Here is a 115,763-nt window from a genome sequence, read left to right as displayed (position 1 = left end):
GATTTGTAGCTGGTGACTAGAATGAACAGTGCTTAAACTAAGCTGAGAATAATTTTGATGCACCAGTTTTCATTTTTGGCCTAAAATAGTGATTTCAAAGTATTTTTGTATGATTTCTCTCCATGACTGCATGAAGTTCAGGTTTGTTCGTGTTTTGACGGGGAGCGACTGAGCGGTCCGGCTTCACAGTGTTTGGGGAAAGCGTCTAGTCTTTGCCAAATGAAAGCATCATATATTGTGTGTTTAGCAGTTTTGTATATTTGGCATGATCCTCAAACTTTCAGAAACTTGGATTGATAAATGCACATTTGTATCACTTCTTGCAGCAAAGCCGAACTGGTTTGTTTTCAAGCACTGCGTGTGTTTGAGCACAGGTTGAATGTAATGGCTGGTTAGTAACCTCAAAACTAACGGCATCACTGCTCCACAAGAGTGTTTTTCTGTTTGGAGGCTGATTTGTCGCTCAGAATAACCTGAAATGGTTTTAGTATGTTATTTCATGGAAGTATTAGATGTTGGATAACTTGGATATAGTGTTGAAAACTTGAAGTTTTCAGTTTAAATAATGTGAACTGTTTCTTTCTCTGTAATAAGATTGTATTATATCTCCGTTTATGCCATTATTGTATATTCCTTTATCTTTTCAATATATTATTGTACCGTTTCTTCCTTTATTTAAAGTGAGAACAAGATACATAACTTGTTTTGAATCTATACAAATCTACCTCAGGGTGTGTTGAGATGTTTTAAATGGACATAGCTAACCAAATACTGTCCATTTAAGAGTGTGTGAGTGTGTGTGTGTGTGTGTGTGTGTATGAGAAAGAGAGAGCGAGAGAGAGCGTGAAAGTGAATGTGTGACTTAGCTTTATTTGTTCTAGGTTTAATGTATTTAATTAGGGACGTGTGATAGTTTGCAATCTAGCTGCACTGTTTAAATTCAGTTTTGGTCAAATGTGTGTGTGTGTGAATTTGTAGATAACATTCAGACCAACTGACAGGAGAAGTGCATCTGTAATATAGTTTTTTTTTTTTTTTCTTCTGTAATGTACTCTGAGATTAACTCAAGAAAATGTAAATTATTTCTTGTTTGGTTTTAATTAATGAAGAGGATAATCAGTGTTTTATTATAATTATTCTAATTTTTTTGTTGCTCGCTGATGCTCAGGGCTCCAGATGCTGCACAAATATGAAGCTCTGCTTGTGTTCAGTTTGTGTCCTTCAGTCATCTTGTGTTATCATTCAGGACTGTTTGTTCCTGTGACCAAAGAATGTAGCCACATTGAATATAGCAAACAAATAGCGTGGGGCTCGGATGGAGTTATCTCTGCTGTGATCCATGTTGAGTGGTTTCACAGAGAACGCTTTCATTTTCAGTTCATTGTCACAAAGCATGCAAAAGAATGATATGCCCAAAAATGTGTATTAGTGTTAACTTTGACAACTGCTTTCTGGTGAATAAATGTCTTTTTATGATCATGCTGGCATTGTTTCTTTCACACTTGGTGTGGTGTTTTGGTATATTGACAAAAGGAAAAATGTAGATGAGTTTGTTTCTTGATCAGATTTGGAGAAATGTAGCATTGAATCACTAGCTCACCAGTGGATCCTATGCAGTGAATGGGTGCCGTCAGAATGAAAGTCCAAACAGCTGATAAAAACATCACAATAATCCACACCACTCCAGTCCATCATTTAATGTTTTAATTCAAATGAGTCCTCTACCCCTAATAATGCTTTCTCTTGTCTGAATCAGGAGAGAAATATGCACAGATCAAACACCATGTACCAGCCAGAACAGTTGTGGATGGTTTTTTATTTGAAAGGACAACAGGAGATGGACATGGAGGTGTTATTATGAGCTCATAGAAGGAACATTTAAAGGATAATAAGACAAGACACTTCTTCCTCGGCTGGGATCGTTTAGAGCCCTGCATTTAAATTGCATTTTGGAAGTTCAAACTTGAAGTCACTGTAGAAATCCAGTATATGAGGATGATTCCTGAAATGTTTTCCTCAAAAAAAAAAAAAAACATACCTCACTACAACCACTGGAGTATTGTTATGAATCTGGTCCTTGGCATGGCGTCCGATTGCCATTACATTTGACTTTCCCATTACACAGAGTGTAACATGTAACCCCACACTACATTTCCCATGTTCCATTTCAATGATTACACTTTCACCTGTAGCCAATCACACACACTATACATACCAGGCTTTACCCCAGTGTGGGGCTGAGTATTGTTTGTTTATCGCTGGGTTAAAGATAGCTACATTACAGAGCCATCCCTGTGTTTCCTAAGTCTAGTTTAGTCCTGCTTGTTGCCTGATTCTTCTGTTTTCTGAGCCTAGCCTGTTTGCCTCGTCCTGCCTGCTCTCTGCCTGCCTTGGGCTTTAGCCTGTCTTGGATTATCCCTTTGCCATGTCGGCTCAGGCTTGTTTGTACCTCCCCTAAACTATTTTTCTCTGTTTGTGTATTACCCATTTTCCTTGACCAATGCATTACTTTCGGGGTCGATTGACCCATGCCTGTCTCTGGATAACTCTTTTTTGTAGCCTTTGCTGTACCTTTTATTGACTGTTGACCTATGTCTGTTTTGACCACGTCTTTAAATAAAGCTCTGCAGATGGTTCCTCACGCCTCTCGTCTCAGCCTCCCCTTTACCAAGGTAAACTGAACACTGATTATGATTACTTTTATTAAACAACAGCAATACTACAGAAACACTGTTATATGTAATATATGTCATGCTGGAGGCAATGCATGGAAGAAGATTATAAATATAGAGTTCCTTACCTAAAATAATTTTAGTTTTATATATATATATATATATATATATATATATATATATATGTATATGTGTGTGTGTAATTAATTTTTGGTCATAATGCTTTCTCTTAATGTGGTAAACCTCACTTATGTAGTAATCTTTTATTGCAAATGTAATAATGTGTAGGGGTAATAAAATGTCCCTTTAACCTTTTGAGCACAGACCTGACAAAGACATGAAAATACAATGGTTGCAGACATTGGTTGTGGAGTTTCTTGTCTATGGCTTACCACTGAAATTCAGAGTCTACAGTATGAATGAAATGTACTTTTATATTTTTTATATATCACCAACTGTTTTGCTCATATTTACCAATTGTGCTATATATAATATTAGGGTGCTATATATATATATATGGTATCTCACAAAATTGAGTAAACCGCTCAAATTTCAGCAACCATATTGGTATATCTCTATCTCTCTCTCTATATATATATAGATCTATATATATAGATGTCACCAAAGCAGGCAGAAAGAACATTAGATCTGGCTACAGCAGGAAGTGCAGTGGCAGAGCCAGTCTGTGGAAGGACGATCAATGACATAGAGTTGGGTGGAAGCTAGCATGGGTAGATACGGGACGCTGGAGCCCTCCTGAGGTGTCATGGACTTAAAACTGATGCCCATCTGATGACCGGCTGTAACTACCAACCCTTGTACAGTTGAGAGATGTAGACAAGCCTTGACCTGACCCAGGGAGAAGGACGGCGCTTGAAAGGAGGAGAGAAGGAGAAGAGAAAAGTTGCCATTGGCTCACAGTTGGTGCCGGGACAAGTACCTGTAAAACTGTACCAGTTCGGGTGATCGTCCCATCATATTTTGCATACATTTTTTTTTTATACATTTATTGAATAATAATTTTTAATAAACAACAGCCATCATAAAAGTTGCTTGTCAATTCAGGTGGCACTCTGATATTCAACACAGAATTTACATAAACATGGTGAGATTTTACCAAAACTATTTGCTCTGAAACAAGTAATAGATTAATGAGACTAAAGATTAAAAATAATAATAAAAAAAAATAATAATAATTTACAGGAGTTTGAAATGCTCATAAAGGCTGCATTTATTTGATCAAAAATGCAGGAAAATATTATATTGTGAAATTGTATTACTATGTAAACTAAAGTTTTTCTATTTTAATATAAATTGAAATGTAATTTACTCTTGTGAATAAATCAGTGAATATTTTGAACCTGTGATACTTTTTTTTCATGATTCTTTGAAAAAATATTGTAGATTCCAAAAAAAAAATAATAATAATAATAAAACATAATAATAATAATAATAATAATAATAATAATAATAATAAAATAAAAATTGTGGCAGCACAACTGTTGCCAACATTGATAATTCTAATAATAAATCTGTATATTAGAATGATTTCTTAAGGATCATGTGACACTTTATACAGATTATATTTTAAAGGATATCAAAATAGAAACCTTTAGATCTATCAGACTGCCCCCTCTAGAGTTTAATGCCAGAACTTTATATTTATATATATACATTTAGTCAAGCCAGTTACAAGTGAGGACAATAAAAGCAACCAAAACGAGCAAAAGAGCAGTAATATGCTAGTGCTATGACAAGTCTCAGTTAGCCTCACACAGTACACATAGCAAGGTTTTTAATAATAACATTAAAGAAAAAAAAAAGAATAGGGAACACTCGTGTTAGAAGGTAATTTTTAAAAATAAATAAAAAACTTTTTTCACAAAAGTGTGAAAGTGATTTTGTGCCTCTTTGTGATGGATGATAAAGCAACGTTCACTTGCAGAACACAAGCTTCTTAGCACAAAAATCTGAAGTAATAAATTTAGGTAAAGGGTCTAGAACCGGTGGTGGTTTGTGTGTGTGTGTATCTATCTATCTATCTATCTATCTATCTATCTATCTATCTATCTATCTATCTATCTATTCCAGGCCAGCCGGTACCACCCCTTCTGCCCCTTGATTATCTGTTTTTCTGCACGCATATCGTTCTATGCTTAGAGCTGCTGAAGAGGTGTGGTGTAAATCCAGCGCATATCTCATACACATCCTTCTCTTCACTCTCTGAGGCAGAAGCCTTTCTAATCATCCTCCTACCTGTCCGCTTGATCCTATTCCATCTAATCTCCTTCAAGCCATTTCTCCTGCAGCTGTACTTGCACTCACTCACATCATTAACACATCCCTTCCCACTGGTGTTTTCCCCTCTTCATTTAGACAGGCTCGTATAACTCCATGACTTAAGAAACCCACCTTCAACCCATCTCTTTTACAGAACTACAGACCAGTTTCCCTTCTTCCTTTCAAAAACACTTGAACGAGCTGTGTTCGAACAAGTTTCTACATTTCTCACACAGAACAATCTCCTTGACAGCAACCAATCTGGTTTCAGAAGTGGACATTCAACTGAGACGGCCTTGCTCTCAGTTGTTGAAGCTCTAAGACTGGCAAGAGCAGAATCCAAATCTTCAGGACTTATCTTGCTTGATCCGTCCACTGCTTGTGACACAGTTAACCACCAGATCCTTCTATCAACACTACTGACAAAGGGCATCTCAGGAACCACACTCCAGTGGTTTGAGTCTTACCTATCAGATAGGTCCTTCAAAGTATCTTGGAGAGGTGAGGTGTCCAAGTCTCAACATCTGACTACTGGGGTGCCTCAAGGCTCAGTTCTTGGACCACTTCTCTTCTCTGTCTAAATGGCATCATTAGGTTCTGTCATTCAGAAACATGGCTTTTCATACCACTGCTATGCTGATGAGACTCAACTCTACCTCTCATTTCATCCTGATGATCCGGCTGTATCCACTCGCAACTCAGCTTGTCTAACAGACATTTCTTCCTGGATGAAGGACCATCACCTTCAACTCAACCTTGCTAAGAGAGAACTGCTTGTGGTTCCAACAAATCCATCGTTTCATCACAATTTCATCATCAAGTTAGGCACATCAACCATAACTCCTTCAAAACAGGCAGAAACCCCGGAGTTATGATTGATGATCAGCTGATTTAATCAGACCTAATTTGCTAAAAGTGTCTGATCCTGCAGATTTACTTTATTCAACATCAGTAAGATCAGGCCCTTTCTTTCAGAAGATGCTGCACAACTCCTTGTTCAAGCTCTTGTTCTGTCCAGGCTGGACTATTGCAATGCTCTCTTGGCAGGCCGTCCAAAATCCAGAATGCAGCAGCAAGATTAATTTCTAATGAGCCGAAAAAAATACACGTCACACCTCTGTTTATCAATTTGCAATGGATTCCAATAGCTGCTCGCATCAAATTCAAGGCATTGATGTTTGCCTACAAAACTACCACTGGCTCTGCACCCATTTACCTAAATTAATTGCTTCAGACTTATGGGCCACTTTTACGTCACTTTTACAGTATTTATTAATTAATTAAATGTTCCCTCCTGCTGGAATGTCCTGCCCAACTCAATCCAAGCAGCTGAGTCCTTAGCCATCTTCAAGAATCGGCTTAAAACACATCTCTTCCATCTTTATTTGACCCTCTAACTTTAGCATTCACCTTATTTGAGCACTCACTCAAATCTAACAACTAATCTTTTTGTATTCTATCCATTTTACACAAATATAAATAAAATAACTCTAACACTAGCTTGCTCTATTCTATCTTTTTTCCTTTTAATTATTATATTATTTAAATGTCCAACTATGTGTACTTTGTTAACCTAACAATATATATAACACTTATATATCATTGCTCTTTTTATTGTTTTTAATTGCTTCCGCTGTTCTCATTTGTAAGTCACTTTGGATAAAAGCGTCAGCTAAATGAATAAATGTAATTGTAATGCAAATATGTGTGTGTACATTTGTTACAATGTTGGTTTTTATTTTTATTTTTAATTATCATTTTTTCCCCTGTCCCTGAGTATTCTTAATATTACTGGCCTATATAGCCTACATTAAACCCATTTAATGCAGGCTATAAAGGCCAGTAATATTAAGAAGTGTAAGAAATATTCAGAAATTTTCAGTCGTTGTCCACAGATTCTTTTGTCTTCCTTTTTTTTTTTTTTTGCATAACAGCGATGACCAATACGAATTCATATAAATGATGTAGATTAATTAAAATAATTGGGACTAGTAGTCTCTTGCTGAAGCTGCAGTTACCATGGTAGATTTTGTTCGGCAGAACTGCTGATGTGTGTGTGTGAGTGTGTGTGTGAGTGTGTGAGTGAGAGAGGGCGGTGTTTCTCACTTTCTCTACGCTGCCCAATTTTATAAGACAGGCGAAGGGTGCGCGCAAAAGGAATCTTCTACGCGAGTGCGCGCACGGGCACGCGCTCACAGCTGTCTGGGAGAAAAAGAGAAAGCGAGAGAGGAGAGGAGCGTTTGCGACGGCCTCGCGCTTATAATGGCTGCCGGGAAAAGCAGAGCAAAGGGAAATCAGCTACATTGGGAATAACGTCGTGCACAGGTAAATGCTGCTCTCGTGCGTGCGTGCGTGTGTGTTTGTGTGTAGCAGAACTCTTTGTCCGAGCATGTGTGTGTCGTGCTGTTGCGCAGGTGCATGCTGTCGCTGGATACGTTTTGTCACGAAACACACCTTTAACTGTTACTGTCACAGCAACATATGAGCATCGAGCATATCTGCTCTCGTGTGCTGAGCTGCTGCAGTGTGTAAAATAAGGCTTGTGTACAGCTGGAGAGGAGAACACGGCGGCGCTCGGGCAGAAACGGACAAAACCGACAGGCCTTTTACACAACACAGGCACAGGACTGCGTTACAAACACGACACGACCGTGTTCATGCGATTTCTGCTTCACTGTCCTCACACAGAGAGTTGAACACTGAGAGTGCAATGCTAGCTTTGCCCTTTGATCGTTGTTTCCTCGTGCACACACACACGTGTTTGTCAGTGCTGTCGCATTTGTTTACGTTACCATTTGCGTTTTAAAATGTATCTGATCTCTTCGTTACAAAACGAGACCTTTTCCTAAAGAAACATCTCATTTAGAACAATTATAATGCTATGTTTTTGTGCATGCACGAGTAATGTAAATTTAGTGGAATTTAACTGAATGATTAAAAAAAATAATAATAATTCTGAATGGAGAAAGTGGAGTTTTGTAGCATCATCGGATGTTTATTATTATTATAATTTCAATCGAATGCATTCTAGGCAATGATAACGTCCTTTTCACTAACTTGTAATAAAATGTAATCTAAGTAGGAAGTCATGGTTAACTATGGCTATTGGCTATTTAAAAAGGGGCGTGGTCGTTATATATGCCCCGCCCTAGTCTTGTTTCAGTAGGAAACAAGTCAACACAAGAAAGAGATTTGCACACGTGTTATAGGGTTTTTATACAGTCTATGATTACAGGTATATTAGAGTAGTAACAAATACAATCAAATATTTGTATTAGTTCAATTTGAAAATAAAATGGACCTCGCTGTATCCAAAAATAAAAAAATAAAAAAATAAAAATAAATAAAAGTTTGGTCAAATCCCAAGCTTAAATATTTTTAAAGGTTCATTAGTAAAGTCTGACACACAAATGGACTATTGAAAGAGAGTTTGTGGTGAAATGTGTGGAGTTAATGGACTATGAGACACTTTCAGATGAAAATAAGCTTTTAAATAAAAGTTCCTGTAGCTCAATTGGTAGAGCATTGCGCAAGGTTGGGGGTTCGATTCCCCGGGAACACATTATAGGTAAAAATTTATAGCCCGAATGCACTGTAAGTCGCTTTGGATAAAAGCGTCTGCTAAATGCACAAATTTAATTTTAATATAAATAACATCATTTTTTAATATCCTTTTTATAGAGACAAATATCCTCAAGCTGTTTCAAAAACCAAATGTAATTACAATAGCAAAGCACAAGGTCCCGTTATACATATTAAATGGATAAAAAGTTGACTTTTTTTTAATTGGTGTGAATGTAAAATCCTAACACTACTGTTAAGAGTTCACAAGGCGTGCTCTAAGAGGACATTATTACGGATCGCATGACACACAAATATTGTTTGTTATTCCAAACAAGTTCTTGGAAACCTCTTTTAGAAAGACTGTTATGCAGCAAATAAGTGAGATAAAGCCCACTCTTGTATTATCTTGAAGAGCCAGACTATTGACGAGTGGATTTCATTATGTAGCTAGCGTCTGGCCAAACACCACCCACCAGACAGAAAGCAGCTGATATCTGACCCACAGGAACGCAAGCAACAAGGCTTGTTGTTTTATATCAAATTTGAAAACCGGAACTGCCACGATATTTGGCTGGTGTACCCCAAGTTTCACCTTGAACAAATAATGTAAATGGAAAATGATTAGAGGTAACCCATTGGCTACATTTGGTGATGCTTTACTACTCATTACCTCAAACAAAACTGAATGTCTTTCAAAGAATAATGTTTGTAAATGATGTGACTAGTCTCATGCTATTAAAGCTTTTTCTTTACCGAGAGACTGAAAAACCCTTGACTGAAGCAGTTCAGCGGTCAGCCAGTGCAAGTTGAATTGGCAGCTCTTGTCATTTTAGAGTAGTGTATGTATCGGACAGTCTGTCTGAGACTGAGACTAATTGTTATATAACAAGTGATGTTAAGAGAAACCTGATACAAATGCTTGCTGCTCTAATGGGCCACAGCAGGTTTGTGTTTCCTGTTATACAGTTGAAATCAACATTGCAGATCGATCCATAGTGGTGATGAGCTCTGTGTGCTTAATAACTCTCTGCTTTCATTGTCATCCCTGCTTTGGAATAAAATGAAATTCTTTGCTGATATAAAAATTGTTTAAGTTAGGTTTTCCATTAAAAGTCTTCAAGTACTACAGTGACTCCAGTCCTGGATGCTTGTGTTTTGGCCACACAGGTGATGAAGAAGAGGATGGTGAGCAGTCAAGCCAAGTACGAGCTGATCCAGGAGGTGGGCCGGGGCAGCTACGGTGTGGTTTACGAGGCAGCTGTACGGCAGACCGGTGCTCGCGTGGCTGTGAAGAAGATCCGCTGTCACTCGCCGGAGAACGTGGAGCTGGCCCTGAGGGAGTTTTGGGCCCTGAGCAGCATCCAGAGCCAGCATCCCAACGTCATCCACCTGGAGGAATGCATTCTCCAGAGAGACGGTCTCGCCCAGAGGATGAGCCACGGCTCCAGCTCCTCGCTCTATCTGGAAGTATGTGTCCAACCTGCAAACACAGCCAACACACAGCCCTTCAAGTTTAGGGTTACGTTCGCTTTAGTGTTGTCACAGTACCAAAATTTCAGTATTCGGTACCGATACCAGTGAAAATCCATGGTTCTCGGTACCAGTTTCGGTACCAAAGCAAAACACAAAAATATGCTAAAAAAAAAAACTTTTTATCACAAAAATTAAAACCTATGCCATTCTTTATACTTATTTGCAATTGTGTTTAACATTTTTCTACAAGTTATTTAATTATGAAAAACAGTAAACAAGTTTCACCCATATTTAATTGTCTTTTAATTTATGAAATTTAAACACATTTGATTTTTGGTAAATAAAGGGGATTTGCTATTAAAATTAAAACATGGAGGAAATAATTTGGTGATTTATTTCTTTAAAAAAAATAAAGTTTTATTTTTCAACAGTAGTTGCAGTATCACATACATTTTACTAAATAATAGTAATATTTCTAGCACAATGCCTTTATGTAAAAATGAACTTTTAATGAATGCATATTTGTCATTTTAACTGAACTAAAGACTGGTGGTGATGCTTAAGATATTTTTGGTCATTGAGGGTTTCTGTTAAAAAAAAAAAAATAGATCATATGAATTATTATTAAAAGATAATACTGCTACTAATTCTACTACCATACTAACAATATACAATGCACTATGAATTGATGAGCTGCTGGGTTCATGAATATTAATCACGTTGTATGCGTTCGGTCAAACTGATTTGCTGAAATCAAAACAGAGACGTAATAGATGAACGCCAGCCAATGAAATTGCCATTTACACATTAGCTCCACCCACTACCAGAGAAACCGGCCTGTCTTCTGCTTGTTCGAGTGTTGCCACAGTTACTTTGAATAAAGTATAAGTAGAATAAAAACTTTGATAGAAAAAGTAACTTAGTTACTTTACAGATTACTTCATTTAAAAAGTAACTTAGTTACTTTACAGATTACTTGATTTTAAAAGTAACTAATTACTTTACAAGTTACTTTATTAGTTACAATCAGCAGCTGCTGACAACATAAAAATGACAACCAGTTTTGCCAACACTCACTTTATTGGAAGTGTATTTTTAACGGTAACATCCACAATCTATCTCCTGACAAAGTTGAACTTAAAAACTATTTCCTGAAAAAAATACATGTTTTTACAAAAAATAAAGGCAGTCTTTCTTGACTTAACATTAATACTTGTTTTAAAAAAAAAAAATATCGAAGTCCAGTTTTTGTGTGTGACTTGCTCTATAAATTTGACTGTGCAGTGCTGCGAATCCAAATGATTTTTCAAATTCGATGTAGTGTTTTTGTAGCTAGATAACACATTGTCGCCGCCAGCACAAAGTGTACAACGGACCTTAATGTTGTCGTTTAGCTGACACAAACATCTCTCACCTCCCTTCATTGTTTACGTTTGTGTCGCTGCGTGGCACGTACACATGACGTGAACTTGCATACTAAAAAACGTGACTTGTTACATAAGTGACTTCACTCCCCGAGATGCAAGAAGAAATAAATATATCTTTTTATTAAGGAATAGTTTCATTTTCATGACTGGATTTTGAAATTCCGTCCTCGTTTTCTTCTTCGCTGAAATCACAGCGCTGTATGCGTCAAGAACCGGGTTTGAATGGGACCCCGGTTCTACCGGTACTTAAAAGAAACCTGGTACCGTCACATTTACATTTTTTTTAGTACCGACTTGGTACCGAAGTACCGGGTCTTTTGACAACACTACAGAAGAGAAATCAAAGAACTTGGTGGCAAATTGGGATGTAAAACGATTAATCGCAATCAGTCACATGAAAACATTTTTTTACACAATGTGTGACACTGGACCTCAAAACTAGTCATATGTCGCACGGGTATATTTGTAGCAATAGCCAACAGTATACATGTATGGGTCAAAATTTAAACTTTTTTTTTTAATGCCAAAAATAATTATATATTAATATCAAAACTTAATTTTTGTTTAGTAATATGCATTGCTAAGAACTTCATTTTGACAACTTAAAAGGCAATTTCCTCAATATTGAGATTTTTTGGAAACATTTGCTGATCAAAATGTAAATTAAAGGGATACTCCACCCCAAAATGAAACGTTTGTCATTAATCACTTACCCCCATGTTGTTCCAAACCCGTAAAAGCTTTGTTCCTCAACACAATTTAAGATATTTTGGATGAAAAATGGGAGAATTAAGACTGTCCCATAGACTGCCCAGTAAAATAGAGTGCCAGCGTCCAGAAGACGTCTTCAGAATAGTCCATCTGACATCAGTGGTTCAGCCTAATATTTATATATTTTTTTTTTATGAGAAGGAAACAAAAATACAGACTTCATTCAATAATCTGTGTCCTCTGTGTCTCTCAGCACTACCATAGCACCATTCTTGAAAATGAGCTGAACCCAGACAGCACACACTCTTGTGTCAGCCGTGCCACTAGGATACTTTTTCTACGTGTATTTATGCTGTGATTTGAAAGAAAACTGCACATCCTCATGGTGCGTCTGACACTGAAGAGCGTAATCTGCCTGCGTTCATTTGTTTTCTTCACACACAAAAAGTATTCTCATTGCTTCATAGCATTACAGTTGAACCACTGATGTCAGGTGCACTATCCTGACGATGTCTTTCATACTTCTCTGGACCCTGACAGTGTATTTTAATAAGTAATCTATGGGACAGTCACAAAAGACAAATGAAGCTCTAACAGTTTGGAACAACATCCCCCAAGGGATTAATGACAAAAGTTTCATTTTGGGGTGGAGTATCCCTTTAAATTTAAATCATTTGTTATCTGCACATTAGTGCTGTGCCTTTGATATCCGCTCAGGAAACAGGAAGTGGCTAAAGGAAGAAATGCCACTTAAAGTAATTTTTGGTTTATTAATAGAGATGAGGTAATCATTGGTGGATTTAGGAGATGAGATTTTAAAATATTGTGCCCCATTTTGGAAGCATTCTAAATAATAATAATAATAATAATAATAATAAAAACGGAGATAGGAACATTTATTTTCTCTGCAATGCTATCACTGCTATATGAAAAATATGAAATGATTAATTGTGGGGAGTTATGTTGGGAATAGAAGTTTTAAATGAAAATTTAGCTAAATAACATTTACTCTTGTACATTTTTAAGGAAAGCTGAATGATTTGGTGAAAGACTTGGCAGATCAGGGTGTTCACACTGTATCCTCTTCCCAAAAACCAAACCAAACCTCTTTCAGTTACTGTAAAGTGAACAGTTTAAAAGAAAATCTTTCCAAGTTTTTATGCATTCCCGTTCGGTTGTCCATTCAAAATAATAATAATTAATCTTTTGCATTCTGATTGTTATGTAAAAACAAGAAATATATTGTTATAATGTTGCAAAATAAAAACCAGGCTTTTATTATGTCAGTTTTCCAGCAAATAAATAATAATAATAATAATAATTTCTTGAGCTGCATGCATGTAAATAAAGACTGTGCCGTGCATATCATTATTTAAACAAATCAAAGATTTTTTAATTAGATAATCCCAGTAAGCCAGGTTTATTCTGGTATTTTGTGCAGCCCTGTTTGCTATACTGTTGATGAAGTGTAGCTATATAGCTTCATTTAGCATTGTTTTAGCATTTAGCATTGTTGTAGTAGTGCCAAGCGTCTTGTCAGTAATTGGAAACGGAAAATGAAATGGTCCCTTGCACTCAAAATCACACAGTACATTGTATTTGCTGATTCTTTGGGAAGTTCCCAGGATGCATTACGACATCACTATCATTTTGGGTTAAGGATTATGTCCACCAGACACTGACCAGGCATGTTTCTTAAGACTATATGCACTGTAAGCACAGCCCTTGAGTAGTGTAATTGACAGATTCAATAAATAAATACCTGGTTATTGAATAAAGCTATCATAGTCTTCCCAAAGATTTGACTGTTCTGACTGTCAGCAAGGTGAAGAACACCACACTAAAACAGTTGTCACATGCATCCTGATGAAAAAAAAACAAAAGAAATCGCCTTCCTAATGGACTAGATTGCTGTTGGCTGGCTATTCTGATGCAGCAGGAATACAAACTACTCTTGACTACTGTACAAGGCACTGTAATATAACTGGGTGATTATAGTATTGTCATTTCATCTGTTCAAGTCACTTGAAGACGTGAGGATGTTATTCCTGGCCTTTGAGATGAGTTTGGTTAGCGCTCTCGCTGCTATAATTATAAGCCTGCGGAGGGCTGTTTGTCTGCTGACCTGTGTGCAAAGCATCTTCTGTCAACACATGACACAGGAAACCTGCTTCAGATTTGCACAGATACCCTGAAAAATGTATTGCAATGTGCTTAAACCTAGGCTAATATCTTTTTAACATAACCACTCACACTCATTTGTAAAGCAATACTTCACACACATAAGTTTAGCACTCTTTTTAACCTTTAAAGTCAGTTTAACCGTTGTTCATAGCCATTGTTGCTTGAATGTTGCAGCTGTTTTGCAACAGACAACCAGTCAAAAACTAAATGCTTGGCTCCTTAAAAATCTTTGCACTTTCACATAGACTTTAACATGTAGTCTTAGGTAAATGTTATAAATGCACCCGGTTGATGAGCAGGTTTTGACACTTTGTTATTAAAAAAAAAAAAAAAAAAACGATTAATGCATTTGGTAAATTAACCTTAAGGGATTTTGCTTTAAGAATGCAGTTCGGTTAATGATTTCGCTGAATCTAAAGAAAACCGTTTTATGTTTGAGAGCTTTTTTAGAGAGCAGTGCTAATCTTGAAACGCGAATCCCATGTGGAGGGCATCAGAGGAAGGATGTGGTTTATTTGTACGAACACATGACATGCAGCAGCAGCACACATCTTCTCTTTGGACAGTGTTGTTGTTGCTGTGCTTCAGATGAGATCGACTCTGATTGGTTCCCTGTGCAGACAGTTGGTTCAGCGTTTATAGGTTGGTGCTCTGTTTTGCAGTAGCCTGCAATGGTGAGGCAAACCTAAACACAAAGCTGGTTGTATAATTGCATTACTTGATAGGTGTAGTCTAGATTGCCCTATCATTCAGTCAATGTGATACTTTTCAATCATTCGTATAAGACACCTCTTCTTTATAGCATGTATTAAGCCCTGCCAGCATAGTGGTGAGAAATGAATTATACATATACTTGTACTTTAATTAAATGGTGCAAAGTATAAAAATGTCTCAATCTAATTCAGTTTGGCAATCAATTTTTTTTTTTTTTTGTGAATTCTACTGTTCAAATTTCCATCTTCCTCCTAAAATCTAAAACTTAGATTACATAAAGACGCAGTGTATGTCAGGTAAAAATGGTGACTCCAAGGAAAATGTGCATGGACCGTATTGAGCATTTACTTTTATGACTTATTTTTATGACTAAAATGACTCATTTAGTAACTGTTAGCAGAAACAAAACACAGTGAATGATCTTCTTTTTCTATAATCATAGCATCATTTTTCCACCACAGTTTGTCAGGAGACAGCCAAACCTTTATAAAGTTAACAGCAGCATTGACTTTTTTTTGTCATACATCCAACTTAAGAGTGTGTGCAGTGCAACACGGAGGTATAGTAACTAGGAATATACTATATCCAACTATGGCTTCAGCATAACATTCCAGCATCAAACTCAATAGCAAATCACTAAGTTTTGAAAGAGAAATGCTGTCTCTCTATAAGTGATTGTGTTTTGATTTATGATGATGTGTGATTATAGTGGCATGTGGGTTGTTGTGAGACATTCTAAGATTTCAGCAACAGAGTTTGGCTTCTTTCCCAGAGCTACTTCTGTTTTATCCCACTAAATTTCCTAGAGTATCCCCAGCAAGCAAATAATGCCAGAACAGGATAAAATAACAGGACGTTTGATTTTCCTTTTTGTGTGACAGTCATGAATGATTCCTCAAATCATTAGGGTTGGGTATCGATTGTTCTTTTTTTTTTTCTTTTTTTTAAGATAACTGTGCCATATCGATACTTTTAAAAAGGTACCGGGGCCTAAACCAATACTTTTAAAACGTTTTTTTTTTTTTTTTTTTTTTTTTTATCCAAAAAAACTTTGGATAACATTAACATTCAAAATAATTAAAATAAATCCATAGCTTTCACATTCTCCTTGGATGCTCTCATATCTCAAGTTGTGCTTCCCTTACTCTAAGGCTAACAAATGTATTTATCTGGTTATTGTTTCATACAAAACCACACATAATGTTTCTACTGTATCTCTGTCCAATCACTGATATTTAGTTAAAATGAGTGCTGTCTGTCACTGTCTTTAATCAGCTTTGTGAATGACTGTATGCTCATTCCTTATAAAGTAGCAACAGTGTCGTTTGTAAAGTACAGTCTTAGGCGCATTAGTTTTTTAACCCGGAAGGAATCGTTTTAAGCCAGTTATTTAAAACTAAATATATTGTCATAAATTGATTAAAATTAATGGCAAAATGAATGTTTGGAAATGTAAATTTATATTTTTTTTACTACCACACTGATATAAAAGATTGAAAATAAATATATAAATAAGATATAAATAACTGAAAATACTAACGTAACTAAGACTTTTGCACTGTAGTGTATGTATAAAGGTAAGTATAATTCAATTAGGTATATTTAAACAAGTATAAAGTATAAATTCATATGTGTTAAGGTCTATTTTTGCTGGAGGAAACAGCTGTAGTTTATAGTAGATAGGAAACCGAATGCTTCCTCGTGAACTTTTGGAAACCGTATTTATGACGACATAATTGCACAGATATTCCAACAATGTCGATAAACACCATATTGGCTCCGGGTTTCAGTGCCCAACCCTACAAATCATGCAGTTAGTTGAACTTAACAAAAGTTGGTTATGTAAGTGCACAGTTTCTGTTAACACATTTCTTGAATTGAGTGACTTCTTTAAAATGAAAGCAATTAAATTGTGTTTGTCAACCGTCAGTCACTCTAATTTCTGGATGACAATAGTAATTGGCCATTAAAAGTCCTTGACCATGGTTATAAATGCGTAAATATATGCAAAATGTGAACCTTTTATGTCAGGGCTCTTTGAATCCAACCCTCGAGGGCCTGTGTCCTGCTGAGTTTAGTTCTTTCCCTAACCTAACACACCTGGACAAGCTAATCTAAGATAAATTTGAGAACAACATGCAATTTACAGACAGGTAGTTTAAACTGAGAATGGTACTAAAGTACCAAACAAGTCTGCAGGACACTAGTTCTCCAGGACTGAAAGTGTCCCATTTTAAACAACTGATTGTAACTTTTTTTTGTTTTTGTGTAAACACTCAGTTGGTGGAGACCTCCCTGAAAGGTGAGATCACATTTGACCCCCGCTGCGCCTACTACCTGTGGTTCGTCATGGACTTCTGCGATGGCGGAGACATGAACGCCTATCTCCTGTCCCGTAAACCCAGCCGCAAGACCAACACCAGCTTCATGCTGCAACTGGGCAGCGCTCTTGCCTTCCTGCATCGCAACCAGATCATCCACCGAGACCTCAAACCCGACAACATTCTCATCTCGCAGGGCAGGACCCCGGCCGGGTCCCCCGAACCCACCCTGAAGGTGGCCGACTTTGGTCTCAGCAAGGTCTGCTCCTGTTCTGGTTTGAACCCCGAAGAACCGGCAAGCGTCAACAAGTGTTTCTTGTCCACAGCTTGTGGGACGGACTTCTACATGGCCCCTGAAGTCTGGGAGGGCCATTACACCGCAAAGGCTGATATTTTTGCTTTGGGGGTCATCATATGGGCCATGGTGGAACGGATTACGTTTGTAGATGTAGAGACTCAGAAGGAGCTCTTGGGGAGCTACGTCCAACAGGGGGAGGATATAGTCCCATTGGGGGAGGCTCTGCTGGAGAACCCCAAGATGGAGCTCCACATTCCGGCTCGGAAGAAGAGCATGAACGCTGGCATGAAGCAGCTGATTCGGGAGATGCTCTCCGCCAATCCACAGGAGCGACCCGACGCCGTTGAGCTGGAGCTCAGGTTGGTTCGGATCGCATGCAGGGAACTCGATTGGGATACGTGAAAGGACACCATCTTGGAGATGGGGTAAACTTCTAGGACAATGGGCTTGGAGCTTGAAGTGAGAACATATTGTTTGACCTTGTCCCAAATGGCACACAGTGGTCTTGTGGTTTTGGCAGTGTCTGTGAAATCCATAAGACTGTAGGAGAGGGATCCCGAACCCTACTCCTGGAGAGATACCATCCTGCAGACTTCAGCTCCAACCCTGCTCCCACACACCTGCCTTTAATTTTTAAGTAGCCCTGCAGACTTTGAGCAGCTGGTTCTGGTGCGTTTGACTGGGGTCGGAGCTCTGCAGGACGGAGCTCTGGAGTTTGAGACACCTGCCATAGGGTTTACCATTTGGGAATTCAGTTTAGGCACAATTTGCTGAGCCCACAATTACCTGTGCTGCAAAGTATAGACTTTGTCGGGGAATACTTCATAGGCTGATGGTGCCGTTTGGGACAGGTCCTTTGGAGTGGGGTTTTTAGTGGGCGATTGCACTGGTTCGTGTTTTCTTTTTTCTTGATATTCTTACAGTTTAGTACAACAGATTCATTGATTATAAACTGCCTTTGAGATGTAAAAAGCTTATTACTGTCTCACCTGTTCACAACAAATTGGGATTTTCATCAGCGAGAGTCCAAATGAGCTTCAGGGGGGTTTCATTGCTGGAAAAATCCTCAGATATCCACCTTCCATTGACCATAATCCACATCAACCCAGATAAACACACAGGTCCACAGACTTCCCAGAACATTCCAGCACTAAGACATCAGATAGCATGTAGATTAGGGCTGGGCTATAAAATGTGTTTGTAAAATATTTTGGCTTCATGAAAAATTCACTTGGATGGTGTCTGATTTAATTTCTTTGCTCATGAATTGGAAGAAGGCATGAAAAAGTGATCTACTCCCATGATTTCAATGGATAGAAACTCGTTAGAATCAGAGTTGATATTCCTGTTCAAGTTAACGCCCAGCCCTGATGTAGTTCTAATACAGCACAGCAGAAAGACTCATGGCTTCCATCTTTCTTGGGAGCTCTTTAGTTCTCTATGAGAGCTACTCTCACCACACTCCCGGTGCTAATTCAACTTGTGATGCAAAGTGGAAAACATGCAGAAAATAATGGCTTTTTCTTTTTTACAGCCACTTTGAATTTATGGGCTTTTTACAACAGGATTAATATCTGTTTTCTGTGCTCCACAAACAAAAGGGCTTCAGGGAGTATTTCTATCACTCAATAATAATAAAAAAAAATAATAAAAAATTCTACAAAAACATCAAGGCAATAATTTATATTTTGACAAGATATTCTGAAAATTATTCTGTAATATTTGTCATCCTGCTGAACAGGTGAAATTTGAATAATCTGTCAATTATTACGCATTTTAATAAAAACATGAGTGCCTGGAAGATTAAGTTTCAAGGCACTTCAGACAGTATCTGATAAACTGACACACAAACATATATTCTGTCTTGCTGGACACTGATTTTGGCGCTAAAGGCATCTGTGTGTACTGTGTGTGTCCATTTCGGAGCACCAGGTGTAAAGTGATTCAACATAAACAACAGTCCTGATTTGAGGAGCTATGTTTTCTTCTCTCTGGATTGTTGCTTAATTATATCCCATAATATTCAAAAAGAGGCAAGCTGGCACTTTCAACAAAGAGAGTGTAAAATTTGAAGGAACAGTTACTTTCTTTTATGTACATTTTAATGAGGCATTATTTTATTTTTGCAATCCCATCACCAGAATTCTGGACATGCCAGACAGGTTAATCCTTGATCAACAGGTTTGATTGATTAAATGAATGCGGGAAATGCTGCAATTTGTGTAAAACATTTAGAAAGTGGTATGCAATTTACTTAACTACTTCTGATTAGTTTTGAAAAAGTATTTTGAAGAATATGGATGTTCAAATAAGTCCTGGTCACCATTGTCTTAAATTATATATTTTTGGCCATATTATTTAAGTCAGTAGAGACTAACAACTGTTCGGTTAACAAGGTTTTGAACAACATGCATGGGAATAAATATTGGAATTTCTTTATTTTTAGGTGAACTGTCCATTAATAGAATACTGGTGATTTTAATCCTCTGTTAATTGTTTTAAAGTGACATCATTTGTATTTTGTTTGTTGAACGTACCAGCTGCTCTTCTTCTTCATCCATCATCTTCATCTGACTGATCTATGAATTAACTTTAGCATTGACTTGAATTCATCTGGAATAGACCGTGGCATTGTGCTGGAGTGAGTTTACTAGAGAGTTTAGACCTAATGATCCTCATATGAATGCTCCGAACAACCAGCCTCGATTAAACACACGAAACCTCACGCGTTCGCACAGAGAGAGTTACTTACGCACTACAACAAACGCCAGTGCACTAATACATGCAACACCTCTCACCTTCAGGGAGTGTGAACGGATGGAAAGGTTGATGCTAACACACACACACACACACACACAACCGTAAGCCTCTGTGAGTCGGGGCTTTCACGTCTCTGACACACGATACCAGCGAGCTGAATTTGATCTCCACTTCACTGTGTCATTCTTGTGCCGAATCTCACCGGTAATCCCTTCCGCCACGCTCTCTCCACAGACTAACGCTAAGCCTGTTACGCTCCCGAGGAATTAGGCGAAGAAAGCATTCTCCGGGACAGAAACTGCCATTCAGGTCAACGTTTTGTACGATTTCACAAGCACTTCAGACATGAGCCCTCGTGGCAGCAGTACCTCTGTCCCTTTAAACACAGGACACGTCTTTTTCCTAGGTGACAAGCGAAGGCATTAATATTTAATGCTGTGTGTATCCATACTTTTTTTTTTTTTCCCATCTTGTCAAGTGGGGCATGCTGTAAATGCCAGAACCAGCAAAATTTAATTCCAAGTTCATCCGTCTCCAAGATTTTTTTCCCTCTTTTGTGGAAGCTTCTCTTCCAGCTGTGGTATTATGCTATAATCCACATTATCGCAAGAATAAAGGATAAAAGGATTATGTTCAAACAGCCACTACTTCCTAATCGCCCAAATATTGTTTAATCTTCATTTCCTTTTAGATTAACATAATTTATGCCTTATTTTTAAATCCTCTTGCCCCTACGAGCACTTGATTGGGCCGTGTGTTTCCTGAAGTTCTCAGGGGACAGCGATACATTAGCCGGTGTTGGTTAGAGGTGATTCTTTATCAAGTGTTGCTGTCTGTCAGTATTAATAAGAGAACTTCCTGGATGGGGTCTGTGAAGCCGACAGACAGGTGAATGTCATTGGAGTGTAAGACCGTGGCCCGATGGAAACATTGTGACGAGAAAAGCTACGTTCACATCACAGTTGCACGTGTCCCAAACCTGATTTGAGACCGATTCTGTTTTTGGATGAGTGTGAATGGCAAAACTCCCATTTGAGTCTGACACCATATGTGTTAATATTATTGTATTAGAGGGGAAAATGTATACGTGTGTGTGTTTGTGTGTGTCTACATTCTGTCAAACGATTAATCACATCCAAAAATGTGTGCTGTGTAACGTTTACTGTATTTATGTATATATAAATACATGCACACAGTGTATATCTTGAAAATATTTGCTTGTATTTATATAATACACATGTATACATAAATACACAGATGTAAACAATGTTGTTTTTTTATTATTTGGAGGTAATTAATCACAAGCAGTCGTTTGACAACGCGCACACACACACACATACATGCATACATATGAAATGCAAAGACATTCAGACTTTTTTTTTTTAATGTGACTAAATACCTTTTGGAAGTTGTGTCATAGCAAAAGGTGTGAAAATGTGTAGATTTATGATTTATGGAAGTGCAACATTTCATATTTCACATGTACTTCGGTTCAAAAGTTTGGGGTCAGAAAGTCAAAAATACAGTAAAAAGTTAATATTGTGAAATCATTACAATTTAATAATATATTTGAGAGCTGCTAGTGTCCAGGATCATTCCTCCAGTCTTTAGTGTCACATGACCCTTCAGAAATCGCTCTGATTGGCTGCTCCAGAAACATCTGCGCTGCTTCTGTGGAAACTGATCGCACATTCATAACAGCTCTTATTTTATTTCTATTAATTTAAGTCACTTTTGTTTAAAGCATCATTGCTTAAAAAAAATGTTCTGACTCCACACTTTTAAACAGATGTGCAATTTCATAAAATAATTGAATATGACGTCTCAAGAAAACAGTGAAGATAGTATCTGATAGAAACCAGAACAACAACCTGATTGGAGCAGAACAGCTTTATCTTGCAATGTGAACCGACTTAAAATCGAACAACTCCAATGTGTTTTATGAGATGTACCTACTTGAACTTGACTCGAGTTTTCCCTTCCTGACTAATAAAAGATGTTGGTCTCAGCAAGCGTCTTTGCTCTTCTGTACATACTGTAGATGAAGGCCTTCTGATGTTTCGGATGATCGCTGGGCTGCTGTTGTGAGTGATTCCAGCCCTTCTGTGTGTTCTTCTGCTCTTTCTCTGTGTCTGCTCGTATACTGTGTGTTCAAACTGGGAGCACAACTGTATTTGAATTTTGTAACAAAGAAGAAGCACTGAGTGGCGTGCTCCCAGATTCCTGACCTGATTTCCCATCAGCTGGGAACCTGCTGGAGATGCACTGTGACTTCAAAAGTGCTTTTATTTCACTCTCATTTCTTTTTCTTCAGACACTTTGTGTGCTTGTGAAGTATTTTGAGAGAAACAGAATTTCATGAGCGGGGATCTTCTAAGTGAATGTGTAATTTATTGTTGGGGTTGGCTTTATTAATAAAACTTTTACTTGAATCATGTTTTATTGAAGTATTGATTTATTGAGAAATGATTGTGTTTTAAATCTCTGTCTACCAAGTGTTTCTAAAGTGGAAGGTCTGCTGTTAGCTTTTTGCCATTGAGAACAGAAGTTATAGTCTGTTTATAGAGCCATGAATACAGTGAAGACACTGTTTATGCATTAATGAATATTTCAAAATGCAGTATCACAGATAAAACAATGTTCTTCTTCCATTGTAAATAATATTAATATGGATTCTTATATTTGGGTTAAATTTTGCCGTATGAATATTAAGTGTTGTTCTCTGTTTATGTAATGCATTCTACCACATACATTCATGCAATATATCAATTATGTTATGAGAGATTATCGTTATGTTTATTTCTAAACCAATTCTAACTTCTGTAATTGTTGCCACTATCAATTAAGAAGATGCATAATAGCAATTCAGTTTTGGTGCGGAGTGCCAAAAGTTTTCAGCTTATCGTTCGCTATAAAACCTCTATTGTATAGATACATTAAGCATCTTAAAGGGATAGTTCACCCAAAAATGCTAATTAATGATGTTGTTCCAAACCTATGAACTCACAAGAAGATACATTAAGATATTAGGCTCTAGTTGCAGAACAAAAGGATTATTTATTTTATTTATTTATTTATTTTTTTGTGGGTGAACTATTTCTTTAATGCTTGGAAATGTGTTTAATTGAATTGAAAGACTGTATTGCAAAACTGAATAGACTGGCTGCAGATACAGAGGTAAGTTAATTGGTTGTTTTAAGGCTGAGACCCATTTCTTACAGATCATATTATAATACTGAACATAAAAATGTCATATTGGTATAGGACATTGTTTTTAAGATGAAATTAGCAGAAATGGTAATAACAATTGAATCAGAAACCAAATCCATATAAGCTGCATTAGGTGTCAAACGAGCGAACTACAAGTCCCACAATCCCCAGCGAGATGTGTTAATGTTTACCCAGTATTCCGCGCGACTGGGCAAGATGGCGGCGAATGCAAGCACAGACACAGCTGTCTTCGACTGCCCGTCATGGTGAGATGAGAAATTAAGTGCATCATTATCGCAGTTCAGATAAAAGCCCTGCATGCGCGTGCATGGATCAAATCAGTGCGGCTCAGTCCTGTCTGAAGCGTGGACAGTAACTCAACACACACAGCAGATAGTCCACTCTGCATGCCTGCATTAATAACCTGACTTTATTATTATTCCCCTAGATGCCTGATGTATATTATAGCCCTAGATACATTTTGGCATGTGATAAAGCGATGCTTTGCCGATTCCTGTGTTTAGTGTTGAATGGAGTTATAGGTTTCATAAAACATGTAGACTAATCTGCCTTTAATCCTCTTAAATATTATAATTGATTAGCATCTATATGCATTTCTAGTCAATATTTTAAATAAGTGCACATATCTGTGCATGGAGTATATAGGAAATTGCACTGCAAATATGAAATGTTTAGGAGACTGAAGGGAGACTGAATGAATTTTGTCACATATTGTATTAATTTAATTAAATTTAATCTCAGGGCAGGAAAACCTCCACCTGGACTCCATCTGGACGTGGTTAAAGGAGACAAATTAATAGAGGTAAGACAGTGTTAAATGAGTATGATGATGATTCGTGAACTTTGACCTGGTGGACCTGCTTCACCTTTATACACTACATTATAGATAGATAGATAGATAGATAGATAGATAGATAGATAGATCGATATAGTATTCTGGGACTATAAGAGTTGGAAAATAAAGGAGGTTCCATCAAGAACAGGAAAATATTAATATTTAATAACTAATTGTGTTATTTCCAAGACCTGTAATAGTTCTAGAAAGAAATGCATTAATAATATTTTTGTAAGAATTAAATTTGAGTGATATCTTGAAACATTTATGATCAGCTCTACAATATTCCATCACCAAAAAAATAAAATAAAATAAATAAATAAAATAATTTAAAAAAATAAAAATATTGGAAGGGTCACGATAATTAATTTGTTTAAAATGTGTGGAAAATGGGTTAAACGCCTTCTTAAAGGGAATGTTTTTTTCTTTTCTGCTGTGAACCATAAAAGAAAATATTTAGGAAAAAAAAAAAATATATATTTATATATATATATATATATATATATATATATAAAACCAAAACTGTTGTCTGCCAGCATTTTTCAATACATCAATACATGTGTGTGTGTGTGTGTGTATTTATGTATTTATTAGTGTTCTACAGAATAAAGTTAGTTGGCTTTGTAATGACTTGAGGGTGAATAAATGATGATACAAATTTTTTTTTTGAGTTTGGCTGTAGGATCAGTTTTAAACCTCTCTGAATGATTGCTGATGATCAGTAGATATGGATCAGTATGATGTGTGTCAGTCAGTGAGCCTGGCGCTGTCTGCTGCAGAAGCTGATCATCGATGAGAAGAAGTTCTATCTGTTTGGGAGGAACCCTGACCTCTGTGACTTCACCATAGACCACCAGTCGTGCTCGCGGGTGCACGCGGCGCTGGTCTACCACAGACACCTCAAGAGAGTGTTCCTCATGGACCTCAGCAGCAGTGAGTGCAGAGCTCCAACACAGACCGGTCTGTACACAAGCGTTCCCATCTCATCTCGTTTGTCCTTGTCTAGCCCACGGCACATTTCTGGGCAGAATCCGCCTGGAGCCGCACAAACCTCAGCAGGTGCCGATCGACTCCACCATGTCGTTCGGAGCGTCCACACGCGTCTACACGCTGAGAGAGAAACCACAGACGCAGAGCAGCTCCAGCGCCGGAGACAGTAAAGGGCTGGAGGACGAGGAACTGAAGGGGCTGCTGGGACTGCCGGAGGAGGAGACCGAGCTCGAGGTGTGCGCATGTCCATTTAAACCCTCTATATGAAATATAGCTGGCTCAAGAGTTTCATATGCGTAGTGTCTGGTTTCTTCCAGAACCTGACAGAGTTCAACACGGCTCATAACAAACGCATTTCTACGCTCACCATTGAAGAAGGAAACCTGGAGATCCAGAGACCCAAGAGGAAGAGGAGAAGCTCGCGAGTTTCCTTCAGTGAAGAAGAGGAGATCATAAACCCAGGTGCTCACACGATCTATATATATATATATATATATATATATATATATATATATATATATATATATATATATATATATATATATATATATATATATATATATATATATATATATATATATATATACAGTGTATATATATATCCTGAAAAATCAAATACATCACAGGTTCCACCAAAAAATATGGCGCTGTTGTCAACATTGATAATAATCAGAAATGTTTCTCGAGCGGTAAATCAGTATATTAGACTGATCTCTGAAGGATCATGTGACACTGAAGACTGGAGGAATGATGCTGAAAATCCAGCTTTGATCGATGAAATAAATTATATTTGAACACATATTCACATGGGAAACAGTTAATATAAGAATCAATAATATTGTACTGTTTTTACAGTATTTTTAATCATGTAAATGAGGCTGTGGTGAGCATGTGAGACATTAATAACGTCTTCCTAAGTGTTAATCCTCCGCTGTCGCTGTTTTCTGTTTGTCTGGAACGGCTCGGTCTTCACACGCTCTCTTCTCTCGTTCTTTCTTTGTGTTTGGACTCACAGAGGACGTGGACCCGTCTGTGGGACGCTTCAGGAACATGGTGCAGACGGCTGTGGTTCCTCTTAAGGTGCGATCATCGGCCTGCTCTCGTCTGCTGGTTGTTTGAGCGTGTCGGCATTGATTTGAGAACAGCCATTCGTTCTCTCAATGCACTTTCAGTTGTTTGTTGTGTGGCTTGCGAACAGGAAATTGTATAATGTGGGAGGAATGGCTTCTGAAAGGCTTCCTCGGCATCTGAATGTAAAGGAACTTAGATGTACTCCTACAGTCAAACCAAAAATTATTCAGACAGCAGATATTCATTTTTTCTTTTCACTAGTGGATGCAGGACACTATAGTTCATTGATCTAAGTGAGGATAGAAAAACAAAGTAAACACTTTGACCTCACATGTTTCTTCTTTAATTGCTAATGCGACCTGTAATCACAGACAGAACAAAATGAATTATTGCATGGTAATTGGTTGACCTAAATTGGTATAATCTAATTGTGTTCTTACATTTAACAGCTGAATCATTTTTGGTTGATTGTAATACATCACATACCTTTCTATCAAAGTTTTCTGACATTATCAAGATGAATGGTGACTCTGGAGCACAAAAGCAGTCTTGAGTCTCTGGGGTATATTTGTAGCAATAGCCAAAAAACATTGAATGGATCAAAATGATCGATTTTTCTTTATGCCAAAAATCTGTAGGATTTTAAGTATAGATCATGTTTCATGAAGATATTTTGAAAATCTCCTACCGTAAATATATAAAAACGTATTTTTTTGTTAAGTAATATGCATTGTTAAGAATGTGTTTAGAGTTGTAAAATGCATTTAGTTTTTGAAACTTCTGCACCACAGAAGAAGAAGCTGGAAGGGCGCAGTACTCTGGGATTGGAGGAGAGCGTGGCGCGGCGGTTACAGAGCTTCCCGCTGAGCGCTGGGCTGTACGGAGACCTGCCCCCCGCCAGCCACGAGGCCACAGGACAGGGCGGCTCGTCTGCCATCACGGGTGGGACGCCGCTGACCTTCCCCAACCCGGCCCCAGAGGTGGACGTCTCGCCCACGACGGCGCAGCCGCCCGCTGTGCTGAACCCCACTCCTGCTGCCGGACCCTACTCGACCGAGACGCTCAACGAGCCGCGCAAGAAGAAGTACGCCAAGGAGGCGTGGCCTGGCAAAAAGCCCACCCCCTCCCTCCTGATTTGACACGGGACAGACACACTGTGACAGATCTGAAGATTACATCTTGGAGTTTGTTTGAAGTTATTGGTTCCAAACTTGCTGATTGCAACATTACTGATACATACTTTTAATTAGTGTGGGCAAACGATTAATCACATCCAAAATGAACGTTTTTGTTTACATAATATGTGTGGGTACTGTGTGTGTGTGTGTATATATTTATAAGCACATGCATGTATATATTTCAGATTTTTTTTTGCTTATATATTAAATTATATGTATATATAATATAAATTACATGACTGTACAGTGCCGTGAAAAGGTTTTTGCCCCCTTCCTGTTTTTTATTTTTTATTTTCTTGCATATTTGTCACACTTAAAAGATTCAGATCATCAAACTAATTTTAATATTACAAAAAAAATAATTTTAAAATAATTTATTTAAAAATATATATATATTTTTAAAGTGGTCCAAACCTTCCTGGCCCTATGTGAAAAAGTAAGTACCCCTAAACCTAATAACTGGTTGTGCCGCCCAGTGCAGCAACAACTGCAATCAAGCGTTTGTGATAACTGCCAATGAGTCTCTCACATCGCTGGGGGGGAATGTAGGCCCACTCTTCTTTGCAGAATTGTTTTAATGAGCCACACTGGAGGGTTTCCAGCATGAATGGACTGTTTAAGGTCTGGACTTTGACTTGGCCACTCCAAAACTCATCTTGTTTTTCTGAGCCATTCAGAGGTGGACCTGCTGGTGTGTTTGGGATCATTGTCCTGCTGCAGAACACAAGTGAGCTTGAGCTTGAGTTCACAAACTGATGGCTCAAATAGAGCGCAGAATTCATGGTTTCATCAATAATGGCATGTCGTCCATGTCCCCTGACCATCACACCTCCTCTATGTTTGACTGTTGCTTTTATGCTCTTTGAGTGAAATGCTGTGTTGGTTTTATGCCAGATGTGACAGGACACACCTGCCAAAAAGTTCAACTTTTGTCGCATCAGTCCAGAGAATATTTGCCCAATATTTGTTTCTAAAATAATGTGGTAAATCATAGTTTCACTTTCATGATTTAACAATTAATTTTTCACGTAGGACCAGGCAGGTTTGGACAGCTTTTTTCTCTTAATAAATGAAATCATTGAGTATATAAACATGTAAATACTTTTAAAATATATGCTGTGTGTGTGTGTGTGTATTTATATATACATGATGCACACAGTACACACACACATGCGATTAATAGTTTGACAGCACTACTTCAGATTCATAACGCTGTCTGTTACGGTTTGAGGCTTTGTCACATGGGTTACGTATCTGAGCTGAAGCTGACACTATAACTGTGGGGCGAGTGGATATCACAAAGAAATATTTGGTTTATTTTACCCTAAAATCGTAAGAAATGCCCTGAGAGTTAATGCATTAGTTAATATTAACTTACAATGAGCTATATATTTGTTACAATATTTATAAATCTTTGCAACGTTTAGTGAATAATAATACTGTTCATTGTTAGTTTATCAAATCAGGTCAGGTATAAATCACATTAACAGACAACTCTTATTTCAACAATGTTTTCGCAAATTGTGAACTTAACTTTAGAAAAGGTGTTTTTCATTGTTATTTCAATCGCTCTCAGTCAGGATAAACACCGAAGCGTGTTGTTTTCAGCAGTGAATGGTGTGCAGTTTAACATTAACATGCATTTAATACATAGATTTGGCTTTGTTTGAAAGCCTGAGAGCTTCTTTGCTAGTCAAAATGGCCACACAATTGTCAACTGTACTTTTAATGTAAGTTTGTTTTTAAAAAGACGTTTTCGTTTTACGTATTTTAAGTACAAACCAAACCAAATGTGACAGGAAATGAATCTGTAAGTCGGAGCAGGGTGTTTAATCTGTCTCTGTTTTCATGAAGCAGGTTGTGTAAACGACATTATGAATGGTTGGAGAATACTGTGGCTGTGCGTATGTCGGTTTATTGAGGGAAATGCAAACACTGACGAAAAGAGGACAGTGATTTGTGTCATCTGTCGTCTTGTAATGTGAACTGGTGTGTTAAAGTTTTTATATGTATATTTTTTTTTATATCTGAATGTGATGGATGGCGGAAAGACTAAACATGAAAGGAATTAGTATTGGATTTTTTTTTTGTCTAATAAACAATATTCCTTGCCCTTAACATGATTGATGTTTTGTTGTTGTTGTTGTGTTTAAGAAAATATTAGTGCTTCTGCGTGCACCTTCACCATCATGAATGCATATGGATTTGTGGGTGGTTGAAAAGTCAAACATGTCTGTGATGTTCTGGTTCATAATGGTCCCTGAAAAATGAATAAAAATAATAATACATATTTAAATAAAACTGCAGGCCAGGCTGATAGACTAGCTAAGACCAGCCAACCAGAATATTGTTAGGATTTAAAAAAATAAATAAAGAAATATTTATTTATTTATTGACCTTGTTGAAAATCATAAAGCTGATCACTTACAAAACTTGATGGCAGTTTAACAAGCACAATTTAGGGTATCACACTTGTGGAATTTTGTTTTTGAATGACTTTGACGCTCTTCATGTTTACATTTATGAGAGATGAACAGTTAAAAAACAACAACAACAACCAAAAACATGAAATCCTTCAACACAGAGAGCGTAAAACGTGAGGTTTGTCCACTAGAGAGCAGTGTGTGACAGAGCTGTCTTCATGGTCTTCACACACACACACACACACACACACACACACACACACACACACACACACACACACACCCCTGATGCATGCTATGAGCATATGCCAAGATGTGAGAAAGAACTGCATATGGAAAGATCTTTTATAGGTTTTGACCAGATGAATACATCCATTAAAATATAACTTCAGTATAATAAAAAAAGAAAAAAGTAAAGCGTTTCAATGCTAAAACACATCTAGTCCGTCTAATTAGGAGGATCTCGTGGTTGTTCAGTCTCAGTGTGGCTGTGGGTCTCGTCTGGCCTGTCATTGTTTCATCGAGTGTCTGTGTGTCCCAGCAGGGGTCTCGCGCGCTCCTCTATGACGCCACTGTCTCACTGGCGCGCGGATAATGGCACCTCATTAATCAAATGTGCATGAGTGCGCTCAGGTTGCCATGGCAATAATTATCAGAGCTGCCTAATTAACTTTCTCAATTGCTTAATGATATACGACCCTATGAACTCCCCTCTGTTTCTTCCCTCTCTATAATTCAGGCTAGGGTTTTTTTTTTCTCTTCATTTTTTTTTTTTTTTCATTTCATGAGAATAAAACAGGAACGGATTGATGTTAAAGTTGAGTCCACTTTCAGCTCTGACAGGTGGAGGAAATACAGCTAAAAAGATTAAATGTGGGCTATATACAGCTGTACTGTGAATTATATATAATACACACATACACACAACACATGTATATTATGTAAACAAAACTTTGATTTTGGACACAATGAATCGTTTGACTGCACTAATTTAAAAGTGTCACTAGGATCACATAAAAAGCTTGTTTTACTTCAAAATCATCATTTTGGGGGTGGATCTTGTTTAACATATTTGTTAATCTTGCTACAGCCTACATATAGACCTAAACTATAACCCCTTGAGATTTTTAGTTACAATTCAGTAATTTAGCAACACACTGGTATGTTTATGATACATAGGCTAATGGTCACATGACGTGCAGGTAAACTGATAGGCCTACCTATTTAACTATTCTGTATTATTTAATTTTTAAAGTTAAGTTTTTAATTTTACATTTTGCACTTTAGAATGAATTATAAGCTTTTCATCAATTCGTAAACCCCCTGCCCCTGCCCATTGTGAACTAAGAAACCTTGCAAAAGAAAGAGGGGGGAAGGAATGATGTATTTGTGGGTCTGTAAAAAGTTAAAATATTTTATAAATATTTTTAATACAATATATTTTAAAACAAACAAACAAATAAATAAATAAAAGTGAAAAAAATAAAAAAATCTAGTGTTGAAATTATTCAGCCAAGTGACGATATCTCAGATCATCATTTAGTTCTGTGCAAACTTCATATAGCCAAAATTGTAAATTCTACTTCTTGTTACAAGTATTGAAGAACCATCACTTCTACCACAAAAGACTGCTTTTTAAGTTATCTTCCTGATGTATCCGAATTCCTTAGCATATCCAAAACCTCAGAACAAGTTGATGATGTAACAGAAACTATGGACTCTCTCTTTTCTAGCACTTTAAATACAGTTGCTCCTTTACGCTTAAGGGAAGGTTAAGGAAAACAGTTTGACGCCATGATATAATGGGAATACTCACACCCTAAAGAGAGCAGCCCGAAAAATGGAGCGCAGCTGGAGGAAAACAAAACTAGAGGTATTTCGTATTGCTTGGCGGGAAAGTAACCTATCCTACAGAAAAGCATTAAAAAATGCTAGATCCGATTACTTTTCTTCTCTTTAAGAAGAAAACAAACATAACCCCAGATATTTATTCAATACAGTGGCTAAATTAACAAAAAATAAAGCCTCAACAAGTGTTGACATTTCCCAACATTACAGCAGTAATGACTTTATGAACTACTTTACTTCTAAAATCGATAATAGAGATAAAATTGCAACGATTCAGCCGTCAGCCGTCAGCTACAGTATCGCATCAGACACCTAGAAAGGACCTCTACTCACCTAGAAAGGACCTCTACTGCCCATGAAAGACAGCGGAGACCAGGACAACTAGAGCCCCATATACAGATCCCCAGTAAATACCTTGTCTCAGAGGAGCACCAGGACAAGACCACAGGAAACAGATGATTCTTCTGCACAATCTGACTTTGCTGCAGCCTGGAATTGAACTACTGGTTTCGTCTGGTCAGAGGAGAACTGGCCCCCCAACTGAGCCTGGTTTCTCCCAAGGTTTTTTTCTCCATTCTGTCACCGATGGAGTTTCGGTTCCTTGCCGCTGTCGCCTCTGGCTTGCTTAGTTGGGGTCACTTCATCTACAGCGATATCATTGACTTGATTGCAAATAAATGCACAGACAATTTTTAAACTGAACAGAGATGACATATTCAATGATGAACTGCCTTTAACTATCATTTTGCATTATTGAGACACTGTTTTCCAAATGAATGTTGTTCAGTGCTTTGACGCAATGTATTTTGTTTAAAGCACTATATAAATAAAGGTGATTGATTGACTATAAGACCCCCTGAGGAACAGTTCCACTCATTCTCTACTGTAGGAGAGGAAGAATTATATAAACTTGTTAAATCATCTAAACCAACAACATGTACAGTATTGTTCAAAATAATAGCAGTACAATGTGACTAACCAGAATAATCAAGGTTTTTAGTATATTTTTTATTGCTACGTGGCAAACAAGTTACCAGTAGGTTCAGTAGATTGTCAGAAAACAAACAAGACCCAGCATTCATGATATGCACGCTCTTAAGGCTGTGCAATTGGGCAATTAGTTGAAAGGGGTGTGTTCAAAAAAATAGCAGTGTCTACCTTTGACTGTACAAACTCAAAACTATTTTGTACAAACATTTTTTTTTCTGGGATTTAGCAATCCTGTGAATCACTAAACTAATATTTAGTTGTATGACCACAGTTTTTTAAAACTGCTTGACATCTGTGTGGCATGGAGTCAACCAAATTGTGGCACCTCTCAGCTGTTATTCCACTCCATGATTCTTTAACAACATTCCACAATTCATTCACATTTCTTGGTTTTGCTTCAGAAACAGCATTTTTGATATCACCCCACAAGTTCTCAATTGGATTAAGGTCTGGAGATTGGGCTGGCCACTCCATAACATTAATTTTGTTGGTTTGGAACCAAGACTTTGCCCGTTTACTAGTGTGTTTTGGGTCATTGTCTTGTTGAAACAACCATTTCAAGGGCATGTCCTCTTCAGCATAGGGCAACATGACCTCTTCAAGTATTTTAACATATGCAAACTGATCCATGATCTCTGGTATGCGATAAATAGGCCCAACACCATAGTAGGAGAAACATGCCCATATCATGATGCTTGCACCTCCATGCTTCACTGTCTTCACTGTGTACTGTGGCTTGAATTCAGAGTTTGGGGGTCGTCTCACAAACTGCCTGTGGCCCTTGGACCCAAAAAGAACAATTTTACTCTCATCAGTCCACAAAATGTTCCTCCATTTCTCTTTAGGCCAGTTGATGTGTTCTTTGGCAAATTGTAACCTCTTCTGCACATGCCTTTTTTTTAACAGTGGGACTTTGCGGGGGATTCTTGAAAATAGATTAGCTTCACACAGACGTCTTCTAACTGTCACAGTACTTACAGGTAACTCCAGACTGTCTTTGATCATCCTGGAGGTGATCATTGGCTGAGCCTTTGCCATTCTGGTTATTCTTCTATCCATTTTGATGGTTGTCTTCCGTTTTCTTCCACGTCTCTCTGGTTTTGCTCTCCATTTTAAGGCATTGGAGATCATTTTAGCTGAACAGCCTATCATTTTTTGCACCTCTTTATAGGTTTTCCCCTCTCTAATCAACGTTTTAATCAAAGTACGCTGTTCTTCTGAACAATGTCTTGAACGACCCATTTTCCTCAGCTTTCAAATGCATGTTCAACAAGTGTTGGCTTCATCCTTAAATAGGGGCCACCTGATTCACACCTGTTTCTTCACAAAATTGATGACCTCAGTGATTGAATGCCACACTGCTATTTTTTTGAACACACCCCTTTCAACTAATTCAACTAATTGCCCAATTGCACAGCCTTAAGAGCGTGCATATCATGAATGCTGGGTCTCATTTGTTTTCTGAGAATCTACTGAACCTACTGGTAACTTGTTTGCCACGTAGCAATAAAAAAATATACGAAAAACCTTGATTATTCTGGTTAGTCACATTGTACTGCTATTATTTTGAACAATACTGTATGTTAGACCCTATACCATCTAAGCTCCTAAAACAGGTGCTTCCAGAAGCCATAGATCCTCTTCTGACTATTATTAATTCCTCATTGTAATTAGGATATGTCCCCAAAACCTTCAAACTGGCTGTTATTACGCCTCTAATCAAAAAAACACAACCTGACCCCAAATAACTATTATTTGAAGGTGTTTGAAAATAAAAATTGTTGTTCAAAAAAAAAAAAATAATAATAATAAAAAAAAGGTGAACATGTCCCTAATGATATCTCTAACAATACTTTACTTTTTTTATCGCAGGAGTTTTTTCCAAGACTGCATACTCATTAGATGCTATCAGTTAAGTCACAAGTGACGTCACAAGTTACCATTTCTGGGTCCAAATGCTCTATCAAATGCCAAAAACAAACAACAAACTGTGCTAATATACACACACAGTGTGCTACAAAATCATGATCTCCATATCAAAATCTCAGATGGCCAGAGAGTCATTCATCTTTTATTAATTGTTAAAATATTGGTGTCCAGGAGTACTGAAGTGTTTAGTTTAGATGTGTTGTATGAATAAACAGTACTATGTTGTCTAATTTTCTCAGTTGAAGCAAGCAGAGGCTCAGACCTGGAAACTGTATTCTTTGTGTCACAACATAACTATGATTAACTAAGATCAGTGAACTTTAAAATAATTTGTGATTCTGACAATAAGTTAAAATACTATTGTAACAAATACCAGTTTGCAATAACAGTATAACCTTTGTTTTTGTAAAGCTGAAGTAACTGGAATAGCTGAAATGAAAACAACCTTATTTCATTTTACAAGCTGGTGATATCTTATGAAAGAAGGTCTAAAATTATATTCGGTTTCATATGAATTAGCAAACTAACACACATTGCATGCGATTGTACTGTGTTAAAAATGTATCCTCTTTCATTAAAAATAGAGTAATAGTGGGTAGAAAACAGATATGCTGTCAACTTAATACAATGTAAACACTTCCAAATAATATTTTAATGACTGCACTGGGAATCACTATAGTAACAATATAATTAGTTATATTTGTAATGATGCTATCTTTAGAAAATATCTCACCTTGTATTTCTCACTGTAAAAGTCACGTCAACATATGTGTTTTTTTTTTTTCATTACTTTAATCAAATTCATTTAAGCAGGTAATTTTTTTGTGAGTTTTAAAAAATAACTAAATCTAGGTTACACTTACATTTTAAGGTGTCCTTGTTACAGTGTAATTATACATTTAAGTACTGAGTAATATTAATTAACTACATGTACTTACCATTTAGAGTTAGGGTTTGTCTTACTTGCATGTATTTATGAGTAATCAGTTGTCATTATAATGTAAGTACATGTTACACATGTAACAAGGACACCTTGAAAAAAGTGTTATAACTAATTATCACTATAATATAATTTATTTAAAATAATTCGATCATACACTCCAAAATTCAAGGCAGCAATCTAAACCTAAGCTGAAGTAGGTGGAAAGTTTTACAGTGTATTAATGAGACATTGCACATGAAAATATCTAGCATCCTGTATATTTTAGGCTTCCTTTTAAAGTGATCATAAAATCTGTGATCTGTGGCATCAGAAAGTTTTTAATACTCCCACTGTAGAGGACTGGGCCCTCTTTACAATGCCAACAACCGTCAACAGTCTCACATTCAGAAAAATAAAAAACTTGGCAGTGGATTTCTAGTTCCCAGATATCATTGTTTCTTTCACAGAGCAACAAACTGGATGTAACCAGTCGGGTTTCAGGAGTGGCCATTCAACTGAGACTGCGCTACTGTCAGTCACGGAAGCCTTGAGGATTGCAAAAGCTGATTCCAAATCATCAGTTCTTATTCTGTTGGATCTATCTGCAGCTTTTGACACTGTCAATCATCAATTACTTCTGTCTTCCCTCTCATCACTGGACATCACAGGGATTCCACTTTGCTGGTTTGAATCCTATCTCACTCTTTCAGGGTGGCCTGGGGAAGGGAGGTATCCAGAGCACATCAACTGGTTACTGGGGTTCCTCAAGGATCAGTTCTGGGACCCCTCCTCTTCTCCATATACACTACATCACTGGGTCCCATCATACAGGCACATGGATTCTCCTACCATTGCTATGCTGATGACACACAGCTCTTTCTCTCATTTCAAACAGATTATCCAACGGCAGCTGCACGGATTTCATGCTGCCTGGCGGACATCTCAGCATGGATGAAGGGAAATCACCTACAGCTCAGCCTGGCAAAGACTGAGCATCTTGTCTACCCTGCCACTCCAACTCTACAGCATGATTTCACCATCCAGCTAGGCTCTTCTACAATTAACCCATTAACTTCGGTCAGAAATCTTGGTGTAACCTTTGATGACCAGTTGACCTGTAAAGACTGCTCGATCGTGCAGGTCAGAAAGATCAGGCCGTTTCTAATGGAGCATGCTGCACAACTTCTTGTCCAGGCCCTTGTCATTTCTAGGCTAAACTACCGAAATGCTCTTCAGGCTGGACTTCCATCAAGCACAATCAAACCTCTGCAAATGATTCAGAATGCAGCGGCACGGCTGGTCTTTAGCCAATCCAAAAGCATCAGTGTCACACCGCTCTTTATTTACTTCCATTGACTTCCGGTTGCGGTTCGCATCAAGTTCAAGGCATTGATGCTTGCAACAGCCTCAGGCTCAGCACCCACCTACTTCCACTCACTATTACGAATCTACATCTCCTTCAGAAGTCTGAGATCCGCTAGTGAGTGATGCCTCATGGTACCATCAAATAGAGGTTTAAAATCACTTTCCAGAACATTCTCGTTCACCTTTCCTGGCTGGTGGAATGATCTTCCCACCCCTATCCGGAATGTTGATAATCCATGGCAATTTTCAAGTGACAGCTGAAAAACCCATCTCTTTCGACGCTACTTTCCTTCATACTAAAAAAAAAAACCGTTATCTTTATTTATTCATTCCCGTTCTAGCTTATACTTATTTGAACAATACCTGAAACTTGGTATTACAAGCTTTTCCTTTATCTTTTTGCCTCTTTAAGAAGAACCGCTTTATGTATTTCCCAATTTGTAAGTAGCTTTGGATAGAAGCATCTGCATGTATGTGTAATCAACAGTAATCCACACATACAGAACACACATTATCTTGAAATTGCTCTTTAATATTCTTTTGATTCCTCGTGTGATGGCTGATATCTAGGATCTCTGTGTCTCTCTGTAACTGTGTGTGTATGAGTGATGAGCGCCTGGGGCTGCAGGTGACCTCGCGTGACAGGTTGAGTGAAGGGGCCGGTGAGGGCCTGTCATTTCCTGTTCACTCACTCAGTGTCTGACGCAGCCAGGCAGAACTCTGCACAACACCTGCTGACACTCCACTGGCCCTGTGCCTTCATGTCATACACACTGCCGTCAGGATGCACTCGCGAGGTTACCAGCCTCCTACTTACACACACACCGCTGCCAGCATGTCACACTCCATCTGTACGTTCTGCCATGTCCCGCTCAGAGGATCTTCTCACAACACACTTATCAAGCCTCCAACAGTCTGTAATATTCGTTTGCATGTAGTTTCCTGTCTTTGGTTAGCCAGAAATATACTGTAAGTAAATACGCAGACATGAATGCCTAGAGAGGGGATGATAAAAAGTCTGAGCCATCGAACCATTTCCATAACTTGTTAATTCTTGACCATGATTTACTAATTTATTCTTTCATATTAGTAAATTGTGGCCATGTTGTACTAATTTGTTCCCTCCTTTTGAATGAACTAAAACAAGGGAAGAAATTAGTAAATCATGAAATATTACTTTGTGGACAAGATATAGTGTATTTGTCCTTAACATGACAAGTGTGGAGCTCCGTACATTTCAAAAGGAATCAAAACGATCAGGAGTTTCACAAGAGGCAAAACATTTCTCCATGATTTGCAACGGGTTCAAGTCACGCTGATTCGCCACGCTGATCAACAGAAAGCTGCTTGATTTGAAAGTGACGTTATCAGCTGTACTCGTAGTACCATCACAAAGAGACACAAAATCACTTTGCACAACATTTTCGGCTGGTGGAATGATCTTCCCACCCCTATCCAGAATGCTGATTACCTGACATTTTTCAAGCAACAGCAGAAATCTTACCACTTTCGTCACTGTCTGACTTCATCCTAAAAATATTATATATTATATATTATATATAATATATATATATATATATATATATATATTTTTTTTTTTAACTTATTGTGCTTATTTGAACAATGGTTGAAACTTGGTATGATGAGCACTTCCTGTGTCTATTTGCCTCTTTAAAATAAATTGCTTGATGTATTCCCCATTTGTAAGTCTCTTTGGATAAAATCGTCTGCTTTTTTCCCATTTAATTCACCAGAAATGTTGGTAATGTGAGGGCATCATGTCAGGCTACATTCCTATTTGAAAAACTATTCAAATCACATTTCTGGAAATCTGTTTCTGTCTGACCGCTCTGATCAGATGTTGCACCATGCAAAATGTAGACACATCAGACATTGTTTGTATTGTGTTGTTGCAAAGTGCAAGTCAATCAGAAAATAACAATTTATTGCCGGTCTACACAACCCTTTTAGTTTTGAGACTGGCGGCAACACTTTGTGCATTCCAGTTTAATACGTTTCTGCCGCTGCAAGACATAATAATGTTGCAAGGCCAACATGTTGCCATCTTGTAAGAAAACATCTGCAGTGCAAACCAGATGTTTTGTTGTCCTTATAAACCAATGCAGATATTCAATAAAATTAAAGCGCACCATGCATAGGACACATAGATCAGATCTGAACAGTTGTGATACACAGTGTGGAAAATCAGTCATTTAGATCAGATTGCAAAGAGATGAGTTGTGCAATCAGATTTGAATATTTCTGAGCCCTATGAACTCATTTTTCCTTTGTTTTGTTTTTCTGGATTGCACCCCCCCCCCCCATTAACCACTGTGACAATAAAGGTATGGTCACACTGAACATTGTTCTGCAAATTTCTGTGGGTGAAATCCAGTCAGTTGAATATTTCTGTGTGAAGGAAAGAGATTTTACTATGCAACGAGTTCCAGTTGGTCACATGGATTCAATCCATAGACCAAAAAAAAAAAAAAAAAAAAGCAGCTTAGGCTGAAAGTGACTCATTACCTCTTTCCCACTTAATTTCCTGTTATTTGTCTGTCAGTCACTTTGAGTGTTAGTGGGAGGGAGCTAGTGAAATAGCTAACATTGCACCATCTATTATGTTTTGATATACAATGTTGCACAATTGACCAATCAGAATTGAGTATTCTAGAGTGCAATGTAAAAATGTCTGCTAACACAGCAGTGCTGAGAAAGCAATGAATTTGTGATTTGTTTTAAATAATTATAACAAAGATGCAGTCTCATCTACCATTGTTCTGCACATTTCTGGGTGAAATCCAATCATTTTAATAGGAAATACTGCCACTGGGCATTTTGTTTGAGGGGAAAAGATTTCCCCATGCAGATTTTGTGATAGGTTAAAAATCATCATGCAGATTCAACCTGTTAACCAGCAGAACGCTGCTTGTATTTAAAGTGAATTATATGTGTCATTGTTACAGTATTCACAAAAAAAGACAATGCCTGCAAAACTCTGGAGAAATTTTGCTAATGTGAAAGAGATTTCAGAATGCAATTTGAAAATCTAGCCAGTGTTGTTCGTAGCCAATGTGCATGTATCTGTGTAGAGCATTACTCTTTCTCCCAGATGTCTGTGACTTTCAGTACATCTCTTTCAGATTCCCATCAGAGCTTGTGAAGCCAGTAAACTAGGGAGGATTATCGTGGAGACACGCACTGAGAAGGAATGGTAGGGGACATGTACCTACATCCCGCTTCCTCTTGAAGTCCCCTCCTCAGCCAAGAGGTGAGATTAATCGCTTGTGTTGGATTTTGCACATTAAATCACTCTCTTAGACAGTCAAATCCTCAAAATTCCCTGTCTTATCATATCATTCCTCTAGTCCAAGTGCACTTCCAGATCTAAATCCTGCGAATAAGCCCTATAAAATGGGAGGCCATACACCAGTGTGGGTTCCAGATCTTAAGAACGATAAAAAAAGAAACTGGGACTCGGCTCATGCATCCAAGCAGGAAGTATTAGTCAAAGTATTGTGTGTTGGCAACCCAGAGGTAGAGAGCCCCAGCGCTCTCTCTTTGGACAAGCTCCCGCAAGCCCTGAGCTAAATGCTTTCCCCTGCCTTCCTCCTCTCTTCCTCACATGCGGTGACATTGGGAGGCCACACTGTTGGCGGTGTCCCAGGTGTGAGGAGGAGACGCATTCCTGGGATGGCCATCGGCTCTGCCGGGGCAGGAACGCCCTACCGCCCCCCTCTCCCGTACTTCCCCGCCCCACTCAGACAAACAATATAAATCTATGACTTATGTAACACAACAACAGTGAGCTGAGAGAGAGAGATAGAGAGAGAGAGGAAGGAAGGAGGGCTGTTGAAAGTAAGAACACCAGAGAATGAGGCGGTGGTGAAGAGAACTTGAGGACATGCAAGGAAGGATGAAAAAAAAAGATAGTTTTAACTGTTAACACTTTGCTAACTTGCCAAAAAATTGCCTATACACAGCAAATCCAACATTACTGGATTTTGTTGGGGAACCCTGACCAACCAGAAATAGCAGCAGAGGATCAAACCAAAGGCATGCGTTTGGGGACCGTTATTTGTCTGTCTGACCAATGGGAGAATGTTTTGGAACCTCTTTTAGAAGAAGTCAGTTGTGTCCCAAATGATGCACTATACTGTACATTTAGCATTGATTCTATGCACAGTGTTGGGGAGTAAGTTACATGTAATGGAATTATGTAATTTAATTACAAAATAAATTTAACTGTAATCTCAAGATAAGATAAGAAAAGATAAAAATGTGTAGTTAAATTACAATTACTTTTCACAATTCACTACCTGAATATTTCATACACATACAGGATTGATTCATTTCTTTCCGAAATTGCACTGAATGCTCGGAAATATAAGACACAAATGTTTCAGGAGTTTAGGACATAATGCTTTTCCAATAATTGCTTTATTTCTTATTTGGATTTATGCAATATGCATATGCTGTATATTTTAAGATAAACTGTTTTTTTTTTTTTTTTTTTTTTTTTTTCAAGCATTGATAGATGCCATTGTTTCCTGTCATAGGTATTGAAAGATCTTATGATTTTAAATTTCACTTTATTTTAGGAACCAATTCTCACTAAAAACTATTTGCTTATTGCCGTGCATATTCCCTGCATATTGGTTGTTCATTAGTACTTATAAAACACATAATAAATCTTAATTCTGTATGAGCACATTTTAGATCTCTTAATCCATCCCACACCCAAACTTAATAAGTACCTTTCTAGCTACCAATTAGCCTAAAAATAGGAGTTTATTGAGGCAGAAGTCATAGTTAATAGTTAGTTAATAGTGATAATTGGTCCCCAAACAAAACTGTGACCACAAACTCATACAAAATCACCAACGGAGATCATGTTGGTTATGTACATAACTGTTTTTATGTCAGTGTTTATGGAAATATTATCATGTAAAACCCTCCAAGACATACTGATGGTTTTATAGTACCAAAAGATAGCAAAATCGAAAATTAGCTGGTAATAATATAATTATACAATTTGACAGCATATATATTTAGGAGCAGTAAATCATACAGGAGCCAAAATGTATTAATTAAGAACATGTTGACGTTCAAGGAAAGGGGGTACGAAAGGTGATTCAAGAGTACGAGCAGCCTGCAAATCAAAGAAAAGTGAAGAGGAGGTTATTAAGTTAATTAGGACAAGAGATGCAAGAAGAAAACTAGACATTTTTTAAGAAAATGTGCAAAGTATTTTGCAGCCATGAAGACTGTCGCTGGTGGTTGTTTCTATGTGTTTCTGTCATGTTTTTAGCATGGCACCCTTATGACTTATGACCAAATAGACCACACCTTTTTATACCTTAGATATTTTTGCAAATCTGACTCCGTTTGGTGGATCACTTATTGTGTTAAGTGAACTTGGAAGATAACATTAGTTTTACATCACTAACACTGATTTAGATACAATTTACCAGATATTAACTACATTCTCAGAATAAGCTGGTGTCCATAGCACACAATAAGCAGCACTAAAGATTGTTCAAATGACTAAAGTATGAGCAACAGCAAACAGCCTCAGCAAACACCACTAATTAAAAGTACAAAAGGGAGTGTGACAGAGACACAACTAAGAGGAAGAGAAAGGGAAGTGGGGTTGGGGACAATGCAATCATGCATCTTGCTGTAAATAATTTTAAGCATATTTATTTGATGGCCTAGTTTTGCCTCCCTGTGACGGACCCCTGGTTTGAGCGCTGTGTAATCTCACTGACAGAGCTCTGATGTGAACGCTTGAGGCCCGCTCCAAACCCAACAGCAATTGCATGTTTACTTCCTTTAATTTGCTGTCAAAGAAATTCTCTATCACCTCGGTGAGTGTGTGCGTAAGTGTCAGCCTTAGCGAGATAGAAACTAAACAGTTGAGAAGAGCAATTAAAGATGGAAGATCTGCAATGCAGAGATAGTGTGAAAGCTCCTGAAAGCTCATCTGAGATTACAGAAGGGTTGTGTCCTGGATGTGTGGCCTACAGGTTTCAGTGTTTAAACAATGATGGACAGATTTTAACATGAGAAGAAAAATAAAAAGTTTTTGAAGAATCTTTGTGTGTGAGTGTGTGTGCATTACTGTATCTAAATTCATCATGACACCACAATCAGCAGTGGTTTTCAGTCCAGGGCTGTTGCTTGCCTGAAAGGTTTGTGCTCTGATGAGCTCTGCCTCAGGGCAAACCGTCCCAGTGCCATATATCTTTCAACAGTGATGAAATAAAGAAGCTTTGATTTGGTCCATTGGATATTTATTCAAATACTTTACCAGCCACACGGTATATCTTTAATCTTGACAGGGTCACATCAAGAAGTCAAGGCACCTTTATTTATATAGAACTTTTAACAATAGAGATTGTGTCAAAGCAGCTTTACAGCATTAGTTAGGAAAATAGTGTCAATAAAGCAGAAGGACAATAGTAAACATTACATTTTCAGTTAAAGGCAGTTCATCATTGAAGTCAGTGATGTCATCATCCAGCTCAGTTCAGTTTAAATATAATCTCTGCACTCAAGTCGATGAAATTGCTGGAAATTAAGTGTCCCCAACTAAGCAAACTAGAGCAACCAAAACTCCATATGTGGCAGAATGGAGAAAAAACCTTGGGAGAAACCAGGCTCAGTCAGGGGCCAGTTCTCCTCTGAGTAGAACAACTTAGAAAAAAAGAACAGAGGAACAATTTAGGAATAATGTCTAAATTGGACTTCAGCTTAATGAATGTAACAATGGGGAATATATATATATATATATGTATCATCAGTGACTTAAAAGTGTCAGATTCATATTTAAAATGTACTGGCTTGTACAAAGCCGATTCCCAAAAAGTTGGGACATTGTACAAAATGTGAGTAAAAAAAAAGGAATGGAATCATTTACAAATCTCATAAACTTATATTATATTCACAATAGATTATAGATAACATATCAAATGTTGAAAGTGAGACATTATTTCCAGCTAGTTCGGCCGTCTCCTGCCGGTACGCCACTTCAGGGGCACTGAGCTAATTGCTCTGATGACACCAGAGAAAACTACTGCCAAATGTGTCTCAGTGGGTCCTGCACACTGTAGTGAGAGGCCACAGAATCCAGTTCTGGTGGGCCCCAAGCAGGCTCTGGTAATGGAACAGAAGTAGACTCTCTCTGAGGATGGAGACCATCGAGGTGGTCCCTCCTTGGGTTTCAGAGTCCGGGTCCTACAGCCGGTACTTCACTGTTCCGAGGAAGGATGAGGTGTTGTGTCCTTTTTTAGACCTGTGCTTTTTGAACGCTCAGTCAGGGGACTGAAGTTCAGCACACTTGCACAGGCCAAGTCTGAGGACTGGTGTGTCATGATCTATCAAAAAGATGCACTTATGTCCATTCTTCTTCATTGGAAGTTCCTGAGGTTTGCTTTTGGGGTCTTTTGCTTTCACTGGCCTTGCAGTCTCACCCCACACTTTGATGACTCAACCACATTGACGATTGGTTGATATTAGCTCAATCAGAGCAAAAGGCGCTTCAGCATCGAGATGTCGTTCTCGCTCACATGAAAGAGCTAGGGGTTAAGACTTAACGGCAAGAAAAGTGTGCTTTCTCCAGTACAGAGAACCACTTTTTCTGGGCGTAGTGTGGGATTCAACCACGATGCAGGCACGTATGTCACCTGCTCGGATTGAGTCGATCCTCACTGCAGTCGCGAGACTGAGAGAAGGCCGGTCACTCACTGTCAAGCAGTCTCGGAGATTGCTGGGTCTGATGGCAGCTGCATCCAACATGAATACTATTGGCCTGCTGTACATGAGACCCCTACAGTGGTGCCTCAAGACCAAGAGTTTCTCCCTGAGGGGAAACCCACTTTGCATGCTAAAGGTCATGCTGCGGTGCCTACGTGCCTTAGACATGTGGAGAAAACATTGGTTCTTGTCTCAGGGCCTGGTGCTGGGAGCTCCTTGTCACCGCGTAATGCTAGCGACAGATGTATCCCTCACCGGCTGGGGTGCGGTCATGAGTGGCCACCCTGCCCGCGTACCCTGAGGCAGGGGCCGAGGCCAGGGAATGGCGGCTTCAGGTGTGGTCTCTGAGGAGGCACAACTCTTAGCTTTCACCAAGGTTGTTGAGACTGTTCTCCAATACAGAGCTTCCTCAATGAGGAAACTGTATGCCTTGAAGTGGAAGCTTTTCACTTCTAGGTGCGGAGACCACCAGCTCGACCCAGTTAACTGCCTGGTTGGTACAGTGCTGGGGTTCCTGCAGGCTGTCCGCAGGGTTGACCCACTCCACCCTCAAAGTCTACATGACAGCCATGGTGGCCTACCGCGCCCCTCTTGTGGCCAGTCAGTGGGCAGAAAACCTCTGGTTACATGTTTACTCCATGGTGTGCTGAGGCTGAGGCCTCCGGCCAGAAGAACCTTATGCTAAGCGGTGATCAAGATGCTATCCTAAGCCTAGAGTCCTCTGATCTCCCCTCTCCTGGGGGCCTTTGGACGGATTGTCCCCGATTACTGTCAGGCTCCTGTTTCCTTCTCTTGCTTTAGCTGTGCTCTTCCACACTAGGCAGAGATTTGAAGTCTGGCGGCGTGGGCATTCTCATTCCCCAAACGTTCTCGACGCACCTCGAGTTCCTGAAGAGGAACGTCTAAGGTTACGTATGTAATCCTAGTTCCTCGAAGGAATGAGACGCTGCGTCGCCGTGCCACACTTCTGGCATCTCTGGCCGGCGCTTGCTTCATCCTTTGAGGCTGATTACCGGCTTCGCCACTCATGTTTTCATGCTTCCTGGTCTCTGACATCACCCGCCTATGATGTCTCACCCTTCCATTGGACTAATTACACATGTTATTCAGAGATGTCAAGCTGGAGGCGTTCCCCAAACGTTCTCGACGCAGCGTCTCGTTCTTTCGAGGAACCAGGGTTACATAGGTAACCTTAGTCATTTTTACCCAGCAGCTGAAATTCAAGACCTATGCTCTAGGAGGCAGTATTTGTGAGTCACAACACATGTGCAATATTTAACAACTGCACAGTTTTATTGCACCATTCCTTTTAGGCTTTCATATAAATAACCCAGCACGTGTTCTGCCCCATATTTCCACAGTGCTGGGTTGCCAAAGAACCCAAGATGAATGGTTTTTAACACAACCTTTTTTATAGTGTAAATGGCCATTTATTGAACATATCAATAAATGTTGATTTCCAATCTATTGTGGGTTCATTTTAAGCAAGAATTACATAAATTTTTAAGCAATAATTGAATTAAATAGAAAATTCAGTCAAACAATTGACCCAGCTTTTGGAGTCTTTCAATGTAAAAATATACTCCAAAACATCATGAACATTATTTTACCTCTCGACATAGTAGAATGTGTTAAACTGAGCCGAGAGTACTGTAGACACTCTTCCCTGCAGCATTGTGAAATTAGCTAAAAGATTATGTAAGGAGGAGGGGTTTGTAGAACTTTGTGAATGATGTTCCGTCTCTGTGGAATATTCTGTGGAATCTGCAGGTGCGGATTCTGTGTGGGCCTGCTAACAAGCTTAGATCAATTGTAGTGAGGCAGGATCAAGTCTAAGCTTCTTTACTACCCGGAATAAGGAGTTTAATGTTTAAGTAACTAAATCACAATTACAACAGAAGCTGCAAAGGTGGGTCACATTAGATTAGCCACATTAGCCAATTAGTAGTATGCGTCAGGTATGATAAATGTCCGACAGTCAGATATGTTGACGTGTTTCAGAAATGTTTGCACACTCTTATGGCATTTACTTGCTTTATGGAAAATATGACACTGCGGTTTTGGTTTGGTGGACATAATTTGAAACAAAATGATTATAATTTAAGGTGCTTTAAACTAAGTGTTTGAAACCAACATACAAAACCACAGCTAGCTAAAACTCAGATTGGTGTAACTGGACGATGGTTAATAAAGCTTCTATAGCTCTTGTGACAACTAGCTCTCAGGAAGTGAAGGCGAGTACTCCATTAAATGTGTTCAGCTGGCTCAGGCTCAGTGTTTTCATTCCATACTGTAGGAGTCACACCACATTCCTGTTACAACTTCATTGTGGCGCATAAAAATCTCCTTTCCAAAACCACAGGCCCATGTGTTGTGAATTAAACCTCTGTTTGTTCTCATTTACAGCATTTCTCTCTCTTATCCCTACCTTCCTCTGCATGAAGCTCTCGCTCTCCCTCTCTTTTCCAAATTTTGCGTTGTAAAAGCAGCATTTAATCACGATGAAAGCCTTCCACTATTGAGCATTGGAGGATTAGGTTGCCATGGACGACCAGCTGTCAATGGTCCACCTTCACGTCACCGTTGGGGGATTTTCCACCCAAAAAAAACGGGTTACGGGTTTTATATGTATAGATTGGCACCGCCCAGCTGTGCCGCGGCACGGCCAATGAGAGCGGAGCGGTGTCTAGAAGCGGGCGGCGATTGGCGGAGCGCGTCCGCTGGCCCCTCCCCCTGTCAGATTCCATAGAATCTGATAGGCGCGCTGTGGCTCGCGGCGTGGGCGGAATCCCCTCGGTCAATTTATCAGCGAGCCACACACGAGCCGCGCACTGAATGTCACGGTCGTTCATAGACAAGAGAAACGCTTGCCAAGAGCCTTCGTTTCCTCCTCATCCGAAGCACACTTGGCAGAGTGTTTTTTGGCACTGCGGTGTCTCTCATGGATGATATGATGTTGGGCTGGAGATTATCTACTGACATGCGTCCATGAATAGCCGCTCTCGAGCGTTTTTCATCGGGGACTACCGTTATGTGGGCAGTAAAGCCGTGTGAAATGCATGCATGCCCACTCCGCTCACATCCCTCAGACTGTCAACGCAACAGGTTGCATTGCATTTCCTAGCAAATTATATATATATATATATATATATATATATATATATATATATATATATATATATATCCTGATTTTTCATTGAATATATTTATAATATAATTTGCTAGGAAATGCATATATGCCTAGCACTTATTACTTATTCTTTTGCTACAGGTCACCAACTATTTTTTACATTCAACAAAAGACAGTTTTTGACATTGATATATAGGCTATTTTCAGATCCTCATATTCACTTACTGCTAGTATTTCAGTTGATTGTAGCTATTAGTTTTAATAGCCTATGGATTATTCCAGTTGATTGTACCTGTACAGTTCTAACACTAGCAATTCATCACTAATGCCTATTCAACTATTATGCCAGGTATTAGTATACATTTCAGTCAGTGTCCCAACTGAACAGACACTAGACGACCTGTTTATTAGACTCCAATGTTTATTCCATTTGGAAATAGCAACATTTTGTTTATCTCACTTGAATTAGGCTACTGTATGTTTGACCTATATTGGATTCAATCCAAGTACAGTGTATAACGATAGTGAAACTGAAAGATGGTAAATTGGATTAGGCTACTTAGGAATTGGGAAAGTCATAAATAGGCTACACCTTTTTCCCCCATTCAGAAGCTGCTAGTAAATTAACAGTTAATTACAAAGAAACAGCAAATAACATTTGCAATTTGCAATTTTTTACAGTGTACTAATTGGAATAACTGTTAAAACTACTTGACATAAGAGATGGACGTGCAAGGAAATTCTGCATATGTAAATCTTTCTAAAAGGCATGCATGTTGTGTGGTAGAAGATGCGCGTCCCCCGGATAAACCTGTTCTGGAGGGAGTGACTTGATCCAAGCGCCGTCCAATTATCTTATAGCAGCATTTATCCGCCGCTACAGCCCAGACTAGTCATTCGCAAACAGGCGTGAACCAATGTGGAAGCAATGCTCGTTTGAATATTCTATCTTACGCAAAGAAAAGGAGGGAAAAAACGCGTGGGGAAATTGACAATCGGGAGAAGACGCAGCTGAATCGCGCGGCTCCATTCACGCCGTGTCTACTATCAGTAACAGTGACTGAGAGACCGCCAACAAATCTGCGGAGAGAGAGAGAGAAAAGGGACGGGAGAGCTCCAGACAAACGGAAACTGTGGCCAGACTCCAGAGGAAGTCAATTGATTTCGCCCTTCTTGATGAGAGAGATTTACAAGCGTGTCTGTCAGACCGTCTGTCAAAGCAATCAACAGTTGGTGCGAGCGCGCGATTAAAGGGACTTTGCACGCGCGAGACGCTTCAGTGATGGGTGTGTGATTTCAGCACCTCAGCCCTATGGACACCCGCTTGCGTGTGACTGAATTGTTCAGTAATATGGAAGACAGACTGTTGCACATCGTGATGCATTGGATGCTTTTGCGCGTTTAGTACACCACAACAGACCAGAGACAGGAGAATGAGCAATCTATTCACGGATTCCGGAGCTTCTGCGTTTATTCTCGTTTTGCATTTGCTGTAAAAAAAGAAAAAAAAAAAGGAAAAAGAAAAAAAGACTACAGACAGAGAGAACCCCACACAGTATAACCTCACTGGATTTAAGGGCGCATTTGTTGCTTTTCCTCTTGACCTTGCCTTGTGACACTCAAAAGCAGCATGTTAATGATGGAGAGCGGCGGCGTAGACGCGCATCAGGTTGAACTGGACGCCGACTATGAGCCGCACTGCCGCCCGAGGTCGTGCACCTGGCCGCTGCCGTGTCCGGAGGAGGAGAGCCGCGCGCTGCCGGTGAAAGTGGAGCCGCGCAACGTGCCGGCGTGCCGGAGCGGAGGGGCGCCGACGGAGTTCAAGCATCCAGCCGGCGCCCCGGCGCCTATCGCGGCCGCCCCAGCGTGCATGTCCGGCGCCGCGCTGGATGTGGCCGGCCAGCTGCGCAAATCCAAGTCGTCGCGCCGGAACGCGTGGGGCAACCAGTCGTACGCGGATCTGATCACACGTGCCATTGAGAGCACCCCCGAGAAAAGGCTCACCCTGTCGCAAATCTACGACTGGATGGTGCGCTTTGTGCCCTATTTCAAGGATAAAGGAGACAGCAATAGCTCCGCCGGCTGGAAGGTACGGTCGCCTTGCACCTGATAGCGCGTGCGCGTGTGTGTGAGCTCCATGCTCTGTAGGAATCTCGCATTATACAAAAGGCAATTCTTTGATACCTACATGCATTTGACACGATGCGAGGGCCGGTCACTAAATCGTGCATTTGAAACGCTTTCAGAGCGTCGGGGGTAGAGCTTGGTAGAGTTCATTGCTCTTACAATATTTTAAATCGTTTCTGACGCATCGAGCTTGGTTATGACGCGGTCAGTGTGATGAGCTGGAGTAGGCAGGTCACCTGGGGGACACGCACGGTCCGGCCCGCTTCCCCGCGCGTCGGCCACGCACGCACGCACGCCTGTCTGTCTGCTCTGAGATCTCCAACACCCTCCTCCTCCTAACCTCCCTCCCTCTGCCGTCTTCTCTTCAGTCCTAACATCCTTCCAAAAGATTACTGGAAATAAAACAGGCGGTGTAAAATTGTAATTAAAACATTACATAATCGAAAATGGTTATTTAGTGAAGCAAATACAGCTGCATAATTGCACCACATTGGTTGGCAAAATAATAATAATAATAATAATAATAATAATAATAATAATAATAATAATAATAATAAAATACACTGAATGTTTCAGCTGTTCATTTTTATTTTAATTTGGTTCAGAGGTTTTAATGAGATCAGATTTGATAGTTTGAGCTATATGCACATGCTCTCACTGCACAAGCTTCATGGAGAACCCAAGGGACCTCTGTCTGTCTCTCTCTCTCGGTTCCCTCAGCACTAACTTCTCAGTTAGAAAATGATAGTCAGACACAGCTGAACCTGAATTCTTGAATTGTTTTCTCCCTGTGGTTTGTGGCTTTCTGGCAAGCATTTTAGATCACAGAGATCTCATCACAAAACATCCAGAATGACAGAAAATCATGAAGTCTACTGATTGGAGATATTTATTGTGGCCTTTTATAGATAAAATACAATACCAGCCAGAATAACATTATGTTTTTGTATTAGAGAACAGAGTTAAAATCATAGAATTAATATGTATTATGTACAGTATATTATATTATTATATTGTTATTACATAAGTATTATCAATATTAATATTAATAATAAAAATAATCTATTTGCTCTTGGTTTAAAAGGATAGCGAGCTCTTGTTTGAATTCATCTTGTCTTACAATTATTTAATTTTTGTCATATCTGTGCAATAGTTGATACACACAGGCCTTATATTACATCATCAAAACAACGGGAGTTTTTAAAATTTCTAAATGCGATATTTACCTCACGCTAAAGCCTTGTTTTCTCATTGGCTACAGAGGACAAAGACTAAGGCTAAACTAATCTTAAGCCTGTAGTTTTAAACTGCAATGAAATCTGCTTTAATTCCTAACATGACTTGTTTGTGCTGCCCGGGCATGCGCAGCTGTATGTCGCTCATATGTTCCCATAAGGCCAGGGATTTGATTGGCTGGCAGGAGATAGAAATGGAGAAAAACAACTTGATTGAATCAAAATAAGGTTGTGGAAAACAGACCATGCTCACACATGTTGGCCACAGAGCATTTGGTGGCAGATTTTAATGCGCATTTACTGTAATTCTGATACATGCGGGCCTGTGCGCAACACACAAACAATACACATAAAAAAACACGCAAACGTATTTACTTATACAACATAGATAGATAGATAGATAGATGGATGGATGATGGACCTGAAAGTGGTTTGGAGCAGACAGAGATCACGTACAGCCAGTGCCATTGAAAGTACTCTTTAATAGCTGTTGTGTAATCCTGTCCGAGAGCGGCTTGTCTGCTGTGGCAGCCGGTTTCGTGTCTCTCGGCTGGCCTGGCTTGGACATTGAGCCTCGCCGTCTTTGGCATCAATTAGCTGCTATTAATAGTTGTGGTTTTGTGTGACGGCTCGGATTATGGCTGTTGTGCGGCGGGCAGAAGGGCAATGGAGAACACGCATGGCTCATTCAAATGACCAATGCATGTGGTTCATGGAGGGATGCCATGTTGGAATGTTTTGCTTTCATGTTCGCATTCTTTTAAAGTGTCTCTATGTATCTGTGGTTTAATGTGAGGTTTTCAAGAAGAGCCTGCTGATGTGAGGCATCTGGTATAATAGTACACCAATAGTGTGTCACATCCTGTAACTGGCTGTTGAGACGTATGAAATCACTAATCAGATTTCCTCAAGCCTTCCAAGGATTTATTGCGTTTATCTGTGATTTTAAAATAAGTAATGGGATGGGGCTCACTGTTAATGCATGTGTGTCTACAGCGGTTTATAGGTTTTTCCAGACAGTGAGAATGTATACTGGATATGCTGTCTATTGCTTTATCTATAGCCAAAGTAACATTTTATAGCTCAGAGGTTGCTTTTTCAAAGAACTTTATGGAGAGCTCAATCAAATTTAACTTGTCCTCAGATATTTTTCCTTGAGCATAAATAAAAAAGACAGAAATTGTACAATTATTGGCATAAGCTAAGAATTTAGAGCTATAAAATAAATGTGGATAGTAAAGTTCAAAACATTCAGTCTGGAAAGGTACTGATGAGAATCTTGATTATCAGATGAGACGTTGTTTAAATGTTGTTGTTGTTGTTTTTGTTGAGAAAAATCTGAGAAAAATCTCATAAGTAAAAGGAAAAGTTACATTTTTATCCAAACGCATTCCTTTCTTGAAGAAACAGTTAAAAGATTAGGTCTCATTTGCGATTGCTGTTAATTATCTACAGTAGGATATCAATGTAGAAAAAAGGGGACAGATGCTAAATTCAAAGTTAAAACACTTGCCTTTTATCTTCATTGTTGTAACTATATAACTTCATAACTGAGTGTTAATGTGAGAGGAGAAGGCACAGAAGCTGTAGAGGAGATAATGAGCACACATAGTAACAAAAGAGTGAGAAACAGACAGAGATACATGAGCAACAGAGGCAGTAATTTAGTAATTGTTGACTGGGCTCCTCATTCACACTAGCTGGGGCAGCGCTGGCCAGCCTGGCATAGATGCAGGGCAGATCTAAGTGCCAGGCTATTTGGCCAGAGCCATGGTTCAGTTGGATGCCCTCAGCTCTAGAGAAACACTGTCATTGTTACTCCCTCAAAGACTGTGTCAAAGAAATGACTGCAGCGTAGTCGGCCATACTGAAAACTCTGAAAGCATATTGTAGTGTAGAGTTGAAACATCACATAAATAAATAAATTAGAATGAAGGTTATTATTGGAGATAAGATCAGTGGTTGAGACATAAAAAAAAAAAATCACTATGACTTTTTTAGTCCTAATTCTTATTCTCACAAATGACTCATTTGATGCTGTGTCGAGTGGGGCGTCATAAATATCATGTTAATGCTATAGAATTAGTTCAGTGCCTTTACTGCATCTGGTTGACTCTCCAACACAGGTGGCAGTATTGCCCCAAAATGCTGGTTATTTCCCAACATTAAATGTAAAAAAGACACTACTATAGACTATAGACTATAGACATTGAACTATAGACACTACTATAGTTCAATACCACGACTTAGGTGCCCTTGAGCAAGGCATCGAACCCCCAACTGCTCCCCGGGCACCGCAGCATAAATGGCTGCCCACTGCTTCGGGTGTGTGCTCACAGTGTGTGTGTGTTCACTGCTCTGTGTGTGTGCATTTCGGATGGGTTAAATGCAGAGCACAAATTCTGAGAATGGTCACCATACTTGGCTGAATGTCACTTCACTTCACTACTGTTCTGTAACAAACAGTCCACTGAAGGCATGTATTCCAAAGTAATCCAAACAAATACAAAACAAAGACTTGACTTGGATAGATTTGTCTTGGCATGAACAGACTTGACTTGGCATAAATAAACTTGACTAGGCATAAACAGATGTGACCTGGCATGCACAGACTTGACTTGGCATAAGCAGACATGAGCAGAATTGACTTAGTATAAAAAGACTTGACTTGGCATGAACAGACATGAACAGGCTTGACTTAGTATAAACAGACTTGACTTGGCATGAATAGTCTTCAGTTGGCATGAACAGACTTGAACAGACTTGACTTGGCTTGAATGGACTTGAATAGACTTGACTTGGCATGAACCGACTTGACTTAGTATTAAAAGACTTTACTTGGCATGAACAGACTTGACTTGGCATGAATAGACTTGAACAGACTTGACTTGGCATGAATAGACTTAAACAGGTTTTGACTTGGCATGGATAGACTTGAATTGGCATGAACAGACTTGACTTGGCATGGACAGACTTGAATAGATTTGACATGGAATGAATAGACTTGAACAGACTTGACTTGACATGAATAGACTTGAACAGACTTAACTTGGCATGGATAGACTTGAACAGACTTGACTTGGCATGAATAGACTTGAACAGACTTGACTTGGCATGGATAGACTTGAACAGACTTGACTTGGCATGGATAGACTTGAACAGACTTGACTTGGCATGGATAGACTTGAATAGATTTGACATGGAATGAATAGACTTGAACAGACTTGACTTGGCATGGATAGACTTGAACAGACTTGACTTGGCATGGATAGACTTGAACAGACTTGACTTGGCATGGACAGACTTGAATAGATTTGACATGGAATGAATAGACTTGAACAGACTTGACTTGACATGAATAGACTTGAACAGACTTAACTTGGCATGGATAGACTTGAACAGACTTGACTTGGCATGGATAGACTTGAACAGACTTGACTTGGCATGGATAGACTTGAACAGACTTGACTTGGCATGGATAGACTTGAATTGGCATGAACAGACTTGACGTGGCATGGACAGACTTGAATAGACTTGACATGGAATGAATAGACTTGAACAGACTTGACTTGGCATGAATAGACTTGAACAGACTTAACTTGGCATGAATAGACTTGAATAGACTTGACTTGGCATGGATAGACTTGAACAGACTTAACTTGGCATGGATAGACTTGAATTGGCATGAACAGACTTGAACAGACTTGACTTGGCATGAATAGACTTGAACAGACTTAACTTGGCATGGATAGACTTGACTTGGCATGAATAGACTTGAACAGCCTTGACTTGGCATGAATAGACTTGAATAGACTTGACTTGGCATGGATAGACTTGAACAGACTTAACTTGGCATGGATAGACTTGAATTGGCATGAACAGACTTGAACAGACTTGACTTGGCATGAACAGACTTGACTTGGCATGAACAGAAACAAACTCATCAACAGGAGATTACACATTTCAGTACTTGACAGCAGACTATTGCAAAATGAGGGCTATTTATATAAAAACAACAAGGGTCACATGACAAGAACCAACCAATGAGAGACAAGACACATGACTAACACAACCAATGAGAACATGACACATGAACCAAAAAACAATAGCAGGATACCATGAGGGCAAGGGAATCACATGACTAGACAAGTTAAGTTCTACAAATAGCATGACAATATATTGTTATTGTGAACCATTTAGAAGTTAAAATCTGCTCTATACTCATTTTATGGAAGCAAAAATTATATCAAATTCACACAGTTCTATACATTACAAACATGTTTTACATGTCAGTCAGGTGGTTTCTTAGATGGGCGGTTCTTTGCCAGAATAGGTTTGAAGTAAACCAGACTCAATGCCAATAGTAAGTAAATAAAATCTGCTAGAAGGATTTGACTGCACCTGTCAATCTGTTGCACTGACATATGCTTTGAGGTGGAAATGCTTTATGATATGACTGGACGTTGTAATAGGTGTTGGTTGGGTGAACCAGGAAAATGCTAAATGCTGGATGCTCTGTTGGTGTGGCATTATCTATTTGCTAGTTTACTCTTAAAAATGACTGAATTATTTCATAGTGGGTCATACATATTATAAAATTACATTTGGCTTCCAGAAAAATGTACCAAACATCTTGCATGTATACAGATCTTTGTCCAGTAACATGCTCTATATAGGATGCAAATGTCTGTTTTTTTTTTTTTTTTCAGCATGAAATCAAAATTCAACCCATACATTTTGTAGATGCAGGCTATGATCTTATTGCAAATATATATACATATACATTTAATTAATAAAGAAATCAAAATGTTAGAGCTGGATCTTCCGGTAAATCAACAGACTTGTCTCTCCAGTAATATAATCGGTTTAAACTTTGTCCTCCACAATAGACAGAAATCACATACATTTTTGAGTGCAACGGCCACATTTCATAATCCAGTCAACAACCGATGATTAGAAACAAGTCCCCACCCTACATTTTAATTTTTTTAATTATCCCATTACACTCAAATGTACAGTACGTCACAATAGCTGTTAACTGAGCCATAACTAACAATACAAATAATAATAATAATAATTGTTCATGATTGTACGGCAAGAAGATAAAATAGTTTGATGTTCCATAGATATGATATACATTGATGTGTTGCACCACAGTGCTTTTATATGGCTGGGTACTATTAATGCATTATTATACGATGTGCTGGAATTGTTTGTTTGCATGTGTGAGAGACAGTCTGACGGGATTTTACGTCCAGGGGGGTTCAGCTCTCGTTAATAATTCAGATGAGGCTCGTTATCACGGCAGCACAGATCCTGCTCTGATTCCACCTTAATTAAAGTCATGAAGCTCTGCTCACACACCAACACACACACTTGCATTTGTGGTTCACGGGGATTCTCCATAGTCATAATGTGTTTTTTTTAATACAGTACAAACTGCATTTTCTATCACCCTAAAGCTACCCCTCACAGAAAACTACTGCCATTTTTTGAACTCCATTAAACACCATTTTGCATGTGTTTTTAAGCTTTTTGTTTTACAGGGACACAGGTTAACCATGTTAACCAGTACACACACATACACACATTCCTGGCCTTCACATGCTCACACACACCCTCGAGTTTCATGCAGCTACGTGCGCCTTTTCCGATCTCGTGCTTGAAGTAGGATATGTATTACATTCAGATTCTTCGTGTGATTTTTCACCTGGAACAGTCACCCGTAGCGCTTCAGCATCAGATTCAAGTACGTTTGATGAAAAGAAAGATGCCTCCGTGACCTCTGACCCCGACCACAGTCTCTTAGATACTCGCTAGAGCCTGTACGCATTAAAGACAATTGACTCTGAAGCCTGGCATGTGCTGCTATTATCAGGTGCTTACATATTTAATCAGATCTTCATAAGACTCCCCCCCACCGGAGCGCTGGGCAAACTGAGATTGATGAGCTGTAATGGGCGAGAGGAGAGCAGCCATGATTAATGCATGCGCAGAGGAAAGCCTGGCAGTGCGCTCCACATCCGCTGTAGGACTGACCCTCGTCTCACTGAGCGTCGACATCAGGATTACTCAGGCCTGAAACCACCAGCTCAGACAGGGAAAGAGAGTGTGACATGATGCTCAGCCATCCTACAGATCTCGCCGGTCTCATTCAGAATAGAAAAGTGTGTTCAGAGCAATGTTGTGCATGTTTCTCTTCACGTGAGGATCTTTTGAAGGTATTTCTTGTCATGGAAAGAAAATGCTAACGTCTCTCTCTCTCTCTCTCCACATGTTTCAAGCTGAAAATATTTGAATATTCACTTTCTTCATTCACATAGCTAAATAGTAGAGAAGTGTGTGTCCGTGTGCTGATGTGTCTGTGTGTGGTGGAATATTTTTATGGAGCAGACAGTGTGTGGATTTTGATTGTCAGTTTGATGAAAATGGGTCAGGATGCAGGCCCGAGCGTTTAATATGCTGCCCATGTCAGTGCTAACTCTCAGACACGACACATGGCCTGGAATGAACCCTCTGTGTCTCGCTCGCCAATCTCACTCTCTCAGTCTCTCGCCCTGGATTTTACGGCTTCTTTTTTCATGATTTATCTTTTGCACACTTGTAATGATATGCAGAATTTGTTTTCTTTCTTTCTTTTCTTGAACACTCTTAAAGGAATGTATACATTATTTCTTTGGGAATTTGTATAAATATTTGGAACCAGTCCTAAAGGATTCCAGTGGGACCAAAGCAACATTTTATAAGAATCTCATATTATAAACTAAAAAAAATTATTATTGATATTATTATTATTTTGTATTTCTCTTTATCCACACTGTGATAACTGGGTGGATTTAGTTATTTCTGTATGCGTGAAATACCCAGATGACCTACTAATGTTTGGAAGTGCAATGCAGTGCACTTCAGCTGACCGTCTGCTTCCAGTGTGACCAATGCAACCACTGGGTTTCTTCTTGACTTTGTCAGGTTACCAAAAGTGAGGATGTTTCTATCAGATGTTGGTGGTCAGCTGTGACAAAAGTATTTTGCAATCCACACAGTTTGCCTTGGCTTCTGCCCAACATCTGGAATCTTGAACATATTCCTTTAAGGGTCAGTTCACCAGAAATGAAAGCTCTATCATTATTTACTCACACTCATGTCCTTCCAAACCCATATGAGTTATTTTTATTTTTTCTTTTGTTTTTTTTCTTTTGTTGAAAAAGATTTAATATTTTATGTTTTACAGATGAAAGTAAGTCATACTATTTTGGAATGACATGGTAAATAATTACTTAAAATAATTTTCTTTTTTGGGTGAACCACTTCTTTAAGGAAAGTTAGACTTTAGAATCTAGTATTCTTTTTATTTCTATTGCTCTAAGACACACATTCCCACATTTTTTTAGTTTTTTTGATTGGTTGAGTTACCATCTCTATCGATTTATAGCCTCACCCTGAATTTTGACTACATAAAGTCCTGGATTACATTAATCATCTGTATTGTCTCTGATGGCTTGCCATCGGACTCCATCAGTGTGCTAATACTGACAGTATTCTGTGTATTAACTAGTGCCAAGGAAAGAAAACCATGGGAATTAAGAAGAGGAAAGGGCTGTTGGAAGAGGGGTGGTAGAGCTGAAATGAGACAGACACACACTTGAAACAGTCCTTTTTACTGTTCGAGATGATTTAGATCGATGTCAAAAGCAGACAGATTTAGGATCTTCATTTCTTGAGCGACGCCATTTCAGCTCTAACACTATTTCATAACACAATTTCTTCGGTTTGATAACCTTACGGTATGACTTTTTTTATCATAAAAAGTATACTTATCAAGTATTACCATAAAACATAAACAACAGCTGCTTTAGCTAGGTATCCTTGTGCCATTTTGAGATATTCTGAATCTACAGCTCCACAGTATATTATAATAATATCTTACCCTCTTTTCCTGTTTGTTATTTGACCACAGTAGGCCGATTCACAATAAATGAACACCTATGAACACTTTTTTATTTTATTTCTTTATTTAAAAGAAAAAAAGCTAATAGGTTATATAATATAATATAATATAATATAATATAATATAATATAATATAATATAATATAATATAATATAATATAATATAATATAATATAATATAAGAATACAGTGAAACAGTGATATTGTGAAATATTATCACAATTTAAAATCCCATTTGAACTTTTGTATTTAGTGCTGTCAAAAGATTAATTGTGATTAATCACATCCAAAATAAAAGTTTTTGTTTACATAATATGTGTGTGTACTGTGTATATTTATTATGAATGTATATATATATATATATATATATATATATATATATATATATATATATGTATATATATATATATATATATACATACATTCACACACATGCATGCAAATATAAAAAAAAATGTTGTGTTATATAATATTTTTAAGGATGCGATTAATTGCGATTAATCACGATTAATCGTTTGACAGCATTAATTCTATTGCAACTATTGAATTCTATTGTCTGTTTTAATATATATCGTAAACTGTATTTTTTCATTACTCCTGTCTTCAGTGTCACATAAAACATTTCTAATTATTACCCTGCTTATTTTTTGATGTCATAATAAATTATTTTTTTCAAAATTCTTTGATGAATAAAAAGTTTAAAAGGACATAATTGATTTGGTTTATACACACACACACACACACACACACATATATATAGCAAATTGTAAGTCTTTAATGTCACCTTAGATCAATACAGTGTGTCCTTGCTGAATAGAAGTATTAATAAATAATTAAATATTTTTTAGTAGGAGATAGTAAGTGTACGTAGTATGATAGTATGCTATTCTGAATGTGGCCAGCGAGAGGACAAAACGTTAAACCCTTCAAAACTGTAATCGGGAGACACTCAGAGACATAAATTGAAATGAGTTTGTGAATTGGACGGATATGTGGAGCGACGGCTGTGTGTTTGCAGCTGTAATTGCGTGACTGTGAACAGTGAGCTGGCCGGCCGGCGTTCTTCTCCTCTCAAACAGATAATGAGAAGCCCAAGGCCAGCGGCTGCGTCCAGAATCACACACTACTTCTCTTCCTACTGTTTCTGCATCATATATACTAAGCACAGTATGCAGAACGATGCATGCAAGGAATACTCAGATGACCTACTTCATTTGCCAAAATGTGCAGCATATAAATATATAAATATCCCACAAGGCAGTGGGGCACCCGGTGTGTTCCAATGAACCAGAAATAATACAACATCTGTGATTTTTAACTTATTTTACAACTCATTTTACAAAATACAAAAGTTAATTTTTACAAAAAATCTCAAATGTTTATCATTGCATTCAGTGCACAGTTTCCAATACTATTTAAAATAATATTCATTGTATACTGCACAGTAAGCAGTATGCTAGTACTCCATTCTGAACAAAGCCGCTCTCTCTCTCTCTCTCTCTCTCTCTCTCTCTCTCTCTCTCTCTTTCCCTCCCTCCCTCCCTCTCTCTCTCTCTCTCTCTCGCTCTGAATCTGAGCGATGCCCAATGACAGCGTCACTCAGGCGGAAAGACACACACACACTCACACACAGTCATATAGAAGAGAGGAATATCGCAGGCCAGCGTTCATACAGAATATATGAATAAACCCACTCTGACACACAACCTCTCCATCACATGTGTGGAGACTCTCTAAGTCATGCAAACACACTCGCAATATTGTGTCAGAAAACACACACACGAAAAGCCACATGTCATGTACTTTATAGTACTGTACATTCAGGTCAGAAATGAGGTCAGATTGTGTGTCTCATGCCACTTTATCTTGAGGCTTCACTGCTCATTGACAAAGCATTGATTTAATATGGTCCACATGTCTTCTCACTGGACTGCTTGGGAAGATCAGCAGTTCGTCATATTATTATCAAAGATAATAGTTTTAGATTTCGAAAAGAACAGTTAATGTCTCCAAAAACATAGCGTCATGTGCTCACCATCTCCATCGTCCCAAACCCAAATGATTGCTTTCTTCTGTGGAAAACAAAAGGAGCTATTATTCACAATGAATGTGAACGAGTATTTAGACTGTTGAGCTTCACAAATGACTAAAAGTTACCATAAAAGCAACCTGTCTTCCAACCAATACGCTCGTATAGTTCGTTTGTCCAAATCCCTGAAATACGACCCATCAGAGCGTATACTACAATTGCGCCCCTATCGGCAAAAGGTCGTTTTCATATTAATGTTTTGTACTTTTTTATTTGCCCTCTGGTTTGCGTTTCGTGTAGCTCAGTTGGTAGATTATTGTGTTATACCTTCATATGTAATCATGCTATCATGGGTTCGATCCCAGGGAATAGACGTGCATGAAAATGTAAATGCTCAATAAATCATAATTTAGCATGATTTCTGTGAGGGCTAGGTTTAGGGGTGGGGTTAGGTGTGGTCATTCGAACGAATAAGCCACCTATTAAAATATGTCGAGATCGGTGTAAAACACCCACACATTGCATTTAAATAAACGTGCGTTTTGATTGGTAATGACGTTAAACGTCATTTCAAGACGACAGACGCAACGCAATACTGTCATTATTTTTACGCCCGCTAGAGGGCGCTTAACTTTAAAACATAAATGTAGGTCGTAATAAATGCTTGCACAAACGACCTATATGGTCGTTTAAAAGTAGCACAAAGATGCAATTCCATGTCTTATTGAAGCAGAGTGAGGAACAGACCAACATCTGAGTTACTGTACACTGAAGATCTTCATCTCTTCTGAAACTCACAAAACTCACAGATATTCACATTTTGCACACTGTACAAGGTTTGAATGTTTTCATTCAATAATGATACTGCAGAAGTGTGTTGAATATATACATATTTGATGGACCTTTGTAGCATTTTTTGTTTCCTAATGGAACGTATTCAAGAGAAATATGCCAGTCATTCAGAACACATGTGACATTAAAGAGAATCTTTCAAAAATGTTTCATTGAGTTGTATGTGGTATGTGTAACGTCACAGTATTTGAATGAACGATTTATAAAGCTTTCATATGTATGCCAACTCTAAGATTATAAAACCAGAGTGTCATTCACTGTTTTGTGACAAGAAGTACATTGTCTATCTGTCTTCAGGAGTCTGTTTATTAAGTGGTATGCGAGTGTGTGTGCATGCATGTAAGGCTGTTGAATATTCGCAGTGTGTGTGTACAGACTTCAGCTTTTTAATGAAGTTCTCCGTTAAGTCTCCCAAAGACTTTGCATCCCCCATACACACCCCCGAGCGTACACACACACACAACCAAATGACCCCTCCCCCCGTCGCAACACACACGCGCATGCACACAAACACTTAAAACACACATTCCAAGCATCCTCATTAGCAATTCATGAGCTGAGTCTCATTAGACACTAAGTTTTAGCGCGGGCCTCTGAAGTCGATGGCTAGAGCTGTTATTAATATTTCATATGTCTTCCCATTGAGGAGCTAAAAAAAAAAAAAAACGAGAAGTTGCTTCGCTTCGGCTACAAAGTCGCTCGAGCTCTCCTCTTTTACCCCTCTTCCTCTATTTTCCCTCCTTTTCCCCCTTCGTTAGACTGCTTTTATGGACTGCCTCTTTCTCCGGCGCTCCATCTCTCCGCCCCTCTCTCCCTAACTCAAACTGACTTAATTGGGCTGTCTTTGTTCGAGGAAATGTGGACCTACCTTACGTTTTCCCATAGATTCAGACCAAAGATTAAGACCAAACCCATAGGAAAGAATAATCACAGATGAGATCGCTTTAATATCTGTAAGAAAGTCAATCTCAGATGTGTCCCAACTCCATTGGGACGAATTCATTGCCAGACATAGAGTAGAGTGGCGTTCATGTTGAATTAGAGAGATTTGGCTAATGTGGGAGAATCCCAAGTGAACCCTATAACCCCAGTAAAGAGGTTTGGGGGGAACAGAGGGGCTCGACATACACGCGTGCTCTGGAAATAAACACATGCATGAATAAGTCAATAATGGCCGTGGCTCTGAATGTGTGCATAAACAAATGTACGAATGTGTGTGTGTGTGTGTCCGTGTGGAAGGCCAGACTCCAGTTCTCGACAGACGCCACATTCCCTGCGAATGAGAAACAGACCCGGACAGAGACACAGAAAGATGTCTTTAACAGCCTGGGAATTCTGAGAGCCCCCTCCTTCCCAAACCAACTTTATTCCCACTTTATTTGTGGGAGAATATGTGCCAGTGCTCCTCTGTCTCTCATTTAATTCTCACTGTCATGAGAGCCGTAATCAAACTGAAAAACCTCACAAAGGCAGAAGAGCATGGCAGTATGGAACCAATTGTGATCTAATGGCAGCCAAAATAACCATTTACATCTGAAACAGTAGATTCGCCCGCTTTATCTCCTCATTTGACCCTCGTCTCCTGAGCTTGATCAATATCATCTTTTGTTTTCTTTGTCTTCCCATGTTTTCGGACGTTGTCTCCTTGGCTGTAGCCAGCTATGAGGTCTAGAGCTCAGTACATTTTTCATGTTCAAAGATGTAATTTGCTCTCTTAATGCTCTCTCTGTCATTCGGTTACTTGTGTTTAGGTACAGCATTATGTAAAGCATACATATATATTTTGTATTTTTTTGTTTATGTATAGGTAAACATTTATATATAGTATATTTATAGTCAGAATCCGTCAGTAGGTTAGTTGTGTATAGGTTTATACTGATTTACTTCATTGTTGTATGTCTGTATTTCTGTAGCATTGTGTTCCTGTGAGGCACGGCATTTCGTTCCACTGTATGTCCACACATGTAGCCGAATGAAAACTTGAACTTTCACGTAAACTTAATGACTAATTTGCAGTTTAAAACTCCTCATATGAGTGTCTACATGTATAATTCAGTTTAAACAGTTTGCAAGAATGCTTAGCGCCGGTGGTATGACAATGATTGTTGCGAGATGCCACTGGATAAGCACATTTAGACTCGTCTTTTCCACCCCACATTTGACTCTTTAGAAAGTTAATAAAGTTAACTTTGCAGTTAAAGTAGTTTAAAGTTATAAAGTTGCAGTTAGTAGTTTAGCGATATCATTATCTTATTTACAAAAGACTTTACTTTTGGCTTTTATTTATTTTATTTTATTTTTCTTAGCAATATCTGGCAACACGGCATTATCAGCACTTAAACTGACATTATTTCTGATCTGCCAGGAATATTATGAATGCTATCAAGTAACTTTTAACACTAGTATACAGATCTTTAGGCTACAGAATGTCACACCAAAACATTTATAATTGCACAAGACAAGGCTATCTTCTATATAACAATAGTTATTAATAAAAGCTATGATGGTAATATCGGGGCAGACTTACTGAATTGGGGGCCCTAAGCAAATTCCAGTTGTGGGGCCCCAACACAATAACTATGTGGTCTTTTACACCTAACCCTTATTTTGCATGCGTTATCTTATGGTTTATAGTTCATATTTCCCTTCATAACCAGTAAATATTTAGTCTTATCTTATCTTATGCTGTTCTAAAGCCATATTAGGCTACCTTATTATATCTTATTTTATTTTATGGATCACAAAAGAAGACATAATAAAAAAATAAAATAATAATAATTAGAAAAAAAATATTGATGCAAGCATGCCTATGGAAAGCACACAAGACAGTCATCATGAAACATCAAGATAAAATTATGACTTTTCTTTACTGAAGCGAATATCTCTGTTCTGAGACAATATCATACAGCCTGTAATGTGAGGAAAGAGTGCTCCCTTTGTAATCACTAAAAGCTGTCATTCACTTCAGTTCATTGCGATTTCAGGACTTTCCATTAATAAGCTCTCTACACGGCATAATGAATCTCTTATTCACATCGTAACTCAACACTTGACAAAAACTTTTTAGTAATGAATGGATTCCAACTTACACGCTTCTGGTCATTCCAATGAAGAAATCAACAGTTGTCTGTGATTGGCTACATCGCTCAACGCTGCAAATATGTTTCGCCAATATCAGATGGGGCCTCCTGATTCGCTTACCTTGCTTGTATGTTAAGTCCGCCCCTTAGTAATACAGTAGGTGGCCAGCCTATCTGGTGTTTACCGTCGCGTGTACGTAACTGTAATTCAGTCGCGTGTTAAAATCATTCGCGAAACTATCGCCAGGTGGTGCAAAGGGACAGATTGCGAAATGAATGTAATTGTAAAATGAGATAAAAGAAGGAAGTAAAACAACAATAACATTATGATATAACATTGTAGCATGAATAATAAACAACTGATGAAATCATCCACCCCTAACCGATAGTAACCGTGCAATATGATATAATTGAACAATGCTCATTCTTCCAAAGCAGAGCAAACATCTTTCACAAACGTCTACAAGTCTGTCTCTTTTAATGAGTTGTATTTGTAGGGTTTATTGTGGCACAGTTCTTAACCCTGACTACTTTTCAAAGCCTGGTTATGGCGATGGTCTCGTCTCACTCCAGGATGCCGTTTCCACAGGGGTGTTGATTTGTCGCGATGTTGTTTCTTGCGTCTCCTCTGAATTTGTGTCTAATGAATCTTTTGCGCAGTGCAGCATAATTAATGTGTATTCTGTCAAGTGTTTTATCAGACGCACCTGTGATGACACGTCGCTTATATCAGGTGTAGATCTGATAAATGTGCGGCGCGATGTGCTTAATGAGCAAAGGCACAATCCACTTCAACAAAGTTCCCAAAAGTCGGGCCAGTTAGAGTGTAGTGTAACGAGCGCGGCCGGGTCGCTTCACAACCAAGTGCATGCTGGGAGCTAGCGTTCAAGTGTTTGCTTTGAACAATTAGAGGTAGTTTGCGGCCATCTTGTGCCGTCGCCGGCGGACGAGCAGAATGGGACGCGGTGCGGTCGTTTCATGGGAAAGAGCGGCTGAAAATGGTGCTCCGGAAGGCGCTAGTCTCTTTCAAAGCGCCTCTTTTCTTTTCCCTCTTTCGAACTCTATCAATTTTCCCAGCACATTCTCTCCCCTGGTTTTGTGGTTTGTCTGCCACCCCTCCTCCATCGCTACCCCCGCTTGCTGTGTTCTTTATAAAGTCTTTCTCTTTCAACATCATACCCATAAGCCCTCTTACACCCCCAACGCACCCTTGCGCGCACTCCTGCTCTGCTACATTCAATTCCCTGTCTTCCTTTCTTTCTTTCCGTCTTTCTCTGCCTACTATGGTCAGGTCTCATGGGGAAAGACAGTTGGCAGGAAGCAGGCTTGCTGCCATAGCAACAGGATCACTCCCTCTCCCACAGGTCTCCTTAGCAACCGGTAGCTTGGCATTGTTGTAATGAGCGGACCCTGTGTGCCCGGCTAACAGAGCACGAGTGTGTGCGTGCATGCATGCATTGAGAAAGAGGGCCACTTTTGTCTTTTTTCATCAACTTGAATATTAAAAGATGCCTCTTAAATGCATCAATGTAGCAGGTTTTAATTAACAATCATGTGACCTGGTGCTTCCCAATCTGTTTGGGGTTTGATTAAAGCGATCAGCTCATTCCACGCCCTGCAACCGAAATAATCGATGCGTGACTTAATTAATGATTTACTAATTAATTGTGCATGCTCTGCCTAGAACAGAGGATGACTTTGTGCTCGATGATAAAGTCAGTCGTATTTGTGCAAGCTCGTGTTTTTGCTTGCGGAGAGAGCGGCGGCACAAAAGATTGAAGAAATGCTGCTTGTTTGTTGTGAATCAGTAGCTTGCTTTTTGTCTATACATTTATTCACTATTATTTAGCTTCACGGTTAGACACGGACCAAGCAAATTAGTTGTTTAAATGTACTGTAGTTCTAATAATTGTGCATCAAGACCCACACTGCAAAAATAATTGTATTAATAAGTCACATTTTATTTTAGGGTCCAATTCTCACCATTAACAAACCATTAACTAAGACTATTGCCTCAATAAACTCTTGATTTGGTGCTTTTTAATAGTTAGTAAGGTAGTTGTTAAGTTTAGGATTAGAATATGGTGCTTTATTGGGGAGAACTCTATACTGTAGTGTTACTCATTAATTGTGTCTTATTGTTTCAGTAAACACATTCAAACTATCTTAAAATAAGATAAATGATCACACTTTATTTATCACTATTAACCAGCATACATATTACTAGCATACTGACTGTTTATTAGTGCTTATAAAACAGATACCAATGCCTTATTCTGAATTACCATATTTTAAATCTCTTAACCCTATCTAAATTTAACAATTACCTCAGCAAATATTAATAAGCAGCAAATCAGGAGTTAATTGAGAATTGGGCCTTAAAATAAAATGTGACAAGATACATTTATTTATAATCCAGATTATAATATTAATACATATTTTTCATCCTTTATTATATTTTAAGTATCTAATACATTTGGTTATATTTGTGCTTAACACAAGAAGAAAAACATTGCCAGTGGGGTAAGCAACATAACTATTCATATCTTATGCAATTTTGCCTCTCATGTGAATTTATCTTGCTTTGAGGCTGTTCAGATCCTTTTTATGGAAAACAAGAAATTAAGATATATATATATATATATATATATATATATATATATATATATATATATATATATATATATATTTTTAAACCGTGTACAATTATTCAGTGTTATTTTGTGTTGTTCTATCACAGCAAAGTTTGTGTCACAACAAGAGGTGTACATCTGCGCTCAGGACCCAGGTGTAAGACGGTTCTTCTGAGTCTGTGCGATCTCCCACAGGTGTCTGTTCTCTCCACCTGTTGTGTGAAAGCTTAGCTAGGAATCGTCATCGTTTCAGGCTGACGCTGCTCTTAGCGCTGCCCCGGTCTGGGCCGTGTGCCACGCGACGACCGGGCAAACGTATGCCAGGGGGCGGCTGTGCGCTGCTCCGCGATGGCAAAGAACTGGCTTTCGTGCCCCGAAGGTCTGGTCAGCTCTGGCATGCAGGGCGGATTTTCCGATCCCCTGCACCGCTCTCAGATGCTCCTTAATCTGCCTGCTCTATTTTTAAACCTCCCTCCCCTCGTTTTGCTCTATCCATCCATCCTTCACTTCCTCCCACTCTCTCTCCCTCCCTCAGGCTCTCCCCGTTCCCAGGGAACTTGGCCCGGCTCGCCCAGCAGCTCCAATTAGAGCTCGGTCCAAGGGGATGGAGCGCACTAGCTGGCTGCTCCCACCTACAGGCCCCCAGGGTCCCCGGCTTCTTTTTGTGCCCAGTCTTCCTCTCTCAGGTTAGGCTAGAGCTCCAGACGTGGCCCCTCCCTTCTGTCCTGGTCCCTCTGGTGGGTGGGCATTCCACAGGGAAGCCATCGGCCTTCTGTCACCAAAGTGTTGATCGCTGTAGTGACGCTGTGTTTTCAGGATATGAATGCTGGGCTTCTATCGTTAACAATGTCTAATTAAGTTAATTTGTCGATTTGAAGACAAAACATTAAAGGTTCAGCAAAATTTTTTAATTCTGCTGTTTACCCACTCTTATGTCACCCTAAACTCATATGTTTTTCTTTTTTTGCTGGACTACCAACATTTTCAAGGCATCTAGACAATGTAAAATGTCAATGGAAAACAGTCACGGAAAACCTCCACTGCAGATTTCAAATACCATTTTCTTATATTCAAACAGATGCATCATGTTTAGTTATAACATGCAACAGCCGGTGGGGTTTTGGGAGTAATGTTGTCAGAGTTTGTGAGGCAGGTCATTTTTAGCTGAAGATTATAAACAACAATGAATAACGACTTAAATTTTGATCTGTTCCACACAAAAATGTATTGTATGATTTAGAAAGACTGCATTGAAAAAATGCAGTGAAACTCTCAGCTTCTTTCAGTGTTTTTAATAATAAAGATAAGCAAACCAGAGGAACCAAAACGCTATCGGTGACAGTAATGGAGAAAAAAAAAAAAAAAAACCTTGGGAAGTGAAAGTTTTTGTTTACTTACATCTTCTAAATGCAAATTTTGTCAATGTTTTGGAACACACTAGCTTACACTAAGTATCATACACTTGCTTTCAGGTCATTCCAATCCCAACAAACTCATGCAGAAACATATGCCCTGTTACATGAAAAATTTTAACTTTTTTTTTTTTTATCGGCTCAAAATAGCAAACATGCTTCATATCCACTGACTAGATGGAATCAAAGTCTGAAGCTAAAAAAATGGACTCTGTGTCCATTATACACCTTGTGATTTTCTATGAAATCTGTCAACTCAAATTGTCTAGACTGTAAATAGGGACACACTCTTGGTAAATGTTTTGTAGCGTATTCCAGCCTTTAGTCGTATGAAGCAGTTTTATGGTGTTTTGTAACAAGTGTGGCTGGAACAACATGGCTGCCTTGACTTTGAGTCAACCAAGAGAACATGTTTTACTTAACTTAGCAAATGAATACATAAAACACATCCTGTATTAACCAGAAATAACACTGTTAGCAAACATCCGTTAGCATCATTATCATGTATTAGGACTGTTCGATCCTATAATTTCATATCACTCCATCCGTCACATTGCCCACACCTCTCTCTGCTCTCCACCTTTCACATTAATCGCCTGTGAGTTCTTTCTTTTTCTCCAAACAGCCGAGCACCGCCCGTGACATCACTCACAGGAAGTGCATCTTTAGCGCTGGCTAATTTCCATCGATTGCCTCCAGACAGGCTTAGCAGACGCGCCCTGTTCCCACACAGAACTCTCATTTAAAGTCTCCTCGCCTGCAGGAGTCCTCTCTCGCTCTCTCCCTCTCGCACAATGAACGCAGTCAGCGCTTTTATCTCCTACCCCACTTGTGCTTATTATCAAATAAATGCGAGGTAGAGAGATACCCATTGACAGTAGCATGCATAATGACTGCTGGCTGTGTGAAATGGATTAATAAATAATGGGTGAACGCGGCTGAAAACAGCTTTTGCAATCCTGCGAGCGTGCGAGAAAAGGCTCGACAGAACAATCCCCCAACACACGAGCCGTGCGTTCCGGACCGCGTCGAATGGAACACTGGGCAGAATGTAAAACAGAACGCTGCCTGGAATACTCGGAGGAGTCTGCTCAGTAAATTAGAATGCTCTTTAAAATGAGAAACCGATCGCTTGGCAATGCTAGAATAGTTCGCTAAAACTTCCAGGTAGATAGCATCTTAAACGCTGTCTTTTATTTCTACTGAAGTGATACTGTAGCTATGGCCTTTTGTGCTGCTCAGAAACTGAATGAAATGTTGCATAAAAAATTAGTCATGATCCTTCCAAATCCCATTCATTGTCTATAGTGAAGTCTATCCAATGGCACTAATCCAAGGCCTACATCGATAAATAGTGGACTGAATCACTGTATCATAGAATCATTTGATTAAAGCTCCTTTCTGGATCCAGTCAATAGATCATATTTTGGGTATTCATCAATAGGTGCTTTTGGCAAGAGATGATCTGACTAGGGAGCTAATCAGGTCAAAGGTCACATCTGTCTTTTTGAGATTTGTTTGATACTGTGACATCTTTGTACACCCTTCAGTATATTTGACTGACTGGATACAATCACAGATTTTCCCTGATTTCAAAACAAACCACTGTGGTAATGAAAGTGTGGAAAACCCTTGCTTTCTTTCTGTATGATATTTTGTTTTTGGTGTGTCAGGGCAATTGTAAAGGCAGAACTTTCCGTGTAATAGCAACCCTTTTTATAGCTTGTCGTGGGCAGATGTGCCTAACATGAAAACAAGAGGGTGGAGGTGACCAATGGCGCCAGGCGGTCAAATACATAGGTAATGATCTTGGTTCATAAACCTCAATTTGACAAATTTACCAAGCTACGTATTAGCATATATTATAAAAGATGGTAAAATGTGAGCTGTGTCATTTAGTTGCTCCTTTCCACAAAAAGACTTGAAAATATAAAAAGCTGTTTTATTATTTTCTGTTAAAGAAAATGCCAGAACGACCACAGAATTACAAGTAACAGGTTTTTAATTTAGCCTAGTAGAAGTTGGTATTTAGTTATTTATGAACCAAAGTGGAATGTGCCATTTCTTTAAGGAAGCATGAGTACCCATGAATCTCTAACCCTACTGAAATTCTCCCAATTTTCAATCTTGATCTCAATGCCAATTATTATGCCTGTCATCGCTCTTCCTCTACACACCCCCTTCCTGGTCAACGTATGATCCCTTCAGTCCCTCTTACTGTGTTGCGTTCCAGGGGTTATAGTCAGCTAAGGGGCCACCAGATTTAACCAGGATTAGCCCTAGATTTCTCTGGATTATGCAGGCTGGAGTGGGATTAAACGTGATTGCCAGATTTTTCCAGCATATTTGAAAGTGTCTGTATTTTAGGTTAGAGTGATTGTGTTTTTCTCCATTGAGCACACTGTTTCTGTTAGGAATATCATCCTTCATGTGTGTGTTTGACTAGCAGGGTGTTTAAATGCTTGTGATTAAAATGCTAACAGGTCAGTTTTGGCTACTTTAGATGTTGCTCAACTGTATCCAGTATCCAGTTGTATGAGGTGACAAAACGCTTCACTGTATGCATTTTTCCCATTGGTAGTAGTTGCACTTTGTTGTATCGGCAGCATACTGTTGCTTACTTTACATTGCCAACTATCTTTGACAATAAATCCAATCTTTATTATCATTGTCAGACTGTAAATCAATAAGTTGTCATTTCTTAATGCCATGTGCCTGATCACACTACATCCCACCCCTAAGGGAAAAAAAAAAAAACTTTACTGGTGAAACATCTACTATAATAAAATTGGGACTGACAAAAAAAAAAAAAAGTATTTGTCAGAATAGACCAATTATGTTGACCAAATAATTGTGTTGTTTCTGCCACTCATCAGTTAATACTATTATCCTTTATATTTTATAGAGAGGTCATCATTACTGCAGCATTATACTGGCACTTTATGTAAGCGTTGATAAGAGAGTTTCAGTTAGTAGTTGCAGATTTAACCTGAAGAGTATCTGTGAGAGCCAAAGCAGGTCACAAGAAGACGGCTACATAGCTGGCCAGCACATGACTCAGACGCTTGAAGGTGTCTGGGTCAAATTCCGAACCACAGACCTGCTATTTATAACACTCACCACAGGCCACACCACCACAGCAATTGTGACTTTATGAATAATCTGCTTTCATCAAACACCAAGCGCTCTACCTCTTCCCCCGTCTTAATGGAGACACTAAGGGCAAAGAGCGAATCTTTTCAGCGACTAAACGACGACTCATGGCCTTTCAAGTCTGAGAGTTGTCATGTTTTAAAAATGCAAGCTTTCTACAACAAGCTCATGTGCAGACGGCTGTTTGGTGAGCTGAGGTGTGGAGTGGCGGGGTGCTGGTAGCTACTGTGAAGTCATGTAGCCTATAGTTGACTTGCTAATCACTGTTCCTCTGAGACAGCTCTAGCGACGGTGTGACTGCTGATGATTGAAGCTCTCTAGCGAGTTGGGCGAGTCGTCTGACTGTCAGAGATGAAAGGATGTTTGCAGTTTACCTGCAGCATCAAACGGCATCTGCCTCTCTCTTCCCCCTGCTTCTTGCATAGAGCTCCTCTCTTCCCGTTTCCACAGTAGTCATGGTTACCCCCGCAACAGAGTGTGCTTGCAGGAGCTGTCAGGGCGTCGCGCTCAGATCACCTCGCGCAGGTCGTTTCGGCACGCAGTTCCCACTCGTGACACCACGCTTCAATTTGGCTTTGATTAAGTCAGCCTGGGAAGCATCTGGCTCTTTCACCAGCACGGGGGCTTCTGTAATTTGGCAGAATAACCTAACGAGAATAAAGCCCCCTACTTGGGGGTCGAGGGGACGTAAATGCATCTTGCTTATCCAATTTCTCACCATTCTGAATGGGAGCGCCGCAAAATGCAGCAAATCTGCTACCAGTGTTGGGGGAAGAATTAGCCTCTCAGGTGTGAGGTGACACTGAAACAGCACGCTCTCTGAGATTAGCCTGCTTTACAGTCGATATCCAGCTGTAGTGTAAATTTTGCCAAGGTAATTGGCTCTTTTCAGTGACTGATATCTGACCACTCGTGTGAGCGGTAATAGTTCTCAGAATCACTACGGAAAACAAGAGGTTGCTTTCCGTAAGGGGTTGTGATGGGGGATTATGGAGTATAGATGGGCTGATAGATGCACTTGAAGCGTAATTATATTGTGGATGATTGAGGGACAGGAAGTAGATTTGTTTTGTCTTATTTGCATTTTCTTTTCAGTCAGAGCAGGTGAATGAAATTAGTAGTGTGATTTGTGGCGGGATGGAGGGTGAGCGAAAAGAAAAGTGATAAACAGATGCGGGACACGGGGGAAGAGAGGAATGAGTGAGAGAACGAGGGAATCTGAGTGAAGGAGGGTGTGAAGAGGCTATGCAGCTTTGAGAGAGATTTTGTGTGTTTGTAGGGAGTGGAGGGAGGGAGTGGTTGCACTACATTATTGTTGCTGTGTACACATCAACACATTATATGCATTGTTGGTAATGTTGAAAATTTGACCGACAGATGATAAAAAGTAACAGAGAGGGAAACAGAGATCAGTTAAAGATGATCAGTTTAAACTCTGATTGTGTACCAGGCCAAGAAAGGACAACTATGAGCATTGTCCCAGGCCCAGGGATGAGAGGCTTCTATGATTATATACTTCACCTCTGTGGGAGAGGGGACCAAACATAAATGTTTTGTCCCAGGCCCTTTGGATTTTAGGCACAGCCATGGTGTGCGAACCGGAATACTGTGACAAGAGCATGCAACAGGAAGAAGCAGATTGAGGGATTTCTCCCCTGAAACCCTTTTGCTTTTTTCATGGATGGATAAGATCAAACTGTCCTAGTATTTTTTTATGTTTCGATGCTGTACTGTCTTAGAGTAGTCATCCTCATTCTTTTTGTTTGCTAATCAAAAACTAGCTGTTTTCAAAGGAATAATTTTCCACCTCAGTAGACACCAACCATTATATATATATATTTTTTTTTTAATTGCAACAGTTTTTTTTTTAATAATATATCAAATTTGTCAATAAATATCTTGTTGGTTTGAATTATTTCTGCATTGTACTTATGGAGTTAATGAATAAATACTTTAAACATGCTATTGAGAATCTTTACACTGAGGTAATGAAGCTATAAGGTATGCAAGACCTTACTATAGTGTGAAATATAAAGTTCATTGTTAGGCAAGATGCACAGAGGAATGTTTTGCTGTGACTTTATTTAATATATAGTACAGCCTTGAGCCTTTATAATAAAAATGTAAGTAATGTAATTTAATGTTTTTTTTTTTTATGAAGACATAGACATATTGATGTGAAATAACTAATGAACTGTGAGTTCTGTGCGGTAGTATACAAAAAAACTACAGTATGTGAACAGGTGTTTCATGTCATACTTGCTAGTGCACAGCTGGAACAATGTATTGACCAATTCACATCTGAGACTATAACTATCATTAACATTCTTGACTCCATTGTTGTTGTACACCAAAGAAAGAGATGCATTTCTCTGCTGAATCTGTACCACTAAATCCTCTCTCTCTCTCTCTCTCTCTCTCTCTCTCTCTCTCTCTCTCTCTCTCTCTCTGTCTCTTTCTGGTTTCCTTTGTCTGGTGCTCCTCCAGGATCTCTAGTGTGCCAAAATCACGCCTCGCTCTCACTTTCTCGTCTCACTCTCTGGCTTTCCCTCATATTTCCCCAAGACTGCAATCGATAGAGGCGTCTGTGATCAGGTTGCCACGTGTGATTCATTTGGGTAACCTTGACTACAGTTTGATGTGCGTGTGGACTTGGCTTGGCTAGCTGCAGCGTGAGTCAGAGAAAGCTTGTGCCATGCAGGAGCTGGTCTGCTTACAGTATTGATTTGCCTGAGCAGCCAAGAGGGGTTTCATCTCTTCCTACAATGAGTGCCCTGAACTGCTTTAGAGTTTTTATAGGAACTTGCATAGTTCTTGTGGGATTAGCACCCTCAGTGGTTTTATTTTGAATATCTGTTTATTTGAATCACACTTGCTTGATAAACAATAGGGGCTTTCACACCAGAGGAGCCTTTCATAGTTCCTAGAACTATTGGCGGAAGTACTCGCTTTTTTGGCGTGTTCGCCCTGCAGAAACTAGTAATGGTTTAGTTCTAGGAACTCTGTTTTGAAAAAAAATTCAATTAGCTCCTACTACAGAGTAGGGTCAAAACAGTTTTATAGGAACTGCCAGTGATGTAAATGTCCAAATGCATATGAAACACCGCCTACCTGGCATTTTTAAAAAGGCATGCAAAAATACTTACTCCATGAACATAGAACACAGCAACAATGGCAGCTCCGATCATGTGTTCTCCATTTAACGGTTGTTGATGTTTGTACCTGGATACCTGGACCCTGCAGGCTAGTTCCTAGAACTAAGTTTCTAGAATTATGTAGTACTTCTAATACTTCTAAAAACACCTTTTTGTATATATACCTTGTATACACTGAAAATGTATTAGAATAATCCTTGTAATAAACCACAGTTCAGGTGTCTGAACCATGTTTTTTTCTTGGAGTATATTATTATCGGTTCATACATTTTCTGTTTAAGATGAAGCCACACACAATGTTAGTGAACCTCAATTCAAAATCACTAATTACTTTGTCTTATTTCTTCCTGTTTTCTCCTTCCCACAGAACTCCATCAGACACAACCTCTCTCTACACACCCGCTTCATCCGTGTTCAAAATGAAGGAACAGGAAAAAGTTCCTGGTGGATGCTTAACCCAGAGGGTGGAAAGATGGGCAAAGGGCCCCGAAGACGAGCTGTATCTATGGACAATGGCACTAAATACCTGAAGAGCCGAGGCCGAGTCAGCCGGAAGAGAGCAGGAGCTGTGGGAATGGGTCGAGAGCTTGGAGGACCCGGAATACAGGGATCGCCAGAACATGGAAGCCCAGCTGGTAAAGGAGTAATTGGAGTCGGGGGTGAAGGGTTTGATACCTGGACAGACCTTCACTCCAGAACAAGCTCCTCTGCGTCAACTTTAAGCGGATGCTTGTCTCCAATTCTGGCTGAGACAGAACCTGATGAACCAGAGGAAGGAGGACTTTCCTGCTCAGCCTCTCCAAGACTGTACCCTAGCCCTACTAGCACAAGATCTCCAGCCCTGGGAACAGGGGGACACTGTCCATCTGTCGAGCTCCCGCACCTAGCTGATCTAACTGGAGCCATCAGCTTGGAAGAGGGCTACTCACAGCCTCTACCACTTAAGCGCAATGGCTTTCACTATGGCCCTGGACCAAAAGGAGAGACCTCCTACTGTGGAACAGTTTATGGCCAACCATCCATGGGCATGCTTAGGCATCATACGCCTATGCAGACAATTCAGGAAAACAAGCCTACCAGCTTCCAGCGTGCTCTTAGGGCATACTCAGAGAACAATGCCCTTGAAAGTCTGCTTGCTGGAGGGTCACAATACTGTGGTAAGGACATAGTTGTGGGGCAAGGAGCAGCATCCCATTCCCTTATGTCACAATCTAACAGCGCCATGCACTCTCACAGCCACAATCAAAGCCAGAATCACAATCATAACCCAGAGCATGGCCACAATCGCAGTTCCAGTCAGAGTCTTCACAACGGCCATGGAGTAACCCACGAGCAAAACCCAAGCCATCATCACAATCCCAATCAAGCTCGTAACCCAAGTCTTGACTACAATCATCACAAACACCACCGTGGCCATGACTACGTTCAATCTCATGACCACAAACTCAATGCTAGTCCCAATCCTAACCACATGCACAATCACCTGCAACACAACAACTCCAGACAACCAGACCTTTCTCCCAGGGTGAACAATGACATGTTGCAACCCTATAATCACAAATCACCCAGCCTTTATGGCTCACATGCTCCCCTACCTTCTACTGCCCTGCCTCCTAACCCTGCCAGTGTCTTGGATGTACCCCAAGACCCTTGTCGCCTGGCTTCAGCCCCCCACCCTCGCCATCAATCCTATCCAGGTTCCCACCTCCACCAGGGCATGACAGAACCCTGGCTGGGGTATTACCACCACACATCACAGAATTCTAATTACCATGGAAACCACCAAGCTAACCATCACCAGGATCTTCACAACCGGTTGCAGTCCGAGCTGGAACTGGATGTGCACCAGGGCAGTCTGGATTGCGATGTGGAATCCATCCTTCTGAATGACTTCATGGACTCAACAGAGGAAATGGGCTTTAATTTTGACGGGTCGCTATCACAGGGTGTTGGCATGGGAATGGGGTTGGGAATGGGAATGGGAGTTTTTGCAGGACCTCAGCAATCACACAACAGCCAGAGTTGGGTGCCTGGGTGAACCGTGGGGGAATTGAGGACCTATATATAAGCAAGTGTTCAACCATACAGCCTTCTGAAGGGCAGTAGGATCAGTTGGGAACTCACATGAACGAACTGACCAAGATTCCCTTTTGCTGATGTCAGATTCTGGACTCATGACTATCCCTTGCTCCATCTCCATACCCCCCCCCCCATTACATTTCCCCTGCTGTGGAATAAAGTCATAGTGCCCTAACTGTCCTTTCTGTGGTTCATGTCCTTCAGTTTGTGCTCAATTCATCACCTCCATGTCTTTCTGGGCAAAAGCTCTGAAGCACTTTACATCGCCATCCATTCCGATGCTGTAACGACCACCCCGCGACCTGGGAGGAATCACATTGTCCGCTGGCCTGGGTTTAATGTATGCAAACGACTTTGTTATCCTTCCTGAACAAAAAAAGTTAATAAATAATTAAGCGTTGGTGTTGTTTTACTAAACATGAGTACAGGATTGAGCAGTTGCTATAGCTGTCTGGGTGTCTGTGCTGTCATTTGTGTATTCGTCAGTGTGTGTGGGTGCTTGAGTGTGGAGCTGCTTTTCTTTGGTACATCTACGCATCTCCTCCCAAGTAGGTCCCTTTACTGTGGGCCAGGACAGTCATCCATCAGACACACTCTATTGATATTCAGCATATCCTTTTTAATCTCCAAAGTAATGCACCGGCTATGCATCACTGTTGCAAATAGAATGTGATGCTCTGAGAGCGCAGGGCTGTTTTTCCCCCGGACACACAACGGCTTAATGTGTTTTGGCGAAAGTGATGATTAAAGTCACTCTGCAGTAAGTGGGGGGCAGGGGGAGGGGTATTAGAAGGAGGTAGGGAGGGCAGAGATAGAAAGATAGAGGGGGAAAAGGAGAAATGCAAATATTATCACTATGCCCCCTTCCTCTCCATTCTGTGAATATATAAAGCTTTCCCTGTAATGAAATAAGAAACGATCCAACACTACCGCACATCCTGTGCAGAGCTCTTTCCTGGTTCACCTCAGCCTAGCTACTCTGTGGCAGCCTTACTTTGTCTTCAACCAATGCACTGGCATTATTTCGGCTACATTAACATTCTTTATTCTTCTGCCTATGCAGCGTTACCCTAGGTTATCAATGATGATTAATCAAATTGATAATTTTGTCAACCCTTATTAACTGTGTGTTTATATAATACAGATCTGGAGTTTGGAAAATTATCCTTAACAAGTTAAAGCTTGACTAACCTGACTAACTATTTGATGGTAGTGCTACCTCAAGGTTGCAAAAGGAAAGGTGTCATCTAATTTCAGGTTTTACAGAATAACAACTCCACCATCTTCCAGAGCCTTTGTGTCCTACACTAGTGAACTGAATGCTGATTAATTCAGTCAGCAAGCAAAAAATTGGTGCTATCTTCTCTGTGCAGACTTCCCCTATCATGTTGCCCTTATCCAGTGATCTCCCAGACTCAAGTAATTAAGTGCAAGAGTACTGTATATTTTCTCATTCTGGGTGCAACATAACACCAAGGGTTCAAACAGAAAGACTTCTCCAATTATTACATGGTTTGAAAACATATGGGGCACGTTTATGCACAAATCATAGATAAAAGTTGTCTTAACCTATTATGGCCACTACATAGGGATGGACAAATTAATGGAAACATCACATGGAAAAGGAGCTTCACTTTGAAGCAATTAAATCATAGACTGTAATTACAAAGGAGTTTATTAGGTTGATTGACAATTACAAAACATGTCAGGAGTAAAAAAAAAAAAGGTCTGACAGTTAGCACTTATGAGAGCTTTCAAAGCAATGTGAAGCGACTAACAGGGTTTTAAAGCCGAATGGTTTGTATGTGATTTGCCGGTGCATCCATGTCAAAGATTGCTAAATTATTTATTTGTCAAGAGAGACAGGATCAAAAATAATGATAGCATTTGCCAAACAGTAAAAATGCATGGGCAAAGACTAACAGAAGTCGCAACTCAGTGCACTCTGACAATCAAAAACATATCAAGCAGCATCAAAAACCATAGGCTATATGAATCAGTATTTCTCTCACCATGTCTTCACAAAAGGCATTTTCTAGCATCAGAGAGCAAAAGCACTGTTCACTTGTGATGTCCCATAATTACAGGATTATAATGTCTCTGTGCACACTACTAAACAAATGCAAGAGTAATTTCATGGCTGCCAGGATAAAGTCACCTTCCATGGCCAATCACTAAATCAGAACATCTTTGAATTTTTATGTAAATTTATGGAACACAAAGAGTAGATTTGGAGAGGTTTGTATCTCTTTAGCATTCCAACAAGAATGTGCCGTGAAGGAACTCTTATTAATTCCTATTGATATGCTGTTTGGTGTTTCAGGTTATTTTGTCCACTCTTTGCATCATCACTTGCTTTTGTCTACCATTATTAATGTCCCATAAAGTGCATCCCCATCCCCCACACTCTTTTATTTATTTTTTTGTTATATATGTTGCCAGGTGCTTTCTCAGAGGCTGAAATTGTCCAGAGATACATGACTTGGATGCAGCTTTTTGTTCTGCTTAAATTTTGATGAGGAAAAACGTACATGGAGAGAGAAATGGAGAGTGCAGTTAAAAAAGATAAAGGAAGCTGACAGAGAGTGAGTTGAAAAGGACGGCACTAGGTTGCTTGAAAGAAGAAGAAAAAAAATCTCTCACAGACAGAGATGGTGTGTGTTTTGTGCATGAGAGAGAGAGTCTGTCAGAGAAGCTTCTCTCAGCAGAGCTGTTTGAATCAGGACAAATGTCAAGTGGCTCTCTACAGTGTTTCTCACACAGGCCGATCAGATAGCCATCCCTCTTTCTCACTGTCTCTCTTTCCTGCCAAGGACAATGAGCCCTGTCTTCATCCGCTTTCATTCCCGTCTTTATGTTTTTTCGAGGTGGCCAGGAATATGTTGTTATCCAACTGTGATTTTGATTGCTGGCCTACGCCTGCTTCAGAGCTCAGCTTCGTGTGTGTGTGTGTGTGTGTGTGTGTGTAGCACAGTGACGTACCTGAAATGATATGAAAATGAACTCAAATCGTGCCCTGGTATTTCCTATGCCTGGCTATCAATAATATAATATACACAGTTTATATTTATTGGGTATAAAGATGGGCTTGTGGATGACAGTATGGAGCTCCTGTATCCCATTCATCTATATTACAAGATCATGATTCTATTACAGTTCATTTCTGTTACATGCTGTACAAAAATCTGTATGGAGAAAATTGTATAATATTTTTTGACAAGCAAATATCAGTTTTATTTCTTTTTTTAAATGATGTATCTGCTCATCTTGTGGCCGGTAAAATAAAACAAAAGAGAAACTTGAAAATCCTGAAAGCCTTTTTCTGCTAATGTGTGCACATTTTTTATTTTATTTTTTTTGGGTTCAGACAACAATGCATTTAAAGGCACTTACCTCAGTATTTTGAATGACTTCTGAGTGAAACTAAACACTAAATGAGGACGAAAAAGAGTAGCACTTGCATTATAGAAAATGATTTTTTTAGGAAAACATCTGAGACAAACTAAATATTAAATAAACCCCATAAATGATAATTCAATTAAGTCTCCGGAGCTATGAGAGCATGACCCCTGAGCAATAAATGTTTCCTTTGGGATTCCACAGAGGTCAATAAGAATAATCCTCATTATGCGTGTTATCGTGTGTGTCATGAGAATCTCATATGGTTTCAACAGGAAAAGCAGTTCATACTGAGAATCAGCATTTTAAGACCTAGTGAGCTGCTGTTTACTGCTGCCTTGATTTGAAATGCTTTAAATAGACAGCAACTCCTCACACAAATCGCAACGATTGACATCCTCATGTTGCTAAGCTAACAACGGTATTCGATAATCAGCAAAGCAAATATTGTGGAGAATAAACGCATTCAGTAGTGAATATAAAATACATTTAATTAGAATTTACATTGTTCGCTATTCTGCCATCACTATAATTCGTAACTCATTCTAGTATTGCCTTGCAGTGCTGCATTAGAGTTTTGCTAAAGAGACATACTTAGTGTGCCTACCTTTTTTTGGACAACCGTCATATTGGAAGCACATTTATGAGGCAGTTCAGTAGGTTTTGGAATGTAATTGTATTCACTGTAAAAGTGCATCATTTACTATGGATGTGTGTGTGTGTGTGTGTGTGTGTGTGTGTGTGTGTGTGTGTGTGTGTGTGTGTGTGTGTGTGTGTGTGTGTGTGTGTGTGTGTGTGTGTGTGTGTGTGAGATAAGGCTCGTTAACACCCCTGATGCTGTTCCACAGCTGTCCTCGTCCCTGTGGAAGCAGTCTCACTGAGGGAATGCCGGCATCTGCAGTGCCATACTGTTCCACATCTTTCTCTGAGATTCACACACACACACACACACACACACACACTGCTGCTTGTCTAATTGACTCCGCTCATCTCTGGCTCTGCCTCACCTCCACAGGCGACTGTGCGTGAGCGAGAAACGGACAACTGAGTCGTGAGAGAAAAAAGCGAGGGAAACGGTACTGGAAACACATGCTCGCTCTGAACACGACTCCTCCTCTCTTCCCTGGGGAAACAGATAACCATAAAAACTGATTATTTTAATTTAGTTTTAACGGAATATTCTGTCATCATTTACTAACACCATTAACTTTTAGTTGTTCAAAACATGTTTGACTTTTAGGTGTTTTTTTTTTTTTTTTTTTTTTTTAAATCAATCTCCTAACTGTCAAAACTCTGAATGGAACCCAATCCTTTTCTTTCTCTTTTTTTAAAAAAAAAAGTGTCTAGACATCTTGTGCACTATATCTTAAATGCTCTTAATCATGCTATAGCTTTGTGTGAGAAGCAGACTGGAATATACACTTTCAGTCAAATGATCGTCTCTTCTGCTAATGCTCTTACATTATCAAAATCTAATTTTTAAAAAATAGTTTATTTAAATGCTTTATGGTTTTATTAGAATTTTAATTAACGCTTGTTATATATTTCTGACATTTTTATATATATTTTTTTTCTGTTTTTAAATATGCCTGTACAGTTTTTATAAATTGTTTTACTTTTGGTTATTAGTACATCAAGTTAAAACTAAATTAAAATGAGAAATGTTGCCGAAACAAGATACGTTTTTTTTTTTTTTTTATGGTTTTAAATTTAGTTTTAGGAAACTAATAACCATTCTCTCAGTACTCTTATTATATTATATTATATTATATTATATTATATTATATTATATTATATTATATTATATTATATTATATTATATTATATTATATTATATAAGAGCCATTTAACAGTGCTTAATTATTATTATTATTATTATTATTATTTATTTATATTTTTATTTTATTTATTTTTTACTTTGGGAGATTGAAAGATGCTGGTCACTATGAACTGTTGTATTCATTTACATGTACGTATTTAGCAGGCACTTTTATCCAGAGCATCTTACAAAAAAAGAAACAAAGCAATTCATCGAAGAGCCAACAATCTTTCCAGTGTTAGTATCAAAAAGAAAGGTGTGAAGATTCCAAGGGGGAAATAACAGTTTTTGAACAAGATGGGGTGAGTAAAAAAAAAAAAAAAATGTAATTTTAGACAAACTAATCATTTAAACTTGCATCCCTATAGGATAAACTGTCTGGAAAATGGATGGATGGATGGATGATTTTTACCATTCCAAATATCAGGTAAATGTAACATCTGAATATTCAAAAAAAGCATTGTGTTCATACTCAAATGTGAGGCTTTATTACAGACCCCTTCTCCACGTGCTCTGTAAGTATCAAGCGCAGCCATTAACGTCAGACAATAGAAGCTTCCGGATTCACGGGCCCTTTTCATCCCTGAGAGCAGGATTTGTCAAAACAGCATGTGTTATTGAACCCGGGTTTCTCACCGTGCTCAATGCAAATGAGAGCAGCCTGATTTATTCCCAGTGTTTGATGGATTTATTCTGACAGAGGAAGTGACAGCGCGGTGACAGCCATGCCCCCCCCCTCCCCCCAACCTTTTCTATTTCAATTCCTATTCTATAAGGCATTCTATTCTCAAATTCTTTTTCAGCTCTCAGGGCTCTTTCTCAGCATTGTGGTGTAGAAAGGGCTGCATTATTCATGATTATAATATTCATTGTCATTTCATATACCACCTCTGATTTGCACTCCATCCCCGTGCTCTCTGATAACTGCGGAGACTTTGAGGAACTTCTTTGAGCAATAGGCTTATATGTCTTTTCAGTGACTTCATTTGAGCTTCATTATGCACACACCATGAAGTCATATGGACTTGTTGAAATTGTGTTTAATTTGGCATGACACATAAGCCTTGAATTACATTTGACCGAGTGGAGGGTTGTTTTAATACTGAAGCGTCATTCACACCGGCAGCGATTTGAAGTGCAACCAGCAATGGTTCATCGTTAAATGCTGTTTTACTCTAGATGTGTTTTAAAGAGATACCAAAGAGGATCATAACCAACCTCCATCACATACAGGATGCAAACTGATATCTAAACATATTTTATTTTTTCAAACATTTGAATATTAAACTGAATAAAACTTTGACGAGACATGTTTTCTGGTTTGGTCGGATGACTTTAGACAGATATACCCCATTCGCAAGAGTACAGAATTCAGTCAGGGAGCGTGTGCACTGAACACAACGCCGAATTATCTGAATGCCTCTGATTGGCCACTGGATTCATAAGAGCAAATGAATCGGATGATTGGTTATAATGCGCAATGTTGTACAAACATGTAAAAAGAAATGTAATGCAGCATGACCAGATCTAAATATCATGCCGTACATGGACAGATTTGATTTCATTTTCACATTACTTGCAATAGATTGTCCAAGTACCCACACTTTGGGTTTTATTGGTGCAGAGTTGAGTAGCCTATATTTATTTTGTACATAATTTGCAACTGATTTGATCACTTAATTAGAATCACCAGAAATTAAAGTGTGTCCCATCAGGTTATGAAAAGTTGTACACACACCTGTGGTCTTCATCCTCACTTGAACACTTGGGCCAAATACAGGAAATAAACCATTTAAGTCGTCAGGTTATCAAGTGCAAAGACTACAAGTGTGGGTATTTGGACAGCGTATTAGTTTAAGACATAGACTTGGTTGAAGACATCCCATCCCATTGGTTGAAGTGTCCAAGAGTTGATCATGGCCTAAAGGGATAGTTCTTTCAAAAATGAAGTCGTCATCAATGTTTAGGCTACTACACCTCAATCTGTTTCAAAGTATTTTTTTTTCATTCAGTTGGCGAAATATGTTAATTCAGAATACCCTGCCACATCAAACACAAAAGAAACATCAATGCTGCATATTAGAGGAGTTTAAAGTTTAATTACATTATATAGGCTACTTTTGCAAGTTTGTGTAAAATGCATGTTTATATAATATTTTTTTTAATGAAAAATAATTGTATTATTAATTTAAATACTATGAACCCACATTAAAAAGCTCCAAAATGAGTGATAAATGCCTTTGCGTTTTTTATTTTTTATTTTTTAGCTTATGTAACTGGAATCATGATATTTGCATTTTAATGGTGGCATTTTGCACACTCCGTACCAGCTAACAGCTGCATATAGATACTGATCAACGCATACAGGTTTAACAGGTTAAACAGAGCACATCTTATATGGTAAACAGAAGCTTAACCGTGCATGATCGACACACAAGAACAAACTTCAGCGAATCTTTGTGGAAGTGCAAGAGTGTTTGCGCAATACTGTATTTGCTTAATCACTGATTTGCAAACAACATAACATTTCAAAGTCCTGACTAATGCCTCTATTAGCGTGTAAATAAAGTCGAGGAGATGAGTGGAGAGCAGTGCAAGCTCAAGTATTCTCTGACAGAGCAAATGCTCCTCTCCTCGGGCCTGCGCAGGACAGTAATGCTGAACTCCTGCTCTTGCTGCAGGCCGCTGGACTGTCTGCTATGATAATGATGATGATGGGTTGAAGGTGATAATAGCTGCTGTCTGAGTGAATTCTCCAGGGTCGTGCTATGATGGATAACATCGGAGGTGTTTCGTAACATGCCGGACGTGGGTGGAGGTCATCCCTGCTGCACCGATATTGCTATGCAGGATCAAAATAAATCATGCGCTTGCCTTAACTAGTGTATAACGAATGCATTTCTGTATCGGTTTGGCGATTGAGAATAGCTGTGTGTGAGGGTTGTGTGGTCCCCCGCTGGCTGGGGTCCCGGCTGTTTGAAGCACGTTTTGATCAGCGCTGGATCTGCGAGATCAGAAAGTGGATCAGGAGCTCCCAGGGGAGTGTCATTTACACGTGCCTCCTACCGAGGAGAGAACGCGCTGCAATTATACGTTTGTTAAAATACTTATGTTTAACGCTGCATGTCCCAAAACATATTCACTTACTCAGAAAGGGCAATTTTTTGGCCCACACTTTAAAATAATATTATGGCCTCAACTTATAGTATTGATCGTATTGTCATGGAATCACTAACCCACCCTGACTGTGCCGAGTCTTTGTATTTATGATTTATAAGTGTGCAAACAACACAACAGTGTCTGAATTACCAATGATATATATATATTTTATTTTTTTGGTTTGCCATTTTTGCTATGTTTCTGTGTCCTACGCACATCATCCTCTAAGAAGTGACATAATTTCTGATGGAGAAACAACAACTTTACATACATACATAATTAAATATGATGTATTATGACAAATTCAGTGAGTTGATGTGTCATAAGCTGGTGTCAGAAATCATTATGATAACATCAAAATTGAGTCGCCTTCTCAATGTGTATACAGTAATCAAGCTATAATTAGGCTTAAATGTTTAAGAGCACTTAACCAGAGCATATTTCTGTTATGAGTCCGTTATGCTATTATCTAAACATCTTTCCTTTTTGGATTTTGAAAGATACTGCAATTAATTTTGACAAACTTAAATTGTTTGTACATATTTTGTAGCTTATTACTAAAGAATACAGTAGATATGGTGAAATAGTAGATAAAGTTTACCACATATACTAATATAGCTGTTTCATAAAGTAACATATTAAAACAAAACAACTTTTCGCATCATTCTTTGTGGCAGCCTGAAAATATATAAACAAAGCATCAGTTATCCATCTATGTATTTACTTTGCTCTTCTTATTTTTTATTTTTTTACATCTAAAAAACAGTTTGTCTTTGGTGGTAAAGGGAGACATATAAAGTTCATCCACCCTACAAATACACCTCAAAAGATTTAAAGCCTAGACAACAAACATAGCAACTGAATAATTCCTATTTAATAATTCATCAATTACCTCAAAATATGAGCTTCGTCCTTTTAACCCTGTGGTACAAATGCCGCTTTTCTTTTTAACAAACTGAGCAACTAGTCAAAATCATTGTCTTTGGTGATGGACAAAATGCCAGTAGTGCAGCACATGAACATTAGGGGATGAATAACCCAGAATATTCCTTTAAAAACCTGATTCTCATATAACTGGTGCCTCCAGATATATACCACAGCCTCCAGCAGACACACATCCACTCTCAGCAGCTAATCATGAGCTGTAATGGATGCCAGAACCACTGCAGCTCACTGGATCACTGGTGCCATTCAAGACTCATTTACTGAGATGACACAGCAGCCATAGGCCGAGCTCGGGAATGAGTCAGATGATCTGTCAATCACTGATCATGTGACTGCTGACTGACTGCCCATTAGTGTCCATCACTATGTCTGCATGTGCTCATCACATCACTAATTGTGTGTCTTACACTGACTATATGTGTGAATGTGAGAGCTTGCTTGAATTGAGAGTGTTATTAATGATTTACATTTTAACACTCCCATCAATCACAGCGTGTGAAGCCTTGTGTGAAACTCCAAGTCACACCCTCCGTTTCTTCATGCGTGTCTGTCGGTGTACTTGAGAGAAATTCCCTGTAGATGCAGGCCTCTTTTCTTCGCCATTGCTTATTATCTTGCCAATATTTACATTTGGGTAATTCTTAGGAAACATTTGTGCCTGGCAATTTTAGGAGTTTAAATTATATTAATAGCAGTTATTAATAAATCGGTATTTGCAATGTTATCAATATTTAAAACCAGCACTGTAACCACCATCAGAAGATGTATCACCTAATATTAAGATAAATGTTCTTTTTAAACCATTACTCCCAAGCCAATAATGTGATATATGAGCAATACAACACCTGTACACACTGCTTTTTCCTGCCATGGATTCAAATCTAAAGTTAACAGTTGATCGTCTTAGTCCAAGCCTCCGCTAGTTCGCTAGTCATTAATAACTTATTGTATTACTGTATTATGTGTATTAATTCTTCAGCTCAATCTCATATTCAGCATAATACATTAGCTTGAATGTGCTGAGGAAAGCGATATCTTTGTCGCAGTATTCTTTCATCTGCTAACGGTGATTTCTGATGACAGTGCTGCAGTGTATTTATTGTCTGCATCTTACAATGTGTTGTTGAAAAGTAACTTCCTTGTTTACAACCCTGTTTCAGTCTCTTTAAAATACAAATTTCTTTACTGATAACTCTCTTGTCGCCATCTAACAGTGGAACAATGTAATCAAATCACCATCACAAACACACAGTTTGCCAAGACTAAATACTATAAATACTACTATTATTTACAAAAAAAAATATAATTTATGTATCAATAATATTTAATAAATGACAACAACCATCATAAAATCTGCCAGGCATTTCAGTCAAAAGTACAAAGGCAGTGCCAATATAACCAAATGTTAGATATACCCCAAATTAATTCGATCTCATGTTTGTCACAATAGAGACATCAGAGACAGCAGTACATACAGAAGATCTCGCTGATGTGAAGCAGCTCTCAGTTGGATCTAAATCTCCCATAACACCACATCCCGAAGGTGCTCTATTAGAATACGATCTGGATGCTATTTGAGAAGGGTGAACTTACTCTCATGTTCAAGAAACCAGTTTGAGATGGTGTGAGTTTGTGACATTATCCTGCTAGCATTAGCCATCCGTAGATGTGTACACTGTCATAAAGGGATGGACACTGTCAAGTACACTACTCAGGGAGGCTGTGGCATTTAAACGATGCTCAGATGGTGTAAGCAGCCCAAAGTGTGGCAAGAAAATAAAAAAGAAAATTTGATGCACTGTGTGGTCTGACACATTAATAAGCCTTGGGCTCCCATGACCCCAATGCTAGTTCACTGGGTGTCCTTCCTTGTAGCACTTTTGGTAGGTACCAACCACTGCATAGCCCAAAAGATTTGGCATTTTGGAGATGCGCTGACTCAGTCATCCAGCCATTGCTATTTGGCTCTTGTCAAAGTCACTCAGATCTTTGTGTTTGACCATTTTTCCTGATTCCAGCACTCTTACTTCAAGAGCTTGCTGCCTAATATATCACATCCTTTAACAGGTGCCAGTTAAACAATATAATCAATGCTTGATTAATAAATTAAACAGAATTGGGGGTTTGATGTGCTGAATTCACTTGGAGAAATAACAGTTCTGGAGACTCTGGTAGCACTCTTTATCACACGTCAAATTTGTAGCTTTCTAATGTTTTGTGGTGGAGGGAAAGAGATTTTCATAAAAGGGAATGAATCATGCCTTAATCAACTGGTCACAAATACTTTTTTTAATAGCTATTTTGCTATTCCCAAGTCCTCAGTATTATTATATCACTGCCAGAATTTCATTCATGGTTCAACTCAGAGAGAGAGAGAGAGAGAGAGAGAGAGAGAGAGAGAGAGAGAGAGAGAGAGATGTCTGAAAAGGTGTCATAGACACTCATTACATTTTCATGTGCCACTAACTGCCCCATAGGCTGGTCACGTGGCAAGAGGCGCAGTATCATCCATGATTTAGGGAACTGCTTTGCCAGCAGCAGACGCCTGTGCTCACGCTCCTGAACGTTAATTAATTTCCCGCTCGTCACTTCACACTTCCTTCCCTGCAGCCATCTTCCTCTGCTGTGTCCCAGGTAGCATCTTGTGTGCTTGGGATTATTTCAGGGTGCTTTTATATTGACAGGTCAGATCCAACATAAGTCTGGAGGCTCTTAATTGCCTTGTTAGGGCTTCAGGAAGCTAGTCTGAAGATGAGAAAGTAATCCCTGGCCAGTCTGTATGTGTGATGGAGCAACAAGACACATGCTCATACTTAGATATAGAGTTACTACTCTCTTTTTGAAAAACAGCATGGGGAGTTTTTCATGTTACACAATGATCCAGACAAAAATATGTGACTTTTCTTTCATAGCTCAGGAGGCTCAGTTATGTTTCCTCTAAATGAATAGTTGCACCACAATGAAAACATATTTACTTCAAGACTTTCTTTCTTTCATACAACATCAAAGAAATGTCAGCACTGTTCTTTTTCATAATTTGAAGATTGATGCTGTGAAGCTGCAAAATTGAGAAAAAAAATATAACTGTAAACTATATATATAAAAAAGCATAATTCATATGACAGCTGGAGAACAGATCCAAACTGATTTATAATAGCTGCAGCATAAACAAGTGTTTACTGAAGTGTTGATATTTTTTTGTATGATTTGTAAACTTAAATATTTTTACATTTCCATCACATAATCAGATCTACATGTATGGATTTTTCCAATGTAAACTTGCTTGGCAGCGCACCTGGTATAGCATTCTGGTTAAGAAAAATAGTCCCAGAAATCATAATAACACTTTCTGAAGATTTGTAATAGCAAACTAACATGGCTTGGTTGTCTTATCAAATATGTTTTCATCTCTTGTTTGGTTTTGTCAACACTTTCAGGTTTAGTGTAAAGTATTTTGTTTTCAGTCTGATGCAATACATACAGCAACCAATGTAGAACTTTACTGGATGTGCATCTGTTTCAGATCAAATTTAATGCACTTTTAACATCACTCAATGTAAATTTAACTTAGCAAGTGTCACACCAAGCACATTTTTTCTAATGAGCCTCCTTTAACTGAATAGCTGGCTAACTGGCTAACTTGTTGTCCTGATTGGTCACATGATAGATGAGAACCAATGCTCTTTGTTACCACTGACAAAAACTGATCTTTATGCAGAATATTTGAATATACATACATTCAGTGTTGGGTATTTGCAAATTGTAGTCTGTTATTTCTTACAAATTACAGTTTGAATATTGTAGTTAAAAATTTAATATTTATAATAGTTTATGTGATGAATTCTGATTACTTTTAGATTACATTTGACCAAACTCATCATAGATTTCAATAGTTTTTTCTTTCTTTTTTTTTTTCATATTGCTATAAAGAAACATCTTTATTTTGATTGCAGACAGGTATATTGGCAAATGTGAGGCAAATTTAAGATATTGCTGGCATTTCATCCAAATTTCTAGAGAAGACATATGTGACTCTAGACCAAAAAAACAGTCTGAAGTCTCTGGGGTATATTTGTAGCCAAAAATACATTGCATGGGTCAAAATTATAGATTTTTATTTTATGCCAAAAATCATTAGGATATTAAGTAAAGATCATGTTCCATGAATACACTTTGTAAATTTCCCACTGTACATATATTAAAACTGAATTTTTGATTAGTAATATACATCGCTGACTATGTAAGCGCTTTGAGTGTCTAGAAAAGCGCTATATAAATGTAAGGAATTATTATTATTATTATTATCGCTAAGAACTTTCTTAATATTTTCTCAATATTTAGATTTTTTTTGCACCCTCAGATTCCAGATTTTCAAATAGTTGTAATTTATGCCAAATATTGTCTGATCCTAATAAAACATAAATCTCAAATGTATTCTATTATTTATTCTTGAAAAATTGACCCTTATGACTGGTTTTGTGGTCCAGGGTCACATACTATATGACATTACTGTTTTTGTTTTTTAAGAGAACATCTGAAACGCATAAAAACAGGAGTCAATGTGAAATAAATATGGACTTTTTTACTTTCTTAAAACAAATTTATAGTTTTATTGAATGATTCACTGTTGCACATTCCATAGAAGAAAAAAAAAAAGTTTGTCTTGGTGTTCTTTCATCAAAATGTAATAACTTGTTTCAGCTCTGAAGCAACATTCCTGTTTGGTTTCTTAACTCCCACTTTCACAATCCAATCAATTCTGACTAGATAAAATCAAATCACAGCCTACATTTTTCTCATTGACTATTTTGTTTGCAGATATATCACATAATGGAAGTAAATGCCATCATTTCATGTTGCCTCAAAAGTCTCAATCTCAAAGATTTCTATGAGAAACTTTTGAGCTCTTTGAGAGATCAGTTGCAATTTCTCTCTTCTCTTACCATTCCCGATGCATTGGAAAGTAAGAGCTGCTTTTCTTGTGGAAGATATCACAGAGACGTGAACAGACGTGCACATGCGGTGCCCTGCGGGAGGTTTGAGGAGACTCTAGAATCAGACCCCCCACTTGCTGGAGGGATGAGAGAGAGAGAGGGTGTATCCACACCTCCACTCATCTGCCACACGACATCAGATACTCAGGCTGGGGGTCTACTGCGTCCCAGGACCACTTCCCCACAGCATCAGCAAATTCAGCTTTAGGACGACCCCTAAACACATGAAGGCCTATATATATATATTATGGCCTGATGCAATTTTTTTGGAACGGTAATCTCATGCACTACAAATAGACAGTACTTTTACATTCTCTGTTAGAAATCAGTTCATGAATTTGAGTTTATGAGTTAAATTTATAGTCACATACTAAGCATATGACAGAAAACATGCTTAACCATTAATTGATATGTTACGTTTTATATATATATATATATATATATATATATATATATATATATATATATATATATATATATATATATATATATATATATATATATATTAGTTCTGCTAGTGTTGTCAGTTAGGGGCGGAGCTATCTTTGACCTGACCAATGGCAAACAGCGAGAATTAGAGCATTAGTGTTTAAACATAATAATAATAAAAGCAAAACAGTGAAAGTATTCATCCTATAGATAATTAGCTAGGTGGATGTTTGTGTGTGTGTTTGTGTGTGTGTTCTAGATGAAAGTCACATTCAGTGGGTTTGCTTGTCATCATGAATATGGAGAAAAAAATCATTTGTGATTTGCTGGTGTGTGAATGAGGATCTGTGAGATTGCATGTGTGTGTGTGTGTGTGTGTGTGTATGAGGAGGCGTGTAAGAGTGTGTGAGGAAAGCTGAGGTTTCAGTCCTCCTCTGAATTCACACACACCGCATACAAATACCTTCAATTAAAGGCAGTCTATGAATACTGAACCTGAATGGAAGCTGACTTTTAATTATCCTGTCGTGTGTGTGTGTGTGTGTGTGTGGGACAACATGTGTGTGTTGTCTCTGTGGTGTGTACTCTCTTCTGGAGCTCTGATCGCCTCTGATGAGCTCTGGGCTGAATAATTGATTGGCGGCTCTGAAAGTTTGATGCTTTTGCCTGCAGGCGGGATTAACCTGCAGTCTGTCTGCCACACACACACACACACACACACACACACACACACACACACACATCTCGGTGCTCATCCACAGAATCTCTATCTACACCCTGTGGCCCTCATTGAGAATGCACCTGCTGTTCACAAACCCATGTTTTTATCATTTATTTACACTTCTTTTATCGGGTCTCGACTGAATATCATATTTGATGGTTTAGTTCAGTCAAATTCATTACAGCTCAGTTCGTTTTGGTTGGCTTCAGGTTTATAAGCTACAACAGCTATCATAAAGGGATTCTCCACCCCAAAATGAAAATGTAGTCATTAATCACTACCTCCATGTCGTGCCAAACCCGTAAAAGCTTGGTCCGTCTTCGTAACACAATTTAAGATATTTTGGATGAAAACCGTGAGGCTTGTTACTGTCCCATAGACTGCCAAGTAAAATACAGTGTCAAAGTCCAGAAAAGTATAAAAGCATGAAAGACGTCGTCAGTATAGTCCATCTGCCATCAGTGATTCAACCGAATCCCTTTAGTATCCTCTTAACTTTCTCAGTTTTTCTCAAACTCTCACAAAGTCTCACTTTTTCTTGTATGAAGTGTGCCCTCGTTTTCATATTTTGTTATCTAATTATCAACTTTCTGAGGTGTGTCTTTCTTTCAAAACCCACAAGATTTGGTAATTTTCTGTCAGGACATTTTTGTTTTACTGAAATCTATGGACATTTCGGTCACGTTTAAGTTTGGGAATCAATTCACTATAAACTAACTATTAACTACATCTTTTCCTTCAATAAACTCTTAATTTGATGCTTATTAATAGTAAGTAAGGTACTTGTTATGTTTAGGTATGGGGTAAGAGTAAGGGATCTGAAACATGATCATACAGAGCATTAATATGTGCTTTATAAGTAATAAACAGCCAGTTTGCTAGTAATATGCATATTGATAAGCAACAACAAACTAAAGTCTTACCGTTTACTTTAACTCTAAAATACAACACAATGAAATGAAGACACCTCTGAAAAATCAATATCAATCCTTCATATTAATACATTGGCTGTTATTTCATGTGTCCAGAAAGGTATTGTTTCCTTATAGCGTAATTGATTTCTGTGCAGCTGATTGCAGAAGTAAAGACTGATCTACCAGGATCCTCACACACGCTCCCCGTCCTCCGTTGTTTGGACAAACGTTGATGAGTTGTGCTGGTCTGGTCAGATGTTCACACACCTTAAAAAAAGTGTTTTAGAAAATACACCTGTCACAAACTTACACTTCGAGCAGCGTCAAGGTGAACAGTTTATAGTGTGCATAACTAGAAGTGTATCTTGACTGAACTCTTTTAAATTATGAGTAGCTTGAGAAGATACAGTTTCTAAGTCTCTTCCCCAGCACTCACTAATGTGAACACATTTCATTTCACAGGCATGTACACTCACTGCTTACACTGTCCTTGAAAAATGTATTCTTTTCCTGTTTCTCTCTATCTCTTGATTTTTTAGTTTCTTCTTGCTCTCGTCCCCATCCTGACCTCATTCTGCCCATCGACCTTTCCTCTGCTTTAACTGCCCTCACTGTAACATTTGCCAGCGGGTTTGAGAAGTCTCTCTCTCATTCTGTGTGTTTGTCACTTCACTGATGTACGTCTGCTGATTTATTCATGATATGACACTTAATATTATTCACCATGAGAAGAGTCTGCATTCCAGAGTATCCTGTGTGTGTGTGTGTGTGTGTGTGTGTGTGTGTGTGTGTTCACACTGGCATCAGGCTGTTTTTAGAGTTTGTAATGGAAATTATAATGAGACATTTAAAACAGTCTACAGAAAATGCATAGAAATATATTTCTGGAGACCACACAAAGATCATTTTATTTTATATAATAATTATAGTTTTCTTAACAATGAGCATGGATTGAGCATCAGTCATGAAAATGAATGATGCATACTATATATATATATATATATATATATATATATATATATATATATATATATATATATATATATATATATATATATATATATATATATATATATATATATATATATATATATATATGGATGATTTGGAGTACATATAAAAATTATATGAGGATAAAATAAAATAATATGCATAAAATACATTTAATTAAATATGAACTGAAATAGATATAAACTAACATTTGTTAAAGTTGCTTCAGTTAAGAATTAAAATAAGTGAATGTAAATAAGCTAAAATTACTAATAGACAATGAATAAATATTATATATACACACCTTAAAAAGCAAATATAAATAAACAAACATATTATGCAGATGCAGATTTGTTTTTTAAAGACTATTGTTTTTTTGTTTTTTTTTATATTACTACAAACATGTATTGACAGGTTTTAAGATTTGACATATATGTCCAAAAATGTATTACACATACATAAAAATACATATTTTTTTCAAATATGAAATCATTGTAACTCCTAATAGGTGTCATGTAGGCCACATATATTCCATATAGTCCAGTTTAATGTGTACATTTAACATTCGGGTAAGGTGTAGTCTATCAGTGGCATGAAAACACAAACACAAACTCCTTCAATACTGTTCAATTTGGTTAGTGATAAAGAATAAGTAGGTGTAAACAAACCAATGACTGCTAGTATATAGATAAAATCTCATTACAATATTTCTTTTATTATATACAAAGCATAAAATAAAGATTCATGAACAGATTTGAAGCGTGTCACTGAATCAGTCCTGACCGTTATCATGTTTAATGGGAGCGCTGACAGTGTGATATGAACACACACACATCGAAGTGTGGATGTCTTTAAACACCTCGCTTTCATTTCAGCATGAGTGTGTTTGTGTGTGACTGTAAGACAACCTGTGTGGGTGGATGGGTGCTCTTCTGAAGTGTTTTATGTTTAATTGTGCATGTGAAAGTGTGTGTGTGTGTGTGTGTGAGCTTACATGTGCAGATGTATGTAGAGATGCTGTTTGTGTGGGAGAAACAGTTAGCGTGACCCCTTTGTATCCATCATGAGGTCACAACACGCCGGCCAATCAGAGTGCTTGTCCTCACTTAAATCTGTCTTTCTTCATTACGTTCAATACATTTAGTCATTACTGCCTTCAGTATATTAAAAATAGAACTGACAGCATTCTTATAATGAAAAAAAATGAATATGTGAAGAAATATGAAATATGATAGAAAGAAAAAAATGTGTGATTTCTGTGGAGCACTTTGTCACTGCACCAGACATGCAGAAGAAGAAGAAAAAAAAATAGATACTGTTGCCACAAGTTACAATCCACGTCTGTATTTTATCAGTGTGTTCTCCTGCTTGTCTTAGAGCTGGAATTAAGTTACAAATTACTTTTGGACTTGATTGTACAATATTTTCCACTTTCACTTCCATATATAGGCCTATATATTAAAAATACCACATTGTAGTCCACTACAGTTAAATATTCATTGTATTCCAGGTCTTCTGAAGCTTTATGGGAGGAAACAGACTAAAATGTACAGTATGTCATTATGCACTGAAAATCTGCCCTTTGTGCATCATCAATTAGAGCATGGTCCAAAATCAACCTTATTCCTGTTTTACTCACTCACTCACCCATCACTTACTTGTATTTATTTATTTAAAATATTTGTGTACTTTTCTTGAAATGACTGATTAATTAATTATAAATGTTCTTGAAATACCCTATTTGTTCTTGAAATGATTTTTGTTTACATGTATTCATGTATTAATTAATTAATTAATTCATTAGAAATACTTTTTAAATTAAATTAAATTAAATGTTTAAATTATTTTATTTTACCCTGGCATTATGAGGCATCAGTGCTACACGTCTTCTCAAGTTGTCAGTTTTGGAGCCTGGATGGCTTGGTTGACTGTATGCTTTTGTTGAACGGAAAAGAGCAGTTTGGAGTTTCTTTTGTCTTCCATGGTGGGAAATACATCATGAAACAAGGATGAGTGAATGCTAACTGCATTATTAAGGCTGATGTGAAAATGTGTCTTGGAGTTGCACATTGGCTTTGTCCAAAACTCTGTTTGAACTCATTGTCTTCTACACTCACAGACAGCAGGATTAACAGTCAGATTAAGCTGAATATTAAGAGATTTTTTTGGGTGCAAAATAATAAAGATCATCATCAAAGATTATTGGTTTATTGGAGTCATCCGTCATGGCCTCATCATTAATCATGCCACTGAACTGGCATGTGTTAACAATTTAAATGCTGATTTGAGTCTTTGATGAATCTGCTCCAACAATTACACAATCTACGAAATCATCAAAAGTTAATTTTTTTTCACTGTCAAAACAATGGCGTGGGACAAAACGGGGTAACCAAAGGGGCGAGAGAAGACAGGACACCCTCCGCAGGAGAAACTACGAGTGTGTAGGACCAGAGGAAGCTAAAACCAGAGACTGTGTGTGTGTGTCAGAAGAAGTTTGAGTAGGACTAAGAGTGTGTGAGTGAGTTGGTGTGATGAGATGCGAGGCTTCGCCCTCTGTGTGTGTTTTGATGTTGATGTTGAGCATGCACAGAGAAAGAGTGAAAGAAACGCTTGCCTTTTAATGTTATGCAACTTTGAAGACTGCGCGTTTGAAGTTATGCATGAGTTGGACTCATTTCCAGCCCTTCCTGATTTTTTCCCCCTTTTTTGTTTTGTTTCTCGTTCCTTCGACTTCTTTCGGGGTCCTTTTACTGAGCATCATAAGTACAGCGTTTGATGTGTAGCCGTTTTTCAAGGATATCTGCCTGTGTGCCTGTTCTGGTAATGGTCTGATTCCTGTTCACAACTTAATTGTGTCTCACAACTATTTTTGTCTTTCTTTTTTTTCACACATCCACTGTTTTATTGCTCTCTTTTTCTTGCCTTTTTCTAGGTCCAGTGGTTTATAAATTAATATGTTTACAGTCTTTAAAGCTGGTGTGTCTATTTTTTTTTTTCCAATATTAAAATATCTTCTCCTATTCCAGCCTAATTTGCAGAGACAACTATAACTAAAACATTGGTGCCTCGTGCCTCTGTGGCACTCTTTAAACATCGCTGTGTTTGTTTGACCAGCTCGGGATCAGCTCGGCATTGACTTAATCAATGGCTCTGAATTTGCTGTGGGACTGTTTGTTTGTCCAAGATGTTCATTCAAGTCATTTTCGGTTTGAAAACACTCATCAGTGGTAAGTAAAGCATAGCAAAAGCAATGGATTTTAAATGAAAAGGGCCCTGGACATATCTAGAGATCAGAATACCATGGGTTACATTCACATAGTCATTCATGTCAACCATATCTTATAAATGAGATTCTCAAATTGTTGTGTTTATACAATGGAAGCAACTTATATAATGTCTATATTAATAAAGTCCAGTCAAGCTCCCTTTATATCACCATTGTGTATACTGATTTTCCAGCCATGAAACATGTTCCATATTAAAGTATTTAACAGTTCAAACTAAAATGAAAATTTGATGCAAATTCGAAGGAACAGTGGATCCTCTGCAGTGAATGGGTGCTGTCAGAATAAGAGTCCAAACAGCTGATAAACAGCTGGCTAACATCTGGTTAAAATACGAAAACACTATCCATAAGATTTTTGAACTAAAAGACCTTTGTTCCTCTGGAAGCTGAATCTTCAGTGTCGCAGGGTAAAGCATAACATACGTACATGACATCATTATTGCAGAGTGGTTTTCTAAGCTCTGAGCATTGAGTTAAATTCTTTTCTTGAACAGTACGTCATGTGATACAAACCTGATTCCAAAAAAGTTGGGACACTGTACAAATTGTAATTTAAAAACGTTTCAAATTTCAATATTTTATTCAGAATACAACATAGATGACATATCAAATGTTTAAACTGAGAAAATGTATCATTTTAAGTGAAAAAAAGTTGATTTTCAATTTCATGGCATCAACACATCTCAAAAAGTTGGGACAAGGCCACTGTGTGGCATCCCCTCTTCTTTTTATAACAGTCTGCAAACGTCTGGGGACTGAGGAGACAAGTTGCTCAAGTTTAGGAATAGGAATGTTGTCCCATTCTTGTCTAATACAGGCTTTAGTTGCTCAACTGTCTTGGGTCTTGTGGCGAGTGGGGCGGGGCCGAGAGGCGTGGGAACGAGGAGTGAGGCCAGGTGTAGTGATTGGAGATGAGCTGCACCTGCGCCCCGCCGCCGGTCTTGAGTCCCACGTAGGAGATGGAAGGATATAAAACTGGAGTGACGACCGTGAAGGACGAGAGAGGACCAGGCCTGGGACATTACTTTATGTGTTTGCTTTTAATTTATGCGCGTCAGTCGCCGTGAGGGGCTGACGCGCTGTTTTGTGTTTATTTTTGGATATTAAAATGAGTTTTGATTGTGCGCCGGTTCCCGCCTCCTTCTTCCCGATGTATATGGAGATTTAATCATTACAGTGGTGCCGAAACCCGGGAGAAGGAGGGACGCGCTGCTGAAGATCCCTCGCCGCTGTGGTGAATCCGCGGTGCCCTCGAGCTGGCGAGGTATGTGCCGCCAGGGACGCTCGAGGCGGTGGGCTGGAGCGAGTTGCCGGGGACGGGCGAGCTCGCTGCTGGCCGCCCACGATATGGAGGGGCGGCTGCCGTCCGTGAGGGAGCGGAGGAGTCGGCGCCGTTCGCCAGGGGGCCGGAGCCTACCGCCTCCGTGAAGGAATCCGGAGGGGCAGGGAACGGGGGACTCCTGCCGGCTGCCCAAAACCGGAGGAGCCGTCGCCGTCCATCGGGCGGCGGAGGAGTGTCGCGCCGTCCGCCGAGGGCCGTCCAGTGCCACCGCCAGGCACCGCGGAGGAGATCACCCAGCCGGTGGAGGGCCGAGCAGCAGTGCGTCTGGGAACCGGATTTTTTTTTTTTTCCTCTCTCCCCTCTCTCGTCCTTGTCGCTCCTCCTTCCATCTCCTTTTCTCTCGCCTCGTCTGTCCTACCCCCAGGTTCCTGCAGGTCCCCGTGAGCGGTCCCCCCCGGAGGGAAGGGGGGGGGGGGGGGGAGTAGAGCGCAGTCTCGAGGGTACCCCCCGGCCTGCGAGGGGCGATGGGGGTATGTGGCGAGTGGGGCGGGGCCGAGAGGCGTGGGAACGAGGAGTGAGGCCAGGTGTAGTGATTGGAGATGAGCTGCACCTGCGCCCCGCCGCCGGTCTTGAGTCCCACGTAGGAGATGGAAGGATATAAAACTGGAGTGACGACCGTGAAGGACGAGAGAGGACCAGGCCTGGGACATTACTTTATGTGTTTGCTTTTAATTTATGCGCGTCAGTCGCCGTGAGGGGCTGACGCGCTGTTTTGTGTTTATTTTTGGATATTAAAATGAGTTTTGATTGTGCGCCGGTTCCCGCCTCCTTCTTCCCGATGTATATGGAGATTTAATCATTACAGGTCTTCTTTGTCGTATCTTCCTCTTTATGATGCAGCAAATGTTTTCTATGGGTGAAAGATCTGGACTGCAGGCTGGCCATTTCAGTACACAGATCCTTCTTCTACACAGTCATGATGTTGTAATTGATGCAGTATGTGGTCTGGCATTGTCATGTTGGAAAATGCAAGGTCTTCCCTGAAAGAGACGACGTCTGGATGGGAGCATATGTTGTTCTAGAACTTGGATATATCTTTCAGCATTGATGGTGTCTTTCCAGATGTGTAAGCTGCCAATGCCACACGCACTCATGCAACCCCATACAATCAGAGATGCAGGCTTCTGAACTGAGCGCTGATAACAACTTGGGTTGTCCTTGTCCTCTTTAGTCCGGATGACATGGTGTCCCAGTTTTCCAAAAAGATCTTCAAATTTTGATTCGTCTGACCACTGAACAGTTTTCCACTTTGCCACAGTCCATTTTAAATGAGCCTTGTCCCAGAGAAAACGCCTGTGCTTCTGGATCATGTTTAGATACATCTTTTTTGACCTGTAGAGTTTTAGCCGACAACAGCGAATGGCACGGTGGATTGTGTTCACCGACAATGTTTTCCGGAAGTATTCCTGAGCCCATGTTGTGATTTCCATTACAGTATCATTCCTGTATGTGATGCAGTGCTGTCTAAGGGCCTGAAGATCACGGGCAAACTATGGTTTTCAAACCTTGACCCTTACGCACAGAGATTGTTCCATATTCTCTGACTCTTTGGATGATATTATGGACTGTAGATGATGATAACTTCAAACTCTTTGCAAATTTTCTCTGAGAAACTCCTTTCTGATATTGAATTGGTGATCCTCTGCCCATCTTGACTTCTGAGAGACAATGCCACTCTGAGAGGCTCTTTTTATACCCAATCATGTTGCCAATTGACCTAATAAGTTGCAAATTGGTCCTCCAGCTGTTCCTTATTTGTACATTTAATTTTTCCGGCTTCTTATTGCTACCTGTCCCAACTTTTTTTGAATGTGTAGCTCTCATGAAATCCAAAATGAGCCAATATTTGGCATGACATTTCAAAATGTCTTAAAGCCCCTTTCTTCTCCATTCTGATGCTTGGTTTAAACTTCAGCAAGTCGTCTTCACATCTTGATGCCTAAATGCATTGAGTTGCTGCCATGTGGTTGGCTGATTAGCAATTTGTGTAACCAAGCAATTGAACAGGTGTAGCTAATAAAGTGGCCAATGTGTGTATTTTTCAGTGAAGTTTGGTGTGACAGAAAACACATTTTTCACTGGGGGAAGCATTATTATGACTAGGTAGAATGTAAGGTAATGGATCAGTTACCGTATTTTTCGGACTATAAGTCGCACCTTAGTATATGTCGCATCAGTCCAAAAATACGTCATGATGAGTCGCACTGGACTATAAGTCACATTTATTTAAATATTACCATCTACAGCTGTGAGAGGGCGCTCTATGCTGCTCAGTGGTACACTACAGGAGCACTGAGCAACATAGAGCACACTTTCACGGCTGTAGAAGGTAATGTTTTCTCTTGTTTCATCTCTCTCGGTTCATGTCAAATTAATTTTGATAAATAAGTCGCACCTGACTATAAGTCGCAGGACCAGCCAAACTATGAAAAAACTTGCGACTTATAGTCTGGAAAATACGGTACCTTTAATGTTCGCAGTTACAGTAAAAAGCCTTAATGATGGACTTGTTTCTTAAAAACACGCAGCTTTTTGCTTCATGAGATGTAATTGATGGACTGGAGTATTTTCTTTTATCATTTGTTTTATTTACAGCTTTTTTTCCCCCTCAAACAGTGTAAGTTTGGAACAAAACAACAGTTTGCAAGAACAAGTTACACAACTGCCATTTTGAATAGTATTGAAAAGCTACTATATTGAATAATGAATATATTTAATTTGACCTGATTGCATTGTTAATATTCTATGCATTGCTCAGAATGTCACAGTGCAAAATAAATACAGAAATTAGATGCCCAAACATTTTCCAGTTTGTCAACTTCTTCATTCCTAGACATGTTGGCTGGGACCAAAAATGGTTTAGCCAAAACTGTGGATGTAACCATAACATGGTTTAAAAAATAATCATTATGCACTTTACCTTTAGTATTTGCAATTAACATATGAAACATTTGCTCAATTATTCATTGACAGCTTTCACAGGGCCACATCTTCTCCACACCACCTTCCAGACTCTTTATTGAATGCTCCCTTATGTTCTGGTGCTCTGAAGTTGTGCATGCATATGTGTTTGTCAAGTTGGGAGAGGCTCTATATGTGATATGCACTTTTAATGAGCCCTATTAAATCAAGTGGCAGTTCCCCACAAGACAAAAAAAGAGAGTTGCTTAGTATTTAATAGTTCCACAACAAGCTTACATAAGCCTTTTAATTTCAGCGCACTCTTGCACTCATTTTTCCGGGCAGCAACAGGAGAGAAGTTTCCCTCGTTTCACAGAGAGGCACGCAACAGCAATTAGCAGCTCTCTGGAGTCTTAATTAGTCGACCTAGAGAAGCGGGCAATCGAGGACCATGCCTACGTTGGTCAACAGCCAAACAAAAATAGATAAAGAAAAGAGTAGCGCCTCCAATTAATGGGCAACTTCAAATGATCTATGTTAGAATGTGTGAAGGACCTGACGTGCAAACCTGATGGGTGATATCAGGCCAGCGACAACTCGACAGACAGCGAATCCTGTCACTAGGGCTGCTGTAGCTACAGAGATTGTGCCACTGATTGTTATGTTGATTACAATTGCTGTACAGACAGTTGCGCTAATAACAATGTGTCGTCATGGAAACAGTTAGGTTAATGACTGATAGTGAGATTGCTGGTGGTGAGGATATGATAACCTGTCCAGAATTGTTTTTGTTGTGTAGCTCAGCAGCTCTTGAATCTTTAATGGTGCTGTATGTTTTAAGTATTTGACTCTACTAAAGCATAAAAATACTATAATATGTTTGCAGATATTTAAGAAACATGCTAAGTTAACATACTTGTTTATCTGAAAAACAATGCTGCAGTCAGTTATTCTCCTTTGAAAATGTGCGTTCCGGGACGGAATGTCTGTCTCTGTTTTGTTTTTTGAAACCCTCCCACTTCCAGTTTACCCAATTGTATTTTGGCACCCTGGGTTGCCAGTTGGCAGTTGGTGGAAAACACTGTTAATTTCCTTTTCATTCATCGTCAAGTGCGCTCCTTCCTGTTGGTATCTTCAATCTGGCAACCTGCATGTGTGTCAAGTCTGAGGAGGATGGACCGGGAGAGAAAAAATCATTCTCCAATATTTAGACTTTGGACTGCAATACCTAATTTAACCAGTCTGTGTCAATCCTACATACAGTACCTTTAATGTTTAAATGTTTAGCATGTTCTAGTTAGCTCCTGTTATTTAGCTATTTGGTGTCTTGACAAAGGTGGTTGATTTGAAGTGGCTAAATGGAACACAATAAAATAAAGTGTTACCAAAAAGATTTGTTGGAAACTTATTAGTGGTGACAACAAAACATTATGATCATGGTGTATGTTGTTTATATATTAACTTGAGCTTTTTAATTCTGTCCATCCATCCATCTATCTGCTTTTTGTCCATCCATCCATCCATTCATCTATCTGCTGTCTGTGCATCTATCCATCCATCTATCTGCTGTCTGTCCATCTATCCATCCATTTATCTCCTGTCCATCCATACATCCATTCGCTGTCTGTCTATCCACCTGTTCATTCATTTATTCATCAATCCATCCACCCATCCATCCACTGTCTGTCTATCTACCTGTCCATTAATTCGTTCATTCATTCATTCATTCATTCATTCATTCATTCATTCATTCATTCATCCACGGGCCAGACATCAATCCATCTATCTGCTGTCTGTCCATCTATCCATCCATTTATCTCCCGTCTGTCCATAAACCCACCCACTCATCCATCTGCTGTCTGTCCATCTATCCATCCATCCATCCATCCATTGAGCTAATTTGGTGGCACTTTATTTTACAGTACATGCACTTATCTGTAGTTACACTGTACTTAACCAATAAAGTGCTGGGTAATATATAGTTATGCCATGGGTTATGTTTAGGGGTATGTTTAGGTTTAGTACCTAGTTATTTCCCAGTTGTTGCAATTACTATCACAAATGCATAGAATGTAGATGAATAAGAGGACTGTAAAATAGAGTGCTACTGCCAATTCTTCAGTTCTGAATGTTGAAGATTCAAAACCACAAACTAAAAAAAAGAAAATAAAAAAGAAATGCAAATTGTATTGTTACTAAAGGACTAAAGAGTAATTTCCAATTTATTAACACTTTATAACATTACATGAACCACCACACTGACTATGTTAGTACATGTTTATTATTTAATGTATTAATTAACACTTTGGGGTAAGTTTCACAATTTTATTTATATGACTCATGTCGTTGTTAAGGTTAGTTCTCAATACATGCCTTAATAAATCATTAATTCAAACATTTTAAAGTAACTTTACAACGTTTAATGTTCCCATTAAATTTAGTCAATGCACTAAATGACATTAAATAACAATGGGCAATTTATTTGTTACAGTATTTTTTGTTACAGTAATTTTAGCTCATGTCATCTAATGTTTTTAACTACTAGAACCTTAATGAAGAGTTATCATTTTCCCAATCAAACTAAGACAACTCGTGCAACTCCAGAAAGTTGCATTGCACTCTGGCGATCTGATTGGAGCTTGTGATTTTCATAAATGCTTTCCAATTTGTCTGCAATATACATTAGACTGTCAGTGAACCTCATGTTTTCAGGATCCTGCCCTGATAGTCTTGTCTCTCCTGTCTTTTTTTTAATTTGTCTCTTTATTTTGTGCCTGAGCACATGTCTTTTGCACATGCTCCTCTTGTCCTGCCTCCTCCTCGTTTTCAATCACCACGCCCCCTTGAATAGTCCTTGTTTGTCCAATTGTGTTCACCTGATCCTTGTGTTCTCTGCTGCATTTATATTTTGCTCACTTTCCTCTTGACTTTGCTGGTTTGTTTTGTATGTGCCTTGTGTGCATTCTCCTTGCTTGTGTCTCTAGCTTTGTTAGAGCTTGCTGTTTAGTATATTGCATCCAGTCTAGTTTTTTTCCCCCTCTTGTTAAATTCTACTGTAGTCTTTATTTGCTACCATGTTTAGTCTATAGCGTAGATTCAGTCTTTGTGGTTTATTTTGGTTCATTATCCTTTTGGTTTTGTCCTTTTATTTTCTTTCTAGTTTCCAGAATGGTTGCTGTCTTTTTATTTTATTTATTAATTAATTAATTAATTCATTGCTAGTTCTAGTAATTTATTCCTAACTTTTTCCTATTGTTATCCTTTTGTTTTCATAAGTTCTAATTAATTAATTTAATTTAGTTTTTTCTTTTCGATTTTATTACTCAGTCATTGTTTTGCAAGTTTTTACTTCGGATTTGTGTCTATCTCTTGTCTTTGTGTGTGTCTGTGGTGTTGGCTCCTGCTCTGCTTCCTGAGTCGTCCCTGGTCGCTTATTCTTCTGACCTGACCTGAGATTTCCCTTCTCCAGTTCCAAGCCTGTGGTTCCCTGAGCTGCTACGTAGTCTCCATAGCCACAGAGTGTGAAGATAGCCCAACCCTGACCAACCTGTTCTCCTGTCGTGTGCCCTGCCCTTTAATGTGGTCCTGCCTCATCTTTTTGTGTTCCCAATTTTGTTAATTACTTTGTTCTCCCTGTTCATTCTGCTTCTGGGTCCTAACTTGCCAAACCGTCAAATACTTACATACCAACAGTTAACATGAATGTCAGGCAGATATATATTGCACATGTGTTTCTATACAGTACATACAATGTACATGTACTGGGTCACATTGGGCACTGGTAATGTCAACACACAAGACATGATATGCTTCAATGACTTATTGCATTACAAATATGAATAATACAGTTTTCTCTTCTATGAAATTGCATTTGTGTGTGCATTCATTTTGCATGTGTGTCTATACTTTGCCCTTGATTTCCTAGACCTTGGTGAACAAAAGTACTAGGTGAGTATATGTGTGTGCGTTAGTTTTGTATTGCGTGAGAATGTGTGTGTGTAAACTGGGCACCATTCTATGCCCTAAGTGACAGCACCCTCCCTTGTTGGTGCATCTCTGTCTCAAAGACTAATGGCATGAGGAGAATCAATTACCACCCCACGCTGGTGCGATGGCAGTCTGGGGGGAGTGAGGGGAGGCGGGGGTCTGTGACAGGTGTAACATACTACACACTGTCTTCATTGCCTGCACACACACCGCTGCTAGTTTCATTTCAGACGTACTGGCCTAGAAGTCGCACCTCAGTGCAAGTTTGGCAATTAAGAACCAAAGAAACGTCTGGCAGTTCCACCCAGGTGTATTTGATGGGGTATATCTGGAAGGTTTGCCCTTGAGAGGAAGAGAGACTGTACACTTCCAAATACACTTACGCACCTGAAATGCAAACACGTCCCTCCTCGTTCCGAAGTGGTTCCGTCATCGAGCCTTGTGGGACACCATTCGCCTCAAAGGGCATTCCAGACAAACCAGAGGTTACAGAAGACACACCCTTGCATCTAACAAGATAATTTTGTATGAGCAAAGTCTTCTTTATTTTACAACAAAAATCAAGTAAACATCAATTATTTGACTGAAATTTCCATGCATATGCTTTCTAAAGCTGTGCAAGCCTAAAGGAGACAATAACAATGAAACTGCCCAAGATGTCTAAGTAAAATTTTGAAAATAAATAAATAAATAAACAAAATGCCATTTGCAAAGCCCATTTTCATGCTGTGACAAAATATGTGCACGTGGGTGAGTGTGACTTATCTCAAGATTACATGAACATGCAAACATGTGAAATCCTATGGCCTTAGCAGAAGAATGGGTGGACTATTTTATGATGCAATGTTTCAATGTGCAAGAAGTGGCATATTATCACACAAAGGTGCACTTACACAGACTTATTAAAGTTTTTCTCGACCTGTTTGCACACACGTTCCAGTTTGCTCAGTATTTTCTGCAAAACTCTAAACAAAAATGCCATAATTTTGCTCAGGAATCAAAAAATTAACTCAAACAGTGCACATTTATCCATGTGTGGAAATTCAGCAGCAAGACTTATGACACACCAGTCAGAATCTTATGCACAGGAGCACAAGTGATTATGTGTTTTGGAAAATGAATCCTGGTAATGGGAAACTAAATGGAATAGGAGGGGAAAATAAAAAAGAAAGGGATTGGGTCAAAGGTCATTTGTTTCTGATGAAATACAAAACACTTCAGTTGACCATGTTCTTCTGCATGGACTGACCATGAGGGAAGTCGGCCTACAGGCTCATCTGCAATGTTTTAACACTAACACATACAATATATTTACTGTAAATAGAAGCAGTGCTTCAGATGAGAGAACTTTCTTTATTCTATATACAGTAAATACTGTAGTACATGCACTGTACTTAACATTAGCTAACAACAGAGCACATGCTTGAGCTAATGTATATATCATTGCAGTAGCAACAGCACAGCTACTGCCTTAAAATAAAGCAACATTAGTGTAGGGCAACAATAAAAAAGACTGAATTTAAATAAATAAATAACACCAGAGCATTGGTTTTATGCAAGTTATTCATATCAATAATTTATGACTTGCCTTGAATTCAAAAGGACAATAATATACAGTAGACAAAAATTAAATCTAAAGAGATTCAAAGATATTTGATTTCACTCTGTCTTTTTCTCTCACTGTACTTATATTGTGTAATTTTTTCCACTTTTAAATATGTATGTTGTAAAAACATTTAGACAGCAACATATTTATTAGCAGAATTAATGTAAAAATGAGATATAACACCACAAAGAGAGGTGCCAACGATGTCATAACATATGTTTGTCAACACCAGAATATGTTTGCAAAAACTCCCAACACTGATTATGTTAAAAACAGCCACATAAAATATGATGGATAAAAAAAAAACATTATCACAGCTTATTTACAAAGCAAATATCTTTACTAAATTATTGTGCCAGATGTAGTTATTGGACCTGTATGCTTAGAACTGATTTAACACTGTGTGTGCATGCGTGCATTCGCACATGTGTGTGTGTGTGCACGAGAAAAAGAGTGAAAGAAGGAGAAAGAGACTGGAAAAAAAAACTCAGCTGAAAGAATCCTGTTTGAGAACATCAAATGCTTTGGCTTTTGATGTGAAGCATAAAGCCTTTGGGTTTCAGATGTCTTTGCCACACACACACACACACACACACACACAAACACACTCATCCTCAGAATGATTTCAGCAACACAGAAATCAGGTCTAAGAGGCTCTGCATTGTGTCTCTCACCTGATTTTAAACACAACTTTCAAAACATCCACCAAACAGATCAGAGTCGCTCTCACACCCATCACTTCAAAAACACCTGATGAGAGCAAAGTCTGAGAAACAAATCACATGGACAAGAGTTAAAGCAGACAGTTTCCTTCAGTTGGGCTCATTTGTAGTTCATTATACATGTTATTATTGAAATGTCTAATTATATTTTCTTTTACCATAAGAAACAATCATTGTGTGTCACAATACTAAATTAGATTCAGTCATTAGGGCACATTTTGAAGGGTGTTTGAATGAACCTCCTGTAACTGAAGTAACCCTTTAAAGCATACTCACTGATGGTCAATGATACCACACCATCCCAGTTACTACAGTTTCTGACTAAACGAGTATTTTCTGGCAAAAGAACAGAGGAAGGGTTTTATCTTCAGATAAAGGGTGACTCCCCTCAATGACGTGGCCCGCTGCGTTTCACTAAATGTCAGAGAGAATCCCCACGTTGTGTATTTTGGTGATTGTTCCAGAATTTCTAATAGAGGAAAATCTGTGAGAGTTACAAAAATAAAACCATATGCAGCGGAGATGATAGCGTTTCAAATGCTGCTAGGTTGGGTTCATAAAGTGAGGCCAAATGAAGTCATAATTGGTTCTGATTCAGCGCTGGAGTTTAAAATAATTTCAGACAAATCTAAGTGAAGTCTTAACAGAAATTATGATTATGTTAGAGTTTAAGGCAGCTTAGAATATGAACTCATTTTATGTGGGTGAATGCACATGCAGGAATTCAGGGAAACGAAGAAGCAGACAGAATGACCAAAACTCATTTAAGGCTGGAAGATCCAAAAAGCAATATTAAACTCAGCAGAACAGAAGCAAAGCATTTAATATCAGAAGCATGCAATGGCAAATGGAAGAACTGTTGGGACACGTCAGGCTAAGCAATATTATCATTAGATACAAAAGATCTTTAATAAAAGAAGAAAAAAACTAGAGTAGAATAAATAATTTTAACATAGCTGAAAATGTGAGACTTGAATCTTAAACATATTTTTTAAGGATAGACATGGTCACATTTGGTCACACTTTAATCTAAAGTCTAATTCTCGTCATTAACAAACCATTAACTATGGCTTTAAACTCTTAATTTGCTGCTTATTAATAGTAATGTACCATTTAAGTTTATGTATACAGATGTAGAATTAGGGAAATACAGAGCCAAGTTATGAGAGCTGTATTCAAGTGGTACAAATACTACTTTCTTTTGCTGTGAACAGAACAATAAGTTAGCAAGTGCAAGTTTAAGCACTGACCTACAGTGGGGTTTAGAAATGGTCACTATCAGTATGTTGTGTCAAAATAAAATAAGTAATTTTGTCAGACAGTCAACAGAAATAACACAAGGTTGAGCAAATGATTACGAAACGTTTGGGTGAAATATTGCTTTGAGTTGTCGTTAGTCCAGACCATTCCTTTACCACATAAATTTGACCACATACATACCACATACATTGTAAACATACAATAACAAACACCTCCAAATTGGGCCCCCTGAAAATAGTTGAATCAGATTCATCCACACACGCATGAATTATGAGAAGAACCTGTGTGTGAAGCAGGGCTTGGGATACAGATGTCATTGGTCATGAGGTTTCTGCTCCTGGGGTTGGCCAGGCTTTCGGGAAGCGATAAGTGTGTTCTGACTGTCATGGCTCTGAGGTCAGCGTTTGAGACGCTGGTTTGAACCGCAGCGCTTCACCAGATTCCAACTATGTGAGATGCTCCATATACTCATCTCTGGGGAAGCCACCACAGTCCGGGTGGGACACTTCACACAGACACACACACACACACACACACACACACACACACACACACACACACGCACACACACCCTTCAGTTTCATTGCAGGTTGATGGATATCTTGGTGCTGAGACACCCATATTTAAAGTCATATCGTAAAAGTTTTATCATGTAGGTTTTTTTTTCTTCTTCACACTTATGATGTCAGCTATGTTTTTTTGTGCCAAAACCAAAATAGGTTTTATGTTCATTTTCCATTTGTCAGAATCTGTTAAACTGTTCATTACCTCTTACTTTAACTGGAATGTAATGTCCTCATCAGAGTTAGTGTGTGTGTATATATATATATATATATATTTATATATATGTATGTGTGTGTGTGTGTGTGTGTGTGTGTGGTGTGTGTGCGTGTGTGATTTTTGTATTTCAAAACAATTAAAGGCTCAAGTGTCGAACTTCAACCTTTCCCAACCAGTTCTCCTCTGACCAGACCAATCCAGTAGTTCAATTCCAGGCTTCAGCAAAGTCAGATTGTGCGGAGGACAAGCCGTCCAGGAGACAAGGTCTTGACCGTGGATCTGTCTCCGGGCCTTGTCTAGTTGTCCTGGTCTCCGCAGGCATTCAGGGCTGTAGAGGTCATCTCGAGGTCATCTTCAATACATTCTCATACTTACCTCACTGTGACTAGCCAGGCTAAATGTATGAACACTGCATAGGCATCATCAATGCACAAATCTTTCAGGGTTTTGATGTCAGACTTCTAAGGGTATCAGAATTCATTTGTGGCTTTATTAGTTTATTGAACATGTTGTCCTAAAAAATAAACAAATAAAACAAAGTTACAGTAAGTTTCATAGCACATCATACTATTTATTCAAAAGATCAAGAAAAATGAGATCTCACAATATGAGTCCTTTAACACACTCTTTTTGAAATAGTCATTGCCCAGAGTCTCAGAACACATCAGTCTCAGTTTCTTATTTCCTCTTTCTCTCTTAGTCTCTCCTGACAGTCGGCACTCACAAAACCACATTTGGATGGCAGACACTTTTCGAGACCTGTGGTGGCCAGAGATCCAGCCAACCAAACCTCTCTGCTGGAGTTTCCCAGGCTTATAGGGAAACTTTTCCTTTAGAACTCTGCGTAAGATCTTACCCACATTTGTGAATTCACAATACTGAGAGTATCCAGTCTTTCTTAATAATAAGGATTGAGGAAGCACACCCGGTATACTTAAGGACGGCCCTTCTGATCGTGCGCGCTCTCTGTGGCATTGCTTTTGCGTCTATACATGTGGTTGAAGTAAGACTAATCACTAAGTTTGTGTTTATGCGTGTGCATGTGTGTTTGCGAGCGAGCGGTCGGACCCCGCCCTGAGGGACAGACATCGCGCTGCACTGCATCCATCATAAAGTTTTTTCAAGATTTTTAAAGAAGCAATTTTAATATGCATGTGTGTGCGAGAGAGTTTATTGGGAATGCATGCGTCTTTGTGTTTGTGTGTGTCGGAGTGCGCTGTAGGACCCACCCAGGGGACAACAAAGCAGCACCTCGTTTCAAATGAAAAGCTGGCGGCTCGCAGGGAAGCGTGTGTGTGTGTGTGTGTGTGTGGTGTATACTGTCTCCCTCTTTCTTTCTCCTCTCTCTACCCCCTACCCCAACAACCCTTCCAAATAAATAAGAATTTTTGATTACAGTAACAAGCCCATAAATTATGCAGGCCAGCAGCCGATGAAGAGCGTTTGAAAGACGGCCTGTTTTAACCTTTTCCTTCCGCACTCGGTCTGTCTCCCTCTCTGGGCCGGGGAGAGATGCGAGAATGAGCCAGGGGGAATTGTGTAGGGAAGAAGAGGAAGCGATGGTGAGGGCCAGTAAAAAGCGACCTCAGGATGGATGAAGATAGATGATGGTACGTTTTAGGAATGGGTCAAGTAGTGAGTCAGTTACTGTCTTGTTTTTGTGCTGGCTAAACTAGTCTAACTGGATAATGTTCATCAAATTAGCTCTAAATCAGTACTTCATTGAAGTAGCCTACATCCTTATGTCATTCCAAGAGACTGTCCTCCAACAAAAAACGACCATATAGGTCATTTGTGCAAGCATTTATCACGAATTTACATTTTAAAGTTAAGTTAAGTAGAAAATAATGACAGTATCGCGTTGCGTCTGTCGTCATGACGTATAACATCATTACCAATCAAAACAAACATTTATTTAAATGCAATGTGTGGGCGTTTTACACCGATCTCGACATATTTTACTAGGTGGTTTATTCGTTCGAATAACCACACCTAACCCCACCCCTAAACCTAGCCCTCACAGAAATCATGCTGAATTATGATTTATTGAGCATATACATTTTCGTGCACGTCTATTCCCTGGGATCGAACCCATGATAGCATGATTACACGCAAACCAGAGGGCAAATAAAAGAGTACAAAACATTAATATGAAAACCACCTTTTGCTGATAGGGGCGCAATTGTAGTATACGCTCTGATGGGTCGTATTTCAGGGATTTGGACAAATGACCTATACGAGCGTATTAGTTGGAGGACAGGTTGTATTCCTAACCTCATGGATCGTGGAGTGAACCAAAAGACAAAAAAATCAACCTTAATGAAGACATTCGTCCAGAGTTTTTGAACAAATCTCTTGAATGAATGATTCAGACATCAAATGCATTTTAACAGTCACTGGTCGCCATATTGAATGTTTGCAACACATCAATGTAGCCTGTGTACTGCGTAGACTGTTTGTGAAGTTATTTCAAACATTGCATGATCAGATCTGCTCTCTCTGGATCAGCGGCTGTGCAAATGCAGGTTTTTTAATATTCAAATTTGAATATTTTGGATGTTACTGTGATCGCAATTTCTGTTTGTGAGCGCAAATGTCTCTGATAAAGTGTATGAAGAAGCTTGCAAATTTTGGATCACAGAGACCGCTGCGATATTCAGACATTGAGCATGGCAGTATCATAAACCCGCTTGCTAATGCATGTGTGTGTAACATGATATACATGTTACCACCCCTCCCCCTTTACAGAAACACACACAGATGAAGACACCACACACCCAAGCATTCTCACACACACTAAGACACTTGAGGCAATTTGGCGCCTTCTCGAACCCCATTTGCCAGTACAAAGAGGCATTGTTAGTTAGTAATGTTAATGAGCTCAATATGCCCTCGACTGGAATGTGTGAAAGCAGAGGCCCAGGCTCTCTCTCTCTCTCTGTGTGTGCCCTCATTCCCACATTTTTAAAGGAGCTGCCACCCCCTCACTCACTCTCTGAACATGACTGGCATACAGACAGTCGATGGAGGGGCTGTGAGTCGAACACAAGCTCGCATGTGTTTGTGATGGTCATGAACATGGGTAAACGTGCAACAAGCACACCAGCTCCAATCACAGATGCACCGTGGAACTTAATGTTGGGTCACTCACCATAATGCACAAAACTATCATACACAGCTGAGTGTCCCTGGCAGAACATTCTTTGTAGTTTCTGGAAAAAAAAACATAGATATCAGACCATCACAGCCCTAAATATAACCCTAGAAAAACACATAATGATTCGCCGACCATAGCTCTAACCCTAAAATCAGAGGGCTAACCAAAAATAGGACTGGGAATCATGAACTTACAACTCTTCTGAACAATTCCATTTCCTTAAAGCTTTTTCAGAACTTTAAAGAAATAAATGTTTGAAACAAAGAAATGTAATTTCATTGAAAGGTCCTTTTACACAGAATCTTTAAATAGCATAAATGCAATTCAAAATGTCCTTAAATAATGCTGCTAATTAAACAAAATAAATGCTAATGTGTAATATTTATTAAATACTTATTGGGTAATATGTCTCTTAACTACACTTTGTCATGTGAACCAGTCTGAAACTACAGTAACAGATGTACTGTATGCCACTAAATAAAACTAAGAGAGTTTTCTAAAATAATAATAATAATAATAAGCATGATTTCCAGAGAGTGTTGGTTAGTTGTTGGTTATATATATTTTTTTATTTACTGAAAGGAACCAACTCATTACAGTCATTTGTTCAGGATTTTGTCTAAACTGGTTGATGTGTACGTTTCCAATTCACTAAAGAAGAACCAGCTAATAAAAGTCACGCATACGTATCGCAGGAATACACATTCAGAATATTTTAGTACAGTGCCTGCTCGCACTTTAGGTTGGAGACTAATACTCACTATTAACTTTGATTTTCGCCTCAATAAACTACTAATTTATTAATAGTAAGGTAGTTGTTACGTTTAGGTATCGGGTGGATTAAAGGATATGAAAATATGCTCATGCAGAATAAGACATTAATATGTGCATTATAAGTATTAGTAAACAGCCAATATTTAATATGCATGCTAATTAGCAGCTAGTTAATGGTGTTCCCTAGTTTGAAGTCTTTCCAAGGTCATTTGTAACCCCATTAAGGTCCTGTAAGGTCACTTTCAAAGCACAGTTCAAAGCACAGCCAATATGTTAGTAATATGCGTGCTAATAAGCTACTAGTTAATGTTAGAATTGGTCCCTAAACTGAAGTGTTACCCATTATTCAGTCATCATTGGTAGACAGGCAAGAACATGATTTCAAATGTAATATTTTCTGAATAAGATCTTACTTTTAGTCATCAAAAAAGACAAAAAAAGCCTAAATCAATATAAACAGAAGGTCAGCCATATTGGTTGTCGGATGAAAAAAAACCCCACTGATTCCTTTGCATCAAATCAGCATGTTTGAGCTTCTGTTTACCATTTGTTTGCTCTGTGTGTGTTCAGATGTGAATACATGTCTAAATTAATTTAGTCAATCATATACAGTGATTGTATCTCTTTAGGAAACATATTTTAAAGTGCTCAATTTGTGTGAATTTCTTTACAATCGCTTTTGAAGTGTCTTACTTTTGGAGGAATGTAATTCTAATAGAGGGTCGGAAAGGATCAGGTTTTTTAAAATAAATGTGTTTGAAGGAGTCATGAAAGGATGCATTGCTGTTACCTTTTCAGATT

At 38.8% G+C, this 115,763-nt stretch overlaps 3 protein-coding genes across 5 annotated transcripts; all 3 read left to right on the top strand.

The window, feature by feature from the left end:
- Nucleotides 1-7,092: 7,092 nt before the first annotated feature.
- Nucleotides 7,093-22,412, top strand: pdik1l (PDLIM1 interacting kinase 1 like). The gene is made up of 3 exons (XM_026288269.1): nt 7,093-7,277; nt 9,684-9,983; nt 17,306-22,412. The coding sequence occupies exons 2-3, from the start codon at nt 9,687-9,689 to the stop codon at nt 18,044-18,046; spliced, it is 1,038 nt and encodes a 345-aa protein (XP_026144054.1). The 5' UTR covers nt 7,093-7,277; nt 9,684-9,686; the 3' UTR covers nt 18,047-22,412.
- A 1,077-nt stretch (nt 22,413-23,489) lies between these two features.
- Nucleotides 23,490-29,832, top strand: ppp1r8a (protein phosphatase 1, regulatory subunit 8a). 3 transcript variants are annotated; one of them, XM_026288266.1, is made up of 7 exons: nt 23,490-23,880; nt 24,377-24,437; nt 25,250-25,403; nt 25,477-25,694; nt 25,778-25,922; nt 26,476-26,540; nt 27,323-29,832. In XM_026288266.1, the coding sequence occupies exons 1-7, from the start codon at nt 23,798-23,800 to the stop codon at nt 27,668-27,670; spliced, it is 1,074 nt and encodes a 357-aa protein (XP_026144051.1). In that variant the 5' UTR covers nt 23,490-23,797; the 3' UTR covers nt 27,671-29,832. The 3 variants fall into 3 exon arrangements, with proteins under 3 accessions (XP_026144051.1, XP_026144053.1, XP_026144052.1); XM_026288268.1 differs by having other exon boundaries at nt 23,492-23,880; nt 25,226-25,403; XM_026288267.1 differs by having other exon boundaries at nt 23,492-23,880; nt 25,196-25,403.
- A 19,017-nt stretch (nt 29,833-48,849) lies between these two features.
- Nucleotides 48,850-81,059, top strand: LOC113119077 (forkhead box protein O6-like). The gene is made up of 2 exons (XM_026288265.1): nt 48,850-50,163; nt 76,066-81,059. The coding sequence occupies exons 1-2, from the start codon at nt 49,705-49,707 to the stop codon at nt 77,734-77,736; spliced, it is 2,130 nt and encodes a 709-aa protein (XP_026144050.1). The 5' UTR covers nt 48,850-49,704; the 3' UTR covers nt 77,737-81,059.
- The last annotated feature ends 34,704 nt before the right edge of the window (nt 81,060-115,763 follow it).

The sequence above is a fragment of the Carassius auratus genome, chromosome 19 (assembly GCF_003368295.1).
Source record: "Carassius auratus strain Wakin chromosome 19, ASM336829v1, whole genome shotgun sequence".
NCBI classification, from domain to species: domain Eukaryota; kingdom Metazoa; phylum Chordata; class Actinopteri; order Cypriniformes; family Cyprinidae; genus Carassius; species Carassius auratus.
Note: the sequence above shows the minus strand (reverse complement) of the source record. Positions and strands in the feature narration are given on the sequence as shown.

Bases quoted from the DNA above. Each gene is read 5' to 3' on its own strand.
- pdik1l (XM_026288269.1), top strand. From the start codon at position 9,687: ATGAAGAAGAGGATGGTGAGCAGTCAAGCCAAGTACGAGCTGATCCAG. The intron at 9,984-17,305 runs GTATGTGTCCAA...GTAAACACTCAG, and splicing joins GCTCCTCGCTCTATCTGGAA to TTGGTGGAGACCTCCCTGAA.
- ppp1r8a (XM_026288266.1), top strand. From the start codon at position 23,798: ATGTTTACCCAGTATTCCGCGCGACTGGGCAAGATGGCGGCGAATGCA. The intron at 25,404-25,476 runs GTGAGTGCAGAG...GTCCTTGTCTAG, and splicing joins CCTCATGGACCTCAGCAGCA to CCCACGGCACATTTCTGGGC. The intron at 26,541-27,322 runs GTGCGATCATCG...TCTGCACCACAG, and splicing joins CGGCTGTGGTTCCTCTTAAG to AAGAAGAAGCTGGAAGGGCG.
- LOC113119077 (XM_026288265.1), top strand. From the start codon at position 49,705: ATGTTAATGATGGAGAGCGGCGGCGTAGACGCGCATCAGGTTGAACTG. The intron at 50,164-76,065 runs GTACGGTCGCCT...TCCTTCCCACAG, and splicing joins ATAGCTCCGCCGGCTGGAAG to AACTCCATCAGACACAACCT.